At 42.6% G+C, this 121,896-nt stretch overlaps 3 protein-coding genes, 1 long non-coding RNA gene and 1 pseudogene across 7 annotated transcripts; 4 read left to right on the forward strand and 1 right to left on the reverse strand.

The window, feature by feature from the left end:
- Positions 1 to 957: 957 nt before the first annotated feature.
- Positions 958 to 2,823, forward strand: LOC127691533 (60S ribosomal protein L4-like; annotated as a pseudogene).
- A 59,034-nt stretch (positions 2,824 to 61,857) lies between these two features.
- On the reverse strand, positions 61,858 to 65,131 carry Oxsm (3-oxoacyl-ACP synthase, mitochondrial). 4 transcript variants are annotated; one of them, XM_052190365.1, is made up of 3 exons: positions 65,071 to 65,131; positions 63,553 to 64,560; positions 61,858 to 62,811 (listed from the first exon to the last, which is right to left on the reverse strand). In XM_052190365.1, the coding sequence occupies exons 2-3, from the start codon at positions 64,527 to 64,529 to the stop codon at positions 62,409 to 62,411; spliced, it is 1,380 nt and encodes a 459-aa protein (XP_052046325.1). In that variant the 5' UTR covers positions 64,530 to 64,560; positions 65,071 to 65,131; the 3' UTR covers positions 61,858 to 62,408. The 4 variants fall into 4 exon arrangements, with proteins under 4 accessions (XP_052046325.1, XP_052046326.1, XP_052046328.1 ...); XM_052190366.1 differs by having other exon boundaries at positions 65,051 to 65,109; XM_052190368.1 differs by lacking the exon at positions 65,071 to 65,131 and adding an exon at positions 64,990 to 65,011.
- Positions 65,132 to 65,178: 47 nt separating this feature from the next.
- On the forward strand, positions 65,179 to 66,748 carry LOC127690876 (uncharacterized). Its single transcript, XR_007979188.1, has 2 exons — positions 65,179 to 65,360; positions 66,185 to 66,748. It is a non-coding gene; the product is annotated as an uncharacterized LOC127690876 (long non-coding RNA).
- A 4,633-nt stretch (positions 66,749 to 71,381) lies between these two features.
- Positions 71,382 to 118,646, forward strand: Ngly1 (N-glycanase 1). Its single transcript, XM_052190371.1, has 12 exons — positions 71,382 to 71,600; positions 76,436 to 76,550; positions 81,765 to 82,001; positions 89,674 to 89,839; positions 96,083 to 96,305; positions 99,118 to 99,239; positions 100,190 to 100,335; positions 101,611 to 101,721; positions 104,113 to 104,277; positions 107,035 to 107,220; positions 117,445 to 117,622; positions 117,979 to 118,646. The coding sequence occupies exons 1-12, from the start codon at positions 71,470 to 71,472 to the stop codon at positions 118,152 to 118,154; spliced, it is 1,956 nt and encodes a 651-aa protein (XP_052046331.1). The 5' UTR covers positions 71,382 to 71,469; the 3' UTR covers positions 118,155 to 118,646.
- On the forward strand, positions 115,210 to 117,447 carry LOC127690877 (uncharacterized). The gene is made up of 3 exons (XM_052190370.1): positions 115,210 to 116,221; positions 116,294 to 116,545; positions 116,582 to 117,447. The coding sequence occupies exons 1-3, from the start codon at positions 115,899 to 115,901 to the stop codon at positions 116,910 to 116,912; spliced, it is 906 nt and encodes a 301-aa protein (XP_052046330.1). The 5' UTR covers positions 115,210 to 115,898; the 3' UTR covers positions 116,913 to 117,447.
- Positions 118,647 to 121,896: the final 3,250 nt, after the last annotated feature.

Genomic DNA, 121,896 nt, shown 5'->3' on the forward strand with positions numbered 1-121,896 from the left:
TATGGAGAACCACGTAACAGGAAGGGGGCTCACACACATAGTCAAGTAGGAGACAGAAATCAAAACATCCACAAGAGACCATTTCACATACATCAATCTGCCAGAAACTAACAAGTCAGAAAATGCAGGTATTAGAGAGCTGGAGAGAGAACTCTCAGCCTCACCTCAGGAGGAGAGCTGAGGCAGTGACTTGAAAGTAAAAGTGAAGATGCCACCTCCTTGGTCAAGCAACTCTGTATATGTGCCTTGGAGTTCTTGTACATATGAGTGTGCTAGAAGAGCTAAGTGTGGGTGGGTGGGAGGAGCCATACCATGTCAGATTCTCTCTCTCTTTCTCTCTCTCAAGTTGCATCTTTGTTTTATTGTTGTTTTTGTTGTTGTTGTTGTTGTTGTTGTTGTTTTTGAGAGAGGTTTTCAGTATGTAACACAGACTAGCTCAGGGAGGTCTGCACCTTGCAATTCTCCCAAGTTTGGAAATTATACAGGCATGCTCCAGCACTCCCAGTCTGTATAAAAGTAAGCATGGGAAATATTTATGAAATCTAATGTTTACCTGTATTTGATGGCTTATAACTCTGATCCTGGTATACAGAGGTCAAGACAGGATGTTCATATGCTCAAAGTTAGCATGGCCAGCATAGTGAAACCCCATTTCAATATTCCCTCAGTACCACAACAAAGAAAGAAAGGTATTGATGTGTTTTGGCTTTAGATAATTGTAAATATAAATGAAATATTTTCTAATCTAATAATTTTCTAATGGAGTAATTTGTCAATATCTTTATAAGGAAACTTGCAACTTTTTAAGTTAATTTGTTGGTACTAGAAACTGAGCCCAGGGTTGCATGCATACTAGACGAGCGTCCTACTCCTGAGCTACATTCTCAGCCCTAAAATGTAGTGAGAGCTTAAAAAAAAAAACTTTACCAAGATAGGAACATGGCCTTCTCTCCTGTAATGGCTTGTACCTTACCCCTATTATCAGTGTACCCTGAAAAGGGGGAGTCATCTGGCAATAACATCACTTTGCCAGCTGTGTTCAGAGCTCCCACTAGACTGGATATTGTGAACTTTGATCACACCAACTTGAGGAAAAACAACAGACAGTCCTATGCCATCAGGGAATTAGCAGGTCATCAAACCAGTGCTCAGTCTTGGGGCACTGGCAGGGCTGTGGCTCAAATTCCAATTGTTCGAAATGATGAGAGCTACCCCACTGTTCTGCCCAGGGTGCCTTTGGAAATATGTGTTGCGAGGGCTGAACATTTGCAACAACCATAACCTGGCCTCGTTGGCACAACAGAGTGAGCACAACCCCAAAGCGATATACCATCTGTTCTGCCTCAGCTGCCTCGGCCTTGCCAGCTTTGGTGATGTCTAAAGGTCTGCCAATTAAGAGAGTTTCAGAATTGCCTTTGGTTGTTGAAGATAAGGTTGAAGGTTGCAAGAATACCTTCATTGAATTGACATTCAATTCATTGAATGACATTGAAAATGTTTACATCTCTCAGAGAACGAGAGCTGGCAAGAGCAAAGTGAGAAATCCACAGCAGATCCTGATGGAAGTTAGAAACAAAACAAAGTTGAGACCTCACAGAATCCACGGCCCAGGCATAAGGCAGGCCAGGGGCAAGCCCAGACAAGCTGGGGCCTTCTCAAGGTTATTAGAATAGCAGGATGATCCACCCAAAATCGTTAAGACATTCCAGAAACTAGCCGGCCATAAAGATAAAAAAAGTAGCCTAAACAACCTCCGCTGAGGCATGGGCCCTCTGGACTCCCTCCTCCCACCCTCTCTTCTCTTGTGTAGTTTAACGTTAACCAAGCCCTCTGCTAACAAAAGATAAGCCTCCCACTCTCCTACATTGCTGATGCCCCGTCCTGTAGGTACTACCCGCTGATGTAATTGTGTGCCAATTCCTCCCCCAATGTATGAATTGACCAATCATGTAAAAGCACGTGAAACCCCCATGCCTTTTCCCACACAAACCCCTAGCTTTTGAGCTTCAGGGCGGACTCCTGTCTCTTGCATGAGACATGTGTTGGCCCGGAGCTCCGCCATTAAACTGCCTCGTGTTCTTGTATCAAGCCGGTCTCTCAAGTTTCCTTGGGTGTGCGCCGACCTGGGACTCGAGTGGGGTCTCCCCGTTCGGGGGTCCTACAATCCAGTGCCGGGGACCTTGTGTCATATACAATGAAGATAATGGTTTCATCAAGGCCTTCAGAAACATCCTTGGTATAAATCTGCTTAATGTAAGCCAGCTGAGCATTTTAAAACTTGCTCCTGGTGGCCATGTGAGATGTCTCTGCACTTGGATTCAAAGTGCTTTCCGGAAGTTAAATGAATAGTAATGGCATTTGGCATAAGACTGTTTTCCTCCAGAGTAACTATAAACTTCCCATGCACAAGATGATGAACTCAGATCTTAGCAGAATCTTGACAATTCCAGAGATCCAAAGAGCCCTCCAATCACCATGCAAGAAGATTCAGTGTAGCGTCTTGAAGAAAAATCCACTGAAGAACTTGAGGATCATGTTGAAGGTGAACCCTTACACAAAGACTATGCACAAGAATGTCATTCTTCCTGAGGTCAGAAATCACAAACTCCAGGTGAAAAACTGGAAATAACAGCCCCTGCACTGGCAGCCAACTTGAAGATTACAGCAGAGGAGACTGCAGACAAGAAGCCAGCAGCTGTAGGCAAGAAAGGAAGGAAGCATAAGGATGTTGAGGAGTTACAGAAGCCTGCAGGGGAAAGGCTGTGGTTCCCAAGAAACCAGCAGGAAAGAACTATCACAGAAGAAAAAGAGCCTGCTGCATAAACTATTAAAATTTGTTTCATTGCAGAGAGTCAATAGAGACAGCCTATTTGAATGAAAACATAACCAAGGGAGGAAAAACTATGCCCACCCTAAAACACATAAAAATAAAGCTAGCTTGCTACAATTCCATTGATTGAAAGAAAATAGAAAATTCAAGACAGCAGCAATAAAAATGTCAACTTCAGCACAATTGTCAATTATAAATGAAAGCCAATATTTTATAATAAATCAATGGATCATATTCTGTTTTTAAAAATGTGTGTGATGAATGTGAATCCAAGCATCAAATGGGTGTCTTGGGGCTCAGAACGGAAAACTGATTTCTCGGAACTCACTGAGTATATGAAGCCATCTGGAAAAAGGGACAACTGTCATTACGTAGTCTCAGGGTCTCATTTTAACCTCCATTAAAGAACCCCTCTGTGATTTCACATATGTGGCAGGGTCTGTGGGGCCACATAAGGGTCCCATATTTGAGGGTATGTCTGTCTCAACCCTAAATCTAGTATGTCCCAGCCAGGACACAGTCAGTAGCTCTTCTTCCATCTTCATAGTGTAAGAAACATTTAATATTAGGATGTCCTGACAAACACTACAAAACTTTTGTTTACAACAAGGAATTCAAATCTCTTTACCTTCCCCATCTGGTAAAACCCTTATACAAATGTTTTTATCCTTTCCAGGGTAAGCATGATTTTAAGCAAATGTCCTGTTTTGCATCACCAAATCTTAGTGGTCCACTGTCCCACTCATCTTCATTGTTTGCTCCAATTCTTTTGAAATTACCCACCCTCAGAAGATCATGAGGTCAAATCCCAGCCAATGGGGAAAAGGCCCAGTCAGTTACTAGTTAGAATACAGACCAAGTGTACTTCCTGTGATGGTGAGCTGGCTCACCCACAAGCCAAGTGCACTTTCCTGTGCAGGTGTGCTTGTCATCTACGTTTGTGAATAACACATCCTTCTGATAGGAAATAAGTGTCTCCTTGTTAAGACACTTTAACTAGATTGTGGTCTCTTGCTTTGCAACCTCAAACTTATGTCTAACAACAGCCTTCCTTGTTTCATCCTAAATCAGTCCTGACTTGCTTAGGGAAGCTCTAGCACTGTTGTGCAAGGGTTCTAAACATCACTTACTGTCTTAAGCCACTGTGATTTCCAATGTACTCAACTTGATCCCTAAAGGTCAATGTTTGGTCCAAGATCCACAGAATCATAGGCATGCAACATCACTGAGTATTTTCCACCTTGGCTTTCCCAGCCACTAAAGCTCATCTGTTTAGTCCCTTCATGATGAGTCTATTTTACCCGAGTCTTGACCCTTGGGTCAAGAGTGGAATCTTTTCCAGTACTTAAAATTCATCGCTGAATGCCAGGCCTTCCATTTTTTCCTCAGCCTAGCCTTGTTTCAGATAAAGCTCATGCTACCTCTGACATTCTGGTTGTGCCTCCTCTAGTCCTTCCCAGGCTACCACCCAGCAGCAAGCAGCAAGGGTAATTATACCACATGTGGTGCCTAATAGACCTCAACAACTTCCATACTCACAAAACCCAGGCCTGACTTGTCCAGCCTCTGCCCCATGCCCAGACCTCAACCCTAGATTCCAAATCTGATCTCTAATTTCCCCTTCTGGGGTTAAAGCCCTGCCAAGAAAAGTTAATAACAATAACTGCGACTGCTTGCTGTAGCCATAATTAAGCTGGGAAATACAGAAGTGCTCTGTATCACAGGTAGGGGTGCTTCACACGGGGATCTAGAGACCTTCACATGTAGCAGAGGAAATTTGGCTACCAGTGCTTTCACATCGAACTTGCCTCAGTCAGGATGTGGCTGATCCTCTAGGACTCTCTAAAAGAATCTTTGGAAACTCTACCTCTTTCTAACCGAGTGTTCCTCCTGGAAACTCTTTACCAGGACCAAGGCAGGGAAGGTATGCTTAAAAAGGCATTTCCCAAATTCTCCTCTGCCACAGGATCTTGAAGGAGGGAACAATGATCTGAATACAGATAGTGCTCTAGTTCAAATGGCATAAATGATTAACCAGAATTATATATGCCAACTTTGCTTCTAGTGAGGCCTCTACAAGTGGACTCTTCTAGTTGGAGCCTGGTCCTATATTCTCAGTCTCTGACTAACCAAATAAACCTTTCAGGACTAGAATGGTACCTGCCATAGGACCCAGTTTTTCTGCTTTCTGGAGTTTCTAAGAAACAAAAATTTTTCTAGGACTGAGACAGACAAATGAAGGCACCAGTGGGCTTCATTCCTGGGACTTTAGATGTTCAGATTGTAGGCTTTTCCTTAAGGTAGGCCTTTCCTCTGGCTAACTGAGGAGCTGGCACTGGTTTTTCAGATCTCAGATTCCCTTTCTCTACAAGCTCACACACATAGAAGCCTAAAGGCCAAGCCATAGATGTCCCAACACTGCAAGCTTCCCAGCTAGACAAGTTGGCCACTGTCATTTAAATGTCTCTAACCAGAAGTTCCAACATTAGGTATACTACAAAGCTTCCCAGTTCTGGGCTCCCTGCCATAGATGTATTGGGAATGCTCTTCCTAACTTGAGCTCATTAGATAATGGGATTAGCATAGCATAAAACATTACTTGTTTTTGCACAAAACCATTACATCTGCAGAATAATGGAAGTCTTCCTTAAGGCATTCAAAAGCAACCCCAAATAGTTGAAACATATCTTGCTAATCCTAAATCCCATATTCTCCCATTGTCTGTCTTGTCAGTGGTACATCTAGGCATGATGCTTCTGAAACATCATTCTATATGTATACATAGAACTATTCTTTCCACTTAGAATGTCCTGTTAAGGGTAGAAGACATAGCTCAAGGGTAAAGTGCTTGTCCAAGATGTAAAAAAAATCCTGAGTTTGACTCCCAGGACTGCAAAGAAAGAAGAGGAGATAGAAAAAAAGGAGAAGGAAAAAAAGAGGGAGTGAGAGGGAAATGGAGAGGATACCCTTAAAATTATGTCAGTTTCTTGAGACACAGTCAAACGCTAAAAAAAACGATTATAGTTCACAGTACTAACATCTTCTTGTGCTGTGTCACTGTGTGTGTGTGTGTGTGTGTGTGTGTGTGTCTGTTTGTCTGTCTGTCTGTGTGTGTGTGTGTGTGTGTGTGTGTGTGTGTGTGTGTGTACACTTATGTGTGTTCTTCTGAAAAGCACTGAGGGCAATAGTTATTCAACTTAATACTGTCCTTCACCCACAGGGTCACACACATACAGTGACCCAATGACATTAGAAATGATCAAGAGAAAACCTTCAGAATTCAGCAAATAAATTGTTAAAATGTTGTCTCATAAATTAGAATGTTTTTAGTTTTCCCCAATTGGAAATGCATACTTCATACAATACTGAGTTGTATAAAGCAGATTTTTGGATAACAACAACAACAACAAAATTTAATCAAAAGCAGGATAGAGAGACACTAGACAGAAAATTGTTGCTGAAAATAATCTAGCTCCAGTTAGAAATGTATTGTGAGCTATCACCCATCCTCAAACCCCAAGAAACCAGCACAGCAGTCTGTATTGGCCACTCACCCAGTGATGCTTGACTCAGGTCAATTTTTTAGTCCATAAAAACGTTTATTCAAAACCCTGGAATTTCCCTACCCACTTTCTTGAAGTATTTCCTTGGGCATGTTAAATGACTATCAGAAGGCTTTGATGGACCCCAGCAGATACTCTAAATGCCTGAAATTAACAAATAGACCTTCATAGTAAGTAAAGGCTTATTAAAGCTCTAGAGAGAAAATTCATGTGGAAATGTGGGAAATGTGGGGAGTGAAAGACAGGCTCTGGGAAGCCTTCCGACGCTGGTAGGAAAAGGAGAGGGAACATTGCCTTTCACTGAAGAAGGGAATTCCTATTATTTGTATAGACACTCCTTCATTTGCATATTTATTATGATTTTAAAGGTGAGATTAGAATGATGACTAAACATGCTGAAGTATCCCCTTGGTCAGTATGAAGTGGCTCTCTTCATCTCTTCTGAGAGTTTTTGTTTGAAGTCTATTGAGTCACTTGTTAGAATGATGTGACACTTGCTTGTTTTCCTATTCTTTTTTTGTGGAATGAATCCTGTTCCCAGGGTCGCATTTGTCTTTGATGGAGAAGTGAGTTTTTTTGAGTCAAGAAAAGGGATGAATTCTTGTTGTTTCTGCAATCCAGCTTACTAGTTTGTGGTTTTGATGGAGGAACTCAGCACTACTATTGAAGAGTGTGTTCACTCCCACCATTGTGTTGATTATGCTGTATTTTAAATCCTTCTTCTGCCTTTCTCTCACAGTTGCCAGTGATTGGTTTTGTTTGTTTGTTTGTCTGTTTTCCTTTTGGTTAAATTTCTTTGCATTTGATATCTAAAAACCTCTATTTTATATAATTCAACTTCCGGGGTCTGTTTCTCAGTGGGTATGCTTTGATCTTTCCTGTAGCCTCTTGGATATGTTTTCTCCTCAGACCAAAGAGTAATATCAAGTATCTTCTGTGGTTATGGAGTAGTGGTCATGGGTTCCTTCCCTTTGTTCTCTCCATGAGAATTTCTTCTTTATCCTTCAATTATGCTGGGTAGTTTTGCTGGATATTGTAATCGATGTTGGCAGTCATTATCTTTCAGTGCTTGGAAGACACTGTTCATGTCCTTTTGGATATTGGGAATTCTATTAAGGAACCAGCTGTGATTCTGATGGGTTCACCTTTACATGTGAATTGCTGCTTCTTTCTCACAACTTTTGGTAGCTTTCCTCAGCTTGCTATGCTACAATTGAAACTACAATGTGACATGGGAGATTCCCCTCTAGTCCTTTGGATGCTTTAAAAGCCTCCTGAGTGTGATGGTCATTTCTTTCTCTAACATTGGGAAATCTGCTGCTAGGCTTTTGCTGAATCATTGTTTATGTAGTAAGCCTGAAGTATTTCTCCTTCTATCCCCTTGATTCAAAACTGCTGTCTTATAATACTATCCCTTTGCACTTGCACAGGTTTCCCAGTATGTGTGAGACCAAGTATTTATAAGCACCTCTGAACTTATTGTACAAAAAGAGCCATTGTTGTGATCATAAAAAGAGAAAGAACTGTGAAAATATAGTGTGGGGGAAGGGAGTGCCTCAGCGGACCCATGCTGAGGCATCCCTTCCCCCTGAGGGACCAGACACACAATGGTATAGTATAGAGTTTATTTAGGGCATGGGGAGGGGAGTTAAGGGGGTAGTAGAGGCAGAGAGAGGGAGAGAGTAGAGAAGTAGAGGTAGGCCATGACCATGTGGAGAGAGGGGGGAGGGGAGGAGAGCCCAAAAGGGGGCAAGAGAGAAGCTGAGAGTGAGAGAATAAGAGATGTGGCCTGGTGACATGGCTCAGTGGTTAAGAGCACTGACTGCTCTTCTGAAGGTCCTGAGTTCAAAGCCCAACAACCACATGGTGGCTCACAACCATCCATAATGAGATCTGATGTCCTCTTCTGGTGTGTCTGAAGATAGCCACAGTGTACTTAGACATAATAAATAAATAAATCTTTTAAAAAAATAGAGATATAAGAGAGAGAGTCCTCCTTCCCTCAGGCTAGGATACACTGATGTGCATTTGGTGGTCCTTAAGGAAGAAACGTGCTCCACTGTTTGGAATTGAATGAATGTGTAGCTCAAGGCAGTAAGTATCCTATGCTGCTAACAGGTTGTTGGGTGCCTTGTTCAGAGTTGGAAGTGTGCATAGTATATACAGGTAAGAGTTTTAGGCTGCTGACATCATTACTAAAAAGGGGAGTGAGTATAGCCCTAGTCAAGTGGAGTCCAAGGTGGCTAAACTATTCCTTATTCTGGTCTGATTCAACATCACAGAAGAGGGTACAGTAAGAATGAGATCCAGAGACTGGGGACTGCTGTGAGACATTGTCTTCTGGACATGACAAATCCATCGCAGTGTGGGTGGGAGAGGAATTTACTAGGCACAACCCCTATCTGAAGAACTATTGTAGTCAGCAGTTGGCTGCTGGGTGAGATAGAGCCATTCTTCTTTGAAGGGCATAGGTTTCCCATGCTCCAGTTCTGAAGCACTAATGGACTTGGGTAATAAAGACAGAGAATAATGGCATAAAATGAAGGTGGGGAGGAGTGTTGGAGGAGCCTGGGAGGGACCAGGAATACACGTGATCATAGGACTATGAATACATGTATGAAATCCTGGAAGAATAAATTTTAAAAAGCATTATTTAGGAAATCTGGCAGTGGAGATGTTCCTTAGCAGTTAAGGGTAACTGATACTCTTACACAGGACTGAGGTTCAATTCTAAATACCCACACAAAGGTGCTTGTGACCCCAGCTCCAGAAAATCCAACACGCTCACCTGACCTCTGCAGACACCTGCATGCACAACTGCAAACACACAAATACAAATAAAATATTATTATTAACTTCTAATCCTCACTTATCAGTCATTTATTTATAAGACAGACACAAGGACAGAGGTGAGAAGGAAAGGTAATATAAGCAAAAACAAATCAGGTATGGCTGAAAGTGCTATAAGTCATCCACCAGGAAAAAGAAGAAATAGAGTTCGAGTTTAAGTTTGTGTCCATGACTCTTTCTTCCCACCTTTGGGGCTTGTCATGAAAGTCTTGGTAAAAACATCAGAGAGCATTGGAACAGCTTAATAGTAGCTACTAGATACTGAACATTCTGAATAGGACACCGGTGCTGAGGATGCAGCAGCCTGCTAGGAGCAAAAGGAAGGGGACCACAAGCTTATCTAGCTGCCTAGATCCACAATGCTGCTGCCTTAAGGCTTGGAGTGAACTCAGTGTTAGAGCACCTGACTAGCGTGAACAGAGTTATCTCAATTACTGTTTCTGTCCCTGTGGTGAGATACCCAGCCCAGAGGGAGGGCACTCAGTAATTCAAAGCACTGGCTGCTTTTCCACAAGACCCAGATTTAACTCCCATGACACAGATGGTGCCTAACAACCACTTGTACCTCCATTTCCAGTAGTATACAATGCCCTCTTTAGGCAGCTGTGAGCACTAGGCATGTACATAGTACAGACATACATGCAGGCAAACACTTAAACACATTTTTTAAAAAGCCTAGCAGGAGCAAGTTAAAGTTAAGAGAGTTTATTCTAGCTCAGCATTAGAGTGTTGAGTCATAGTCACTTGTCCCTGTGCACTTGAGCAGAGCAGACTGGTTGTAGAAGACCACAGAAAAAGCATCTTCTCCACTTGGTGGGCACCAACTGAAACAGCAAGGAGCGAGAACACTGAAGAATTTGTACAGCCTCTCAGCATGACTCAGCCTGTGCCTGTCTCCCCAGCAGGGACCTAGACAACCTCCCAAAATGGCTCAGTCTGTGCCTGTCTCCCCAGGAACTTCCCAGACACTCTCAGAACAGAAACACGAGCTACCAACCAAGCATATCACATGTCTAGGGTGGACAGCTTACATTCTAACCACAGCAACACCAAAATAGAAATAGTGCCCTGCAGTTGCTCAGAAAATTGCACATAGCACTACCTGAGGACCCAGCTATACCACTCCACATCCAGAAGATACTCCAACATGTAATTAGGACACATGCTCCACTATGTTCATAGCAACCTTATTTATGAAATCCAGAACCTGGAAAGAACCCAGATGTCCCTCAACAGAGGAATGGATACAGAAAATGTGGTACATTTACACAATGGAATACTACTCAGCAATTAAAAACAATGACTTCATGAAATTCTTAGACAAATGGATGGAGCTAGAAAATGTCATCCTGAGTGAGGTAACCCAATCACAAAAGAACACACATGGTATGCACACACTGATAAGTGGATATTAGCCCAAAAGCTAGGAATGCCCAAGATACAACTCACAGACCACATGAAGCTCAAGAAGAAAGAAGACCAAAGTGTGGATACTTTGATCCTTATTGGAACGTGGGTCAAAATACCCATGGATCACAGTCAACTAATAGAATGAGCACAGAGTCCCCAATGGAGGAGCTAGAGAAAGGACTCAAAGAGCTGAAGAGGTTTGCAGACCCGCAAGAGGAACAACAATATGTACCAACCAGTACCCCAGAGCTCCAAGGGACTAAACCACCAACCAAAGAGTACACATGAAGGGACCCAAGGCTCCAGCTACATATGTAGCAGAAGATGACCATTTCAGACATCAATGAGAGAGAGGCCATTGGTCTTGTAAAGGCTCAATTCCCCAGAATAGGGGAATACAAGTCAGGAAACTGGGGAGGGGAGCAGGGAGGAGGGATGGGATAGGGGGTTTTCAGAGGGGTAAGGTAGAAAGGGGATACCATTTGAAATGTAAATAAAGCAATTATCTAATTAAAAAACAAACAAAACAAATAAAAAAAAGTGCCCTGTGTCTCCTGCAAACCAACATTTCCAGGAGAGTAACTAGGCTCTGGTAAGATAAAGCACATCCTAATAAAAAAACAAAGAAGAAATAGGAAATAAAAACTGATATATCATCTTGGAGAAAAAAATTAAAATGTACTCACAGGTTAAATAATACTTTAAAAAAAAAAAAAGCTAGATTTGTGGTTGGAGAGTTGGTCAAAGATTATGAGTACTTGTTTGCTGCTATTCCAAAAGACTAAAGTTTCATTCCCCGCACCCTCATGGGTTCACAAGCATCTGGAACTCCAGTCCTCTTCTGTCCCCTGTGGTACTGCATGCATGTAGTGTACAGACATGTGTTCAAGCAAAACATCCGCACACACACACACAAAAATTATAAATAAAATCTAAAAACAGAAAACAACAACTAAGAAGAATGTTGGAACCTACTAATTAAGGAGGCAGTCTACCATTGTCCATATAGCTCTCTGAGCTCAGAGCAAAATGGGGAACTTCCCTTTACCAGCAGGATTTCTCCTTTTCTCACCTTGTCTGGGGAGCCGGAACCTCCACACTCTACCAGGAGAAAGTCATCTAGTCCTTGGAAGACCTACAAGTTCAGCTTCCTCTTTCCCTATAAGAGGCCACCCAACGAGTACATGGAATGCCTTTCCTTGTAAAGGAGGCATTTAAACTCCAGCCAATGATTTTCATTTACCCTGAAAACTCCTTCCAAGTTTCCAAAGTCGATCTGCACCTCTGATTCACCCCATAAAGTATATGCATACAAGCGCACCCGGAATAAAGGCACGTGGACAAGCGCAGATCATCTCAGAGAGCTGTTTCATTGATTGTTGGAGAAGGTCTTCCCCTAAAAAGAGCTGTAACAGTAAGATTCTCAGAAAAGGTCTTCTACTCCCCCACACCCCGCGCCTCTCACGCTGCCCCCCTCCACCCGGACCCCAGGCCCCGCTCCTGGCCCTCCCAGCCAGATCAGGAGCCTGTAGAAACCCACCCACTCCAGACTTCACTTCATCCTTCCAGCCGGCCATGCAGTGGCATCTGGACACCCTAGAGAGAAGTTGAGCAGGAGGAGCTATAGCTGGTCCTCAAAACATACCACAGCAAAAGACATGTGCTAAATAAATATATGGAAAAAATAGCCTCACGATCTGTCTGTCTAACTACAGTGTTTATTCTCTCTCCTGTCTCTCTCCTCTTTGCAGTTGTAACCAGGTTTATAGAGAGTGTTGTGGAATATGCAAGGAAGAATATTAAATGCTATGTGATTTCTTTCTCTTTTTATTTTTGTGATTCTCGAACCCAGGGCCTTGCACATGCTGAGAAAGTGTTCTACCACTGAGTTACAATCTAGTCCAGTGTTACACAATTTCTTTTACATAATTAGTTAGAAAGCATGAAAAAGTTCAAACATGTGTCTATCCTCTAACACAATATTCATACCTCTGGGCACATATTCTGAGACAAAGTTTGACGTAAGAACTATGGCTGGGCAGTGGTGGCGCACACCTTTAATCCCAGCACTTGGGAGGCAGAGGCAGGTGGATTTCTGAGTTCGAGGCCAGCCTGGTCTACAGAGTGAGTTCCAGGACAGCCAGGGCTGCACAGAGAAACCCTGTCTCAAAAAACAAAAAAACAAAACAAAACAAAAAATAAAAAAGGACTATGAAAATTAATTTTATATGCAAATACCTATAAAAACAGAATACCTAAGGAGTTATTCTTGAATAAAACAATTCTGATATTATAAAAATGTTGGCTAAAAATATTTAGAAGCTAAATAAAATGAATAACTAAGTTAGATGAGCAAATTATTTATTATATGTTGTTTGTTGTTTATTGTAAGTTGTTGTTTATTGTAAGTTGTTTATGTTTATAAGACTACATTCATAAACCACAAGTAAGCTCCCATGCGATACACGCCAGAGCAGAAGCAGTGACCTTCTTGGGCTAACAGGGTCTTTCTTTGTGCATATGAGTTGTCCTAGGCTTTTCTGTGCCTATACCTTAAATTGCTCTATTTTCGACCAACAGTTGCTTTCAAGTTAACGTGCACACATGAAGGTAAAAGACTATATCCCACCTTGTTTATGAAGTAGTTCAGTCGGACCAGGGATCATAAGAACCACAGAACAGTAAGGATGGCCAGAGGCAAACTCTGCCATCGGCACAATTTTACACAGCCATCTTAAGTACTCTTCCCTAACAAAAGACAAAATATGTTTCTAGTAAGAATAAGGAGACAGAGCATGCAGGTACAGCCAGGAGGCAGGGGTCAGGAGCAGCAGAACAGCTGGGTACAGCGGGGCTCCACCTGCACCCCGGGGCTTGGGGGGCTCCATGGTCCTCTGTGCACGGACCCTGCCAGGGGAGTACTGCTCTGCAGGGAGTGGTTTGACTCCCGGCTTTGGAGGTCAGGCTGCTGCCATCTTCTCTCAGGTGACAGAGCAGGCATCACAGCTAGAGAGAGGACCCAAGGAGCCTTGCAGCCCTGCAGGAGGAACAATAAGATGAACCACCCAGTGCCCCCAGAGCTCCTAGGGACTAAGCCACCAACCAAAGAGCACACATGGAGGGACCCATGGCTCCTACATATGTAACAGAAGATGACCATTCAGACATCCATGAGAGGAGAGGCCATTGGTCCTGTGAAGGCTCGATTCCCCAGAATAGGAGAATGCCAGTCAGGAAATTGGGGGGAGGTGGGCAGGGAGGAGCAAGGGAAGGAGGGATGGGATAGGGTGTTTTTGGTGGGGTAACGTGGAAGGGGTTAACATTTGAAATGTAAATAAATAAAGCAAATGTAAATAAATTTTTTTTAAAAAGAAGAAGGATCTTAGGATGACAAGCTGCCACAATGCAATTAAGAAGGTATTAAGGCTCTTCACAGACAGCAGCACGAACCATAGCGACAGCGTGAAACTCACAATAAAGAGATGGAATATAAGGCAAACAGAGCATCCCATTGAAAACACAGGAGTAAGGCTGGGAATGTCAGGCACTCAGCAAAGTCCTTATTTCCTCTAGTAATGATTTTAATTTAAGGATGGCAACCTTGAGGTAGCTTGCTTTTTCCTCCTTATAAAGCTGTGTTTAATTCACTTGGGCACCTCTAAGGGCTTTGATAGTTGTCTGCTATGAAGAATGTAAATGATGAGAGGAAATGCATTACGAAAATATTCAAAAGAAACAAGGCAAAGTAGATGGCATGCTTACAATTTAAATATGCATTTCCTATACCCATAGCAAAAATGGAGGCATCCTTAAGCAAAACTTGTTCCTCTCTTCTCGCTCATGTCTGAGTCCCAAGTACTTCTACCTCATGCCTAAGTAGTCAAAGAAACCTGACCACTGAGCTGTACCCTCGAAGTGCTTACGTCACCAAGAGCCATTGTGGAGAAGCAGATACTTGTAGGGTCACACTGAGCTCCATCGTGGACTGTCAGTTAGCAGTTCAGAAGTGACACAGTGGGGCAGAAACCACACCGGGGACATTTGAAGAGGGCATGCAGGAAGCAGGGCGTCACCAGAGCAGCTGCAGTTTGCCAGCTCTGAGTGTGTGCACAGACAATGAATACAGCCATCAGGTTCAAAGTAATCTATGTGCTTCAAAATTAAGGAGGCAAAGACTTCATTTTACCCTGTTCAGTTATAGTCGACGGTAGGCCACTGGTTGCCTCAGATAAGCTACTTCCTTTATTAGCCACAATACTGGGGCTTTGTCCCAGACTTGAGTCTCAGCAGTGAACAACAGCTTGTGTCAGAATCTCACGTTTATCTATCCTTTTGCTTCTAAGATCTTGGCAAAAGCGAATTGCTGTGCCACAGCAGATGCAGTGCTATGGTGTGCAGGTCAGGTCAAAAAGCCCCTAGTTGCTGTCCAGCTGCCAGTAGCTGAGTTGCACGTGTCACCAGGCTTTCCCACCGTTCCCAGACTTGTCTGCATCTGCTGGGTGGGAGGTACAGGGCAGGAGTTCAAGCCCAGAGCCAGCCAAACATGAGTGAATTCTAACTGACAGTATTTGACCTATAGGTGCTACAAAGGATTTGAGAGAACTAAGCTACAGGCCAATGTTTGAATCTGGATCCTTCCAGTAGTGGTGCTAAGGTCAGTGCTGGCTGGCATCTTCTTGGCCTCTCTCCAAAAAACTGAAAATAATAGCTCATAAATGTTTTCAAAAGTCACAAGACAACCATATTCAAAGTAAAGCAATAGTGTAGATTAGAGAGAGATATAGTGAAGACTGACAGCAAACCATACTCAAGGATCATCGACCTGTGAGTGAGATGCTCGAAGATGAGTGAGGGTGCTCAAGGGTCAAAGGCCTGTCAGTGAGTGAGGATGCTCAGGGGCCTGTCAGTGAGTGAGGATGCTCAGGGGCCTGTCAGTGAGTGAGGATGCTCAAGGGTCAAAGGCCTGTCAGTGAGTGAGGATGCTCAAGGGCCTGTCAGTGAGTGAGGATGCTCAGGGGCCTGTCAGTGAGTGAGGATGCTCAAGGACGTGTCAGTGAGTGAGGATGCTCAGGGGCCTGTCAGTGAGTGAGGATGCTCAAGGGTCAAAGGCCTGTCAGTGAGTGAGGATGCTCAGGGGCCTGTCAGTGAGTGAGGATGCTCAGGGACCTGTCAGTGAGTGAGGATGCTCAGGGACCTGTCAGTGAGTGAGGATGCTCAGGGGCCTGTCAGTGAGTGAGGATGCTCAGGGGCCTGTCAGTGAGTGAGGGTGCTCAAGGGTCAAAGGCCTGTCAGTGAGTGAGGATGCTCAAGGGCCTGTCAGTGAGTGAGGATGCTCAGGGACCTGTCAGTGAGTGAGGATGCTCAGGGGCCTGTCAGTGAGTGAGGATGCTCAGGGGCCTGTCAGTGAGTGAGGATGCTCAAGGACCTGTCAGTGAGTGAGGATGCTCAAGGGCCTGTCAGTGAGTGAGGATGCTCAGGGGCCTGTCAGTGAGTGAGGATGCTCAGGGGCCTGTCAGTGAGTGAGGATGCTCAGGGGCCTGTCAGTGAGTGAGGATGCTCAAAGGTCAAAGGCCTGTCAGTGAGTGAGGATGCTCAGGGACCTGTCAGTGAGTGAGGATGCTCAAGGACGTGTCAATGAGTGAGGATGCTCAAAGGTCAAAGGCCTGTCAGTGAGTGAGGATGCTCAGGGGCCTGTCAGTGAGTGAGGATGCTCAAGGACGTGTCAGTGAGTGAGGATGCTCAAAGGTCAAAGGACTGTCAGTGAGTGAGGATGCTCAAGGGCCTGTCAGTGAGTGAGGATGCTCAAGGGCCTGTCAGTGAGTGAGGATGCTCAGGGGCCTGTAAGTGAGTGAGGATGCTCAAGGACGTGTCAATGAGTGAGGATGCTCAAAGGTCAAAGGACTGTCAGTGAGTGAGGATGCTCAGGGACCTGTCAGTGAGTGAGGATGCTCAGGGGCCTGTCAGTGAGTGAGGATGCTCAAGGGCCTGTCAGTGAGTGAGGATGCTCAGGGGCCTGTCAGTGAGTGAGGATGCTCAAAGGTCAAAGGCCTGTCAGTGAGTGAGGATGCTCAGGGGCCTGTCAGTGAGTGAGGATGCTCAAAGGTCAAAGGCCTGTCAGTGAGTGAGGATGCTCAAGGGCCTGTCAGTGAGTGAGGATGCTCAAGGGCCTGTCAGTGAGTGAGGGTGCTCAAGGGCCTGTCAGTGAGTGAGGATGCTCAGGGGCCTGTCAGTGAGTGAGGATGCTCAAAGGTCAAGGGCCTGTCAGTGAGTGAGGATGCTCAGGGGCCTGTCAGTGAGTGAGGATGCTCAAGGACGTGTCAATGAGTGAGGATGCTCAAAGGTCAAAGGCCTGTCAGTGAGTGAGGATGCTCAAGGGCCTGTCAGTGAGTGAGGATGCTCAAAGGTCAAAGGCCTGTCAGTGAGTGAGGATGCTCAAGGGCCTGTCAGTGAGTGAGGATGCTCAAGGACGTGTCAATGAGTGAGGATGCTCAAAGGTCAAAGGCCTGTCAGTGAGTGAGGATGCTCAAGGGCCTGTCAGTGAGTGAGGATGCTCAAAGGTCAAAGGCCTGTCAGTGAGTGAGGATGCTCAAGGACGTGTCAATGAGTGAGGATGCTCAAGGGCCTGTCAGTGAGTGAGGATGCTCAAGAACGTGTCAATGAGTGAGGATGCTCAAAGGTCAAAGGCCTGTCAGTGAGTGAGGATGCTCAGGGGCCTGTCAGTGAGTGAGGATGCTCAAGGACGTGTCAATGAGTGAGGATGCTCAAAGGTCAAAGGCCTGTCAGTGAGTGAGGATGCTCAAGGACGTGTCAATGAGTGAGGATGCTCAAAGGTCAAAGGCCTGTCAGTGAGTGAGGATGCTCAGGGACCTGTCAGTGAGTGAGGATGCTCAAGGGCCTGTCAGTGAGTGAGGATGCTCAGGGGCCTGTCAGTGAGTGAGGATGCTCAAAGGTCAAGGGCCTGTCAGTGAGTGAGGATGCTCAGGGGCCTGTCAGTGAGTGAGGATGCTCAAGGACGTGTCAATGAGTGAGGATGCTCAAAGGTCAAAGGCCTGTCAGTGAGTGAGGATGCTCAAGGGCCTGTCAGTGAGTGAGGATGCTCAAAGGTCAAAGGCCTGTCAGTGAGTGAGGATGCTCAAGGGCCTGTCAGTGAGTGAGGATGCTCAAGGACGTGTCAATGAGTGAGGATGCTCAAAGGTCAAAGGCCTGTCAGTGAGTGAGGATGCTCAAGGGCCTGTCAGTGAGTGAGGATGCTCAAAGGTCAAAGGCCTGTCAGTGAGTGAGGATGCTCAAGGGCCTGTCAGTGAGTGAGGATGCTCAAGGACGTGTCAATGAGTGAGGATGCTCAAAGGTCAAAGGCCTGTCAGTGAGTGAGGATGCTCAGGGGCCTGTCAGTGAGTGAGGATGCTCAGGGACCTGTCAGTGAGTGAGGATGCTCAAGGACGTGTCAATGAGTGAGGATGCTCAAAGGTCAAAGGCCTGTCAGTGAGTGAGGATGCTCAGGGACCTGTCAGTGAGTGAGGATGCTCAAGGGCCTGTCAGTGAGTGAGGATGCTCAGGGGCCTGTCAGTGAGTGAGGATGCTCAGGGGCCTGTCAGTGAGTGAGGATGCTCAAGGACGTGTCAATGAGTGAGGATGCTCAAAGGTCAAAGGACTGTCAGTGAGTGAGGATGCTCAGGGACCTGTCAGTGAGTGAGGATGCTCAGGGGCCTGTCAGTGAGTGAGGATGCTCAAGGGCCTGTCAGTGAGTGAGGATGCTCAGGGGCCTGTCAGTGAGTGAGGATGCTCAAAGGTCAAAGGCCTGTCAGTGAGTGAGGATGCTCAGGGGCCTGTCAGTGAGTGAGGATGCTCAAAGGTCAAAGGCCTGTCAGTGAGTGAGGATGCTCAAGGGCCTGTCAGTGAGTGAGGATGCTCAAGGGCCTGTCAGTGAGTGAGGATGCTCAAGGGCCTGTCAGTGAGTGAGGATGCTCAGGGGCCTGTCAGTGAGTGAGGATGCTCAAAGGTCAAAGGCCTGTCAGTGAGTGAGGATGCTCAGGGACCTGTCAGTGAGTGAGGATGCTCAGGGGCCTGTCAGTGAGTGAGGATGCTCAAGGGCCTGTCAGTGAGTGAGGATGCTCAAGGGCCTGTCAGTGAGTGAGGATGCTCAAGGACGTGTCAGTGAGTGAGGATGCTCAAGGGCCTGTCAGTGAGTGAGGATGCTCAGGGGCCTGTCAGTGAGTGAGGATGCTCAGGGACCTGTCAGTGAGTGAGGATGCTCAGGGACCTGTCAGTGAGTGAGGATGCTCAGGGACCTGTCAGTGAGTGAGGATGCTCAGGGGCCTGTCAGTGAGTGAGGATGCTCAGGGACCTGTCAGTGAGTGAGGATGCTCAAGGGCCTGTCAGTGAGTGAGGATGCTCAAGGGCCTGTCAGTGAGTGAGGATGCTCAAGGACCTGTCAGTGAGTGAGGATGCTCAAGGGTCAAAGGCCTGTCAGTGAGTGAGGATGCTCAGGGGCCTGTCAGTGAGTGAGGATGCTCAAGGGCCTGTCAGTGAGTGAGGATGCTCAAGGGCCTGTCAGTGAGTGAGGATGCTCAGGGGCCTGTCAGTGAGTGAGGATGCTCAGGGGCCTGTCAGTGAGTGAGGATGCTCAGGGACCTGTCAGTGAGTGAGGATGCTCAAGGGCCTGTCAGTGAGTGAGAATGCTCAGGGACCTGTCAGTGAGTGAGGATGCTCAGGGACCTGTCAGTGAGTGAGGATGCTCAAGGACGTGTCAATGAGTGAGGATGCTCAAAGGTCAAAGGCCTGTCAGTGAGTGAGGATGCTCAGGGGCCTGTCAGTGAGTGAGGATGCTCAGGGACCTGTCAGTGAGTGAGGATGCTCAAGGACGTGTCAATGAGTGAGGATGCTCAAAGGTCAAAGGCCTGTCAGTGAGTGAGGATGCTCAGGGGCCTGTCAGTGAGTGAGGATGCTCAAAGGTCAAAGGCCTGTCAGTGAGTGAGGATGCTCAGGGGCCTGTCAGTGAGTGAGGATGCTCAAGGACGTGTCAGTGAGTGAGGATGCTCAAGGGCCTGTCAGTGAGTGAGGATGCTCAGGGGCCTGTCAGTGAGTGAGGATGCTCAGGGACCTGTCAGTGAGTGAGGATGCTCAGGGGCCTGTCAGTGAGTGAGGATGCTCAAGGGCCTGTCAGTGAGTGAGGATGCTCAGGGGCCTGTCAGTGAGTGAGGATGCTCAAAGGTCAAGGGCCTGTCAGTGAGTGAGGATGCTCAAGGGCCTGTCAGTGAGTGAGGATGCTCAGGGGCCTGTCAGTGAGTGAGGATGCTCAGGGGCCTGTCAGTGAGTGAGGATGCTCAGGGGCCTGTCAGTGAGTGAGGATGCTCAGGGACCTGTCAGTGAGTGAGGATGCTCAAGGACGTGTCAATGAGTGAGGATGCTCAAAGGTCAAAGGCCTGTCAGTGAGTGAGGATGCTCAGGGACCTGTCAGTGAGTGAGGATGCTCAAGGGCCTGTCAGTGAGTGAGGATGCTCAGGGGCCTGTCAGTGAGTGAGGATGCTCAGGGGCCTGTCAGTGAGTGAGGATGCTCAAGGACGTGTCAATGAGTGAGGATGCTCAAAGGTCAAAGGCCTGTCAGTGAGTGAGGATGCTCAAGGACGTGTCAATGAGTGAGGATGCTCAAAGGTCAAAGGCCTGTCAGTGAGTGAGGATGCTCAGGGACCTGTCAGTGAGTGAGGATGCTCAAGGGCCTGTCAGTGAGTGAGGATGCTCAGGGGCCTGTCAGTGAGTGAGGATGCTCAAGGGCCTGTCAGTGAGTGAGGATGCTCAGGGGCCTGTCAGTGAGTGAGGATGCTCAAGGGCCTGTCAGTGAGTGAGGATGCTCAAGGGCCTGTCAGTGAGTGAGGATGCTCAAGGACCTGTCAGTGAGTGAGGATGCTCAGGGACCTGTCAGTGAGTGAGGATGCTCAAAGGTCAAAGGCCTGTCAGTGAGTGAGGATGCTCAAGGGCCTGTCAGTGAGTGAGGATGCTCAAGGGCCTGTCAGTGAGTGAGGATGCTCAAGGACGTGTCAGTGAGTGAGGATGCTCAGGGGCCTGTCAGTGAGTGAGGATGCTCAAGGGCCTGTCAGTGAGTGAGGATGCTCAGGGGCCTGTCAGTGAGTGAGGATGCTCAAAGGTCAAGGGCCTGTCAGTGAGTGAGGATGCTCAGGGGCCTGTCAGTGAGTGAGGATGCTCAAGGACGTGTCAATGAGTGAGGATGCTCAAAGGTCAAAGGCCTGTCAGTGAGTGAGGATGCTCAAGGACGTGTCAATGAGTGAGGATGCTCAAAGGTCAAAGGCCTGTCAGTGAGTGAGGATGCTCAGGGACCTGTCAGTGAGTGAGGATGCTCAAGGGCCTGTCAGTGAGTGAGGATGCTCAGGGGCCTGTCAGTGAGTGAGGATGCTCAAGGGCCTGTCAGTGAGTGAGGATGCTCAGGGGCCTGTCAGTGAGTGAGGATGCTCAAGGGCCTGTCAGTGAGTGAGGATGCTCAGGGACCTGTCAGTGAGTGAGGATGCTCAAAGGTCAAAGGCCTGTCAGTGAGTGAGGATGCTCAAGGGCCTGTCAGTGAGTGAGGATGCTCAAGGGCCTGTCAGTGAGTGAGGATGCTCAAGGGCCTGTCAGTGAGTGAGGATGCTCAAGGACCTGTCAGTGAGTGAGGATGCTCAGGGACCTGTCAGTGAGTGAGGATGCTCAAAGGTCAAAGGCCTGTCAGTGAGTGAGGATGCTCAAGGGCCTGTCAGTGAGTGAGGATGCTCAAGGGCCTGTCAGTGAGTGAGGATGCTCAAGGACGTGTCAGTGAGTGAGGATGCTCAGGGGCCTGTCAGTGAGTGAGGATGCTCAAGGGCCTGTCAGTGAGTGAGGATGCTCAAAGGTCAAGGGCCTGTCAGTGAGTGAGGATGCTCAAGGGCCTGTCAGTGAGTGAGGATGCTCAGGGACCTGTCAGTGAGTGAGGATGCTCAAGGGCCTGTCAGTGAGTGAGGATGCTCAAAGGTCAAGGGCCTGTCAGTGAGTGAGGATGCTCAAAGGTCAAGGGCCTGTCAGTGAGTGAGGATGCTCAGGGGCCTGTCAGTGAGTGAGGATGCTCAAGGACCTGTCAGTGAGTGAGGATGCTCAGGGGCCTGTCAGTGAGTGAGGATGCTCAAAGGTCAAGGGCCTGTCAGTGAGTGAGGATGCTCAAAGGTCAAGGGCCTGTCAGTGAGTGAGGATGCTCAAGGGCCTGTCAGTGAGTGAGGATGCTCAGGGACCTGTCAGTGAGTGAGGATGCTCAAGGGCCTGTCAGTGAGTGAGGATGCTCAAAGGTCAAGGGCCTGTCAGTGAGTGAGGATGCTCAAAGGTCAAGGGCCTGTCAGTGAGTGAGGATGCTCAGGGGCCTGTCAGTGAGTGAGGATGCTCAAGGACCTGTCAGTGAGTGAGGATGCTCAGGGACCTGTCAGTGAGTGAGGATGCTCAGGGACCTGTCAGTGAGTGAGGATGCTCAGGGGCCTGTCAGTGAGTGAGGATGCTCAAAGGTCAAGGGCCTGTCAGTGAGTGAGGATGCTCAAGGGCCTGTCAGTGAGTGAGGATGCTCAAGGGCCTGTCAGTGAGTGAGGATGCTCAAGGGCCTGTCAGTGAGTGAGGGTGCTCAAAGGTCAAAGGCCTGTCAGTGAGTGAGGATGCTCAAACACCCAGTTATTGTTTGATGCTTCCTCTTAATGGTTCAAGAGAAGAAGCTTGTTGCTAAGGGGTGTAGTTAGGGAGGGTTCTCTATTTTCATTGATGGGCTAAGTCACTTGACCATTTTCCTATTGTATGTGCATGTCCTTTCTATGCATATGATTTCTAATCATCCCCATGCCCAACTACACATAGGCTTAATGTAATAAACACAAGACTTTTTCTAAAAGTTTACTTGAGTTTTTTTTTTTTAAAACCTCACTACACATGCTCCCAAAATGAGTTCTGGCTAGTTCTAGATCCTTCCAGCTTCAAACCAGGATATATTAAGAATGTGTTTGTGTGGGAACTGTCCAAGTTTGCTAACCATCAGGAGGAAGGGGAACTTATCCTGACGGAGGTATGAATGCAGCTCAATGAAGGTTGGAGTCTGAGATTTTAGGACCACTATTTGAGGAGGAATGGACGTGCATAGCACATGCAGGTAAAAGAGCTGAGCAGCCAAGAGCGTTGCTGGGAGAAGTGAGCGTGTATAAAGCTCCAGGTTACTAAACACTTGCCTGTGCTTGCCTGTCTCAGTCTCATAGATAATGATCTCCAGTAATTACCTTCTAATCCAAAGTACACCGGTGTCTACCTTCAGATAATATAACCTGCAATAAGGCAAAGTTAAATCGCTCAGACCATCTGACGCTGAGCAGCCGCTGAATAACCTAGAGCACTGAACTTCCGCCTGGAGACAACCTGGGGCTTTCTCACAGACTCGTCCTTTGCTCACATACTCATATTACTTGGATGTCTCCAACGAGGTAGGCACTGTGCTTGGCGGAGAATACCTAGAAACTTCTGGAATTCAGAGACAGAACCCGAGATGAAGCAACTGTTCTGCAGTCATGAAAATGAAAACAATGGCCTCCTGCAGACAGAGGCTTAGAGAGATTTCACAAAGCTAGAACCGCTTCTTGGTTCTAGCTAGAACCAAAGCTAGAACTGGCTGTACTTGGGTTTTCTGTCACTTACAACAGAGGTATAAATGTAGCTCATAACTTGGCACTCAGCCTTAATTGTTGATTTATTGATTGACAGTATTGATTGAGAATGCTTATCATTATCACTTTAACCCGTTTTTCTTGATCCAGTCCACAGTCATCCTAGGAAAAGGAATGAGGACGTCAGAACAGCATGGGTCTCCTGCTGCCCAGCGCCTGGCTCGCTGCTCTCAGTCACTTTCCTGTTGCCCTCATAAAGCATCTCAACGAAAAGCAGCTATAGAAGAAAAAGTTTATTTTGACTCGTGGTTTCAGGGAGGCAAGACTTTGTTAGTCTTAGGGTAGTCTCTTAGGGTAGAGACACAAAGCAGCAGTGGCAGGCATGGTGCAGGGGTGGAGAGCTGAGAGCTCACATCTTCAAACTGCAACAAGGGCTAGGCTCTACGCTCTCAAAGTCTACCCCAGTGACACACTTCCTCCAGGAAGACCATACCTGCTAAACTTCCCCAACGAGCACCACCAACTTAAGACCAGGAGTTCAAATATGTGAGCCTGTGGGGAACATCTCTTATCCAAACTGCCACAGCTCATATTCTATCCATCTCTATTTCAAAAGCATATCCATGACCTCTTGTTTCAGAGAATCATTCCATAAAAATAAAAAAAATCCAATAAAATGTTTTTGTTATATTTCATATTTAAAGAACAAAAATATCCACTGTATAGTATGTAGGGGTTGGGTAAACAAACAGTGTGTGATGTGAAAGTTTCAGTTCAGAGGAGCCAAGAGGTAAATGGCATGTCTATAATTATCCCTTCATAATCAATAAGCTTCAAATTGCTATCTGCTTTCAGAAGCACAGACATTTTTAAAGTATTTTTTCTGAAATTTTGGACATTACATATTCATTACAAATTTGCTGTGTCATAGAGTTCTAGACACAGGAGGTATTTTGGGGTAATGTTTATGTAGTCAGTCTGATTGGGATTAAAGAAGGCCAGTATAGCAGGTCAGTTCCCCTAGCACAGCCAGACTCTGAGGCTCCAGGAAGCCTTCCACAGACTGTACGTCATTGATTTAACTTAATCTCCTCATCAATACCACCTTCTTAGTTATGTTTTCCATTAACTTATTGATCTGTATTTAAACAAGCATTCATGTCATACCAGTTATGTGAAGCATATAGGCAGGCACTGGGAAAAATCAGAGATATATAGATACGCCACAAAAAATCTCAAAACAGCTAGGTAAGAGTGGTACATGCCTTTAATCCCAGCACTCAGGAGGCAGAGGCAGGTAGATCTGAGTTCAAGGCCAGCCTGATCTACAGAGTGAAATTCAGGGAAACTGGGGCTACATAGAGAAACCCTGTCTCACAAAAATAAATAAATAAATAAATAAATAAATAAATAAATAAATAAATCTCAAAGCAGCCTTCAGTAAGAAAACTCAGCTCCTGGGGCACTTGTTCCCAAGCCAGGCCACTAAGTTGGATCCCCAGGACCCACAGGGTGGAAGGAAAGAACTCCTGCAGGTTGTCCTTTGATTTCCACATGTGCATGCATTGTTGCACATGCATATATACATACAAACACAGATACACACACACACACACACACACAAGCAAACACACAGATACTCAGGCACAAATCGAAATAGATAAAATCAAAATATAAACCATTTAACAGAAATAAGCACAGGCTATCTTGGGGAATTCTAGAAGACAATGAAATCAAGCATAGAAAAGGAATCCAAGAAATGCCTCTGTGCCCATCTCTGGGCTGTCTTCAACAGTCAGCACATGTCACCTGTTCACTGTGACATGGTTCAAAGCCTGTTCCATCACCCACCTGCTAGAAATCTGCAAGAGGTTGTTAGTAGATATCCCTGCAGAGTACCTTTCCCCTGAAATAACTAGAGTTCCAGAGTAGGCTTCTGAAAGTGGCCTGACTATGTCATCCTTCCAGGGATTTAAAATAAAAGTCTTCTTCAACATAGCCATAAAACGTACATGATCAGGTAGAGTAGCTGGAGTGTAGCTCAGTAGTAAAATGCGTTCCCAACACACATTAGGTCCTGGTTTGATCCCAACACCGCACGTGCACACACACACACACACTCACACACACACACTCACACATACTTACACACACACACACACACACTCACACACATACACTCACACATACTTACACACACACACTCACACACACACTCACACACACACACACTCACACATACACACTCAAACACACACTCACACACTCACACACACACATACACTCACACACACACATACTCACACACACACACACTCAAATTATGATCTAGTAGCTGGCTACCTAATATGACTTGTTCCTACTGCCTTCCCTTCCCAAGCTTTACCCTCTCCACCCACAAAGGCCCCTTGACATCCCTCCCACACACCAAGCAACCTGCCTTTGGCCTCTGTGCTCTGCCTGCCTGGGGATATCCTAATGGCTAGCTCATTTCATTTGGCTCTCTGCCCAGGAGTCTCCTCTTCTGAGTGACAGGACCATCTAAAATCATTGTAAACTACTGCTTGGCTTCATCTCTCCTTGTATCCCTTGTCATGATCTAGCGTTGTGAGTGTGGTGTGTTATTTACCCTTCCTCTAGCTTTCCTCTTTCAAGTAAATCCCAGGAAAGCAAGGTGTTATTTACTTCACTGTTGTGCTGCAGGACCTTCGGCAATCCCCACCCTCCATGCACACTCAGGAAACAAGTAAGCAAACCCATTATATAACCCAGAAAAAAAAAAAGGAAAGAAAGAATAGTATGCAGAATGAAGTTCTTCCCTCCCATTCGAGTGAATAACCATTTCTAACTAAGGACACAGCAAAGGGAAAGATCAGCTCCAAATAAATGCAGAGATCAGGGGAATGCTTGTCTGAAAGGTTTGAAAACATTTTTGTCAAAATTGGAGCCATTATACAAAAAGGCTTTTAAATTCTGCAATATCTAAGCAAATTCATGGCCAAGGTCCATCTGAACACATACCTTCTACTCCACAGCCAACTCTAAAAATAGACTTTTCTGATCAAGAAGGTACTTTGAAACTGACAACAAGGTACTTTGGAACTGAGCTATGCACCTGCGGTAGGAAGTAATGTAAGAATTTTCCTGTAGAGAGTTAATAGGTGAGAGAGAGTGGGGGGAGGTACATGCACAGGCGTGCAAGCATGCACCCATGTGCACATGCTTTGAGGACCAAGCATGTAAAGCAAGTATTCTGTCACTGAGCAGCAGCCCAAGCTTGAGGGGAAAGTCCTTTTTATAATAGTAATTTAGTTGTTATAGCATTCTATCATTTCTCCCCTTCCCTATGCTCCCTTCAGTCCCTCCTATGTATGCCACTTTTACTTCTGCGCACCTCTACATTTTGATTAGTTGTGGTTTTCTGCAAGGGCCTCTGTCTGTTGCAAAGAGAAGTTTCCTTGATGCAGGGTGAGAACTAAACTTATCTGTGGGTATAAAGACAGATACTTAGAATGTAGTTAGGAATATGCTGGTTTGGTAAAGTGGTTGTAAATTCTCCTTCAAGATTCATGGCTTCAATAGCCCTATGCAATTGGCTAGGTTTCCATTATCAGACATGAATTCCCTCTCATTGAGATGGCTTTATGTCCAATTACAGAGCTGTTGGTTACCACCAAGGTATGAGTGCGACTACTGTATCCTTAGGGTTATTGTCATGCTGGTTGGTGTTGTGTTTCATAGGTGTCATAGCTAGATAGGATTATTGGTTTATTTTTCTCCTCTGAAATCTTGCATGGTACCTTTGGATATAATGAAATCTCTTCATAATAAAGGATAGGTAAGAGTCCTTTATAAAGCAGCAACCTACAATCCTACTCTATATTCAAGAGTTTGAGGGCATGTGGATTTACAGTTCATTTTTTAGATTTGAATTGGTTACCTGTTGGGGTGATTGTTTTGTGCAGTGTGTAAAGATTGTCTTTGTATTATTCAAGCAGAGAGTTGAGTGCACACTAGACTTTGGTAATGTTATTCATATGGCTGTATCATATCTTGTAAACCCTCCCTCCAACACCTTCTGATTGGTTTATTAAAGAGCTGAATGGCTAGTGGCTGAGACCAAAAAGAATAGGTGGGACTTCTGAGCAGAAAGATAGGAACTCCAGGACAGAGGCTTAGGTGTGGAAAGGCAGACACTGAGGAGAGAGATTCCCTTGCCAGAACTGAAGAAGAGGTAACTAAGGAGTCATGTGGAACACAGATTAATATAAATGGGTTTGTTTAAGTTATAAGATCTAGTTGGGAACAACTAAGGCCTTAAGCATTCATAATTAATTAAAAGTCTAAGCTAATTGAGAAGCTGGCAGGTTATAGCAAGTTCAACCGGTTATAATCACCTACATTTAAATGCTAAAACATTTCACAACAGAAATCATAGTTTCTCTTATTACTTGTTTATGTAAAAAGCCTAGAACCTGTGACAGTCATTTGTCTCTGGCCCTCAGCTAAGGGAGGTCCTCTCAGTGTGCCAGGGAGCTTTCCATGCCGCTTTGTTAGCTCAGATCGTGTCTTCCTTGGCTTTCTGATGCTGAAAGAAATAATAAGACTGAGATATATCTAAAGATAAAAAGATAAGAGATGCTGTGGTTTGTACCTAGGACATCCTTTAAGGACCAAATGTGAAAAGTGGTTGTCTCCATAAAACATCTGGAAAAGTAGGGGAAAATGGGATGGAGATAGGAGAACAGAAAAGCATCCCTTTGTCCTAGAAGCAGTCAAAACAAAGAAGAAAGAACTCCATTGATATTACCAGCTTCTTAAGGCCTCTCCCTCTTCCTCTATGCAAAGCTGACATTTTCCCATTAGAAACCTCATTCATAGGAAGATCCATATGACCAATCTCCTTGGACAATCCTAATGGCTTCTTGCATGACCCCTTCCAAGGCATCTCCAAAGCCAAGCTGTACTCAGTTCCTAAAACCAAGGAAGCAAATGGGCAGAGGGAGGATGGGGTACCCAGAAACCCAGTAATCACGGAAGCTTCTAAAGTCCTACATTCAGCCATCACCAGGACATGTGAGATGCCTTTCTGTCTCTGTGAAGTTTGGACTCTTCCTCTTGGCTATGTCTTGATTTCTTATGAGTGGCTGTCTTCCTCTTAATCCCCAAAGTTAAGACTATATTAAAATATCTTTAATAAAAATCTCCACACTTTCAAGTACTGGCTAGTCTTGATATTTTTTTCAGCATCAAAAACCATGAATCCCCATTTGGACTAAGTAGAAGGTCTTAAGACAGTTGAGGGGCACAGGTTGCTGAGGGTAGCAGTGTGGAGCTGTGACTCTACGCACTCACTACTGACGCTCAGCTCACAGTTGTAGAGATTAAGAGCTGGCAATAAGGTACATCATGAGCTAGGCCTCTGAGTATGGTCTAATAGTGAACGATATGACAAGCTCATTGGCTTGACATTCAGACTCCATGTGACTGAATAGGAAGCCAGAGGGAACACATTTAAATTTTACATGGCCAGAGAGGAAGCCAGGTCTTTCCATCTTAGTACAATTTACATCAGCAGGATCTAGGTAGGAAAAAGAGGTGGGATACCACTCTGTGATTTTATAACCTTCTGCAAGATTCCAACCCCTGCCACCATCACCACACTGAGCAACCCTGGGTACACAGCCCGCACCCAACCATGACATGATGTTTTGATCAGAGGTCCTGAGTCTACTTCCAGGCTACCACATGATGGATCACAACCATTTGTAATGGGCTCTGATGTCCTCTTCTGGTGTGTCTGAAGAGAGCAATAGTGTACTCACATACATAAAATAAATAAATAAACCTTAACAAAAAATGCTAGACATTTCTTCCAGAAACAGAGACATGATTAAAAACAAAAAGTGTTCTAAGTAGTTGTGAAGAACCATGGACTACTAGAATGACACACAGTATGACACAGAATGACACACAGCATTGCAGAAGTGTAGACTAGGGGCTCAGAATTTACCTAACACTTCTCAGCATTATGACTAGGGGAGGGAGGCCCAGAAGAGGCCTTGGAGCAGACCAAGGGTAAGATTTTTTGATGTCCAGTTAGGATCTTTGTCCCCATCTGAACTAACTGCTGGGACTCACAATAGATCGGTCATTATCACAGTGTGGTGCTCAATGCCAATGCTCTGGTATGTCAATGGCCCCCACCAGTAATGTTTCAAAGGGATTTTAAACCTAAATATTAACAAAAAGACCTCATTTCTAACCATTTAGGAACAAGTCAGAGAATATCTCCAGAATATATGAGGCTGGAATGTTTGTAGAATAGATATCAGCACTCAGCAAATTCTCTCCAGGGGGGACCAAGCGCTAAGTATTTCAAGCTCCAGTGGCCATGTGGTCTCTGTCAGCACCAAAGACAGCCATCAACAAATTTAAGTATATGTGTGGTGCCATGTCCTGATAAAGTTTAAGAGTTGCATAGGAATACAATTTTAGCATCATGAAATACTATTCTTTGATTTCGTTTTGTTGTTGTTGTTGTTGTTGTTGAATTACTTAAAAACAAATTTACACCAAAGACATCAGCCAAATCAGAATTTCCATTGGCATAAAGGTAAGAGTGTGAGGTACGGAGCTGCCTGGCTCCGTCACTGACACCCAAAGTTCCTCAGAGAATGTCATTTCTCCTTCAAGCTTCAGCGTCCTCATCTGTCATAAAAGGAAAGGGAGGCAGAAATTTTATGTTAAGCATAAGAGAGATGAGCTATGCCAAGCTGTTCACAAGAAATGGCTTCCAGACACTATCCATGAGGTGCAGCGGGGAGGAGGAGGAGGAGAGGAGACTCTGCTCTGTGGGAGACTCGGGTCATCCATTTAATCTTGCTGATGCCATGTGATGCCATGAATTTCTGACTCCAATGAACAATTTTTTCTATTTATCTTTAGGGGTATGCAAAGATATCTTGCGACTTTTAATATTGTAAGTATATGTTGCTTACTCTTTTTAAAATAGTTTATTATTTGGTTGGTTGATTGAGTGACTTGTGTATGTGTGTGCATATATATATGTGTGTGTGTGTGTGTGTGTGTGTGTTTGTGTGTGTGTGTGTGTGTGTGTTCACATGAGCATGTCATAGCATGTGTGTGAAGATCAGCTTCAGCTTGCAGGAGTCCGTTTTCTGTTCTTGCTATGCCTGTCTCGGGTGCCTGTCTCCAGTGAGTACCTGCATCCCCTTCACTGTTAATTATTTTGCTATTTTGTTATATTCTTATTTTGTTAATTAAGCACATCACTCATGAGCATGGCTACAGGTATAGTCTTAGGGTTTCTATCGCTGCACTGGAACACCACAACAAAAAGCCAAGTTGGGGATGAAAGGATTTATCTGCCTTACACTTTGACGTCAGTGCTCATCATTGAAGGGAGTCAGGATAGGAGCTCAAGCAAGGCAGGTCAGTGGAGGCAGGAGCTGACGGAGGCCATGAAGGGGTGCTGCTTACTGGATTGCTTCCTTTAGATAGAACACAGGACCACAGGACAGTATGGCACCACCCACAATGGGCTGGACCCACGCCCATCAATAGCTAATTCAGGTAATGCTTTATAGCTGCATCTTGTGGAAGCATTTTCTCAAAAAAAAGGTTCTCTCCTTTCAGGTAACACTAGCCTGCTTGTCAGTTGCCATAAGACCAGCCAGCTCAGATTTCCAGCTCTCACACCAGCAAACACACCAGAGCAGTGACTCCTCCTACCAGTGTCTTCCACTGTTACAGCGAGCCGGAGGAATAGTTCTGCATCTGACTTCCTACCAATGTCTTCCACTGTCACAGCGAGCCAGAGGAATGGTTCTGCATCTGACTTCCTTTCTCTACACCATCTTTTATCAGCACTCTAACACTCAAGGTTACCAAAATCAGATCTCCTAACCTAGAGGGCTAATATAAAAGAGTGGAAACATACTGCTTCCTCTTTATTTCTTCGTATAGAAAAGGATAATATTTAACGGAAGTCAGAATATTCTAGAACAAACAAGATGCTTCTTAAAACTAATGACACTCATGGTTCTCCACCTCCGTAGCACATGAGTTTTTGTGCTCTGTGCCCCTTAATCCCATGAGTGCTGGTGGCATTTGCAGTTCCAGAAGGTGGCAGTTTTTGCTATAAAATTCATTTCCCAAACCTGCAATCATAGTCCTAAGCCTAGTAAACACTGGAGAACATTTGTTGAACAAATGTCTGTACTTGAGTCTACAAGAAGTGCAAGCCATTACATCTCTAGTGCTCACTAACTTGCAATCCATGTCCTGTTTCTCTCCAGACCTCAGTTGCATTTGGAGAGTTAAATGAAAACCTTTAGCCAGTGGGTCCTTTCATTGGCTCTTTTCAGTACCCGTATCAGCAAACATTGAGGGTGTGGTTCAAGCAGGGTGCACGCAGCTCCCTCCTTGCAAATGTCTCTTACCAGAGAGACACCATAGGGAAATCTCAGCATTCTTTTTTGAGGAATAAAATTTCCACTTCTCGTGGATTCTGCTGGTCTTGTCCTTAATAAGTAAACATGATTGTGCCTTTTGCACCACGCTGAGCGTATGCTACACAGGGTTTAAAAATTACAGTTTTTTTAAGTCTGAAAGAAAAAGGACAAAGTAGGTCTACCTTGTGACTTAAAAACATTGTTAGAAACAAAGTGTTATGTTGAAAACACGACAAAGAAACATTTACTCTTAAACATTTTTTTAAAATAAACTAGTTCAGTTTAAGTGGCCATATTTCTAGGGAAGAAACTTACAATAATTGAAAGGCCTGTTAACCACCAAGGCTTTGGCTCCACCATGTGGCCATTTGGATTTATTTTACTTTATTCTTCATAAGATGTTTTGTTTTGTTTTCTTTCAGGATAGGGTTTTTCTGTGTGGTCCTGGCTGGCCTGGAACTCTCTCTTTAGATTAGGCTGGCCTCCAACTCTGAGATCCACCTGCCTCTACCTCCAAATTGCTGGGATTAAAGGCATGTGCCTCCAGTATCATTTACAAATTTAAAAGTACATGTATCTAAACTTTACAGCGTAACCGTTTTGACTTCTGTATGTATTATGAAATGATTCCTGCAATCAAGGTAATTAGCATATCCATATGCTAATATCTCTCATAGATATGAAACCTTTTTGTTTGTTTTTGTTTTTCGAGACAGGGTTTCTCTGTATAGCCCTGGCTGTCCTGGAACTCACTCTGTAGACCAGGCCTGCCTCAAACTCAGAAATCCAATGACAATAAACCTTAAAATTGAAAGTCCTGGAGCTGGAGAGACAACTCAGCAGTTAAGAAGAGCACTTGCTGCTTTTACAAAGAATTCAGGTTCAGCTTCTTTCTTTCTTTTTAATATTTATTTATTTATTTTATATATATGAGTATACGGTAGATGTCTTCAGACATACCAGAGGGCATCAGATTGTATTACACATGGTTATGAGCTACCACATTATGGTTACTGGAACTGAACTCAGAACCTCAGGAAAAGCAGTCAGTGCTCTTAACCACTGAGCTATCTCTCTAGCTCCCCAAGTTCAGTTTCTAAATCTCAAGTTGGCCATCTCACAACTGTGATCTGGAACCCACTTCTGTACTCGCACACATAAACCACACAGGAAAGCAGAAATAACAAATTATAATTTAAAAGGCTAACACTCTGAGGAACACCATGTACTGTTGTTACCTCTGTTGACTGCAGCACATCCATGTTCAGAAGCTTTGGTCCTTGATAAGATCTGTCCACTCCTCCTCCTCCTCCTCCTCCTCCTCCTCCTCCTCCTCCTCCTTCCTCCTCCTCCTCCTCCTTCTCCTCCTCCCTCCCTCCCTCTCTCTCTCTCTCTCTCTCTCTCTCTCTCTCTCTCTCTCTCTCTCTCTCTCTCTCTCTCCCTCACTCCCCTCTCTTTTTCTAGGTTCTGCAAATCTGTGTGATCAAACATTTTGTCTTTCTTTGCCTGGCTCATGTCCCTTAAGCATGAATTTAGTACAACTATTTTAAACTTATCTCCAACTAGCTTACAAATGAATGGCTATTTTATTTAACTTTGGCAATTACTAAGACCCCTAATCTACTTTTCTAACTGATGGCCCAGCTGCTTTCCCAGCCATGCACCCCAGAGACTTGCTGTTTCTCTTGGACATGATCTCATGGTCCATCTCCCCTCATGGTAGCTCCTCCTCCTCCTCCTCCTCCTCCTCCTCCTCCTCCTCCTCCTCCTCCTTCTGCTGGTGTCTCTTCTTTGTCCTCTGCCTTCTCTACCCTAACCAGACCCACCCACCTCTAATCCTCCATTACTTGGCTTTCACCAACATTATTCAACCAATAGTTTAAAATCAGAGAACAAGGTTTACACAACAAAAGTTTGTAAATATGAGAATTCACTCATAGGCCTAGACCTTTGGATACAGAAGTTTCCACTCCACCCACCCCACTAGTCCCCTTCCCAAATTCATGACTTTTGGGTTTGTTTTATAACCCTTTTAGTTTTACTAGGGCCATCTGTGTGACTGTTGGATTGGAACTCTCCGTGATGCCCAGTAGGGTCACCAGTGGGTCCACACTGAATGTAATGAGCCCCTCCTCACTGAATCTATAAACAGGAACTAGTTGTCATGATGGTTACCCCACCCCTACCCTGAGCCACTCCTCCATCCCTGTCAGACCATTAGCCAGGCCGTTCTTACGCAGATCCAGTGCAGGCGTATGCAGCTGCTGTGAATTTGACGTTGCAATGGTGGCATCTTACTCAGAAGAGGAAAGTCTGCAGCTCTTCTTCCCGTCATCTGGTTCATGCGTTAATTCTCTCTTCCCATGGTGCTCTCTGAGCTTTGGAGGGGATGATTATAAATGTCTTATTTAGGGCTAGACACTCACACATATCTCATTTTCAATACTTTGTACAACCATGATTCTCTGTACTCTGGCTAGATCTAGGAGTAACATGTCTATAAATGTAAAATTTATATATAAACAAATATTTAGAAAGCAGTTTAACTCTATGTATGTCAGCTTGGCTAAGCAATAGCAATGCATTTCCTCTAGGCCTATGACTTCCTCAGCTACATGTTTTGACTAGTACTAGACCTTTATTCCCTTGTGAAATGGGCCCCCATTCCAGCGACCAGTCAGTTATCACCACGTGCCACTATTACACAAGAAGGCAGATTTTGGACCGCTAGGTGGTCTTGTAGTTTAAAACGTTTACAGCTGGGTCAAATTATTGTTGCCTTTTCTTCTCTAGCATCTTGAATAGAACCTTCTAGAAACACTCCTCTTTCTAAGGTTCCGTAACCCTCCCAGAAAGTTCCACCAGCTAGGGACCAAGAATTTAAGTGCAGGAGCCCAAAGAGGACATTTCTCAATCAAACCTCCACAGCACGGAAATACTGTTGTCATGTTGGTAATTGTGGTCTGGATAGTTGCTTTGTTCTTGTCCCTTCTCCTCAGCTGAGACAAGGTCTTACTCTGTAAGGCAGACTGGCCTCCTACTCACTGTGTTGCCTGCCCTCTGGCCTCTAACTCCTGGTAATTTTCCTATCTCAGCTTTTCAGGTATTTCTTTACCAGTGTGAGGTACCACACCTGGATTCCTCTCTTATTGCTCCTTTATTAAGATTTGCTTTTATTGATGCTTCTTTACATTACATAGATTTTTAATTTTATAGTTATAAGGCTTACATAAAATATTTTATAGTAACAATAATCTATTTATGTCACTTACATCCAAACTTTTGTCTTTTTACTCCAAACGCCATGACTCCACAATAAGTGTACTTTTTAAAAATATATGTATCTATAAATAACTTCTTATGGTTATAATTAACCTTTTAAATGTCTTAGATATTAATGCATTTGAGTAAAATTCTTCTGATAATTTTTTCTGAAAGAGTAATGCAAGGTGTGGTGGTATATGCCTTTAATCCCAGCATTTAGGAGGCAGAGAGAGAATAGGATATCCATTGATTTGAAGCCACTCTGACCTACATAGTGAGTTCCAGGCCACCTAAGCTATAGAGAGAGACCCTGGCTCAAAATCACCAGAGAGAGAGAGAAAGAGAGAGAGAGAGAGAGAGAGAGAGAGAGAGAGAGAGAGAGAGAGAGAGAGAGAGAGAGAGAGAGAGAGAGAGTTTTCACTTACTTTTTAGTAGAAAATAAGCAACTTTTTAAAAACAGGGAATAGCAAATAACCCATGGAACTCTGTGATAATTGGATGATTTGTATCAGAAGTTCCAAAATGAAACTACTATATTTTGTTCTTTCATATCCTTCATACTAATGTGGCTGAAGCCACTTTAAGAACATACACAAGATATGTCTTCTAGGGATCTTTTAAGTGAGGAAAATTATTCCACTACAGAAGAAACAAGATTGGTTCAGGTGTATGCTGGGAATGGAACTCAGGTCCTCTGCTGAAGGGGCAGGCAGTCTTAATCACTGGGCTGTCTGTCCATCCAATCCCAGTTGAGGTTTTCAACCAGAAGTTTTTTTCTGGAGACAAAAGGGTGGGCCAGTATACTTGACCCCCACTGATTCCTCCTGACAGTTGCCTGGTAGGGTAGCTGCAGCATCTACAGTGTGGGGTTTCTTCTCAGAACTTTAGATCTCACTGGATCCTCACGGGAAGTCTAAGTCCCTACAGCCACCTGCTTTCTGTCACCAACCATCCCTGAGGACTGAGCTCAGAACTGTTTTATTTTTAGTAAATGCCCTTCTCTACAATCTGTTTCCCTCTTCTGCCATAAAAGGCTTCAGGACAGTTTGTGAACACAGATACCTGAAGGGTCTTCTTGCATCCCCATGTAATGTTCATATCCATAATCTCCTGTGGTTCAGTTTGGCTTTGTGGAATCAAAAGAGAAAATATTATGCATGACATTTCTTTGCTTAAAAAGATCTATTGAACCAGCTCTTGAGAATTCATACCTGCTGAGCTTAAAAACATAGCACAGCAAGTGATTAAAATCCTGTTGTTTCTGCTGGTCTTTTCTCTTTGTGAGAGTTATTCATCAAACAGAGAAAGGTCTTATTCTCTGTATTTACAGTGCTTGGAGAGAGTTTCTCCAAAAGTTGGGGAAAATAAAACAAAAACTGGAAAGGAAGTTTAAGAGTTGAAATAATCTAGACCCAGGATGGGCTTTATAAGAACAGGGCCTTCAAGTGAAACTGCACAGTATAAATCCTGCTTCAAGTCATTTACATAATTGGCTGACCCAGCATTTACATAATTGGCTGAACCCGGAGGTCTGCTATCTGGAAGCGGCACTTCCAGTTTTGATGGTTTCAGTCCTGTGTTAGGCAGCCATGACAGCTGGACCCTCCCTTTCCCACTCTCTCCTGGCGCACATCCAGGAGTGGTTACATAGATCCCAGCTGGGGGCCTACTGAGCAATTTTACTGGAAGACCACATGTGGCAAGCAGGTGCCAGTGGGCACCAGGCATTTTCCACGTGATGAAATCACATCCCCCAGCCTCACTTCTTGATTAACTGATGAGGCTAAACTTCATTGTTTCTGAGCAAAAGCTTTCTATTCAAACCACGTCCTATGGCAGAAGGAGCTGTCAGGCTCAGGGCAATCACGCTGACCAGAGCTTTCTTTACAGTAAACTGTGGCAGCTGCCTGGGTTCTATAGAAAGTACACTGTGACATGGGGGAATAAATGAATATCTTTGATAGCCGCACTGCCACAACTGATGTAAAAAGAATAAATACACAATTGAGAAAATTATAGGTAGTCAGACTCAATTATTTAATTAGCCTAGCCATTTTGAATGTACGAATCATTTTATACTAAGCATATCTGTTTTTATGTCTCTCTTAAATAGTTACTGTTCACCTGCTATAATGTGAATATGACTTATCCCCTCTGAACCTCATTTTGGAAAGTTACTGGGAGCATCAGGAATTGAACCCAGAACCTTGCACGTGCCAAGCATAGGTATCACTACTGAACCACATGTTCAGCCTCTCGTTGACACTTGACTGTTGGTTCAAGAGTGTTAGGAGCTGAGCCAGGAGTGGATGATGTCATCAGAGGGAGCCTTCCTGAGTGAACTCACGCCTGCTACTAGAAGGGGAAGTGCTGCTGGGTGCTGGTACCCCCTCTTCCTCTCACCCATCTCTCCAGGCACACACTCACCCTCCTGTTTTTCCATTATCAAAAAGCAGCATGTGATCCTGGCTACATGGATGTGGGGTATGGTCCATGGTTGTAGAAGACCCAACCACACCCTCCAGGGCCACACCTAAAATAAATCTATTTCTTTAAAATTATAGTCTCAGATGTTTTCTTAAAACAACATAAAATCAACTAAAGTATTTATTCTTCGACTTTGTACACATTTTCTTTCCTGTTTGCTTGCTTGTTTTCTCTTTTTTTCTCTTTCCTTTCTTCCTTCCTTCCATCCTTCCATCCTTTCCCTTTTTTTTAAAAAGAGACTGTTTCCCTATGTAACCACAGTTGGTAAGAACTTTCTGTATAGACTACTGCCTTCCTCTGCCTGCCAAATGCTAGATAAAATCATGTTCCCTGCCTGGCTCCTGGCTGTACAATAGTCTATATCTATAGACTAAGTCCTCTTGCAGCCAAACGATGTAATACATATGCACATACATATATCCACATGTGCACATACGTATATATGTGTATATGTGTGCACAAATGCATACATGCACACATATACACATACAGACATATACAGACATGTACACAGACATAGACAGTCACATATATCCATCCCGGTTCACTGGTGAGCTCTTGCTAACCACTGAAGCTTCCCAGTGAATCTGTGCAGTAAGTTTGTGCTGACTGAAGTGTTTGTTATCACCCTGGCTCCCTTGATTCTCTAAATGGCTGGGCTTATCACTGGAGGCTTTAGGATCCTGGCATTCCCTCTCACTATGGTTTCCTCTCAGTGTACTCAGTGCGCTAGCGGATTTGCACCTAGCTTCCTCCTTTCCCATCTGTACTTAAATCCCTCTAGCATTGCATGCTGCAGATTCTCCCTTCTCTGTCAGTCGCCCTTGTTCCCCAGTGTCTGGGTCCCTGTGTCACTCTCTTTAGTGACATCACCAACCAGTATGTCTTCGTTCACCTACAGCACTCCCAAAGTGCTCATCTGGCCACCGTCTGCCCTATGGCCTGACACTGGCTTCTCTCTCTCTCTCTCTCTCTCTCTCTCTCTCTCTCTCTCTCTCTCTCTCTCTCTCTTCCCTGTTCCACCAACATCAAATGCTGCTTGCACTTTAAATTTTGTACTGAGAATCCTCAAAAATAATTACACCTGCTTGCTTTTTCATAAAGTATATTTCATTGTATTTTTTTTTTATCTTTTAAGGCTTTCTGCAAGTAGAGTAGTTGGTCGATTTATGTTTTACATTTTTTTTTGTTTGCTTTTAAAACCAGGTCTGAAAAATCCAAAGGAAAATACATAAGCTAAAGTGAGCTTAGAATTCATGATTCTTCTGCCATAGCCTCTTTAGTTATAGAATTAAGGGTGTATACCACCAAGCCCAGATCATTGAATTATCAATGATGTATTAATAATGTTTATATATTATGGAAGCAGTCCTTTTGCTAACAATGGTCCAAGTTCCTTTCAACTATTTATTACTACATAAGTTCTTGATTTTTCTCTAGTCAAACACCTCTCTTTAAGGTCATGATTGTGAAAATACGCTGCTTCTGAGCTTCCTTTGTAACATACAAAGCCACCGGCATCTGCACTTTCCTGCAAGTTAAACTTTCAGGCTCAGTGTAGGAAACATGTTGATGTGTTTATAAAAAGAGAAAGATGTCTAAGATATGTTCTCTGAGGGTGTGGTGAGGTGTGGGAGAAGGGGGTGCTTCAGTGGGGGCCCATGCCAAGGCCTCCCTTCCCCCAGGAACCACCCACACGACTGTATTGTACAGCATAGAATTTATTCAGGGCATGGAGAAGGCAGTAAGAGGCAGAGAAAGGCAGAGAAAGGGAGAGTGAAGGGAGGCCAGCCATGACCACATGGAGGGTAGGGGAGGGAATGGGGAGAGAAAGGGATCAAGAGGGCGAGAGGCAAGGGAGCAAGAGGAGGGAGGAGGGGGCAAGCTGCCCCTTTTATAGTGGGCCATGCCTACCTGGCTGTTGCCAGGTAACTGTGGGGCGGAGTTTAGACAGAATCCTAACACAAGTGGAATCTGTGGAATCCAGGCTTACACATTTTCATTTGGTTTGTTTTTGTGTTTGTTTTTTGTTTTGGTTTGGTTTTTGCTATTTTGTGTTGTTGCTGCTGTTGTTCCTTGTTTGTTTCTTGTTTTGTTCTGCCTTGCTTTGCTTTTTGAGACTTAGTCTCAGTATGGCCCAGAACTTGCTATGTAAAGCACATTAGCCTCAAATCCACAGAAATCCAGTGTTCTGGCTCTTGAATACTGAAATCAAAGCTGAGCACCACCACATCCAGCAACTTCTATTTCTACTTTTCTAACATCATATAGCATCCAACTTATATTACACATAATGACACTTCAAAACGTGTGACTGTTTTAGGAAGTCTGTTCCTAGAATTAACAGGCTAAGAAAATGAACACCTCTGGGTAGCGGCTCATGCACCTGGCATCAGTCACAAGGGAGGCTGAAGGAGGACGTTCTCAAGTGCAGCTCTTCCCAGGCTACAGAGTGACTGTGCACCACAGAAAACAGCAGAGCAAGCAAGCAGTGACTGGATAACCAACCGCAGGAGCATCCATTGTAGAGTCACAGGGAAGAGTGAGAGAGAGATGCAGGTAGGACCTAGGTGAGCCTTGAAAACAGGAACTTAACTAACACATTTCCTCAGTGCCATTTTCCCTGTAAACAGCAGGTAAAACAACAAAAGCAAAACAGACAAGCAAACAGAAAACCCTAGAGAAACACAAACAAGTGTTTTCCAGAGACTTTAGAGGACTGTAATAGACAGTTTCACGGTTTCATGAGTATGAGATTTCTCTTTGGGGTGATTTTAAAAATCTTAAGGAATTTTGAATGGACTAAATGCTACTAACTCCCATGCTTTCATCCATTAATTAGATTGATTTCCTATGAATTTTACATGAGCCTGTGTGTGTGTGTGTGTGTGTGTGTGTGTGTGTATGTGTATGTAAGGTGGACATGCCTTAGAGGGTGCCCAGCAAGTTATAACACCATAGTAATAATATAAAGTATCAGCCATGATTCCTGACTTTCCTTGCATGGAAAGCCCCTTCTGCCTTCTTCTCAGGGACTCCTCACTGCCACTCTTGGGTTACCACTGTTCTTCCTTGACTCTCAATAAGAAGAGTAACACTTACCATGTTTGTCCCTCTCTGACCTGACTCCAGCTAGAAGCAGGCAGCTGCTGTCCTGCTGGCTGGGCGACCTAGGACATCTTCCCTTCGCCAGAGCTCATTTGGAGTTTCCACCACTCGGTGTCGCTGCTTACCTCTCATACTCACAAATTCTGCATTTTTGAGCACCTACTATGTTCCTGTTGCTATTACTAATGCAGACATTTAGGATTCTTTCCAAAACGAAGTTGATCAAGAATGCCAACGCTTGTGGAGCTAGACTCTGCAGAGGGTAAAAAATAAATACAGAGCAAACATCAGAAAGCGAACCTTAGATTCTGTTACAGGATCAAGTGTGCTATGGAAAAAAAGGAAAGGAAAGAAGCCTTAAGAAGTGTATCAGGGTGCGGTCTTTAACACATGATCAGGGTTGCCTCAATGAGAGGACTGTGAATGGTAGCGTGACGGAAGTAGGGTTAGACCTGCCCAGATCCCCGTCAGCTGGCAGCAAGCAGAGACTGTGACCTGACCTACACCAAGAGAGAACAGAAGCAGCAGCTCAGAAAACAGCTCAAACTGCACTCTAATTCCCGGGGTCCTGGGGAAGCTGAGATGCTGTCTTCAAATACTTAGAATCTGTTCTTTGAATCTCTTTTGTTCTCTGAAGGGGAGATATGATAGAAAACACTAGTGTCAATCTCTCAACAAGGTTGGGGAATAGTTGTAAATTTAAAGAAAAACTGTGTCGAATATGGCATGAAATGCAGTCATGTTTAATGACCTTAAAGTCTAAATCGAACCAAACTTCTACTGTTCTTATGTAAGTGTGAATATAGATCCATGGCTGTCGGGCCAGAGTAATGAAGTCAGAGACTACAGAAAAACGAGGAACTCGTAAGGAAGAGTTTTAGTCGATACTGAAAACAAGACTCAGCCCTTATGACCCTAAACTCAGGGAGAATAGTCTTATCAAAGTCAGGAACTCATGCACACAGTGTTCGGAAGGGCTGAAGGGTCTGCTGTGAATACAGGGAGACTACCAATCATCCCAGCTGCCTTGTAAGTATATTCACAACCCTCACACCTCAAAAAAAAAAAAAAATTGTTAGTTTCCTCTGTTCTCAGTAACTTAACATTTTTATTTGATGCCTGTAAAGTGAAAAACTAATTGCTCATCTTGTTTTTCAATACAAATGCAGCTTTCAGACATAAAATCAAAGTGAAGATAAATGCAAAAGACCAAGTCGGGGGCCAGGTGCAGAAACTATCTGGTAAATGTCGCTTATCTTATCCTCTGACTCTGCCTGATTATGACGCATGCTGTCACCTCTCCCATCTCCGTGCATTCTCTTGGGACTACCCAAGAGAACTTAGACCCTAGAAATGATAGATCAGAGCTAGAGATACAGCTCAGTTGATAGAGTACTTGCCTACGTGAAGCCCGCAGTTCAGTCCACAGCACTGCGTAAATGGGGCACATGCTTACAATGCCAGCACCTGGGGGGTGGAGACAGGAGGCTCAGCACTCCGGCTGTTCCCCGTTACTAGCAGCTAGTGACTTCAAGACCAGCCTGAACTATGGCACCCTGTCCAAAACTGTAGGGAAGAAATCCAGCGGTGATGGTGCACACCTTTAATCCCAGCATTCCAGAGATTATAGGCAGATCTCTGAGTTCAAGGCCAGCCTGATCTAAAGGGCAAGTTACAGGAGAGCTAAAGCTATGCAAAAAAAAAAAAAAAAAAAAAAAAAAAAAAAAAAAAAAAGAAAGAAAAAAAAAGAACAAAAAACCAAAAACAAACAAAAAAACAGAAACTTAAGCTTTACTCCACTGTACCCGTCCGTCCTCGAGACTTTTGAAGACCATGAATCCTGAGAGTCGACTGAAAGTGACAACGGTCAGTCAGCTCAGCTGCGACTGCCCTGTTCCTGATCCTTGGTGGTGCTGTCCTTCTTACAGCACCAGCAGCTTCCCAAGGAAAGTCACTCCTCAGAACTCAGCTTGCCTTGCATTCCTGACAGCCCATTGATCCAAGCAGGCTACGTGAGACCAACGCAGACACACACGACAACCAGTCCACAGTGGAGACTGTTCCCACAGCCTCACTGCAAGCCATTATACCCACTTTGGAGAACTTACTCAAAGAAATATTTCAACAAGATAAATATATATGTCAATCACATATACCAAATGGAAAAATTAGAATGTATGGATTCATAAATGAATTATGACATGAGAAAACAAAAGTTGTGTAGATATTAAACATGGACTCCTTTTTGTTTGCTTGTTTGACTTTGGAGACAAAGTGTCATGTATCCAAGGCTTGCCTCAAGTTTGCTGTGTAGCTGAAGGGAACCTTGCCTCCATGTCTCAAAGGCTAGGATTACAAGCACTTATTGGCATGCCTGGTTTACGCTGTGCTGTGAATTAAACCCCAGGCCTACCAAGCAAGTATACCTCCAGAACTACATACACCTCCAATATCTCCAGGATATCTTTGTTTTGCCTTTGACTTCCCACAGAGTCCTATTGTGTAGTTCAGGCCAAGATACAGCTCACTGCATATTTTTGAATTTCAGGTATTTGTTCCTTTTTGTTATCTAATTTTTTAAATGTAGTCATATTATTACTGAAAACATAACTGAATATTCAAAATTCAGTGACCAGAAAATGTCTTTTCTCTCCTGATTCATTGTCAAGATCTGAGGCTCAATAAAGTTATCTAATACAACAAAAAACAAAATATTGTATTTTGAATGAAGGTGGCACACAAAGGTCCACAAGCTTCAATGTGTGGTCCCCAATTTGCGGAAATGTTTGAGGTTTAGGAGGTGTGGCCTTGTTGGAGGAAATGTGTCACTGGGGACGGGCATTATCATTTCAAAGCTTATACCAAGCTCAAGCTCAGGCCCTCTCTCCCTCTCCCTCCCCCTCCCTTCCCCTCCCCCTGCCCTCCCCTCCCCCTCCCCTTCCCCATCTCTGTCCCCCCCTCCCCCTCCCCCTCTCGTTGCTGCCACCCCTGTAGATGGGGACATAAAGCTCTAGGTACTGTTCTAGCCCCATGCCAGTCTGCTTCCCATCATGATGTTCATAGACTAACCATCTAAAAATATTTTCTAAAAAAAACAACTTTAAAAGAAAAAAAAAGGCCCATTGCCCTTCAGGTCTGCACTTCCACCTGTACCTGTGGTAGATCAGGGCGCCTGCTGCACAAACTCCACAATTGCCTGTCTCCCGGGAGGTCTACCCTAACCAGGGACACAAGTGAGCCACCCACCCCAGCTGGGACCCCCACAGAGCCCGGCAGACATAGGATCTATCCATGCTGGTAGTCTGCAGCTCCACCTAGACCCATGGCAGATCAGCAAGCTGGCCATAACCTACCCCAACTCCCGCCCCACAGCCTGCCTGTTCCCAGGAGGTCTGCCCTCACCAGGGACACAGGAGGCCTGCTCTAACTAGAGACAGCACTGCCTGCTTCCCAGGGGACATGTTCTAACCCAGCTCACAAAGTTCTACTTACCTCCAAGGAACCCTGCTCCAATCAAGGACATCCAGACCACTTAACACCAGAGATAACCAGATGGCAAAGGCAAGGGCAAGAACATAAGCAACAGAAGCCAATGTAATTTGTCACCATCAGAACCCAGTTCTCCTACTGCAGCAAGCTCTAGATACCCTAACACACCCGAAGAGCGAAATTCTGACCTAAAATCCTATTTAATGAAGAAGATAGAAGCCTTTAAAAAGGATAAAAATAATTCCCTTAAAAAAATACAGAAAAAAACACAGACAAACAGGTAGAAGGCCTTAAAGAGGGAACAAATAAATCCCTAAAAGAAATACAGGAAAATACTATCAAACAGGTGAAGGAATTGAACAAAATGGTCCAAGACCTAAAAATGGAAACAGAAACAATAAAGAAATCACAAATGGAGGCAACTCTGGAGACAGAATGCCTGGGAAAGAGATGATGCAAGCATCATCAACAGAATACAAGAGAGAGAAGAGAGAGCCACAAGTATAGAAGCCGCCATAGAAGATATTGACACATCAGTCAAAGAAAATACAAAGTGTACAAAGTTCCTAACCCAAAACAAGCAGGAAATTTGGGACTCAATGAAAAGACCAAACCTACGAATAATAGGAATGGAAGACAGTAAAAATTCCCAGTTCAAAAGGCCAGGAGACATCTTCAACAAAATCATAAAAGAAAATTTTTCTAACCTAAAGAAATAGATGCCCATTAATGTACAAGAAGCCTACAGAATGTCAAAAATATTGGGCCAGAAAAGAAATTCCTCCCATCACATAATAAGCAAAACACCACATACACAGAACAAAGAAAGAATATTAAAAGCAGTAAGGGGAAAAGATCAAGTAATATATAAAGGCAGCCGTATCAGAATTACCCCAGACTCCTCAACAAGAGACTCTAAATGCCAGAAAACCCTGGACAGATGTCACACAGACTATAAGAAACTACAGATGCCAGCCTAGGCTACTATGCCAACAAAATTTTCAATCACCATTGATGGGGAAAACAAGATATTCCATGACAAGGTCTAATTTAAACAATAATTTCTACTAATCCAGCCCTACTGAGGCTATTAGAAGTAAAACTCCAACCCAAGAAAACACAAGAAATTAATCATCTCACACAAACCCAAAAAGAGGAGAATCACACATACATAATACTACCTCCAAAGACAAAATATAAAGAACTAACAAATTATTCATTTTTAGTATCTTTCAACATCAATTGGGACTCAGTTCCCCAATAATAAGACACAGGCTAACAGATAGGATACATAAACAGGATCCATCATTTTGCTACATACAAAAAAACCACACCTCAGAAACAAAGAGATGCTATAACAGGGTAAAGGACTAGAAAAAAAAAATTCCAAGCAAACATTCCCAAGAAACAATCTGGAGTGGCCATTCTAATATCCAATAAAGTAGACTGTCAACCACAATTAATTAGGAGACAGGGAAGGACACTTTATATTCATCAAAGGAAAAATCTACCAAGATGATGAACTCTCATTCCTGAACATCTATGCCCCAAACACAAGGGCACCCACATTCGTAAAAGAAAAGTTCCTCAAGCTCAAAACACAAACCTAACCTTATACAATAATACTGAGAAACTTCAACACCCCACTCTCACCAATGGATAGGTCATTGAAACAGAAACTAAACAGAGACAAAATGAAACAAAAGTTATGAAATGAATGAATTTAATAGATATCTTCAGAACACCCCAAAACAAAAGAATATACCTTCTTCCCAGTACTACATGAAACCTTTAAAATTAACCATATAATCAGACACAAAACAAGTCTCAACAGATACAAGAAGATAAAATAATCCCATGCATTCTATCAGATACACAAACAGGACTAAGGCTGGACTTCAGTAGCAACAAAAGCAACAGAAAGCCCACATCACAAACTCATGGAAACAGAGCAACTCTCTAGCCAATGATAACCTGGTCATGGAAGAAATAAAGAAATTAAAGACTTTCTATAATTTAATGAAAATGAAGGTACAGCATATCCAAACTTATAGGATACAATGAAAGCAGTGCTAACAGGAAAATTCATAGTACTAAGTGCCTTCATAAAGAAATTGGAGAGAACCTATACTAGCAACTTAACAGCACACCTGGGAACTCTACAACAAAAGAAGCAAACACACCCAAGAGAAGTAGGTAGCAGGAAATAGTCAAATTCAGGGCTGAAATCAACCAACTATAAACAAAGAGAACAATTCAAAGAATCAACAAAACCAAGGGCTGGTTCCTTAAGAAAATCTACAGGACAGATAAACCCTTAGCCAAACTAACTAAAAGGCAGAGAGAGTATATCCAAATTAACAAAATTAGAAATGAAAAATGAGACATAGCAACAAAAATTGAGGAAACTCAAAATCATCAGATCTTATTACAAAAGTCTATACTCAACAAAACTGGAAAATCAACAGGCAGTGGTGATACACGCCTTTAATCCCAGCACTTGGGAGGCAGAGGCAGGTGGATTTCTGAGTTCAAGGCCAGCCTGATCTACAGTGAGTTCCAGGACAGTCAGGGCTACACAGAGAAATCTGTCTTGAAAAAAAAAACAAAAACAAAAACAAAACAAAAAACCCTGGAAAATCTAGATGAAATGGATGATTTTCAAGACAGATACCACTTACCAAAGTTAAATCAAGATCAGATAAATGATCTAAAGAGCCCCATTATCCCTAAGAAAATAGCAATCAATAAAAAGACCTCCAAATCGCTCCCCCCAAAAAAGAAAGAAACCTAAGGACAGGTGATTTTAGTGCAGAATTCTTTGAGAACTTTGTCTTTTTATTGGATATTTTCTTTATTTAAATTTCAAATGTTATCTCCTTTCCTGGTTTCTCCCTCTCCTGGAAACCCCCTATCCCATCCTCCCTCCCCCTGCTTCTATGAGGGTGTTCCTCCCCCCACCCCACTTCTACCTTCCTGCCCACAATTCCCCTACTCTGGAGCATCTATCAAGCCTTCATAGGACCAAGGACTTCTCCTCCCATTGATGCCCATGTGTACTCCTCAGTTGATGGCTTAGTCCCTATGAGCTCTGGGGGGTCTGGATGATTTATATTGTTGTTCTTCCTATGAGGTTGCAAACCACTTCAGTTCCTTCAGTCCTTTCTCTAACTCCTCCATTGGGTCCAATGGTTAGCTGTGAGAATCCACCTCTGTATTTTTAAGGCTCTGGCAGGGCCTCTCGGGAGACTGCCATATCAGGCTCCTTTCAGCAAGCATTTCTTGGCATCCACAATAGTACTGGGGTTTGGTGACTGTATATGAGATGAACACCCAGGTGGGGCAGTCTCTGGATGATATTTCCTTCAGTCTCTGCTTTACACTGTATCTCTATATTTACTCCTGTGAATATTTTGTTCCCTTTCTCAGAAGAACTGAAGCACCCACACTATGGACTTCCTTCTTCTTGAGCTTCCTGTGGTCTGTGAATTGTATCTTGGGTATTCTGAGCTTTTGGGCTAATATCCACTTAGCAGTGAGTGCATACCATGTGTGTTCTTTTGTGATTGGGTTACCTCACTCAGGATGATATTTTCACCTATCTAGCCATATTTTGCATGCTGCTACAATCTATTTTTTTGCCAGTCAGAAAGTTATATTTTATTATGTTTCTTCCTAGAAAACTTACAATGTGGAAACAATGTTAAAGACTGCAGTTGCATATTTCCCCAAAGCTAGGAGTGCTTTCATCATGCAGAAATGTACTGTTCATGTCCAATTTTCAAATTTTAATTAAAGGTTTTAAATAAAAATAATTTTTACTTTTATTAACAAGATATTCCATGACAAAACCAAATTTACACAATATCTTTCCACAAACCCAGTCCTACAAAGGATAATAAGGAGAAAACTCCAATACAAGGAGGGAAACTACACCCTGGAAAAAACAAGATAGTAACCTTCTTTTATCAAACCCAAAAGAAGATAACCACTCAAATATAAAAATAACATCAAAAATGACAGGAACTAATAATCACTATTTCTTAATATCTCTTAACATCAATGGACTCAATCCCCCAATAAAAAGACATAGACTAACAGACTGGATACATAAACAGGACCCTACATTTTGCTGCATACAGGAAACACACCTCAGTGTCAAAGACAGACACTACCTTAGAGTAAAAGGCTGGAAGACAATTTTACAAGCAAATGGTCTCAGGAAACGAGCTGGAGTAGCCATTCTAATATCAGATAAAATTGACTTTCAACCTAAAGTCATCAAAAGAGACACGGAAGGACACTTCTTGCTGGTCAAAGGAAAAATCCACCAAGAAGAACTCTCAATTCTGAACATCTATGCTCCAAATGCAAGGGCACCCTCATTCATAAAAGAAACTTTACTAAACCTGCTACATTCTTAATGGCAAATGATGTAAAGGTCAGGCCAAAAGAATATAAGGAAGATGCTATCTATGACTGCAGGACTTCATTGTTTTCTAGTCTACAGCCATCACATATCCAAAAGACCCTTGGGATAGTCTCCTAGGTAGGCAAGCTTCCCTGACTCTTGACTCTCAAAGTACCTTGCTCTGGTCACAGAAAACACACCAGGAAAGGACTACATGTCTATGTTGAGTCTATTTTTGCACTGAAGTCACTGAGAAAACAGACCTCTAAGAAATGGGTCAACATCATGTCCTCAGGTTGAGTCAGAGTAGCTGGATGGTGGGTCTGAGTATAAAACCATGTCTGACTGGCCTGTGACTTAGAAACAAATGTCTCTGGTATGTAGCTCCAGTTAGATGTTCACTACACAGAAAAGTCGATGTGTGTTAAAGTAGAGGATGATGGGAAGTGAGGGAGCAGACATCAGCAGTCAGGGATGCTCATTGCTTCTACTGGAACTCACTCTACACAGGAACTGCCTGCAAGGAAGGTTCTTCTCCCCTCTAAGCATTACAACCTTCTGTCCCGGAATATCTTTAATCTTTTATTTATTTTTATTTTATTAGTATTGGGGTTTTGACTACATGTGTGTCTGTGTGAGGGTGATAGGTCCTCTGGAACAGGAGTTACAGACAGTCGTGAGCTACCATGTGGGTGCTGGAATCGAATCCAGATGAGCAGCCAGTGCTCTTAACCACTAAGCCATGTCTCCAGCCCGCAGAACTTCTTTCCTACCAGTTACATTCTGATTGCGGATGCTGCTTGTTTGGTTGTGGCTGTCGCTGCAGCCGCTCAGTAGGACAGGGCTTTGCATGAACTTGTGTTAGTGTAGCAGGATAAATTAGTGTTTGTTCTGTGAAAGTTTCATTTCTCCCATTTCTAAACTGGAAATTAATATGCAAGAAAGAAATCAAAGTGTTTTTGTTCGTAGTTTGGTGTACTTTTCTCCTCTCCAAAGGGTAATGAGAAAAATAATTTAAGAAATATAAAGCAATATCCAAGCACTAAAGAATTACTTGTGAGCACTGGGACAAGAACGGCCTTGCATTTACAGCTTTCTTCGTCTGTGAGCAACAACTGATAATAACCCTCATTAAACATTCTAATTATCTACTGACGGGCTCCTTCCCAGATTCACATTATAGCAAGTCTGGGCTGACTGAATGAAATGCAATCAGTCCGGTTTACTGCTGGGATATGATTGACCAGGATCCTCCGTCACATAACCACTTCAGAAGGATGAGGAGCTTCCAGTTAGAGAAGAAAGCAGATGACTTTCTCTTGGTCAGACAGGCAGAATAATCTTTAGTCAAGACTGGAAACTTGATTTAACTGATGTTTTATCTGTACAACTATCACCCCAAAGACATCAATTGTGAGCTGACTTACACATTGGAATTAATAACAATATTTGCTACACCTAGAAAAATTGCTATGCCAATTTTTTTGCTATGTCTGTGTGTAAGTATATAAATATATATGTATATGTGTGTGTACATGTATATATATTTTATGTGTGTATGTTTGTATGTATGTATATGTGTGTTTAATTCCCAATAAAATATAATAAATAGATAAAAGGAGTTAAATTTTGCATAATAAACTACAGACCAGAAATTAATTTTTAAGCTCTCTCTGAGCCAGGGTCTCATCACGTACCCCAGCTGACCGGGACCTTCAGATGCTCCTACCTCAGCTCCCGAGTGCTGGAATTTCTAACACGGGCCTCCACTTCACGCCTAGCTCAGCTCCCGAGTACTGGAATTTCTAACACGGGCCTCCACTTCACACCTAGCTCTTTTTTGATGTTCCTGTAGTGTTGTGAGCACAAAGTTAAAAGAACAAAAATAACATTTCTGCAAGTGATGACTGATGATGTCTCAAAATGATTCTGATCCTTGTTTTCTTTTTCAACTACAAAGTAAAGATGATTCTAAACAGAAAAACGTGGAAGAAAAGAATCAGAGGGGATCATTCATCCAGGTAAATCAGAGAGATAATCTTGACAATTTGGGCAAAAAAGACTGATTCCATATGAATACATTTTTTCAATACCCTCAAATGGTTTTCTGCTGCCTAAAATAAATACCTACTAGTTCCCTGCTGCATTTTCCTTAGAGGTGGCAGAGCACCCTCCTTCATTAGGCCTGAACCCTCTGTGGCATTGGGCAAAAAGACACCTTGTTGGTGTTCTTATATTAGTCAGGGGCAGGACAGATGGAAGTCCTTTGTTTGTACCAGCTTGATGCCTGGCTTGGTGGCCAATGTAGTGTTATGCCTAGGACTCATAAAAAACAAATAAATCAAATCCAATCCAATCCTGGTAGTACAGCACAGGAGGAGGAAGACAGACAGACACTTGTGCACTTTCATGCCACCCACAGACTTGACCTCCAGTATGGCACAGGTGGGCCTCCATAGATACCCACTTGCTGCCTTGATGGCCCCCAGCCACGTGACCAGCCTGCAGTGGAATCACCACAGTGTGAAAGCATGTGATGGTCAGATGACAGAGAAAGCATGGAGCAGCTTGAGCATTGGGAAGAGATGGAACTGGAGACTCGGTGTGGAGAGGACCAGCCTGTTATGAGCCCTGCCAACTGAAGCTTTGCTGATGTTCCAGCCCAAGCTGCCACTGAGGGCTCTTTCTGAATTTGTGGCTATTCAGCAACAAGGGTCAGTATTGATGTCCATGGTTCATATTACCACTAGAGAACATGGGGATGTCCCTGGTCAAGGCACCCGCATTCATCTAGGATCTATATATAACTGGTCCCGCCCTGCCCTGGATGTGGTAATCAGGAGAGCATCTCTCACTGGCAGCAACACTCAGAAGAACAGGCCCTGCACCTCACCAAGGCAGCACGGTGGAGCTGGTACTAGCAGCGGGGGTACAGGTGTGCCAGCCCCGATAGCATGAGTGTGGGAGAACTGACCCTTCCCCTTATCTGCCATGGGGTGGAGCGGATGCCTCCCCTGCCCCTTGACATCTCTGGCAGTCAGGAAAGCTGCCCACAGGGTCATGAGCCTTGGAGAGACAGACCTTAACCTGGTGGTGCTGATACGGGAGAGCCAAGGTCCAGACGGCTCAGCTACCACCCAGGCCCGGATCTAGGGCTCTGAATTGGCCGGCCCCCAAATCAAACACAAACGTTTGTGTTGTGTGAAAGGGTCAGTCCTGTTGTTCAAAAACTGCAGGATCTCCAGGACACAGTGCACTAACAGAATAACCAGGAGGAGCTCCAGTGAGGATCCAGTGTTGATAGTGTCACAGAAGCCAGAGAGCTTCCACCAGACCAGTGACTCATTGCAATGAGTATTCCCAGGCGAAGATGTGTGGACAGAGGAATATGCAGTAGGGTACACTGTGACATACTACATACAGCTTCCACGGTGAGATGTTTTCTGTGCTTTGGTTTGTTGTTGTTGTTGTTGTTGGTGGTGGTGGTGGTGGTGGTGGTGGTGTGTGTGTGTGCATTTTATTTTCTAGAGGTGGTTGCAAGAGCAAAGGATGAACACTAGGGGACAGGGAGATGAGTGGGACTGGACTGCATGATCTGAATCTTACAAAGAATCAATGAAGTTCACAAAAAAACATTCTATCTATAGATCAGAGAAATGATTCTGACAAGCAAAGCTGTGACAGAGGTGTGTGCTGTTAAGCAGCTCTGGTCCAGGTGTGGACATTGTCTCAGCTCCTGTTCTGCAAGGTGTTCTGTAGAAGTCCTTAGAGGGTCACTCACTCAGGATGCTGCTTCTGCTCCAGGGCGCAGCCTCACCGTCCCATGTCACTGCCCTCAACTGGTAATCTTGCTATGAGTTCTGGACCTCTTGGAGTTCAAGGTTCAGGACCATGGCTGACCTCTGCACCTCCTGACTTGAAGCAGGATGAGATAGGTAAGGCAGACAATTTTTGAGTGACTAACATGTCTGACAGAGGCTGTCAGACTTCCTGCCTTTAGTAACTTGATGAGTCCAGGTGAAACAGTGATTTATAGCAAAACAGGTTTTGTGTGCTGTTAGATATTGTGTAAAAATTGAGCTTATCTCCTTAAATGAGTCTGCTTGTCATTCCAAGTGAGAATTGGCAACATTTTCTACAAAAGGCAGACAGTAGGCAGGAGAAAAGGCTCAGCAGTGAAAAGAGCTTGCATCTCTTACAAATGAGCAGAGTTCTGCTCTCAGCACCCATGGAAGGAGTTCCCAAACCCCTCTAACTCCAACTCTAGCGATCTGATGCTCTCTATTGGCCGCCTGATCACCAACAAGCACATGCATATGTACATGCATACAGAGAGACATACACACACACACACACACACACACACACACGTATACACACAAAAACTATTTTTAAAAGCAAGTTATAGAAAATGTTGGACTTGGTAACCAAGCTTCTGTGACAAACGCCCTGTCTCAAGAGAGACATTCAATACATAAATGGATGGTGCTGCTCTTGTCATCAATAAATAGCTTCTCTGCTGCTTCCTGTACCTGTTTCATAAAGGAATGCAAATCAAACTGATATAAGGCAAATTGACAAGGTAAATGACACATTTTTACCATCTATGTTTAGAGGAGTTACAGAAACGTGACTGGAGGTGCTCTTCAGAATCTCCCACTGAAACGTCATCTCAAGTGGGGAAGACAGTAGGGGATTTATGGGAGAAGAATCCCGAGGAGGAGGAGGAGGAGGAGGAGGAGGAGGAGGAGGAGGAGGAGGAGAGAGAAAGGAAGGAAGAAGGAAGGAAGGAAGAGAGAAAGAGAGGGGGTAGGGAGGGAGAGGGGGAAAAAGAAAGAAAGAAAGAAAGAAAGAAAGAAAGAAAGAAAGAAAGAAAGAAAGAAAGAAAGAAAGAAAGAAAGAAAGAAAGAAAGAAAGAAAGAAAGAAAGAAAGAAAGAAAGAAAGGAAGGAAGGAAGGAAGGAAGGAAGGAAGGAAGGAAGGAAGGAAGGAAGGAAGGAAGGAAGGACGAAAGCTGGAGAGAGAGAGACAGAATAGAACTTTGTGGTACTATTTCTTTTTATGTAGTGTCTCAACCTATCTTCCAGGAATCTGTCCTTAATAATTACAAGAATTCAAGGGAAGATTTATACAAAATGAGCTCTTCCAAGAGACTCAGTGTTATGGTTTAAAAGTGAGAGAATTCAGAAATGATGTGATGTTCAGACTGGAAAAGAATTTATTACGGGGGCATTCTTGTATAAATTGCTTTTGCCTTTTCTGTGATAGAGTTACTCCATCACGGCAGAGGGGGAACGGTGGTGCGCATAGCCACTGACTGTGGGGCTACTTCTCACTCACAGCTGAGTAGATCAGAAAGCAGGAAGATTAGATCCGGAAGTGAGCCTGGGCTGTAACCCTCAAGGCTTCCTGCCCTCTTAATCAACCACTTCCTCTAGCTAGGTTCTGCCTCTCAAGGTTCACAGAGCCCCAAACTTCTCCAGAGCCCGTTCTCATGATTGTGTGAGGAAGGCAGGATGTGATGTTTGAAGGATTCTCTCCGCGCTCTCCCAGCACTGTTCTGCTTACTATGCACCCCCAGCACTGGCTTGTCTGGGGGTTCCTTCCAGGATCTCCGCATTATCTTTGTTATACATGTATCTCTCTGAATGACAATGTAAGAACAGCACTTAGTTATTAAAATATTCTAATTGCTTCTCTGAATGCATTTTCAATACCTCTCTCTTGCTTTAGACCAAAAGATGATTTCTAAAATAATTTTTGTAAGGAAAAAAGGAGATGCAGGACAAAGGACTGTGCAAACCATGAATATGCAAACCCTGCTCATCTCATGTGTGCATAAAAACCAGGCCTGTGTGCAAAGGGTCCCATACAGGTGGCCTTAGCACAATCTGTGAATAGACACACAAACAAAATATCAGGTAGAAAGAATCACTCACAACCCTGCTAGAAAGGGAGCTTCCCACCTTTCATCTCTTCAGGAAAATTCTCCGAGTTGCTTTGTTACTGTTTCAATGCTTCCTGCTGATTATTTCAGGACAATTTTCTTGAAGACTAGATAAGGCATTTTATAATGTAGCAAAACATTCTCCTGTACAAAGCCCCAAGGAATCCCAAAGACAACAGAATAACAATGATTGATGATAATGATGAAGACGATAATTGATACAGATTTATAATAATATAAAAACATTCTGTGAGCCTAATAACCAATTTCCCAAATACGGAAATATCCCTGAGAAGAACTACCTATGCTCCATTAACCAGCTGTACTAGAGCCTAGAGATTACTGTTAGATAAATACATTGTCATTTTGCTATTATTTTATTATAACTGTTTTGGGAGGGTTTCACCCTGTAGCCCAAAATGGCCTGGAACAGTCTAGTAACTCTTGATATTTCAGATTCACAACATTCTCCCTTCTTCAGCCTCTCCAGTGCTGAAATTACAGGCAGGTACAACTGAGCCTAGCTTGTTGGACAGGTGCTATTAAACTCACTTTAGGGTTCAGACTAGGAACTTAGATCCAGATCTACGGAATCTTCCTCTCATCTCAGGATGCCACTTTGAACAGCCAGCAGCCTTTGTGGTCAGCCACTCCCCACAAGTTTACCCTTAACAGGCGATGGCCCTCATTGGCCATTTATCCAATGCAAATCCAACACAATGGTTTCAGCAATATGTTAGCTTAGATCAGTAATTAGAAATTTCCAATTCTTTCTCTATCTGAATATGTTTCTAGCCAAACTTTCCTCTCTTGCTTTCAACCAACAGACATTTAAAATATATTGAGAGGAAAAATAGAATGAGCATGAACATTTCAGTCCCACCTGTGATCCCCATTTGGTTGTGCTTCGTAAGGAGGGCTGGGACGCAGAGGTGACACAGATTCCATACTGTGCTAACTTCCTTTTGAGGTTTATTTTTATTTGTATGCAAGTAAACATAAATGAATGTACAAAAACCTATATTTTATCTGTAAATAATGGGTCTTTCAAGGTTTTATGGTAGTTTTTGAAATTATAAATAAAAACATATATTATTAAATCCAGAGACTATAAAATACTTTAATGTGAGGGCTGGGATTTGGCTAGTAACACGGTTTACAAATTCTAATATAACCATCAATATCTGCAAAAACAAAATAGCAGTAGTTTGCATTTTACTAAGTGAATACGTGTGATACACAACGGATTTCTTCAGTTATTTCATTCAACTCAGAACAGAGTCCAGGAAAGTTCGGCTCCTCCCTGTAAGTGTAAATCCACTCCTGGTGCGGAGACTCAAGCTAGCTCTTCAAGAGGGTCTTATGTTTCTGATGTCAAGAGTTTGCTCCTTGACATCCATAAGGTTCCTTTGCGCTCCTGTACTGTTACCAGTTCATTGCACTTTCAGATTCTTTAACAGATCTCTAAAGTGCATGTCTGTAAGCCTGGGACTTGGAAATTAAGACCAGCCTAGGCCACATGGCATGGACCCTGTCTCAACATACTAAAATGTAAAGGACCTTTGGATGCTTTATCTATAAAATGAAGACAGTAATGTCACACGAAGCATGTAATGACTATGTGTTCTTGATCAGACCGTCAGCATTTGGGGAGCAGGCATTAGAGGTACAGTTCCCCACTGTCACCCTCAGCAGTAAGCAGATCTTCCCACCTCAGTTAAGATAATCAAGATAATCCCCAAAACCATCTTCACATTTGACCTAACCCAAATATCCCTTCACTGAGCTTCCGGTCCCAGGTGATTCTAAAGCACACAGCTGATAACTCCAACCACCACAAACTCCACGCCAGATCCTGCTCTACACCCGAGGAGTGACTTCAGGCATGCTGGTTAGCTTTGTCACCTTGACACAAGGCGGGCTTTCTGGGAAAATGGAAAAAGAATTGAGAAAATGCCACCATGAGATTAGCCAACAGTCAAGTCTGGGGAGGCCTTTTTTTGTTTTTGTTTTTTGTTTTTTGTTTTTGTTTTTGAGTAACGATTAATGTGGAAGGGAGGAGTCAGCCCACTGTGGGTAGTGCCACTCCTGGATGGGTGAGGCCTGTATGGTATAAAAAAGCAATCTAAACAAGCCCTGGGGAACTGTTACTTCTTCATTGCCTCTGCTTCAGTTCCTGCCTTGAGTTCCTACCTTGACTTCTCGATGGACTGTAAGATGTAAACTAAAGTAAATCCTTTCCTCCAAAAGTTGTGTTTAACAAAGCAACAGAAAACAAACTAAAAAAGCAGGGATGGGAACAGAGAAGGAAAAAAACAAAATAAAACAAAACACAAAACAGGGAATTGGGATCAGAAGCAAAGTGAAAGCAGTCAATTGTTGAATCCTGACTCTACTTCCTAAATAGTTCTTACTGGAAGTCATGGTGAAAGGAATGGCAGTTGCACTGCAGCGATGCTGAGAATGGACTGGGGGTGAGGGGGGGAGGGCCGGAGGGGAAGATATCCCAAGCAGGCAAGGCTGCACTGCTGTCACTCTGTGTATTCGTTCTTTTTGTTGTTCTGATAGTAACACCATGACCAGAAGCAACTCAAAGAAAGAAGAGTTTGTTTTGGCTTATGCTTCCAAAGAGGGAGACTGTATTGACAAGGAAATGTGGCACCAGGTGGATGTATGAGGACTTAACATGAATAGGCAGTCAGGGAAGAGGTCATAGGGAAAGAGATACAATTCCCACATAAGCAGCTGAACAATCAAGAGAGGTAACATCCGGACTCTGCAGCTGGGACGTTTCCTCCCAGGGCTTTATCTCCCTGGACCAAGGGCCATGTAGGTTGAAGAGAGGTAATGAGAGAGGAGGAAGAAGTTAAGAAAAGGTGGGGATAAAAAAAAAAATAGGAGAACCAGGGTCCTGTAAAAGACCAGCCCGGAGTCCACTTGATGGCCCTCTGGCTCTGAGACACTACCTTTCCTAATGGTACTTTCTGCCTGTTTTCATCTCCTCTGTGTCTTTACTTACTTCATTCCTGGGCATTTGGTTCTTTACTGAACTCTGAGAAGAACAGGGACTCCTGGCAACTAACCCATGACTTACTCCTGTGCTTCCTTCCTCTTCCCTCAAAACAGCTGGTGCAGAAAGTTAGATTCAATCTCTCGTAGAAAACAGAGTGAAGTGGAAATGGGGCAAGCTATAAACTGTCAAAGGTCACTCCCAGTGACATGCTTCCTCCTAAAGATTTCATAGCTCAAACAGCACCACCAGTTAGAGACCAGGTGTTTGAATACATGCCAGGCCTATGAGGTACATTCCTCATTTAACCACCACCCTTTGGTAGCAGTAGACCCAAACTGAAAATATATATAAAGAAGGCCTAGCTTTTGGTTAGTAGTCTAGGAAGCATGGACTGGAACAAAAGAAGGATTTTTCAGTTAGAGGCACATGAGTAAACATGTAGGAACTATATTAAGAGTGCAGCCTTCTGGGTCACATGTACACTCACTCCCCAGAAGCACATACACAGCACAGATGCAAACGACTGCCAAGTCACATTAACAGGTCTTAGTCACTAGATATTCCAAAGCACACACAAGATGCATCTGGCTAACAAAAGTGGCAGAAATGGACCTTACAATATGCGAGGGGCCTACTTGCAAAGCTTGTGGAATTCCCTCAAGTCTGAACTCTAGTGGCTTTTTGGCACACACACACAAGGCAGAGCCTCAGAATTGCCACACAGGTTGAGTATCTGTGACCAACAGACACGTAGAAAGACCTGACTAGGCAGGGCCTCAAACTGAAGTCTTTGTAACCACATGTTCAAATTCCAGGCAGGCAACAGCTGCCTGGCATTTACAAGGATACTGGGAATCTTAAACTCTGGCCCTCACATCACAAACACCAATGGCTCACATGCTTAGGAGTGAAATCCCAGGATTCGCCACCTGGGAGACCACCAAGGCCACCAAGACTATGGCTGAGGGTGACTGACATCATCAAGGGGTTTTAATTGGTTTCATTTTCGCTGCCAGTTAAAGAATTAAAAGGAAAACTTTTGTGCGTGGTGTATAGCAGAAGGGAGAATCTCAAACAGAGCTGACAGAATCAGCTGATAAAGGCTTTTATTAGGGGTAGAGAAATTTAGTGTGGGTCAGTTTTGAACAAAGACAAAAGGCTTTTCTGTTCTTGTAGTGTAGGCATGGCATAAAAGAACTCTGGGATGCCCTCTTGTAACGTCACAAAGCAATTTTAGATGTGACAAAATGCTCATTTTAACGGAAGCAGTATTACAAATATGCATGCATGCTTATCAGCACTCACTGAACTGTGCTAAAATGGAATGTACAGCGATGTCTTAGCGTCGGTTTAAACAGCATAGCTGATTTTATACTTGGAAGACAAATGAGTCAACCTATCTGTTGAGAAGCTGGTTCTAAAGCTTTGAATTAATCCCACCCCCAAATCAGAGAGGAAGAAGGCAGAGACAGCCATGGCAGGGAAGGAGAAAGACAAGGCCGAAAGGCTGGCTGATGTGAGAATCAGGGAAAATGGCCACTTGGGCCACTTCCCCAATTGTATTTGGGGTAGCAGAAATGAAATATAGATTTTAAAAGATGTTAACTCAGAAGTACAGGAAGGGAGTGTTTGCTAGCAGCGGGAAGGATTAAAACTACCCAGCTTTTGAGCTAGTCAAGACATATTAAAATTAACAGGTGTGTGTGTGTGTGTGTGTATCTTTCATTCTCAAATCCAGAGGGCTCGGCAGGTGGCTAGGAGCACAACGTGGTTTAACTACCACTACACACATCTGTATCGCTCCAACGCCCTCCTGATTCTAATCCCTTAAGGGACTCAAGCTTTCCTGAGGTCTGTTCCCTATCCCTACTGCCAGTAAGATTTTTAAAATAAACTGGCAATGGCACTCCTGTAACATCCCTTCCCTTCCGTGCAGTCATCAAGGCTCAGCTGGAGACGCAAAGCCAGCAGCACAGAGGTGAGGTTTGTCATGTGGATCAGGTGTTAGACAAGGATGAGGAGGAGTATCTTCTGAGTGCAGTTGTGACTTCTGGTGCTGGGGTTTGAAACACAAAGCAGGTGCAGGGAACAAGTTCCGATAGCCGACCAGAACCCACAAAAAAAAGGAACTGAAAATTTGACAAGTTCCTGTTTTTTATTTTGATGGCATGGGCAAGAGCTAGGGTCATTCAGTGACATGGAGCCAAAGGCATAGCTTTGCAAGATTCAGAACTCAAAAAAAAAAAAGAAGAAGAAGAAGAAGAAGAAGAAGAAGAAGAAGAAGAAGAAGAAGAAGAAGCAGTAGTACAGGCTCACCTACTGACTCACATTAAGATTCAGTAACACCTTTTATATCACTCATCAGAAATCTCTTAAGACCAAGCTTAAGCAAAAAGGAAAGTAACTAACTACTGGGAAACAGTTCAGCACCCCACCCCACCCCACCCCTGACAAATGGACACATTACAAAGCCATCTTATCTAAAATCTTAGTTTATTGCCCTCCCTGAAAACTTGTAGGTTTTTTATGATCCAACACCTAGTAGATCTTCCAACTTTCTCTCTCAAACCCCCACCTCAGAGTCCATTAGATTTGTTTCGTGCACGTGTTCTAACTTCTAGAACCTTCTACATTGAATCCACTCAGACTGGAACACCCTTTCTTCTCACCTTTCTTTTGATTTGCATTTTTGACACATGTATTCAACTTCCTTTGACCCTTGTTAAATGAATACTTTTTTATTGGTGACAACCCGGCAAGTTCCCAGCTGAGCACTATATGTTAATGGAAATTGATACCAGTTTATAATGTTTGAGCCTTAGAGGAGGAAGAAGCACAGTCAGAGTCAACATAGACAACAGGCTTAGTGCCAGGCATAGTGCCAGAAACTTCACAGGCTGTTTGCTCTTTATGACAGGTTTAGGGCTGGTCAGAGCTACACAGAAAATCTGGGGCCAGATTGTGATACAAAGTGAGATACCCTCCCCCGCCCTTTATTTTTAATTGAAAAGTGGTCACCAAAATGACTCAGCAGGTAAAGTGCTTGCAATGTAATCCTAAAGATCTGAGTTTGATTCCTAGGGCTCATGGAAAAGTGGGGGGGAGAAAAAAATCAACTCCACAAAGTTGTTCTCTGACCACCACTACAGCACCTGCACCCACAGACGTGCCCTACTCCAACACACACAGATTCTAAAATACAAGGGTTGGAAAGATGAGTCCGCAGGTTCAAAACTTGTTGCTTTGGCAGAGACTTGGGTTTGGTTCTAAGCACTGACAGGGTAGTTCATAACCATCCATGGCTCCAGTTCTAGGGGATCCAATGCCCTGTTCTGACCTCAGAGAAAGCATTCATACACATTATTTTTAAAACTCAAAAATAAAAATTAAAACCAGAACAAAAAGTTTTAAGTAAAATGTGGGAAAGGCACATAGGCATATAGCCATTTATTTTTTCTCTGTCTCTGTCTCTGTCTCTCTCCCCCTCCCTTCCCCTCCCCCTTCTCCTTCCTCTCCCCTTTCTCCCCCCTCCCTCTCACTGTGTGAAGCACTAAGAAAACAGAGGCCAAAAGGCAGTTGGTCTGGGAGATGACTCATAGAATTGGAATAGAGATCATGAAACAGCACAGGGCTGGTCATGGTGGTGCACGCCTGTAGGCCCAGCACTTGGGAGGCAGAGGCAGGCGGATTTCTGAGTTCGAGGCCAGCCTGGTCTACAGAGTAAGTTCCAGGACAGCCAGGGCTATACAGAGAAATCCTGTCTCGAAAAACAAAAACAAAAAAACAAAACAAAAGTGAAAGAACACAGGACAGAAGCCATTGAGCCTGGGAATACGAGCCCCTGACTGAAGGCCCATGTCACTGAGGACTTGCCTGGAAATAAAAGCCCTGCCTACCAAATGCTTTCCTGGCTGGCTGTCACCTCTGAAGAGCTTGCTACCCTGGTAGTAAGAAGCTTGGAGAACACTGTCACAGTCACAAAATTAGAAGTGGCCTGAGAGGAGGTGGCCTAATTTAACAAGAGTTTTTCAAAAGATCTTTGCCCATTCACCACAGCACAGATATATCCAGAATAAGAAATGCCAGCCAGCCAGGTTGTGGTGGTGTACACCTTTAATTGCAGCACTCTGGAGGCAGAGGCAGGCAGGGCACTGTTGAGGTCAAAGTCAGCCAGGGTCTATAGTGTGAGTTCCAAGACAGCCAGGGCTATTTGAGTAACCCTATCTCAAAGAAGGAAAAAAAGATGAAGGAAGGAAGGAAGGAAGGAGGGAAGGAAGGAAGGAAGGAAGGAAGGAAGGAAGGAAGGAAGGAAGGGAGGGAGGGAGGAAGGGAGGAAGGAAGGAAGAACAAAAAAAGACAAGAAAAAGGCAACCCAGTTTTATTTCCTCCTTCAGAGAAATGAAAGCTTGGGAGCTTGGGGAAATTCCACACAGGACACTGTACACAGCAGGGGTGAACAGGTCATCCATCACTGGCTGACAGCAGCCCTCAAAGGATGCTGACTGATTATGCACACTCCTACTCGAACTGTATTCTGTCTCTATCTATGCTGGGCGACAGTGGTGCCCCTGGAGCTACACCAGCAGCAGCACAGCCTTGCTCAGAGGAGCTAGTCTCTAAGTAAATACCTGAAAAGGACCATGATGGATGAAATAGTGCATTAGAAAAACATAAATCAATAGTTTTGTGTGCAGGTTATTCTGTCCTCCAGAGACATTTCTGGTTGTCACTAGTTGCCACTGAAATCTCACAGGAGACATCAAGATGCTGTAAAATATCCACAAGTACTGGGCAGCCTGTTCCCTAGCAGAGAAATACACAAATACCAATTGTGCTGAAGTCATCTAGGTATTGATATAAGACATATCTACATACACACTATTTATACATTTATGACCATTAAAAGCCAATGTTTACACACCAGCAATACAAAGAGTTGCGTTAGTGCCACCAAACCCAAAGGAATTGGTGAGTCCAATACATCGACCCGCAGTTTTCCATTCCTGTGCCTCCAGCGGAACATAATTTAGATCAAATTCTGGCTCTGTACGATCCAGGTTTAAAGTTGGTGGTAGTTTCTGATGGTAACAAGCCAGAGCAGTAAAAGCTGCCTCAACTGCCCCTGCAGCCCCCAGAAGATGCCCAGTGGCTCCCTTTGTGGAGGAGATGGCAAGGGCACAGGCGTGGTCCCTAAAGAGCCTCTTGATGGCTCTGTTCTCAGCGGCATCACCCAGTGGTGTGGAGGTGGCATGTGCGTTGACATAGGATATCTGCTCAGGTGACACGCCTGCATCCTTTACAGCAGCAGCCATGCATCTGGGAAGAGAAGAAAATATCATAACAGGAGATTGTCCATCTGAGTAGCTTGTGTTCTCTCCAGGTTTCCAGGAACACTGGGCTAGTCCCACCCTAAGTGTCATAGCAGAGACCCTATGATCCACAAAGCAAAAAGTAGCTAGTTTTTGTCCCTTTGTAGGAAAGCTTGCTAAACTTTTGGCTGATTTAATTGGATAAAACATAATACATTTTAAGCTTAGATGGTAACATATAATCAAGGACTTTTTTTTCAAAGTGTGGTCTTGAGATTGGAGCTAGTTAGAAATGTAGGGTCTTAAACATCAACCGAGACCCACAGCCAGAGCTGGCATGTTAGCAAGACCCCTGGGTGATTTGGGGCTAAGAAATGCTGCTTTGAAAAGAACAGAATCCACCTAGACACATCTTGCAGGTCTGCCTCTATTCTCCAGGTCTGATAAGTGTTCAGAGGGAGGCCGGGGAAGGGAGCACACTCATGATTTCCAAACAGAAGAAATAAGAGGCTAGCAAAGACACAACTCTACTGGCTTTAACTAAAGTCCATTCAATTTTTAAAGATTTTCAAATGTTTTCAATCATTTTAAGCAAAGAATAATTTTTACAAAAGACCCCTTGGTCTAAGATAGAAAAATCCATAGTATACACCAGGTAATTTTTTTTTCTTAATTTGAAGTTCCAATCATGTCTTAATACAGTATCTTAAGAGGAAAATATATTTTGAACAGAACAACCATTCTTTACCTTAAAGCACCTTCTCCTTCAGGGTCGGGGGCAGTTATGTGGCCAGCATCACCTGAGAGTCCATAACCCAGAACTTCGGCGTAGATCCGGGCTCCTCTCTGAACAGCGTGCGCATGCTCTTCCAGCACCAGCACGGCGGCTCCCTCTCCCATGACAAAACCATCTCTCTCTGGATGAAATGGTCGGCAGGCCAGCTTAGGAAGTGGGTTTGTGCTCAGAGCCCGGGCTCTGGCAAACCCAGCGAGAGACAACGGACTAATGCATGAGTCTGTGCCCCCAGCCACCATCACATCTGCGTCACCATGGGCTATAAATCTAAAGGAGTCTCCCACAGCGTGTGCACCTGTGGTGCAGGCTGTGGACACTGAGTGATTGGGGCCCTTGAGTTTGTAGCGAATGCTAACCTGGCCTGCAGCCATATTGATCAGAATCTTTGGGACAAAGAATGGGCTGACTTTATTGTAACCTTTGGTCTGAAACATCAAAGCAGTTTCAGAAACAACTTCAAGAGGAACCATGCCCATGCCAATGGCCACGCCAGTAGCCACCTGATCTGCTTCTAGTTTCGGATGCCAGCCGGAGTCTTTGAGGGCCAGTTCTGCTGCCCCGATGGCCATGATGGTGGGGGAGGACATGGACTTGGCATCTGATTTGGACACAAAGTTTTCTTCCTTAAACTGACCTTCATCTGAACCTCTCGGTACATAAGCAGCTACACTGCAAGGAATATTCCTGTACTCATCACCAACTACAGAAACAATTCCACTTTCTCCTCGGAGAAGCCGATCCCAAACTAGTTGAGTCCCAACGCCAAGTGGTGTCACGAGTCCAATGCCTGTGATGACAACTCGCCTGCGCAACCTGGCTGTTGGCACAGTTCCATAAAACCTGTGTTTGCTTATTAACCCACAATATGACGCTGGATACGGATGGGAGCTTGTGGCTTTTAGAAACTGTTGCAAGCACTTTGACAACATGGTTGAAATTCAGAAGATCAGAAACACATTCCTGGAACAGACCACAAGAGACAACAAATGTCGTTTAAACAACGGAAGGATCTTACACACACCCTGGGTATGGTTGTGGTCATGTGTTAAAAGACACTGAGAAATGCAATCCTCGCTTGGACTTAGGTTTTATTTGTAATCTATGAGGCCCCTCAGACTTGCAACTGACAAAACTTTCAGACTTTCACTGGGTTCACAACGCCACCCCACCCTGAAGGGGGCATCCTTCTCCAGGCTCACCGAAGATTACTGTACAGTGTGGACTGAGCCCTTGGGGCATTTCTAAGATCAATACAACAGGAGGCCGCCCATTTTGTTGTGTGCACTTCATCTACTTCCGTGTAGGGCAGCTAGCCTTTCCCGCAGTCCCGCAACAGCCCAGCCCCGCGGTGGCTGGAAGGCCGGGTGCTGCTTCCTGAGATCAACCTACCGAGCTCTCAGAGCTCCACAGCCACGTCACGCCCTCCACCCCTACCCGGAAACACCCCTACCCTGGGTACGCAGCAGCTGCCTGAAACAAGCCTTTGCGGGCGCCCACCGAGTGCGCATGCGCACTCTTCCGCAGCGCAGCGTTTCCGCCCGGAGGCGGGCGCCCGGTGTCAGAGGTCAGACGCTCCGGGCAGGACTTCCGCCGTGTTCCGGAGTTGTGAGTCCGCCTCTCTAGCTCCAGATCTTGTTTTGATTGCTTTGGAAACCTCACCTTAGCAAACAGCGATAATGCCTAGAAATTCCGGCGTTGCCAGAGAAGGGCGGCTGTCATTCCCCCAGGACACTTCGGGGACCTATAGCTGAAGCCTCGAGGTCAGGTCTCCCTGGTATCTCTGTAGAAAATATTCTACAGAGAACTCTTCAGAATGTCACTCACCAAGAAGCCGAGGTTGTTTGGGAAACATCTAAATGCCACGCAGACAATGAAAACAATACCACGGCTGAATGTTTTGAAATGTGCAAAGATGTTTGTCTTTAAAACAAAACAAAACCTAAAGTCTGTAGTGATCTGTAGTGGTTATGGTGTCCCCTCCACCTCCGTTTTTCCTTACCCTTAGTTACCATAGCAAATGATGTGAACTTCTGTAAAAATAAAACTTTAAATGGCTGACTGATGGCAGGAAGGGAACAGAATATGCCCAATATCTGAAGTGGAAATGTCTGAGCTTATGAAAAGTTTAACTTACTTGCTCAGAGATAAATCTGTAATGGGGAAGCAGGATAAAGAGCAACACAGGCAGGGGGTGTTTATTAACTGTTCAAGTCTGTCCCACCTGTGAGCTTTGTTTTTTCTTCAGATAAAGGATTGACTATGCTATCTCTAAATATAAATATAAATATACCTAAATCTTGTCATGCTTATATGTTTTCTTGTGTGTAATGCCTTTTGAGGCCATTGTTGCTGCGTATGCTAGCTTTCCAACTGTAGAAAAGAATCTGAGGTAAGTTTAGCTATTTCCTCATTAGCCCTGGATATGATTTATTTGGAAGCCTATTCTGTCTGAAATGTTTAGGCAAACCCAACTTGTTCTTGATCCAGCAGCTTAGCACTTGCTTAGAATGATTTCCCTGCAGTGGAAAGTGTTACTTCCTCCTGTACCTTTTGCAATTTGTATGTTATACTGCTTCAATTGCAGGCAGTCTCCGGCCTCAGTAGACGGAGGAAGGCTAGGTGAAAGGGGAACATGGAGAAGTCATGACATCATCCATGCTGCAGTGAAACATTCTGGTGGTGCAGAGGCTTTGGAGTATCCCACACTTCTACAAGCAACCCTTCACCTGTGTTTTGAAGACAAGCTGAATAAACTTAGAGGTACCCTAAGTCATATTTGGGGAATTCTGCTTTGATTTACTGTTGATGCTTTATAAAGAGGCTGGGTGTTTGTTTATATCTTCCCAGGGAAAGAATTCTAGAAACAATAAACACACATAAAAATGTGATATAACAAGACTGTAATTTGTATTTCTGTTTCTTTCTGTGATCATTTTTACTACCATCTGGAAAGGGGTAAGAAGTTTTTAAAATCGTAATAACAGCTAATAATGTGAATTAGTACCATACTGTTTGCTAAAATGGTGTATTCATGAACACAAATCTTTAACTTGGTTCTGTTTATCATAGCTTCCTCTTAGAATTTCTCTGGTTCAAAGATTTATTTCTAAATACAGTTCTCAATTAAATAAACTTTTTATCAAACAAATTGAACTTCTGTTTGTAATATTATTGTAACACAAAGGAGACTGACGTCAGTCAGTGCTTTAAGTCACCAAAATGCTTCAAAGAAGTAGACCTAGACTTCAGTCTGTGAACTGAGCGGACACATGTGTAGTAACTAGGTGGAGGCAGGCACTTCAACAGGCAGTACAATACAGACAGAACACCAGGCCCATGTAGCCAGTGCCAGATTTGAGAGCTGGACTTAGTAGATAAAGGTACCTGCCACTTTATAGTTTGATAACCTGAATTCCATTTCTCCCACTCCCTCTCTCCCTCCCCCACTCTCTGTGGTGGGGTAGGGGTTGGGGGTTGATTGTTTTCTTGTTTCTGTTTGGCTGGGTTTAGGTTTGTTTTTGGGTTTTTTGTTATTGTTGTTACTTGTTTTTTTTCAAGACAGGGTTTTATTGTGTAGCCCTGACTGTCCTGGAACTCACTCTGTAGGCCAGGCTGGCCTCAGTCTCACATCTGCCCCTGCCTCCCAAGGGCTGAGATTAAAGGTGTGCATCATCAGCCATGGCAAGGGCATGTGTATACACATGCTGCACACAGACACACACACACACACACACACTTAAAAACAAAAATGGGGTGTGGGAGAAATGTATTTCCAGAGGGTGGTGGGGACAGCATGGCATCAGACAGCAAGCGTGGTGGCTAGAGGAAGAAAGAGAAAGCTCACAACTGTCACCACAAGCCTGAAGCCAAGAGAGCAGACAAAGTTGTTTTCTCTACGATTTCAGTGACGTACTTCTTCCGGCAAGGCTGGTCCACCTAACTGTCCCCAGACTGGACCACTGACTGGAAGCCATGAGTTCAAATACTAGATAGAGCCCATGGGGAACACTTCTCATTCAAACCACCACACTCGGCTCCCTGGTCTTCATAGACTCCTGATCATATAATGCAAAATTCATTTAGTGAAACTTCAAAAGTCCCTGTAGCCTTTCACAGTTTTAACACTGTTTAAAAGCCCATGGTCTCTTCTAAGATGCAAAGCATCTCAGAATTCAACTTTCTGTAAAATTAAAAGGCAAATCACATATTTCCAATATATGACACAGATTACTATCCCAAAAGGTCCAAGTGGGGCATAAGAACACACTGGACCAAACCATGACTAGAACCCAGCAGGACAAAACACCAACTCCTGTAGCCCATGTCTCCTGTGAAGGGGCTCCGCCCTCCAGCTTTCCAGTCAGGAGCCTGCATAACTCTCTCTCTCTCTCTCTCTCTCTCTCTCTCTCTCTCTCTCTCTCCCCCCTCCGTCCCTCCCTCCCTCCCTCCCCTTCCCTCTCTCCCCCCCCTCTCCCTCTCCCCCCCTCTCCCTCCCTCTCCCTCCCCTTCCCCCTTTCTCTACCACCTCCCTCCCCCTCTCCTTCGCTCTCTCCCTCTCCCTCCTCCTCTCCCTTTCCCTCTCCTTCCCCCTCTCCCTCCTCCTCTCCCTTTCCCTCTCTTACCCCCTCTCCCTCTTTTTCCTCTCCCTCTCCCTCTTCTTCTCCCTCTCCCTCCTCTCCCCCTCCCTCCCCCTCTCCTTCTCCCTCTCCCTCCTCCTCTCCTTTTCCCTCTCCTTCCCCCTCTCCCTCTCCTTTCTCCTCTCCCTCTCCCTCTTCTTCTCCCTCTCCCTCTTCTTCTCCCTCCCTCTTCCTCTCCCTCCTCTCCCTCTCCCTCCCCCTCCCCTCCCTATCTCACTCCCCCTCCCCCTGCCTTCCCTCTCCCCCCTCCCTCTCCCTCTCCCCCTCTCCTTCTCTCCCCACCTCTCTCGGGTTGGTCCTCCTCTCTCTATCCAATCCTCCTTGGCAGATCTCTCATAGTGTCGATATCTTCAACATCTTGTGGTCTCGACTGGAACCCAAACTTCCCTTTCCCAGCTCCACACAATGGTCTGTCAGGACTCTTAACTCTCTTGGTGTCTTTATGCAGAGAATTCCCTACCACATGTTGCCTGGCCTCAGAGGTGCTCAGAAGCCACAGAGGTAGGATCTGTGACCCCTCATTCTTGTATCCTTCAAATCTAAAGCTGGCACTGTGGGAACGACCCAGCAAAGTGTGGCTGCCAGCCAGGATGGGGTCACTTGAATCACATTAGCAGCAATAAATTTTTATTCAGTTACTTTCTGGGATCAGAAAGTGCTTTAGGCTATTGTACAAGCTGGAAGATTTGCTGGGTGAGGTCTCAACTGTGTGAAACTTCCTCTCTCCAGCACATGCCTTGGCTCCTTTTCTCTGCAAACAGTACAATTTATCTTGTTTTCTAGCCCAAGTCTTCCAAAATCCTCCCATAATATCCCCCTCCCAAAACCACATGGTCAAGTTCATCACAGCAATATCCCACTCTTAGTTCTAGTTTCTGTTGGTCAGGAGTTTGCACATTGGTACTTCTTTTCCCTGAACTAGGAGTAACAGGGAAAAGAGCTCCTACCAATCCAGTTGTAGATATGATAGCTCCCCAACATGAGAAGGCAGGGCAGTTCAGGTCTACCCCTCTTGGTCACTGTGGGAATAGAAGCGGGTACTGGAACTGAAGGAAGAATGACTTCCATAACCCAATATGACAAACCCAGGCTTAGCCCCAGGTTCAAAGAAATGTCTGAAGCCATGCCTACCCTAGTTTTCCATTGCTGTGATAAAACACCACCACCAAGGCAACTTATAAACCATTTACTTTGGCTTCTGGTTCCCAAGGTTAGAGTCATGATGGCAGAACCGCAGCAGGCACGGCAGCCAGAGCAGGAAACTGAACACTCACGTCCTTTACCTCAAGCACAGCAGAGGGAGGGACCTGGAGGCAGGGCAGGAGCATATCCTCTCAAACCTGCCTCCAGCGACACCCGCTTCCGACAAGGCTGCGCCACCTGGCCTGCCTGTACAGTTTACACGCTGGGATTACCAGGATCAGCAAGTACTCACTGCAAATAGCCGGGAACATAGCACTTGCAGCTGGGCCACAAACCTAATTATTACTTTGTTATGAGCCAGAATAAAAAATTTTAGTACTTAGACACTGAAAAATTTAAACAACTAATAGCATATTCTTTGTTGCACATAATTCTCTTTTTAAGAATTATTCTTTCAGTCTCATAGATACACAATGTTCTTTCGCCACAGTCCATCCATCGTCTCTCCTCCCTCACCATTGCCCTCCCCTTTAGCCCCCTTTCCTCATCTACCTCCTGCCTTCATGTCTTTGGTGGTGGTGGTAGAATTGTGTGTATATTGTGTGTGTATATTAAGTATGTTGACAGAGTCTGGTGTAGACCAGCCTGGCCTCAACCTCACTACAAGGTTCAGATTAACCTTGAGTTCAAGATTGACCTTGAACTTTTGATTCTCCTGCCTCTACCTTCCAAAGTTTTGAGATTTGCCAACATGCCTAGCTGAAAACAATACTCTTGAAGTTGGTCTACAAACCTAAATGCTAAAAATTTAGGTATATTTGACAGATGAATATTCAGAAGTTCTAGAAAATTCTCAGAGGAAATTGCCCAGAAACATGAAAAAGCAACAGATAATAAAGTGTCACATAAGTAAATATCTTTAAAATGCAAGACCAATAAATACCTGCTACATGCTAATGTAGTGGTTCATACATGTGATTCCAGCTATTCAAGGAGAGAGGTGTATGGAAAACTCCCTGCCCTAATCAGGGATCAAGTGCACCTTAGCGGCATTTCAACATTAAAAACTAATAATAAAGCCAGGTACTGGTGGACAAGCCTTTAGCCCCAGTACTCAGGAAGCAGAGGTCAGGCAGATCTGAGTTTAAAGCCAGCCTGATCTACAGCTTGAGTTCCAGTTTAACCAGAGATATGCAGAGAAACCCTGTCTTGAAGAAGAAAAAGAAGTAATGAGTCAGGCTGAGTATGTAGCTCAGTGCTGGAGCCAATTCCCAGTGTTGATGCCAGCTACAGGGTGTGACGGTGAGGCATCAGCAGGACCACGATCACTTTCTAAGGTAAATTAAGGATACTGGTAAGCGATATGCGGGTATGAGTCGAAAGATACAATGTGTATATAAACTTAACTCTCTTGTTTATTCCTCATTTTATTCTATTATTGTATATAGGTTTTATGTAGGTGTCCACAGGATAAACAGAGTCCCCAACCCATTAACAAGGTACAATATGCTGCTTAAAAATGCTCCTTACAGCAGAATCATACCTTGTGAGCAATGACTGAGGTGATGTTCATCAATAGAATTCGGAAAAAATACGAATCAGAAACCCAGCAGAGTTCTGAGCTCTGCTTTTGTTTTTGAATCCAGACACCAGTAATCAAAGGGCAGAAAGGGACTGTAGCAAATTCGAGTGTGAGCCCAGCCTAGGCCACAGACCATGATGGCAACCCCCTTCCTTTTAACCCCTTCCCCCAAAAAAGACAGAACAAAAACTTGCTCTTTCTTCTGGAGTCTTTTCTTCCACAAAATACATTTATCTACCCTAAAAGACGGCCGTACAATCGTCTATGGCCCCTACCCGACAGCAGCAGCCAGCACAACCGTCGCCTACCCAGGCTGGCCCCCGCGCTCCAACGTTGACAACCCGCCTCTCCGGGGCTCGCCCCGCCCCTAGCCCCGCCCGGAACGCCCCGCCCCTCGGCGCCTCGCCCCGCCCTCTGGCCTCAGGCCTCTGCGGCGGCCAAGGCGCTCCTCGGCGCCTGCTCAGTGCGGGCCGCGGTGCGCGAGGTGGCGAAGGCCGCGGCGCAGCCATGGCGTCGGCCACACTGGGCAGCTCGTCGAGCTCTGCGTCCCCGGCCGTGGCCGAGCTATGCCAGAACACCCCGGAGACCTTTCTGGAGGCCTCCAAGCTGCTGCTCACCTACGCCGACAACATCCTGAGGTGCAGCCGGGGCCCTCGAGCCGGAGGGCCGCAGGCGGGCGGGGCCGCCGACACTCGGGCCTGAGGCGGGGCGGGCTGGGCGACGAGGGCTCGCCGGGGCTGTCACCGCGTCTGACAGCTGCGGCGTCCCGTCTCGCTGCAGGATCCCGGCGCTGTGACTCAGCCCGAGTGCCGGTTAAATGTTCACGCCGATGAGTTCGGTGGTTGACACATTTGTAGTTTAAGTCAGGAACTTTGTGTTCGTCACCTTGGTTCAGAGAGCAGCGCTGTCCTCCTCGGCGCCTCCCACAGCCTTCAGGTCACCGGAGTTAGAGTGGGAAGGTGTGGGGTGGAGGTTCCTTCAGTTAAGCCCCCGGCGCTGCTCCTACACACACGTACACTGACCCGAAGTCACAGGCATTCTTAGCTCAAGGCTGTAGCTTTCATGTGGTCCAGCGTTAGAGAATGAGTTTATCCTGAGCGATATGTTTGAGACATTGAGGTGTCTGTTTGAGGTGTTGTCCTGTATGCCAGACTGGCATGGAACTTGATCTGTACCCCAGGACTCATGCCAGTCTCTCGTCTGGACCTACCCAAAGCAGAGATGACAGGTGTGTGCCACCACAACCGTTTAATTGTTCATGTAGGTAACATTAGTGATACTTAAAACAGATTGAAGAGAGAACGGAATGTGATTCCATGGCAGATGTTAAGCAGCCTTTGAGCCTGCTCACAGCTATATAATTGTGACCTGTGTGAAGATCACCTTCCTCCTTTATGACACCTCAGCTTAACCCAGAGATCTCACAGCACCTCCGAATACGAGGTGTCTGCAAGAACTCAGAAGCTTGATTCTCCAGAGACCACAGCTGACGTTTCATGCGGAATTCTTTAAGTCCTCCACCTCACATGCCCTGCACCTCACATGCCCCTGAGGGATGGATTTGTAGAGACATTTGGATTCCTTCAGTTCACTGAAACCAAAGATGCTGAGATCAGAGAACTTTGAAGGACAGCTCTGCATGTGGTTATTTGGGATCATAACCCTCATTATGAATGTTTACTAAACTCTAAAAGAAACTGTTTTTTACAGCCTTTACTGTGGCTTGCATTTCTTGAGTTCTTGTCTTCTAAAGGAAATGAGAGGAGTTTATAAGTGAAAGATTCAGGTTGATTTGAAACATTGCTCTTTTAGTTTGTTTTCAACAACAATGTCCTTGTGTTCTTAGAATTCAGTGCCTGGCTTGGTTGGGAGATGATATCCTGTTTCTTCATGTCCAAATCCAGTAACTTATTTACTCTTAAGGAAAAGCTCCATATGTCTTCCTGGTCTCTGGCCACACATTATAATTCGACTTCTGTAATTTGAGTAGATAAAATCAGGTTTCTATTTGCATCGCTATGTAGCAGAGTGGAGGCAGTTTTGAAGGCATAATGTCTCACTATCTCGTCTGCCTCTGCCTCAGAACAGTTTATAGAATGGTGCAATTAAAACTTAGCTTGTTTTTAAGCCAATAGTTGTTACTGTAATCTACAGTGAAATAATACTCTTAAATTTCTACTTGAATGATGTTTATCATATCCCCAACAGTAATAAATCTAAATAAGCTACAGAAAGAAATGTGTGCCAATTTGTATGCAAAAGCAGCCACCCATTTTAGGTCAGATGAGCATATTATCGACTTTATCAAGAGGAAAACAAAACAACTCTATATTAGTTTTCCTGACTTCACAGGTGAGCTGTTTAGCAAATTTGGCTCATGTACCAAAGTTTGGCCTAGAACTTGTCATGTACCTAAGAATAATGTTGAACTTCCTACCTACACTTGCAGATTACAGGTGCTGGCTAGCACACGTGCTGCTCTGAGCTGCTATCCTCCTACCTACACCTGCAGATTACAGGTGCGGGCTAGCACATGTGCTGCTCTGAGCTGCTGTACACGGAGCCAGGGCCCCACGGATGGGAAGCAAGCATTCAGCTGTCTGAATGGATCTCCTGTCCCTGATTGGTTCATTCTCTGATGTACATATCTGATATTCTACTGTTTTGTTTACAAAGCACACACAGTTGTTGACTATTAACTGTACTGAGTGAAGAACCAAGAATCAAACATAGTTTCTTTGTTCAAATAATATAAATATATTTGGGAGAAGAAAGGTGTGAAAAAAAGCTATCATGTAACATCAAAGAACAATTCCAAGATAGTGTTTATGTTTCTGTACTTATATTCTTATGTTAGGAGATAGTGGCGAGACCCACATTTATGTGAAGGGACAGGCAAAGGGAACTCTCAGTTTCTGTAGTGGAGTTTGCTGAGGAATAGCATTAGAAGAAACAGGCATTGATTGTGAAGCCATTGCATAATCATAACCATAAATCTAATGGAATGGAGAAAGATAATTCTCCATGGCAATGCAAGAAGTAATAGAAGACAAAAACAATAGATCTGACTTGTAATTTTTAATGTAGGTTGCCACTGACATGTAGAGAAATTGAGTGTAATTGAAGGTTGGTGAGTCTGCTGGCAGCTTGTGTGGTGGAATATGTATAAACATTCTAACCAGAGCAGTATGTTTCAATTTTAGTCAACTATTTTAAGTGTGATCATAGGCAATATATATATATATAATTTCCATGTTTGAGTTTCCTTACTTATAAAAGGAAGAAAAATATTCTATTCTAGGATTACCACAACATAAATGAAGGACCTGGCACATATATATCTACTACTGAGGTTGTTGTTGTTGTTGTTATTATTATTTCTGTTACATTAGGTGAAAAGTTTGGTGGAGTGTTTGACAAAGTTTGTTCTTTGAGATTTCATGTGTCTGTAGCCAATTGCTTACCCCTCCTCTCCTGTCCTGTCACCATCCCTTCCCACATTCAAGTATTTTTGTTTGGTTTGGTCTTGTGTCCTACAGAGGCGTCTTTATTGGATGTTTTGATGTTGGAGAATTGTTTTCTGTTATTTAAACAGTTCCATCGTTTGGCATGTTGGTATTATAGGCATACACTACTATACCTTCATAAGTATTAACTGTTTGCTCGCAAGAAAAGTAGATGCTACAGGAGGGGCCAGTGATAGTTCCTGTACCCTTCCTAAGGCAGAGACCCTGCTTCAGAAAAAGTGGGGGGCAGGGGGAATGTGACTTTCCTTACCTGATTCAAATACAAAAGCAAATATTATTTTCTGAAAATTAAATAATTTGATAGAAACCATGAGAATAAAACAACTAGAAAGACAAAAATATTTTCAAAGTTACAGTTGAGCACAGTACAAGAAATTCTGCTGTCTTCTCAAGATTCTATCCTTTTAAATCATGAAAAACTACACATTCAGAAAAATGTCCCAAGAAAATATAAAAGATAACTGCTAATAAATGAAGTGAATATTACAACTTACAAGAATATTTAATAGATACCAGAAATGGGTGGCGGAAGCATCAAAGCATGACAACAAAACCAAAAAACTATGGAGAAAATTAGGAATCAAGGAAAAAAATTAGGTCAGTACCCAGGATATTATAGACAGGCAGGGGTGACTTTTGGCTTAGTCTGTGTTTGAACTCAAAGCAAGTCTGCTTAGCAGTTCTAATTTAAAAATGGGTTGAGCTAGTCCTAGCTTGTTCAAGCAGCTAAGAGCTGAAACAAGGGGAGTTGTGTGTGTGAGGTGAAACAAGCCAAAGGAAATGAAGAGAAGGATCTGGGGCCTGGGTGTGCCTGTCCTTGCTGGGCTCTGTTGTGCATGGTAAACCCAGTAAGGAGTATGCAGCAGGCATGGAGATCTCTGGAAGTCGTGAGGGCGGGGTGGAGCAGCCTCTGCTTAACTCAGTGTGTGACAGTGGGAGCTGAGGTGCGTCATGAAAAGTCATCTGGGCTCAGCACTGACCCATGTGAGGCTGCTTTTGTAGGCTCAGCACTAACACATGCGAGGCTGCTTTTGTAGTTTAGATTTGTTTGTTCAACTGGTGTGCTAGGAAAAACAGGGATGTTGAGAATTCTGTGGTGCATCAGGAGGCTGCCTTCAGCTGTGGTCTGAATCCCATAGGGGTCAGGACTGAGAGACCCTGCCCCAATACATAGCAAATGTAGAGAGGGCAAACCCTCCCAAGCTCCTAGCAGTCAGTGCTTGCTTCTGAAATCATTTGTGAAGAGAATTTTTCTTTAAATTTCCACTCCTTTGTGGACCTACACATTTTATAGAACACAATGAAAAATCTCATAGTACTATCAAATTATTATAAAAGTTATTGAACACACGGTCTTGCAATAGTTTTGGGAGTTTGTAGACCAGCACTAATGTATGCCAGTTAAGCAGTAATATCTAGAGCTTTGACCTTGAATATTTGTGGTTTTGTTTTATTTTATAATACCTTATTTCCTATGCTAAAAACATATTTTAAAACAAGGTAGAACTTATAGTGAAAGCAGTCCTTGGTACAGGGAGGAAAGTGCACTCTGAGCATTCAGGCCCATCCTGCTGGCAACTTCTGAGCCCCATCTCTGCAGCATGAGTGCCACTGTAGATGGCAGGGTCCCTCAGAACAAGGACACAACAAAAGTTCCCTGCTCTCTGTCTGGGAACTTTTAGAAACTTTAAATACTAAAAAAGTACAATTTCCTATAGCAATATTGATACTGTCATCCTTGAAGTTGGACAGTACAGGTACTCAGTGGTACTGAAGTACGACTCATGGCATGTAAATGCTTGTCTGGACTGCTCATTCTTTATAGTTGGAATCTATCCTACCATGTGTAGGAGTACAGCTGGCAGAAAATGTGAAAGAAACATACATAAACCCGTAAACAGATGAGTGGTAGTATATTACCCATTATGTTTTGTTTTTTTAATCAGAAACCCCAGTGATGAAAAGTACAGATCCATCCGTATTGGGAACACAGCCTTTTCTACCAGACTCCTGCCTGTCAGAGGAGCTGTTGAGTGTTTATTTGAAATGGGCTTTGAGGAGGTAAGTATGTGAAAGGATTTCCTCCCCATTCTTTATGTGCAGAGCAAACAGTAGTGACAGTGAACAGTTGTTTGAATGACATTTTTTAAGTATATATTTTTAAGATTTATTTATTTAGTACACAGTAGCTGTCTTCAGACACACCAGAAGAGGGCATTGGATTTCATTACAGATGATTGTGGGCCAACATGTAGTTGCTGGGAATTGGGGATCTCTGGGAGAGCAGCCAGTGCTCTTATACTGTGAGCCATCTCCCTAGCCCTTCTGGAAGGACATTTTTTAAATTAATTTGTCATTTTGGAAATGTGTAGAACTCTGGTTTTTTTTAACCTGTTAGATATTTTTAAAGTATAATGAAGTCAGAATAAAATGTAACAAGTCTCTATAGATAGGAATTCTTAAAAGTCTCAATGTTTAGAATAAAGAGCATGAAATACAACCCAAGGATCAACTGTGGCTCCTTCAGTCTTTCAGCAGCATACTGATTGATCTGAGTGTACAGTGCAGATACTACGGTATCACCACTGTCTCCAGTAAGAAGTAGAGAAAGTAAAATACAGAAAAGTCACTTGCTCCACAGAATGCTTTTCTTCTGCGACAGTAATCTCAAGGTGTTTTACCATTTTTTGTTTGTTTTTTGTTTGTTTTTTTTCAAGAAGAGTTTGGTGTTTCCATCCTCTCAAACCTTGTGGCAGAGTTTATTATAATACAGTAAATGTAATTACCAAAATTGTGAACTTTAGCCAGGCATGCTGACACATCCTGTAGTCTTGTCTTCTTGGGGAGCTGAGGCTAGAGAACATGAGTTCAGGGCAGCCTATTACATGCTAAGACTGTCTCTAAGACAGACTGAGGATTCTGAATCTTATGTATACCCCTATTTCTGGCGTATAGGATATTAAAAAAAGTTGAGCAGGCATACTGGTGCCATTTGTTGATGTTGTTAAAGAAAAAGGATATTAGGTTCTTTTCCCGTCTATCTTTCCTAACCACATTCTGATGCACACCATGAGGATGTACAGTGAAGTAAGTTAATATAATCCCGTCTCATCCACAGTTTATGTTCTAATATGTTAGAAATCAGCAAAGTGGCAACAAGGGAAAGAAGACAAGACATGATGCTGCACTCACAGCATCTAGAGTTGCAGCCACTGTGACCACAGAAGGCCTCTGAGGTGGTAAAGGGTAGGACCTGGGTGTCAAGAAACCACTCAGGTACCTGAAACTCAATTCATTCAAGGGATTGGCTTGGGCAAAGGACTTCTAGCTGCAGAGTTCTGACACGGGAAATAGCTTTAGGCATAGACAGAGACCAGGCCATATCAGGTAACGACTAGACTTAGACTGTGATAGTTAACCTTGATTATAGGTTTGATTAGATTGATTAACACCTGGGAGATTGGTAAAACATACTTATCTCCGAGATTACAGAGCAGGAAGTCCATGACTAAATGAATGGTTTAATCCCTTGAGGGATTCACACTTTGACTTGATTAATTAGTAAAACTATGGATATGTGTGGAGGAAGTAACTCTCTAGGGACATGTCTTTGGATACTATTTCTTACCCTGACCACATCCTGACTTCCTAGAGAGTGTGCCTCTTCCACATGGTCCCCACCATGATATTCTGCCTGGCTGTGGGCTCAGAAACATGTTGCCAAGTGGCTAGGGACTTAGCTTTCTGAACCTGAGCCAAAATTAATGCTTCATCTTTTAAATAGTTTATGTCAGATAGTTTGTCAGAGAGACAAGAAAATTCTGGAACTAGTATTGATACCACTGGAAAGTTTAAAGCAGGAAAGACACTTTTCAAATATTATTTCAGTTATTATAAAGAGAATATTCTGGATAATCTCGAGTGTAGACAAGGGATAATACAGGGAAACCATTTTGGCTTCTTACACTGTTCTTCTAAGATGGCATGGCAGTGGTTATATATATATTTTTGGAGAGCCTTTGTTTGTTTTCTCCAATGTTCCTAGCTCCTAGAGTATTGCCATTACAGCACAGATAGTAGACTGTAAGCAGTTGCTGAACTAAGCACCGATGACACCGAGACAAGATCTAAATGGACTCAGTACTTGTGTGTACATGGGCATGTGTGTACTTGTCTGTACATGAATGAATCAGTCCTATTGAAATTTAACATCTGCACAAGGGGAAAGGGAGAAATTGGGGGCAGCTAGGTTTAGGTTTCAGACACTAAGTAGATAAGAGTACCACTAGTTGAAATGAAAAAATCTTGGAAAGTGGCAGTTTTTATGGGAGAAAGCACTGCCTGGCTTTTTGGCGGTTTGGGCTCCTTTACTACTAAATACTGTTAAAGTATTCCTCAGTAGAATAAGATGGGCCTAAGTTGGCTCAGAATAATTAAGTTGTGTGATGGAGTGATAGGGCTGAAAATGTATTAGGAGTTTGGGTAGGCTTTTAAGTTGAAAGATATATCTAATATTTACCCTGAAATTTACTAGTATATTTTAAAATCCTGAAAATTGTAAGTGAGGTTGAGGAAGGATGGGATCCAAATGATTTTATGACCCTGAAGTTTAGTGTAGCAGGGCAGGTCTCAGCTGGGAGCCACACGCGGCAGGCATCCCACTGCCATCCCTCCCTCACCCAGGCTTCAATAAGGATGAGGCAGGGGAGGTTTTCAGAACAATTTGGGTTGTTTAGTTTTCTGAAACACATTACTGGCATTTAGTTGTCATGGGACAGATTTGCTAAACATTCTGCAGTGAGAATTGCCATGGAAAAAATGTTTTGATAAGCAGGTTTGTTGAATCTTAGAATCCCTTAATTTCTTAAAACATTCTTGGATCTATTTTATTTATCCTGTAATTTTGACCTTAATGTTATGCTCGGATCTTTAACATGAGCATGTTGTTCCATAGGTAACCATTTTTAGGATTGATTAGAGGGGGCGGCAAGGTAAGAGCCATATATCTGTCCTCTTGGGCGTAAGAGGTGTGGTACCAGCCTTTAGTCACATTACACTTTGTACAATTACTGTTTGCCACGGTAGCTTCTCCACTCCTTGAAACTTGATTGGGTATATTTTCATATCACCTGTTTTCTGGTTTATAATTTACTACTTTAAGAGTTTTGTGTTTATATTAAAGCTGTCTGTGCTGTTGATAAGCACTTAACTAATATCAACAAATATTGTGTATTTTGTTGTTTTGCTTGAAGCCTTATCTTTCTTATTAATACTGTATATATGTGTTCGTGCGTGCGTGCACGCTGTGTGTGTGTGTGTGTGTGTGTGTGAGTGTGTGTGTGTGTATGCGCGTGCGCATGCATGTGAGCAACGAATTGAGGCAGGGGCACGTGCTAGAAAGCTAGCCCAGCTGTTAAGGGAAGTTGCTGCTTATGCAGAGGGCCTGATTTTGGTTCTCATTACCCACATCAGTAGCTTACAAAGGCTCCAGGTCCAGGTCCAGGAGATCCAATGCCTTCTAAGAATCTTTGTCAGAATCCATACTCACATTCATACACACAGATGCATAAATAAAATTATTTTTAAAAATGCATCTTTAAGAAAATAAATATAGTGCCAGGCATTTTAGTATATTCTTTCAACCAGGAGGCGGAAGCAGGAAGATCTCTGTGACCTACCCAATCTATATAGTGAGTTGCTGACCAACCAAAGCTGCACAGTGAGACCCTAAATTTAAAAAGGAAAGAAATCAGTCTATAGTTTGGGACTAAAGTTGCCACTTGAGGGTAGAGGATCTGCCGTCGTTGATGTTGGGATTCTGCTGCCCGGCATCCTGAGTAGCTGGACTATAGCCTCAGCCTCTTGGCTCAGCCTTTTGTGTGGAAGCATTTCTACATCATGACTGCATGGAATTAACAGAAAATAATAGTACTTTATTTTATTGCAGAGAATATACAAATATGTACTTTTCCACTCTTAACATTTAGTCTATCCTAGTGTGTGCAAGACTCTTAGCACCACAAAAAATTTAACTACCAGTGTAGAGTTTTAGCTGTTTTGGGGAAATGGTGACCCCAGAGAACACACTTCTGATCATGTAACTGTTTTCGAAACACTTGGGGTAGACGTTGTTTTATAACTTTTATAAAAAAAGAATGTTTTAGTTAAAATTGTATACATCTAATTATTATTGTATACAATTTTTTTTAAACAAGGTCAAGGTAACTGACATTCATAGCATCTCAGACATACATAGGTTTTTTTGGGAACATTGAAAATACTATTGAGTATTTTGAGATAGTCAATTGTAAACCATATTTATCTTACTTTACATTAACTTCTTACTGGTTTTATTAAGAGTCTCTTTTTGTTGTGCTTTTGTTTTTAAACTGTGTTGTGAGACCATCTCACTAACTTGCCTAGGCTTTTATGAGTCTTGGGATTCTGCTGCCCAGCACTCTGAGTAGCTGGATTACAGGCCTCAGCCTCTTGGCTCAAGCCTTTTTGCATGGCGGTATTTCTACCATCATTACTTTGCATGGAATTAATAGAAAATAATAATATTTTTTGCAGAGAATATAGGAATATATATTTTGCTACTCTTATACTATATTGTAAAATGTTATAATTTCTTAAAACTCTCCTAAGTCTAGGGATGTAGGTCAGTTGGCAGAGAACTGCTTACCAAGCATGCATGAAGCCATAGGTTCAAGCCCAGCACTACAGAGACCAGACTTTGTGGCACAGGCCTGTAATTCCAGCACTTAGGAAATGGAAGGAGGAAAGATCAGGAAGTTCAAGGTCATCCTCTGCTACAGAACAGATTGGTGACTGGGCTGGGATACAGGACATCTGTCTCAAAAAACAAAAGTCCCTGGATGACATTAACTATGCAAGCTTTATGTACTAATAAGGAAATACATTTTCTATTAGTATATTTGTTGATACATGATATATTCAGGGCTGGAGAGATGGTGCCATGGTTAAGGATGTTATCTGCTCTTCAAAATAACTAGAGTTTGACTCCCAGCACCCAAACAGCAGCTCAAAAACATGTGTTATGCCAATTCCAGTAGAGGAGACACACTCCTCTGGCTTCCCTGACACAAGACACACAGTACACAGGACACACACACATGTATATATAGGCAAAATACCTATACATAAAAGATATTTTTTAAAAAAGATATGATACACTCACAGAATGTGAGTGTATGAGAATGACTGTCGCTTTAAAGCAGAAATTAAAATTTTTCTCAATTTTGTAAATTCCAGGGAGAAACACATCTTATCTTTCCTAAAAAAGCTTCAGTGGAACAGTTACAGAAAATCCGTGACCTGATTGCCATAGAGAGAAGCAGCAGATTGGATGGATCAAGTAAGAAGGTGGAATTCTCTCAGCACCCTGCTGCTGTCAAGCTTCCTCTGGAGCAGCCTGAAGATCCTGCTGGCTTAATGCAGCCCTCAGGAAACCAAACAGGGCAGCAGCCAAGCCTACCCTCGGCTCCAATGGTAGTGTGAAAACAACATTCCTTACTTTTGCCAGTGTTGAAACAGCAAGAGAGAAGCATTCCTAAGTCATGTCTCAAATGTTCTTGGGTTTAGAACTCTAAAACTGTTAAATTTGCTAAGAATTCTGAAAATTGTCAGAGTTGTAGCAAATGAGAGGGAAATGGCTACCCTTTATTCCTTCCTTCAGTGTCTTCCAGACAGTTTCTTGCTAGGTAGCCTGGGCTGACCTTCAAGCCATGATCCTCACACTTCAGCCTCTTGAGTGATGGGATCATAGTTGTGTGTAAACATGCCTAGCTGTGGTACTTATATATGGTGTATATTTTAAAATATAACTTATGACATATTTCTTCTGAAACAATTAAGTTTTATTTATTGTCTATAATCTACTCGTCTTCTCAGTATTTAAATCAGTTACACAAATGAGTATGTCTTTAACCTCAAACTAATGAGATTACTGACCCTGTGTGTATTATGGTAATTAGATGAATTGATTGCCTCCATTGTGTTTACACTTGCAATCCAAATTTTACCTGCTACCATTTTTGATGGGAATTTAATTCTCTTGGTCCAACTATTATCTGTATCTTAAATTAAAAAAAAAAAACCTGGGTTATTTAGGTTTTAGGTAAATGATAATCTATTAATAAGCTAACAATAAATACTTAAAGTCAGTGAATTTTAGTTATTAACTTGAAGAACTGAAGTCAAGGTTTTTGATGCCTTAGCAGGCACTATTAGTAAATTTACACAATCCCATTTGGGGTGTTGTTAAGAGTGACCTTGATTTTCCTATCCTCCTGTTCCTACATCCCAAGTGCTGAGATCGCAGACAGGCATCTGGAATACATTTTACAGAGTAAGTCTTATCTTTGTGTTTGTGAGCCTGCATGAGTTTAAGCCAAAGGAGGACGCTGGACCCCTGACACTGAGTCACGGTGACTGTGAGTTGCCGTGCAGGCACTGGGAGCTGAGCTGTGTAGGAGCAGTAAGCCTCTTTACCACTAAGCTGTCTCTCTGGCTCTAAATATCATTTTATTTAAACTTTTAATCATCAGTTTCTGTTCTGTAGGAGAACTTAGCAATTGCTTTACCATCACCATGTTGAATGCTAATACCAATTGAGATTTATAATGAACTAATATCAAACTGAAAAAACTTAACTTCCATTGAAACTAAATAAATTCTAGTGAACTTTATAACTGTTTCTGTAGCTATATCAAGTTTTTAAAGTTTAAGTCATGATGCATATAAAATTGTTAAGAATTTTTCATAAAAATTCTTTACCACTAGAACTTACTACCTGTTTTATATAAGGATATATTTTTAAATAATTGTCATATTTTATTATTCCATTGAAATTATTAAATAATATAATAATGGGAAAATAAAGTCACCCACTTATTTGTTCTTATTATAGTATTGGGGTTGACAGCTAAGGCATCTCAAGTGATAGAAAGATGCTATACTACTGAGCTATGGACTCTGAGCTCATTAATTTTTAAATTTATTGTCTGATAAACCAATAATAAGGCAACTTCTTAGTCTGAATCTATTTAATAAGAGAATATATTTGAGTATAAGAATTTTAATGTTTGGGGCTAGAGAGATGGCTCAGCAGTTAAGAGCACTGACTGCTCTTTCAGAGGCCCTGAGTTCAAATCCCAGCAACCACATGGTGGCTCATAACCATCTGTAATGGGATCTGACCCCTTCTGCTGGGTGTCTGAAGACAGCTACAGTGTACTAGTATACATTAAATAAATAAATAAAGCTTTTAAAAAAAGAATTTTAATGTTCAGTAATTTGCTAATCTGCCACTCTTAAATGTTGGACATACCTTTACATCCTTACGTAGGGGATTGCTTCAATTACAATATATCCTAATGTTTGCACATTTAGTCTCTGTTAAAAATGATGAAGCTAGGACTGGAAATACTGCTTAATAATTAAGAGCATGTATTATTCCTACAGAGGTTCCCACCACCCATAATCACGTGGCCTACAGCCATCAGTTACTACCACTCAGGGATCCAGTAACCTCTTGTGACTCCACAGGCACCTCTCCTCATGTATATACCCCTGCATTCACACCCACACACAAGTTAAAAATAGATGATGATGAATGTGATGGGCGGGACATTAATTCTAGCATTCAAAGGGATCATGAGTTCCAAGATAACCTGGACTACATAGAGAGACCCTGCCAAAACAAATAAGTTGTAGTCTGTTTGCGGTCAAGAGCAGCTAGAGAAGATAGGTAATCTGAGACTGGTAAAACTAAACACTGTAAATTAAATGTATGTAACATTTCAATTTTTCTTTTTTTGTTGTTTTTTGTTTGTTGTTTATTTGTTTTTCGAGACAGGGTTTCTCAATGTAGCCCTGGCTGTCCTGAAACTCACTCTGTAGTCCAGGCTGGCCTCAAACTCAGAAATCTGCCTGCCTCTGCCTCCCAAGTACTAGGATTAAAGGCGTGAGCCACCACTGCCCGGCTCATTTCAATTTTTCCTATCGAAACACACATGTATGAAATTTAAGGTCTGGAAAAGCACATACACAAAACTTAACCATAATCTTCTGAAAAGTGGTAAAATTGTGGGTGATATTTATACCTCTTAGTAGTTCATAGGGTTTCTTTTTGCAACAATATATAGTTTACACACAGAAACATTTATTTTTGTAAGAAATGTTCATTAAATTCCAAAAGGAATTAAAACTGTCACTTTAAGTATTCTGTATTATTAACAGAATTTTCATGCTTAAAAATAGGTTCCCATCGAGAAGTCACAAATATAAAGGATAGTGTGAAAGGCGGAAAGAGCTGGTGGGCTTGGAGATGGTTGATTCTTTTCGAGGAACGTGCGGGTGTTCATCCAACATCACTGACTTGACAGAATCCTGAGTGTTGTACTTTCTTATAGAGTCTTAAATAGCTCACATCAGAACCAAAATAACTGGAAGTATGAATAGTGAAGAAAAAGCCTTTTTGGTCCCAAACAGATTTCACATTTTAAGCTTCCACTTATACTCCAAATAAGTTTCACTCTGTCAGGCAATTAACTGCTGCCTTATGTAGCCTTGGTACATGGTTCCCAGCTGCTGTAATCACCCTGCAGTCAGCAGCCTTCTATTTCTATGGCTTAAGCCCCCTTTGTGGGCCAGTGAGCATGCCGTGAGCTAAAGCAAGAAGATAAAGTTTATTGTTGATCATTTGAGTGCCATTAAAACTACAATGCATGAGGTAATTTCCAGATAGAGAGGAATTGAAAATAAAAATACTCTGAGTTTTTACCCTCTTAGTAAATGAAAATCTGCATTTAAGAAAAAGATACCACCTTAAATGTATCATTTTGATAAGAATTTTTTCAAATAAAATGGAGACTTTTAAATAAATTTTGCTTTATAATAATTTTTGTGTGTGAGTCAGCATGTTCTCTCTGTTGACTTTTCTACTGCTTCAGTTCTTCCAACTAAACCTGTGTTTGCTTTCTACTCAACTGTGGAATACTGCTGTTAGCCAGGATCCCATCCTCGCACTCTGGTCTTCTCAGGAAGGCTTCTTGTGGCATTTGTACCTTTCCCTAGGCCTGGTCTCTCCCAGGACTCACTGGCCTCACCTGTGTTCAAACTCGTGTTTTTAACAGACCATTGTTTGAAAACCTGAAAAACTGATTTAAAACTGGTCAGTACGCAGCTTCCTCTTGGGTGCGCGTGGCCAAGCTGCTGCTCTCCCATCCTGTCTCCATTTCGCAAACACTTGTCTGACATGTCTCCATCCTTTCATTATGTTCCACCAGTAAGATATTGTGAACATGTATTCATGAATACTGTGTATATGATACTTCAATACAACGAAAACTCATTTAATTCTAAAAATTGGAAATACCTTGCTTACTTTCTAACTATGCACATAAATTTTACATAATTTTGGATTTGGGAGTATAACTTTGTTAAGTCTCATGACTTTTGTTGTTGTTGCTACACTATGATGCAGCGTTTGCTGGTGAATATGTGAAGACGGGAAGGAATCCATGCTAGAATAGAATACCCTCTCATTTTTGCCTGTCTGCTTGTATTAGCATTAATACCCATAGTTATTTGTAATATTTTAAAGCTAGGCATGCTGTTTAGTTAAACCAGTACTCAGGAGCCAGAAGGAGGGAGACCTCTGAGTTTGGGACAAACCTGGTCTACAGAGCAAGTTCTAGTACAGCCAGGGCTATAAATAGAAACCCTGTCTTGAAAAGGAAACCAAAGCCTTCACTCCTATAAATGCTTAGCCAGGAGCACTTGAAACTGCAGCCCCGCCACACAAAGAAATAGGTGGAGCAGGCCGCTCTTCTACTGCCTGCCATTCTTTTTCTCCACTGAGTACTCCTGCGGCTCCTGGGGGAGCCACTTTCCATTTAACTATTAACCAGCATTATAAGTTCATTGCTTTAAATTTTTGACTAAAATTAATGATAGTTCTAGCCTCATCTTCCCGTTGAACCATTCAGTACAATTCATCAGTGCCTGCAGTTAGCCCACATTAGGCACCTCTTGGACAGGTTGGTCCCTGTAACTTATTTTCCCTATTTATAGCATTACAAACTGTTCTAAGACCTAGAGTCTTTGTTCTGCTACATTTCTTCAATTGATTTTGTTTGTTTTAGTTGCACTTTTGTATACCCCAGGCTGGCTTTAGAATTAACTGTGTAACCAAGAGTAATCAACTGAGCTGCCGACCTCTGCCTTCCAAGTGTAGTATTGTGGGTCTGTAGCAGCACAGCTGGGCTGGAAGGGCATAGCTCAGCCTGTTTTCACTTGATCACTCACTGTCGAGTGCAGCTCTCATTTCTTCCTGTAAGTGGTTAACTGCTGTTCTAGCTTCTCATGGGGAAAATCTACCCATCATTCCTATTTTTCTCCTGCTTGTGTTTCCCACAGTGGGCTGAATCTTCTAATCCAAATTTATTTATCAAGACAGTCTCCCACAGACATGCCACAGACCACCTACCCCAGAGTATGGTCCCGCACTGATACTCTTCCAAAGTGATTCTAGGTTATGCCCAGTGATACATGCTAGATAAGCACTGTACCAACTGAGCTCCATCCCTAGCCTTCCTTGGTACTTAAGAATGAATTGTTTAACGTACTATTTATTCCCAGTATCTTAGTAAATAGGGGATCAGTAAGCGTGGAAGTGTCATTGGATTCCTGTGTACCATAGGCTACGTGATCTTTGAGGGCAGTGGCCTTGTTTGTTTCAGTCTTACTTTTCCAGTGTCTGATTCATTCACAGATATTTATTAACTCACTGTGATGGATCTATGAATATATGACTCATTCTTTTGCTTTGTTTTGTTCCTTAATTTTTCTTTCTTTGTTTAATCTTCCTCTTCTTTCTCATCATCCTTGTGTGTATGAGTGCATGTGTGCTTCTGTGTGTGTGTGTGTGTGTGTGTGTGTGTATCTGAGATACTGAGGACTATATCTGAGGACTATATCATACATGCTAGGCAGGTACTGTACCACTGAACCCTATGTTCTCAACTCTTTTTACCTTACACCTGCTGAGACAAAGTGTCACCTAGTTATCCACCCCGACCTTGAACCTAACAATTCTCTGATCTGAACCTCTGCTGTAGCTTGGATGCAAGCCTGTGCCATTCAGCTTAGCTCCTGCTTCTTTCTTGTACACACAGCCCAGTGCTTGACACAATGCCTGGCATACTACATTGGGTAACTGTGCTAATCCAGTCATGTTTACTCTGATTGCTCTTATTAAGTGGCACCTGCCCCCTGATTAATGATTACTATGTTGTGATAATTTATAATGTATATTAATTTTACCCTTCTACATATATTAGCTAGGTTGTGTATAAGTTCTATGTTCCTAGTCATTTTTCATCATAATTTCAAACCATGTGCTTCATATGTTTTCAATAAGATATTTGATACTAGACTCTCTACCCTCTTCCCCATACACATTTAATTTTTCTTACTGCTTAAAGGCTTTTAAGATTTTATTTTTTACCTACTACTATTCACTGTTGTAGTCTAATTAGTTTTCTGTTCATCCTAGCTCTTCAGCTATGTGAGATTTGCTTCTGTTATTTCTTTAAGATGTTTCTGTTCCCCAAGATTTATTTATTTTTATGTATATGACTACTGTATCTGCATGTACACTGCTTGCCAGAAGAAGGCATCAGATCTCAGTATAGATAGTTATGAGCTACCATGTGGTTGCTGGGCATTGAACTAAGGACCTCTGGAAGAGTGGTCAAGGCTCTTAACTGCTAAGCCATCTCTCCAGCCCCAGCCTCCTTTGAAATGTTTCTTTTTTCCATTGTTTGTCATTTTTTTCTAGAATTCCTCCTATATTTGGAAACTCTGATTTATCTTGAGTGCCTGTTCTTTTTATGCATTACTCTTAGAAAATGTCTTAGACTTCTGATTGATCTTTCTTTGATACATTTATTCTGCTGTTTGATCATACCAGTGACTTCTTTATTTTACTGTTTAAAATTTTATTCCTAAGATCTGTACTAGAGATCTTGAATACTGATGGTTCCCACTTTGCAGTGTTTAACTTACAGGTTTGGTTTGAGTTTTCTACTTTACAGTAGTATGAACAAAAGGCAGTACACATCCAGGAGAAACCATCCATAGAAACTAAGTGTTCAGTGTCTCCCTGGGCTGGAGAAATAGGGCAGGTGTTCTCTAGCAATGATGAACAGGGGCAGGGAGCTGCAGCTCCACCAGCCTCAGCATCCTGAGGGCCAGTGTGCCGTGTCACCAACGGAACAGGGAGATGAAATGCTTTTTCACTCAAGATATTGTCAACTTGTGACACAGTTCCAGGATGCAACCCCATTGGAGGAATGTCTTTGTGATATGTGCTCTAGTCTAGGAAACATACTTCTTTCAATCTCAGTGGTGTTTCCATTGTTTCCATAGGGTTTGCTTTTCTGATACTAATTCTGTCACATTTTTCATTTCTCGTGGCTCATGCTAGTTCTGTAGACTCCTCCATACCTGGCAGAGCCTAGGAGCCTGCCAGCTGCCTTTGCTTCCATCATCTGCACAGAAGCACCTGGTATGGACTTGATGACTAACCTTTCTTTGGGACTCTTAAGCATGCGGTATCAAGAGGCAGACTTCTTCTGTGATGAGATGACTAAAAAGAAACACTGTTGCTCCTGCAGACCCTGCCCGGCCAGTTCTTGTTCTATGGTTCAGTCTTTAGCTTCGCACACCTTACAGTTATTTTGGCAACTTTTTTACTTTCTGTCAACACTTGGGCAGGTAGGCGTACTGCCTTGCTTGCCCCTCTAGTCCATGCATACACCTTTCCTCTTTGAGGTATGTACTGACATTCTCTGTCTGATAAAACCATGCCTCTTCTGGGATGCCCGATGTTACAAGGGTTTAGAGATGCACTGCTCAAGAGAACTGTCTTGCTCAGAGCATGTGATTAGTAATTCAACAGCAAATGTATGTCTTCGGTAGAATATACACAGTGGAAAACAGACAGGCCCAGATCTTAGTATTGTAAAGGAAGGTATCCAAATAATTGTTTTTGGTGAATTCACATCGTCTTTATGAAATCTGAGAACCACAGCATTATTATTAGATTATTTCCATAGTATTGTAAAAAGCTAACTTTAGTTTCTTTTCTTCTTAGGTTGTTGGTGATTCAACCATCTTAAAAGTTCTTCAGTCCAACATTCAGCATGTGCAGCTCTATGAAAATCCTGTCCTCCAGGAGAAAGCATTGACTTGTATTCCAGTCAATGAACTAAAAAGAAAATCTCAAGAAAAGTTACTCAGAGCTAGAAAGTTAGATAAAGGTAGTGGCTTCCATAATCAATTTTTGCTAATTATGCATCATTGCTAGATAGTAGTGCCTTTAGCTATGTGTACACACTATAAATAAGTAACTTAGACAATTATGGAGTTTTAAGTATAACAATAATGGATATATTTCCTTCTTTAAAAAAGTATTTTATGGTAACAGTAATGTAAAAATCTTCCTACCCTAGCCTTTTAAGCATACAGTTCATTGCTGTTGAGGACTTTGCTGCTGCATGAGCCTTATCACCATCCTTCCTTTTGTCATATAAAATGGAAAATCTACCTATTAAATAGTTACACCCTGCCCTTCCCTAACTCCAGCTACAGCAATCACTGTTCTAGCCTCTGTCTCTGATTTTGGCAGCTCTATTGCATGGAAGTGCTTTCTGGTTGCCTTATTTGATTTAGTGTAATGCTTTCAAGACTTACTCATGTTTCAGCATACTGTAGCGGTGTCTTCTGTTGTGAGATAGATGATGATCCATTATGTGTACGTCCATGTCTTGCCTGTCCAGTCATCTGTTGGTGGGTACTTGTGTTGCTTTCATGTTTAGCTCTTAGTGCTGCTGTAAAAGTGGATAAACAGATATCATGTTGAGACCTAGGTATAATTATTTGATATTTAAACTTAAAAGGGCTAGTATGCTAATTTATTTTTTTGGAGGAATTACCAAATTTTTCCACAGTGGCTGTACCTTTTTTTTTTTTTGCCTTCTCATCAGTGGTACATAGGGTTTCAGTTCTTTCTCTGTCAGCAGCTATTATATATACATATATATATAATATTTTACATATTTATACCTATAAAATCATATATTTATAATAATATATAATAATACAATTATATACAAACAAATGTTTTATCATATGTTATTATATATATATATATATATATATATATATATATATATATATATAATAACTATGTTAATAGAACTGAGGTAGCATCTCAGTTTTGATTTACCTTTCCAATAATGTTGAACATCTTTTAATGGGCATTTATATATTATCCTTGAAAAATATCTATTTAACATTTCTCTTAAAAGTATTTTTAACCTGGATATGCATTTTTATTATAATATTGGTATATGCATGTATGTATGTGGGGAAGGTAGAAGTTTATGGAATATACAGCAAGTATTTGTATGTGCTGTCTTTTTTTTAACGTGCTACAGATTGAACCTAGTGGTATTGCATCTGTTGGACAAGTGGTCCTCCATGGAACTCCACCCACACTCTTTAGTTTTTAAAATGGAGTCTCAGTTTAGCTTGGGGCTGGCCCTGCCTTCATGATCTTACTGCATCTGCATCTCAAGTGCTGAGATTACAGGCATGCTCTACTATATCTAGCTGTAGTGTAACAGAATTCATCCCTAAAGGTAGATACAGGTTTACTTTTATTATTAGATATGATTTATTGCTGCAGAATTCACAACATCTGCCTTTGTATAAGCTTAGGGTTGCTACTTACACTGAGCAACCCCTCTGCCTTTGCCTCTCCATTTGGAAATAAGAATAATTAAAAGGATAAATGAGTTAGTACATTTAAACAGACCAGAAAAATAGTTTTGACTGTTATAATTATTTGTTAACATTAATAGTCTCAGGATTTTAGTTGTTAATATTTTATGGCCATAGGGTTTTTGCTTTTTATATAGTTGGTTTTTATTCACTTATCTTACTGTTCAGTACTGTTTTTAGGGCAGTGTATATTTGGGGGAAGTGGTTGCTGTGCTTTGTAATAAGCATGCTTTAATAATGTATCTTCAGAGTCCTAGTCACTTACGTGCACTGCAGGCACCTCGTGAAAGGCTTCCTTTCTTCTCCCTACAGTGGTGGTGCTGACATTCATTCCACTGTCCTACACTGTGATTACTCAGGCAATACTATTATGTTTTAGATCAAGATTAGGAAAAGGAATGTTCTTTTGTCACCCTAATCTGTTATTTCCCTGTGTTCCTCATTTCTTGATATAAAATTAAGTTTCTAACATGTATCATGTTTTTTTCCTCTTCTGAGATGAGAAATATATTGAAGTGTTTTGACTAACATCCTATTTTTCAGTAACTACACTTCCATCTCCATAGTACCCCAGGCCGGGGATAGAACCCAGGGCCTTCAGCAAGCTAGACAAATTGACTACATCATATCTCAGCCCTGACTTTCCTAGTGAGAATATTGCTACCTGCAGGGACAAGGTTGAGGAAGATGCCAGCAAGTCTTAGTTTATTTTGAATATGACTATGTCATGATTGTTCATTAACATTATTGAAGAAACTTAAGATTCCTCCCAGTCAACCAATCCTTGGTCCTCCCATATGGTGCTATTCTTCAAAATATGTTTTTCCAAGTAATTCTTTGGAGAAAAGAGTTTACTTTGTGTGGTATTTATATAAAAATTATCATCTCACATACATTTAGTTCCTTCATATTTTTCATTTTCATATCAGGAACATCTTGTTAGATCTCTGTAAACTCCTGTAGTACAGATGTACTTAAACACTGTACTGCATGTGTATGTAACTCCACGGTTCCCAGGGATGGCACTGAGATTCTTATTTGTGCTGAACGCCGTCACTGAAGTGCTCATGAAACTTGTTCCTGTTCCGTGGACAAATTCCCTCTTGCCGATGGCATGTGGCATTGTTTCAAAGAAAGAATATTTGTCCTTCTGATTCTGATGTTATTTTAAGAGGATGATTAGTTTTTTAAGAGAATGATTTGTAGGACAGTTTTATGTGTTCTAGATTGATACTTTCCTTTACTAGACACATTAGAATTTTACTACTCTCTACCTTAATATTATTTGTTAATTTATTAGGTATCTTCTGAAATACAGAGGTTTTTAAATAACATAGTTTTCCATTTCTGGATTTATATTATTGGTTGAATCTTGCTTTTAAGAAAACCTTCCCAGGCTGGGGAAATGGCCAGAACTAAAGTAAGCGCTTGCCATACAAGAATGAATTCCTGAGTTTGAGTACCCAGAATTCACAAAAGACTGATATAGTAGCATATATCTGTAATCTGCACTCCTACAGGAAGATGGGGGATGGAGACAGTGGACTCCCAGAAGCTCAGTTATTCGGACCATACAAGTGACAAAAAGAGATGCTGACTCAAACAGGCAAGGATCAACACCTGAGCTTGTCTTCTGTGTACTGTGGCACATCCATCCACATGTACATTGCACGCACACTTACACACACTATCGAGGCCTTCTGAGGTCCAGTTATAAACATACTATCTTGTAACTCTTAACTATTGTAGAACTGTAAAGAAAGACAGACTTCTTAAATACATATATTGACAGTAGAAAATATCTAGGTAACTACTTGTCTCAACTTACTGGGTAATCCTTTCTCTTAAAATTGCTTTGGCATGACAATTTTGTCTTGGTGGGGGTTTGTTTTTTGTTTTTTTTATTTAATGTGTTTGGTTTTGGTTTTGAGCTACTGTTTTCCTGTATATCTAGGCTAGCCTGGACTGCTTCTTACCTCAGTCTCCTGAGTGCTTGAGATTACAGGCCTGCACCATCGCATGCAGTGCCAACTTTATTAATGCCATTTATTCACTTTTAAACTATCTTTTCATTGATACAGAAGACCTGTCTCAAAAAGAATAAAGAGGTTTGTCTTTCAGTATTCTTTCCTGATTCATTGATTTTTAATAGTAATTTGATATTTGACTATTAAAAATTGGTAAGTTCATTTACCTTAAAAACACTTTATACATGCACTATTATCACAAAGCATTAGTCTTTGAGTAAAATGACAGATAAACCTGTGCTGTGTAGATAATATATACAGCTGATTATCTCGTCAACAGTGGGCAAGAACTGACTGTCATGTGAGTGTTAAGGAGCCCTGTTCCAGCTGTTTTGTGTTTGCTTACTGTACTGGGATGGAGCCTAGTGCCTTGCATACCTCAGACAATAGTTCCATGTCTGAGCTGAGGTGCCAGACTGTTGCCTATTAGGTGCATCTGCTTTTCATGTAAATTCTGTAGTAAATACATTTTTGAGAAAAAAATTTTTATAATTTTAATTGAGATTATATTTAATTACAAAATAATTTGGGAAGAATTAACAAATGTAAAAGCAGCAAGTTTTCCTGGAGTGCTATGTATTGCTGAACTGTAGGAGCCTCCCTTATGCTTTTACATTTGTCCAGTTGAACTTTGAGCAACGTGGTTTGAACTATACCAGTCCACCTATAAATGGGAATATAAATTAAAGTGTTTCATATGTCCCATGCATGTGCATGTATATGATAATTCATTTCACCATTGGTTCTGTTTTGCTGTTCACACGCATATATTTTTTAATAAAGTTAAAGTTTGTTTGGGTTGTGGTTTATCCTTAGAACTGAAATTTAAAAGTATAGTTTATCAAAAGTTAACTCACACAATCTAGACTTCAGTGATGCCAGTCATACTTAAGAAATTGAAGCAAATATACAGATGCAATATTCTGCTCCAACTAAAGCTAGCCGTAGTACTGGTGTCAGTGGCCCAGATCTTCTTCATAAGGAAAGCGGTGGGGGTGGGATGGCATTATAGCCATAGTCAAGTGTGTCTCCGTAAGGACCTCTTTCAGCATGTTTTGTTTTGTTTTTCGTTTTATTTTTAATGGCTTGGATTTTAATACACTTTTGAAGATTTTTAAATTCATATCTAGACAAGCTGAGATTTTTAACAACTTAATGTAAATTTACTACTTGATTTTAAAAGAGTAAGTGCATTGTAAATACCTGTTACTCAAGGGCTTAAATGACTTTTAAAAAACAATCTTGCAGATATCCCATTAGACTGTCATTCCTTGTATTATTAAAGAATACTAATTCGGACACCTGTGATGAACATCAGATATATTATATCTTGGCATTATACTATGTATTTCCTTCATAGATATTTTTATTTCTTTTAATAACAAAACATGAAATGTAGAGATGAGGGCTATCAAGATAGCCCAGTGGGTCACCACAGGAGCGGGTGACAGCTGACACAAAAACTCAGCAAGTTGAGCTACTGCCAGCATCCTACCAAGCTGAGTGTGTTCTCTGAGGACCCACATAGTAGGAGAAGCAATTTTCACAAGTTGTCCTCTGATTTCACCCAAGTATACTATGGCACACATGAGCATACACACTCATACACACACACACATCTACACACACATATGTACACACACACATACATCCACGGGTAAATGTAATTTTTAAAATAGATAGGAGATGATGAATTGGGCAAAATGATAAATTGGGCAAAATATTTTGTGTCATGCTTACTTGCTGGGGCTGTTTTGTACACTCTATATATACTTGTGTGTTTGTCTCTTGGTATACATATCCATGAATGAACTCTATTACACTATTGAAGCACTGATTTAAAAAAAAAAAAAAACAAAAACAAAACAGTAGATACTGGAGAACATTGTCTGCTCTTACAGAGGAGTATCCAGATAGAAGTTCACAATCTTCTGTAAGTTTAGTTTCATAAAATATGATCCCATTTCTGCCCTCAAAGGGCACTGGGCATATAGGCAAGAGACTCATACACATAAAATAAATTTCTTTTAAAAGCTAACAGAATGATATTTACCATATCTGGTATTCAGACATCCAACTATGATTTTCTTAACATAGCAAATTTAATATGGCCAAAATTAATGCTTGTTGATGGTGCTGGTGGCAAAACCCTGGGCCTTGCACATCAAGCACATGTGCTACCACTTAAGCTGTGTTTCTGAAAATCATATTTGTCAATCTCCCTTGGTTTTCTATAGATCGATTCCATGATGAGGACTTCCTTCTACTGGAGCTCCTACACTGGTTTAAAGAGGAGTTTTTTCGCTGGGTGAATAACATTGTGTGCAGCAAATGTGGAGAGACTAGATCTAGAGATGAGGCATTGTTGCCCAATGATGACAAGCTGAAGTGGGGTGCAAAGAATGTGGAGGATCATTCCACCCCCCCCATTCCTTGAGGCAGTGTCACGCTCTGCTCATTTGTATAGCTGAGGCTGCAGTGGTTCCTTCTGCTGTAACTCCAGTCACATAGCTTACTATGTGTGTGTTAGCCCTGTTCACAGCATCTGATATTCCTTGCATATTCTTTGTGAAAGCTTTTATCATTTTAATCATTTCATATATTTTTGCTCCCAATCTGAACATAAAATATATAGGAAGCTTTGGATTTTGTGGACTTTAAAACTTAACTGATTCTCTTCTAACTTCCAAGGTACTAATGTAAGTGATGAGGACTTCCTTCTACTGGAGCTCCTACACTGGTTTAAAGAGGAGTTTTTTCGCTGGGTGAATAACATTGTGTGCAGCAAATGTGGTGGAGAGACTAGATCTAGAGATGAGGCATTGCTGCCCAATGATGACGAGCTGAAGTGGGGTGCAAAGAATGTGGAGGATCATTACTGTGATGCCTGCCAGTTGAGCAACCGCTTCCCAAGGTGGGTACCTGCAACATGAGGGGGCTCGGTGGGGTGGTTAACAGCAGTTTGTTATCACACTAGCTTTGCAATCTCCATCTTAACTGGACTTGATATTTCTTTAGGACAGAAGTCTACATACTAGACTGGCAGACTAGATACAGCCATATCCACATTCTCTGGTTTTGTTAGGACACAACCCTCTGAATTATGAGTCCTGTGACAGTTTTCAGGCTGCAAGAGTTGCTGAATACTGATGAATATAAGAGTAAAGACCAAAATATTTACTATCTCGTTTTCTCTGTCTTTTCTGTCTCTCCATTATGTGTGTATATCTGTGCCTTGTGTAGCCCAGGCTGTCCTGGAACTTGTGATTTTTCTGCCTCTTTTTGTTAAGTGCTAAGATTTTAGGCATGTATCACAATGTATCCAGTGCTGGGAACTAAACCTCTATCTTTGTGCATGTTAGGCAGGCAGTTTACCGACTGAGCTAATCTCCAGTCCTTACAGTCTCCTTTTATGCAGTTTGTTGACTCCTATTGTAGGGCACACATTTTTACATATATTCATGCATTTTAAAGTATGAAAGTGATGTGGTATACAGTGACAATATTAGTGATGGTGATGCTGTTATGATAGTAAATACAATGCTGTCTTTAATTAATCATCATACAGGGGTAAAAGTAATGGCAGAAATCATTTTAATTAGGACTTCCTCTGTCTCAGCCTTTCATATCTATGTCAATCTCTGCATTTTTCTTGTTTGATTAATTGGTTTTGCTTGAGACTGAGTCCTGCTGTTCAGTTATTCTCATACATACCAAATTTCACATATGCACCACTAAACCTGAATAATCATATCCATTTTAAACTTGAGAAATTAAATTTTTCAATTTACTTTTTCAACATGTAGCTTATAAGCTTCTTGTTAGATTTTCGTAATAGACAATAGTGACAAAATTTAGTTCTTGCCCAACAAGAAAAGATGCCACATGTTTGAAAAGTCTGTTCAAACTGTTGGAGTTTAGCACTCAGTCCTGTCTTAATTTGGAGCCAGCCCTCTGTTATACATGAAAGACTATTCTAATAGCCAAGGCTTATAGAAACAAGCTTCGTGTTGTTGTTCTCCAGCTCATGCTTACACCTCCCTTTACAGTGCCAAACCTAGGTAAATCCCTCTTATGAGGCTGTTTGTTTTTCCTAGGCAACAGAATTAAACTAATAATATAGTATGGAGTAGTGAAATTTATGGTATTTATTCTAGTGTATCTATGAAAAACCTATCTTCTGATCATTTGCCTGCTTTACTTTTAATAGTTGTTTATACAAAGTTGGAGAATAAACACATTTTGGGGGGTGTTTTGTTATGTTTTTCTAGTACCAGAGCTAGCCCTAGGGGCCTAGGTGCTGCTGGTGCAATGCTTCACCACTGAGGAATCACTCTTGCTCTACTCTGTTTGACTTGACTCATGACCCGAACGCTCCAGTTCATTGTTCTGCCTTCCAGTAGCCTTGCATCCCTCGTCAGTTCAAGTGCTGAATTCACTTAGCTTAGACAAAGCAGCTGCTTAGAGTCTTTTCCTTGCAGAGCCAGCTCATCATGACACTACCTTTTCCTTCCAGGTCTGGGGCTAGCCTTTCTGCTTAGCTAGAGCACAAGACATACACCAGCCTTTCTCAGTGCAGACTGAAAATCTCAGTGCTCTCTAGTCTTGTGATACATTGTAATTGAAATAACTTTTGGGAGAATGCTGCATACATCTTGCTTGTAAATTAGCAAGCATTTTTAAGTGTATCCAGAAAATTAATCAAAAACCATTATCAAAAAGAAAACTGGAACTTACACTAATTTAAAATATCTGCATGAGTAAGGGATCCAGCTGTATTTGCATACAGGAAGAATGAAGTCTTGTCAACCATTCTCTACCTTATGCCCTGGAGACAGTTGTCTGCCAAGCCTCAGGAACCCTGCCTCCATAACCCACAGCACCAAGCCTACAAGTGTGCATGGTCACCCTCAGCTCTTTACATGAGTACTGGATCCAATGTCAGGTCTTCATGTTTCCACAGCAAGTGTTCTAAGCACTGAGCCACCTCTCCAGCCCTAATCCCCACAGCCCTAGTTTTGGTTTTCATGTTTGGAGGTGTCTCATGTAGCACAGGCTGTCCTAGAATGACGTTGAATCCCTAGTCTCCTCCTCCCTTCCGAACCCCGGGATTATACTTATATAATACCATGTCATCTCTTTTGGTGATGGGAATTGAACTGATGGTTCATGTATAATAGGCGAGTACCCTACCAACTGGGCTAAATCCCCTGCCCCACCCCTGCCCCTGCCCCAAGCTAAAATTCATTGAGTAATTTTTAAAGGTAATTACATAGCAAGCTTATTTACTTGCAAGAGTACCATTGAATATCTTAATCACATATTTTAGAAAATAGTTTTAGAAAGCAGTCAAGATGAAAATTGCCCTGTGCAGCCATTCTCCTACATCTGAGCTGTTACATGGCTGTAATACTGAGTCTCGTGGGATGGGATGGATAGGCTAATCAGTGCACTTACCTTCTTGGAAGTGATAGCACCCATTTTTAATTAAGACTAAAACTGACTGCATATAGTGAACTAGACTGATTGAAGACAGTTCTACCTTTTAAGCATGGTTCACAAAGACTAGCATAGTACCTTATATAGGGTATGTGCTTTAATCAGTATTTTACAGTAAGAAACTAAAAGTCATGATTGGTGTTTTAGCATACAAGTGATTTAAATTCTTTAAACATTTGATTTTAATCATAAATCACAACGCTTGTCTTTGTTGTTTTTTAAACTAGATACAACAACCCAGAAAAACTTTTGGAAACAAGATGTGGACGCTGTGGTGAATGGGCCAATTGTTTTACCCTGTGCTGCCGTGCATTAGGGTTTGAAGCTCGATATGTGTGGGATTACACAGGTACAGCGTGAGTAGGAGAGACAAGAGACAGAGAAGAAAGGGGCTTTGTAAACTTGAAGTTGAGGTTTGAAGCCTGAGCCCCTCATTTTGTCATTCCTATCACCTGAGTTTTCTGTTAATCTTCTGTAAGGCAACAGCAGTACCAGCCTCACAGACTATCTTCAGGCTCTGTAACAGTCGTACCATAGCTGCCCCGTTGTCAGTACCTGGACTCTATCCTATCAGTGACATTCACAGTAACCCTGTGCTGTGTGGAAGGGAATGTGTGCAGTAACCTGCTACAGAGATCACATGTAAAGGATTGCTGTGGTTGACGTAGTTAGCCTATACTGCATTCTACAGACGCTGAGGGAAACCTTGGTGTTGGACGTGCTCTTCATTTAGAAAAAACTCATGTCAGGTCCATGTTGAAAGTCACTTCCCCTGTTCCAAGGTTTTCCTTGTTTTCACTGTGGTGTTCGAATTAGATGAAACCTTCAGCTGATAGCTTCTCTCAGAACCAAATATAGAGCCTCAAGCGCTCAGAGGGGTTTAAGGCAGGAGGATTGAAACCAGCCTGGGTATCCATTTACCTACTAATGAGACTATTTCAAAACTAAATATAGACCATGAATAACCAGGTACTCTGTCAGGCCTCCTCCTGGGTCCGGAGAGGTTGTTGTTTCAGAAGTCACAGCCATTCCTTCACAGCCTGGTAGTTTGGATGCTCTTCTGAAAGCTTTGTCTGCCTTAGAGTCACAGCACACGTCATCTTTAGTTAACACTTAAACTGACTACATTTTAAATACAAATACTGCACAAAATGTTCTTGCAAATTAACTCGGTGTTAAATATTATAAATTATCCTATTATACGATTCTTAGAGGATTACTTACAGTTATTGGAGGTCATTCTTGTTTTATAAACTTAATTTCTATTTCCCTTTTCTTTCTCTTCTCCCACATGAGTAGACCATGTTTGGACAGAAGTCTATTCTCCATCTCAGCAGCGGTGGCTGCACTGTGATGCATGTGAGGATGTCTGCGACAAACCCCTCCTTTATGAAATAGGGTGGGGCAAGAAGCTTTCCTATATAATAGCATTCTCTAAAGATGAGGTAGGACATCAGAGACAATGCACACCTTCCAAGTGTACCTGACATACAGGTCATGTACATACCTTTGTAGAGTGCTGCTTCCTCTGTCATCCGAAAGCACCCTAGTCACTGGAATCAGTGCTTCCCCTGTGGGTGTGTGTATCCATTCACCTGTAGATGGGTGTTGGGTGGGTTTAGTTTGTAATCTTAAATTAAGCTGCTGCAAACATTCAGGTCTCTACACGCTTTCCTCACTGCCTAGGAGTGGAATGGCCGGGTCGTTGTCAGATTATTTTGCAAAGCAGTAGTGCCATTTTATTTTCTTACCAGCAGTACATGAGACTTGCTAGTTTCTCCACATCCTTGCCAAAGTTTAGTGTGGCTTTGCTTTTTTCGATTCAGCCCTGCCAAGGAGAACAGAGTTGTGCTGTCCCAGTGCTTCCCTCACGACAGTGTCCTGAGCATGTGCTAGGATGCATTTTCTAAGCCCGTGCCCCCTTTCTTCCGAGTTTTGAGGTTTCTTTTTTTAAAAGGCATTAAGTAAGTTGTTTCTAGAATTGTGTGTTGTTAATATTTGTCTCGTGTGTTCTAAATGGTAAAAGAGAAGAAATCAGCAGTCAAATTTAAAATGTTTTCTTAAAGATTTTGCTTTTCATGTTGTATCAAAGAGAGTTTTGCTGCTCCATGGCAAAGATTTTCTCTTGTTTTCTTCTCAGAGCTTTTTACATTTTAGTTAATTGAGACTCATTTTGAGCATCTACATTAATGAACTGTCCTGCCAAAGATGGCTGAGGAGACTGGATTTTTTACCCTTTACTTGTCCTCTCTGTCAGAAATCAGTTCTGTAATAGCAGAGCAATGAGAGTAAAGTTTTGTTTGTTTAATTCTGCAGTGGCAGCAGCTTTAAAGTATGAAAATCTAACATTCTGAAAACTATTTATTTATCACTATTTTATTGAAAAAAATTAAAGTATATTCTTTTCAGTGTCTTTCACTTTCATTTTGTTTTGCTGTGACTGCTGAGGTTGCCCTTGAATGCCCACACCAGCCTCAGCGTCAGTACTGCCAGGCGATGGTAGTGATCGGTCATGCTCAGCTCTTCTTCCTTCCTTCCTTTCTTTCTTCCTTTCTTTTTTTTTTCTTTAATTGAACAATACCCTCAAATCTGGTTATTAAATTCTAACACAGGATAATTTTCTTAGTTACGTGTAAGAGTTTTTTGCATTGTAGCTATCTATAAAAATTAAAAGAGCACTGTGATTTTGTTAAATAGTTGTATTCTGTCACTGATTCCAGGTAGTGGATGTCACCTGGCGATACTCTTGTAAACATGATGAGGTGATGTCCAGGAGGACCAAGGTTAAAGAAGAGTTACTTCGAGAAACTATCAATGGGCTTAATAAGCAGGTCTGTGGTGGCTATCATTTTAAAGAGGGCATTTGAAATTTTACATAGCAGGAATAGCCAGCTTGAACTCTTTATTTACTTAGTGAGAAAGAGCTCATGCATTTTTGGCCTCAAGTGCTAGGATAATATGTGCAATAGCATGCCTAGTTTTTTAAAAATATTACCTTTATTCTTTGAGAATTTCCTACAGTACATTTTGATATTTACCAGTCCACATCTATCCCTAGATTCACCTCCCCCCTCATCCCCACCCACCCACCCACCTAGTTCATATCATCCTTTTTTTTTTTTTTTTGTCTTAATGTGTGCTGCCCAAATACTCTTGGTGTGAAGCCTGGCCTGGAGCTTGACCTACACCAGGAATCACACCCTTCAGAAAAAATAACTCTCTTCATCTCAGCAATTATTAATTGCCAATAGCTCCCTAGCTAATGGTGAGACTTCATTCCCACCTCCCTGCCTCTGTGCTAGGCCTTTGTCTGGCTTGAGTGTATGCACAGGTATTGTGCATGCTATCGGAACTACTGTGAATTTTACAGTTTCCCTGCTGTGTCTGGAAAGCATATTGATTATAGTCAGTCAGCCACAAGTGGCTCTTACAAACTTTCTTCCCCCTCTTCCTCAATGACCCCCAAGCCTTGAGGGGAGGAGTGTGATACAGGTGTCACCGAGTGCTGAGAGCTCTGTAGTCTCTTATTCTCTTTGAATTAACTAGCTGCCACACCCAGGCTTATGTAGTGCAGTGGATGGAACCCAGGGCCTTAGGGATCCTAGGCAAACAGCTTACCAGTTGAGCTTTATACTTAGCTACCATTGAAATTCCCAAAGTAGTAGCATCTTTCTACCAAGACTGTTTTAATAAGCCAGTGTCTTTTTATTCATGAAAACTTTTGCATAGTTCATTTAATAAGTAGTATAGGGTGTTTTATGTTAAATGTCACATTTCTTCTCAAAATGAATAAAACAGCCTTTCAGTATTTGTAGTATTTGCATAAGGTGTATATGTTGTGGGCTTGGGAAATAATTCAGTAGATAAAGTGCTTGCTGCATAATTGTGAGGATCCCCAGAATCCGTGTAAACTATACATGTGGCAGCTTGCACCTGTAACCCCAGTTACACAGATAGATCCTAGGAGCTTTCCAGATGCTGGTCTAGGTAAGAAGGAGAAATGCGAGTTAATTAGAACTCCTCTCTCAAAAGTAACATGGAGAAAGATAGAGGAAGATACCTGATGTTAACCTCTAACTTCCACTCTGGAACATATGATAAGCACATGTGCACACACACCACACACACACACACACTCACACACACACACACACACACACACACACACACACACACACTATGTCATTGCTGGTCATGTTGGTGAATGTTTGTAATCCTAGCAGTCTTAGCTGTTGAGGCTGTTGGGAGGCTGAAGTAGGAGGATAGTGAATTTCAGACTAACCTGAACTACATAGTATCCTGTTTAGTTTTGAAACTGTACCTTGAGTATGATGATGTACTTGTGTACATATGTGTATATAAATGTATCCACATGTTCATGTATGAAATTTTCTAAAATAAGGCATGGAATGGTTATACTGATTACTGAGGAAAAAAGAAGGGGTATGAGATGGAAGAGTCTTTTTAACCCTTTGGTTGTATTTGTGCATATATACAGTTTTGCAGTACTTTTAAAAAAAACTCTTCTTCTGCCTGACGGCAAAAATGGAGCCACGTACCTAAGCCTGCATCTAGATTGGCATGTATGGTTATATCGCAGTCTAGTTTGAGTCACCTTTCAGTCTCATGGTGGGGACTGGATAGAGACCCTAGCCTGGAACGAGAGCCTGGCCGGAGCGTTTTCTGTTTGATTTCATTTGCCTGCCTTCCACTCTCTTAGGCATTGTGTTGCTCTCAGAGCTTTGGCCCACAGTTTGTTCCTGGTCTCTCAGCCTCTTCTCAAACAGCTTAGTAACTGTCAAGTCCCTGGGAGGGAAAGGGGTACAGTGTGCTCCTTCACATTAGTTTATTGCCCCTGGAATCCTCTCGCATCCTGGATCCTTGGCAGCTTCCTAGTGTATGCACGCAGTCAGTCTCCCCGTCCCTCTTCGTATGTATGTTTGTGCACATGTCGCGTAGATTGTTCTTAGCTAGGCCATTGGTATAACACAAGCTAGTCTGTCAGAAGCAGAGCAGAAGGCGCTGCCTCCTGTTCTAAAGCTGCAGTAATCCAGGTCGTGAGAGTTTAAAATAGATGCTAAGTGATTTATTAAAATAAAATATATAAAATTAAGTTTTCCATAGTTTTAAATTTTCTAAGTTCAAGAACTCTTCAGTTTTTATTTTGCTTAGAGGTAGACTTCTGTATTCTCATAGATTCTGATTTTAAACATTAATTGCAGAGACAGCTATCATTATCAGAAAGCAGAAGAAAAGAACTTCTCCAGAGGATAATTGTGGAGCTTGTTGAATTTATATCTCCCAAAACCCCCCGACCAGGAGAACTTGGTGGAAGGGTATCTGGGTCACTGGCCTGGAGAGTGGCCCGAGGTGAGACGGGCCTAGAGGTATGTGTTCCAGCCAAGCAGGCTGACTTAGACTCTGTGCGGACCGAAAGCAGCCTAGGTAATGAAAGCTTTCTTCCGGGAGGTTCTATGAGTAGGATATAGGGATAGATTTACAATATGCAGCACAATTTAAATTTCATTTTTCTCTTCCATCTAATAAAACTATCCACATTTCTAACAGTCAGTTGCTTGTGATTAAGGCTGTCAAAATCTTTATTTAGTCTAAGAATTATGATGTAGCTGTTTCCCTTGACACCCATCTGTGTCACTAGATGTTAGGGAGGATGAAGCAGGAAAATTGCAAGTTCACTGTGGCCATTAGTGAAACTTTTATCAAAGGGAAAAGAGAAAAGTGTGAGAGGGAAGCTGATCAGGGAAGCACTTGCCGGGCATGTGTGCGGTCCTGTGTTCCAGCCTCGGTGCTGAGGGAAGGGCTGCTCTCACACATTTCATTTATAGAAATGGAAGGGCTAACACTGGACCTGATGTGCATGGGGGAAGTCCATGTGCAGGGAAGCATAGGGCACTAGGGTGCCTCTTACCTAGGGAGCTTCAAGAAGCATCGCTGCATTATTCAGCAGACATAGAGCCTAGCAAGCCACATAATGAAAGTACCTGAAAGGAAAGCGACCCGTCACATATTGTTACCAGACAGCTCAACAACTCTGAACAAATTAAACTTGTTTGTCACCTTTATCTAAGCATGCCACTGTTGTTCGTTTTTCGTGTCCCAGTCCCAGTAAATTCGTGTTTGCTTTTTAGTTCATCCCATCATCTGTGTCAGACTGTTAGTAATGTCGCTTTAGCTGTAGACTTATAACAGCCAAGTTCAACAAATAGTTCCAATCCCTGCTGACACAGTGCAAGTCGGGAGTCTGAATCTAGATTTAGCCATTAAAGAGAGCTCATTGAACTCCCAGCTGTGTGCAGCTGAAGACACGGCCACGAGTTAGGTCTTCAGTTCCTTTCCTTTGGAGGGAGTGCTTCCTCTCACATGGGTGTACACTGACTAAACTTTAAAAACACAAACTGGGTCATAGAGTGAGCTTATTTTCCCCTTTTGAAAACTGAGAATTTCTCAGTTTCTGAGACCATCTTAGTGTCATGAATTTAAAAGGAAACCACTGACTCCCGCTTTACCAATGGATGTTCTAAACGTGAGCATAAAGGGATGCTAACCCTAAAACATAGTTGCATCTTAATCTCACAGTCATTTGGAGCAAGAAGACAATATTGCTGATATTGTGTCCAGAAAGTAAAGTTTTATCTTAACTTCATTTTATGAAGAATAAGAGGGATGGCACATGCCAGTAGCCCAGCCCTAGGCAAACTGAGACGAGAGGCTCTCGTGACACCAGCATGGGCCAGATCTGTTGTTTTTAATGAAAGATTAATCTTGATATGTGTTGCTTTGCTTCTTTCCATACATGCTACATTCAGTAATGTGCTTTTTTAAAGTTTTGACAACTAATTATCCTTTGTAAGAGAATAGGTTATCATTCCAAACACCTCTCTGTGGTTTGTATTAGCATTCTCAAATATCTTTGATAAAACAGAGAAGATGATGTTGGGTTGTAGAAGTGCATATTCTCAAGGCTCTGGATCCTCAGTGCCACAGAAGGAAAATAGGAAGGCCGGAGAAAGGAAGAAGCTAGCAGAGAATTGAGAATGCTAAAACAGAACTTGCTAAAGTCAAATCCTAAAAATAATAACTTGCTTAGATTTACCTTTGACAGCAAATAGACAGGTTCTGTAAAGAAATATATTCTCTTTCATATGTGGACTGATAAGTGATTTTGATTTTTTTTTTTAAAGATAAGGTCTTGCAGTGTAGTTCAGGTTGGTGTCAAACTTGCTACCTTCCCAGTACTGACTGCAATTATGTTTACTCCACCATACTCATTAAATGATAATATTTTAAAACACTACACACTGGCATGCACACATGCATACACTTTTGTAGTGTGCCCCACTGTTGTGATGGAGTAATAACTTATATCAAGTTGAGAGTACAAAGCTTGCTGATTCTCCATAGTGGATAATTTTGCCTTCTGCTGGGCCTTGGCAGGATCTGGGGATAATTCAATTATCTACCTTTTACCTTGAGATCACTGTCATCTGTGTGGAGCACAGACAGAGAAGTTGAGAATGCAGAGCTGGTAGTGACCTTTAGTGTCAGAGTCACAGATGGAGGCAGAAAAGTAGAAATGAGGGGAAATGAATGAGGCTATGTAGGTAAATGCATCTTCTATTGCTGAGACAATGCAGCATGACCAAGGTAACTTACAGAAGACAGGGTTTATTTGGACTTTCAGTTCCAGAAGGAAAGGAGTTCACCACCCCCAGGGATGGGGAACATGCCAGCAGGCAGGTAGACTTGGCACTGAAACTGCTGCTGAGATTCTGAAACAGGAAGAGAGCTCTCTGATGACCTAAGGGGACTTTTGAAGACTCAAACCCTTTTCCCATGGCATACGTCCTCTACCAAGGGTGATACTTCCCAAATAGTTTCAGGAAACAAGACCAAGTATTCAAACAGCTGAGTCTATGGAAGCCATTCTTACTAAGATCATCAGGATAGATAATGAAAATTAATCCTTATATTACACTTCCTTTCCGGTAGTGCCTTCTGTTATATCAGTATTTGATTTGTTGTGTGCAATGTGAGTTTATATAGTTTTTATACTTTACTGCAAATATTATCTGTTTTTATGTCTCTGCAACATTGAATATTGAATTTCTGCCTTTTTTTTTAAGAGAAAGGAGATTTTGTTCATCCCTTCTGAAAACGAAAAAATTTCTAAGCAGTTTCACCTCCGTTATGATATTGTGAGAGACCGTTATATTCGCGTCTCAGACAACAACACAAATATTTCTGGATGGGAGAATGGTGTATGGAAAATGGAATCCATATTCAGAAAAGTCGAGAAAGACTGGAACATGGTAATTTAATGCATGAAACTGTTTAAAATTTGTCTCGTTGTTTAAGCAGATATAGATTGCCTTCATTTTCCAATTATATATAACATGAAATTGATGTAATTGTTTTGGGTAATTCTTTAAGTGGGAAAAGAAAGTCATATTCCCAGTATTTAATCAAAAATGCATTATAGATTCTTGTACCTATATCATGGAAATATCTATTTTATAGTGTTAAAATGTAATACTTTTACATTTTTATTAGGTTTCTCATTTTATTTTATGTTTGTATTCTGCTTGCATATATGTATGTGCACCATGTGCCTGCTTCATAGCCATGGAGGCCAGAAGAGGCACCAGGGCACCTGGAACTAGAGTTACAGATGGTTGTGGGCCACCATGTGGTGTTGGAAAGTGAACCTGCTGCTCTGCAAAGCAATAACAGTTCTTAACACTGCCTGAATTCTATTTTAGGAAAAAAATTAATCAAGTGACCAATAACTCTCATGACTGCCATATAACTATGTAAGAGTGCTACCATTTAATTCCTTCACAACCATATATTACCAGCCTGCTAAATACTAGGTTCTAGGGAGTTATGATAGATTTAGCCCAATGTCCAGAATGCTAACTGTCTCACCAGTGACATTAGGATGTGAGTAGTTGAGCTCAAGTACAGGCTGTACCCATCTGTGCCCTAAAACCTTAAAGACCTGAAGGCTACACTCCAGTCCCGTTCACTCCTACATCCTAGGCTGTTCATTGTTGTCATTACCCAAAAGGAATGAGAGCTTTGCTTTAAAGCATCCCTGTTCCTTGGAAACACCATAAATAGTCTGTTACCCACATGACAATAGATAATACTGTATTTTTTATTAGTAATTGTAAGCAGAGAGTGGACACACATGCCATGGGCCATGTCAGTGGGTTACTGATGAAGTTGATCCTCTCCTCTCACCTTTATGTGGCTTCCAGATATGGAATACGTGTCAGCAGACTTGCTCAGCAATGCCTTGGCCACAGAGCCATCTGTCTTATACCTCAAACATACTGATAGCTGTCCCCCACTCCTGCCAAGACATTAACTAATTCATAGGGAATTTTAAAATCAGCATACAAAAATATTAAAATATGCAGTATTGTTCACTTGTAAGATATTGGGTAGATCAAAAAATAAGTCATAGAATGAAGTTGTCATGTTCATGCACATCTACCATACAGTACAAAGAAAGTCTGCTCTCTGTCTCAAAATCAGTTAAGAGCTTTTGTTACTAAACTTACCTATGGCTGTACTATTACAAAGTTGAGTTAAATCATATCTAATCAGGGCTGGAGAGGTGGCTGAGAAGTTAAGAGCACCTGGTATCCAATCATAAACTCAGCCACACATGAACCAAGCTGGGCATCCGACACGTATCTGTAACCCCAGCTCTGAGCTGGGCAGAAGCTGGGCATCTGACACATATCTATAGCCCCAGCTCTGAGTTGGGCAGAAGCTGGAGTACATTGCTGGGGCCTTCTGATGTTCAGCTTAACTGAGAAATAATGAACCCATGTTCCGTAAGAGACCTTGCTTCAAAAGAAACAGACAAAGCATGAAGGAAAAGGCTAGACACACCCACTCATAGGCGTAGACACCTACACGCATACTCACACAGATACATACACACATACACCTTCTGTAAAAATAAACAAATGATTGCATCTAACAATAAAGTGGGGATTCCCCTAGGTTATAGGATTATTAATCTCGCAATTTTGCAAATATTTTCACTTAGCCAAAGAAATGCATAAAAACCAAACAATAAAACTTAGAATTTCTCCAGGTGGTGGTACCCATCTTTAATCCCAGTACTCAGGAAGCCAAGGCAAGTGGATGTCTGTGCATTCGAGGCCAGCCTGGTCTACAGAGTGAGTTCCAGGACAGCCATGGCTACACAGAGAAACCCTGTCTCGGCAAAAGCAAAAACAAAACAACAAAAAAAGAACTTAGAATTTCAGTGTCTATGATTCTGTAGTTGGTAGAAGTCTGGCCTTAGCCTAAATTTCCAAGCAGAAAGCACAGTGGAATAGAAGTTTTGCTTCCGCAGAAGCTAGTCTGTGCTTGCTAAACTGAAGGAAGCGCATGCTTCTCCCTAGCCAGCAGTGTTGCTAGGGAAAACAACAGAGAGAATGATGGTGTGTGGCAGGAGGTGCAGTGTTGGAGAAGCAGGGCAGCTCTGGCATGCTGCTCCTTTGTCTTCCACAGTCCTGTGTTCATCTGCAGACATTTGCTGAGTGCCTCTTATGTACACCAGGCCTCTCGTCAGCTAAATAAGTGAATATGAGTCCCTTTTCCTTACCGTCTAACAGGGAAAACACAAACAGCCATCTTAACTACCATGCAGAGTGCTATAATAAGGATAGCAGTGCATTGCTATGGAAACACTGAGGGAATTAGCTCTGACTGGGGGAGTTGAGCAGATCTCCTCAAAATAGGCAGTATTTGAGCTGGACACTGAAAGATGAGTAGGTGTTCAAAACAGGGATACGTACTCTGTTTTGATACATGAACCAAAATAGAACACTAGTTAGCAGGTACATTGTAGGAAGAGTTCAGTGGCATGATGAATTACAAAGGCCAGTAAACAGAAAGAAGATATGCCTATTCAAGACCTGGTTTGATTTAGTGTAGAGTATGGTACAATACTTCACTGAGTGAATCTGTTTCTCACTATAGAACTTAGTGTTAAATCAATAAAAATACTAGAATCCTGGGGAGAGGAAGGGAGGGAATGAAGAGAAGGAAGGGGGGAGAGAGAGAGAGAGAGAGAGAGAGAGAGAGAGAGAGAGAGAGAGAGAGAGAGAGAGAGAGAGAGAGAAAAGAGGAGAGGAGAGGAAGAAGAAGAAAAAGAAGAAAAAGAAGAAGAAGAAGAAGAAGAAGAAGAAGAAGAAGAAGAAGAAGAAGAAGAAGAAGAAGAAGAAGAAGAAGAAGAAGAAGAAGAAGAAGGAGGAGGAGGAGGAAGAGGAGGAAGAGGGAGGGAGAAGAGAGGAGAGGATAGGAGAGAAGTGAGGAGAGGAGGGAAAGAGAGGAAGAGATGAAAGAAAATCAGTAGCAGTTGTCACTAAACCTTGTCTTTCCCTTTAGAGGTATCAGCCATCTTTGGTTGTTTGCCAGCTCTGTTGAATAGTAGGCCAGTTCCCAGTACTCCTCCCCTCAGTGACATCCCACACAGTGGATAACAAGCAACCTCTCTCTTCTCACAGTACTAAAGACTCTTACCTCCCAAGGCCACAGAGACTTACTACATATTCTAGTTTCAAATACATTGCTCAGTAATAGCTGAATTAAAAAGAACATGAAAATCAAATCAAGACTGGTGCAACATTGGAAGGCAAGTGATAGCACCTCACCTTTAAAAGCAAGGTGAACAATCACCTAACTCATCTCCCCAGCTGCGTGGTGCCTGCATGTGCTCTATTCTGTCTTGGAGAAGTGCTTTCCGAATTTCAGTTGCTCCTGAATTTACTGCTCTTCCAGAAGTCACCCTAGCTGTTTGTCCATCCTCATCTTGCTCTGTGCTGTGCTTTGCAACTATCTGTCCGTCTCAAAACCTCCTTTAGTTTCCTATTTGGTTGATTTCTTGTCATTAGAGCTTGGCTTAATATCCATTCCCAGCCAACTGAATGTTCCATGTCACCTTTTTTGATTCTTTTCACTCTGTACCTTGCACCTTTAATAAGCAGCTGTGTGTAAGAGCAGACTAGTCTGTTAGAGCCCCCACTGTCATTTCCCACATCCTGCCTTGGTCATATATCTGATGCCTAATGCCTAGTCAGTGTGTAGTGGAGACTATAGAAGGTGAGAAAACACGATTGGATATGTGCAGTGAGTCTGCACCCTGATGCACTGTTGTATCTTGTTTTCTCCCTGCTGTACTGCTCAGAGCCTTGCACATGCTCCCATGCATCTTCCTGCCACTTTATATCCCAAGCTCAAGACTTTTGAACAGTTTTTCTTTTGTCACTATACTCTTTTGTGTCAAAAACTTTTCATTTAGTCACTCAACAAACATGGAGATTGACAAACGTGCTTGGCATTCAAGACAGAATGAAAGAAGTAGTAGGCTTCAAGGGGCCTGTGACTGTGCTGACTAGTTTCATGTCTACTTGACACAAGCTAAAGTCATCTGAGAAGAGTGAACCTAAGTTAAGAAATGCTCCATCAGATCAGGCTGTATATAAGCCATAGGGCATTTTCTAAATGGATCTTGAAGACACAGCCCATTGTGGTTGGGGCCATGCCTGGGCCGGTGGTTCCAGGTTCTATAAGAAAGCATGCAGAGCAAGCCATATGGAGCAAGCCAGTAAATAGCACCCCTCCGTGGCTCCTGCATCAGCTACTTGAGTTCATCAGGACTAAGCTCGTCCTCTCCCACTGAGGCCAGACAAGGCAACTCAACTAGGGGAAACATGTCCAAAGGCAGGTAAGAGAGTCTGAGTTGGAGAAAGACACAGTCCTGCTCCAGTTGTTGGGGAACCCACATGAAGACCAAGTTTCACATCTGCTACTCTGTGTAGGAGCCCACGTCCGTTCCATGCATGCTCTTTGATTGGTGGCTCAGTCTCTATGAGCCCCATGGGCCCAGCCTCGTTGGCTCTGTAAGTCTGTGTATGATGCCCTGACCTCTCTGGCTCCCTCAGTCTCTCCCCTGACTCTTCCACAAAACTCCCTGAGCTCTGCCTGATGTTTGGCTGTAGGTCTCTGCATCTGTTTCCATCAGCTGATAGGTGAAGTCTGTCAGCTCGACTCCTGTCTACAAATATAGCAGAGTTAATAGTGTTAGGGATTGATTTTCTCCCATGTGATGGGTCTGAAGTTGGGCCTGTCATTGGTTGGCCATTCCCTCAGTCTCTGATCCATCTTTATCCCTGTACATTTTGTAGGTACGGCAAATTTCGGGTTGAAGGTTTTGTGCATGGGTGTCCCTTTCTCTCCACTAGAAATCCTGCCTAGCTACAGGAAATGGCAATGTCAGGCTCCATATCTCTTGCTGTGAGGAGTCTCAGGGTCACCCCCATATCTTTCCAGGAGCCTTTCCTATCCCAGGTCTCTATCTTGTTCTAGAGATGACCCGGCTGATTTCCCTTCTCTCAGCCCTGTCACCCTCAACCCCCACTCTGCCCATACCTGATCCTCACCTCTGTTGTTGCCCTCCCTACTCCCTCTCCCACCCACTCTCTCCATCCACTTCTGACATCTATTTCATTTACCCTTCTGAGTGAGATTCAAGCATCCTCCCTTGGGCTCTGCTAGTTACTTAGCTTTTTGGGATCTGTGGGTTGTAGCCTAGTTATCCTGCACTTTATGGCTAATACCACTTCTAAGTGAGTAAATACATGTGTGTTTTTCTGGATCTGGGCTCAGGATATTTTCCAGTTCATCCATTCGCCTGAAATTTCATGATGTCCTTGTTTTTAATAGCTAAGTAGTATCCCATTGTATAAATATACCACATTTTCTTTACCAATTCTTCAGTGGACATCTGGGATGTTCACAGTTTCTGGCTATTACAAATAAAACTGCTATGATCATATGACCAGGAGTGGTCATATAGCTGGGTCTTGAGATACAACTATTTCCAATGTTCTGAAAAAATGCTAAAGTGATTTCCAAAGTGGTTGTACAAGCTTATACTCCTACCAGCAATGAAGGAGTGCTCCACATCCTCACCAACATGTGCTGTCCCTTGATATTTTGATCTTAGCCATTCTGATGAGTATAAGAAGGAATCTCAGGGTTATTTTGATTTGCATTTTCCTGATGACTAAGGATGTTGAACCTTAAGTCTTTCTCGCCATTTGAAATTCCTCTGTTGAGAATTCTTGGTTTAGATATCCACCCCATTTTTTAAATTAGGTTATTTGGTTTGTTGGTGTCTAACTTCTACTTCTTTATGTATTTTGGATAATAGCCCTCTGTGGGATATAGGGTTAGTGAAGATCTTTTCCCATTCTATAGGCTGCAGTTTTGTCCTAATCATAGTGTCCTTTGCCTTACAGGAGCTTTTCAGTTTCAAGAGGTCTCACTTATTAATTGGCAATCTTAGACCCTGAGCTGTTGGTGTTCTCTTCGGGAATTTGTCTCCTGTGCCATGAGTTCAAACTATTCCCCACTTTCTCTTCTCTTAGATTTAGTATGTTCAGTTTTATTTGATGTCTTTGATCCACTTGAACTTGAGTTTTGTTCATGGTGATAAGTATGGATCTGTTTGCATTCTCCTACATGTAGACATCCAGTTAGACCAGCACCATTTGTTGAAGATGCTTTCTTTTTTCCATTGTATGGTTTTGGCTTCTTTGTCAAAAACAAGTGCCCAAATACTATAGTAAATTTTGAACACCAGATGATGTTGTAGTGAGAGTGTCCTGGCCTTAAGTGGAACACTTGATAGCTTCATAATCTGACCCTAATAACAGAAGGCGATAGTTGACTATACATATATCTGAGCGTGTGCAAAGCATTTCTGAGCAGGGTCTTACTGCCTAGCTATGGCTGGCCTGAACCTTGATGTGGAAATTAGAATGGCCTTAAATGTAGACATCTGCCTGCCTCTGCCTCCTCCTGGTCTTTTTTTTTTTTTTTTTTAGGATTTATGTTTTTCCAAGTTTTTTTTTTAAGATTTATTTATTTTATGTATATGAGTACACTGTTGACGTCTTCAGACACACCAGAAGAGGAAATTGGATCCCATTACAGACAGTTGTGAGCCACCATGTGGTTGCTGAGAATGGAACTCAGGGCTTCTGGAAGAGCAGTCAGTGCTTTTAACCACTGAGCCACCTCTCCAGCCCCTATATTTATTTTTTAAATTATGTATATGTGTCTAGGTAGGTACCTGTGGCGGTGAGGGCAGAAGAGGGAGTCAGATCTCCTGCAGGTAGAAAAGCAGGAAGTTGTGAGCCACTCCATGTCCGTGCTAGGAATGGAACCCAGGTCCTCCGAAAGAGCAAGACATTCTCTAACAGCTGAGCCAGAGCCATCTCTCCAGCCCCCAAGACCATCTTTTTAGAGCAAGATTGTTCAAATTTAATCATTCTGATAACATTTCAAATTAACAAGTATTGTCCTTGGTAGACATTTTATTGCTGTGGTAAAACAGTGCCTGCCAAAAGCAGCTTGGGGAAGAAAGGGTATTTCATCTTACCACTTTGTAGTCCATCTGATGTAAGTCAGGAATTCCAGCAGAGGCATGGAGGGCTGCTGCTTACTAGCTTGTCCTCAGGGCTAGTTCAGTTTGCTTTCTTATACAACAAAGCACAGCATGCCCGACATGGGCCCTACTACCTCATAATCATGCAATACTAAGACTTACCTTCATGCTTATATATGCAACCAGTTCATTTTGTGGACTTAGCTAAAAAGTGCCCCCCTTTTTTTAACAAATGAATTTCTGTAGCATTCACATTTTTTCATACAATGAACTTAAATTGCTTTTTTAAAAAAGTGAACTGCTTCTTGTTTTTCTGCTTTTCAGGTTAGATATGTTTAAGGGCAGAGATCTTGCTTAACACTTGATTTTTGTAGTGTTTTTTTTTTTTAACTGACAGGTGTTATATTTATATATGCTGGATTCAGTTCTTCCATATGTCTAACCATTGGTAGCGTGGAGTATCTGGTACTAAAGACTGATTCTATGACTGAGTTCTGTATTCAGCGCAGCCCCATCATTCCTCATCTGTAATGTGCCCCAAATGCAGCTTCCTCTTCCAGATACTTCCTTCCTGAGTAAAAGTGTCATCATTAGCTACAGCTTCTGTCATATGTTGTCAGTTTAGTGTCCTTGAATTTTTTTGTATAAACATAACATAGTATTTAGTAACACTATCTCATCTTCTACTTGGCAATATTACCTATTGGTAAGTTATTATTTTCATCCACTTGCATATTAATATAAACCTAAATTATATTGTTGAATATGAACTAGGAGCTATAGAATCACATGTTTTTCTTTATATTCTACTTTCTTCTGTCATTTGGAGTTTTCTGGAAGGGTAATTTTCTCAATTAAGATTCCCTCTACCTAAATATATCTAGGTTTGAGTCAAGTTGACAAAAAAGTCCACACATGCATATTTAACCAGGAAGAAAGATAGAGCAAGTAAATGCTAGTCATTCTTTTTACATGATGATAGAAAGTAGAGGACAAAGTAGCCCATACAGGAAGATATTTCCATAAGTGGTCCTTCAGTTGCTCTATAGCATCTAAAGAGTATCAGTTGTATTTCTAAATGAACCAGTCTAATTTGAATATCTGTCCATTTGTATATATTATATAAATTACAAACATTTAATGCCTAATAAGTACTTTGTGTTTATTAGAAACTCCCCTCCCCCATGAATCCACAGTTTATACCCACAGAGTCCTTTTGATGTGGTTCCATTAGACAAAACACAAATATTTACAATGAAGTAAGGAAGGTTGGGCATGTCCAGGCATGATGAAGTGTTGAAGGACCTTGGACACTGACAGACTTAAGGCAAGAGCCCACAATCTGAGGTTCATAGACTAGGTGGAGGCCATGGAGAACATGGGACCTAAAACCCAAACCTGAGAGTGGTGTTGGGTAGTGAGAGCAGATGTTATCATTCATGGGTGGTGTAGCGTAGTAAGGAGGGGCCTCTTTTAGAGCGTCTCTTTTTATTCAGACACAGAGGTACTATGAGAGCACAGACAAGAGTAGAGAGCAGAGTGAGGTCAGGCCTGAGTGAGGAGCTGGGCTATAGGGTGAGGTCAGGCCTGAGTGAGGAGCTGGGCTATAGGATGAGGTCAGGCCTGAGTGAGGAGCTGGGCTACAGGGTGAGGTCAGGCCTGAGTGAGGAGCTGGGCTATAGAGTGAGGTCAGGCCTGAGTGAGGAGCTGGGCTACAGGGTGAGGTCAGGCCTGAGTGAGGAGCTGGGCTATAGGGTGAGGTCAGGCCTGAGTGAGGAGGTGGGCTATAGGGTGAGGTCAGGCCTGAGTGAGGAGCTGGGCTATAGGGTGAGGTCAGGCCTGAGTGAGGAGCTGGGCTATAGGATGAGGTCAGGCCTGAGTTAGGAGCTGGGCTACAGGGTGAGGTCAGGCCTGAGTGAGGAGCTGGGCTATAGAGTGAGGTCAGGCCTGAGTGAGGAGGTGGGCTATAGGGTGAGGTCAGGCCTGAGTGAGGAACTGGGCTATAGGGTGAGGTCAGGCCTGAGTGAGGAGGTGGGCTATAGGGTGAGGTCAGGCCTGAGTGAGGAACTGGGCTATAGGGTGAGGTCAGGCCTGAGTGAGGAGGTGGGCTATAGGGTGAGGTCAGGCCTGAGTGAGGAGGTGGGCTATAGGGTGAGGTCAACCCTGAGTGAGGAGGTGGGCTATAGAGTGAGGTCAGGCCTGAGTGAGGAGGTGGGCTATAGGGTGAGGTCAACCCTGAGTGAGGAGGTGGGCTATAGGGTGAGGTCAGGCCTGAGTGAGGAGGTGGGCTATAGGGTGAGGTCAGGCCTGAGTGAGGAGCTGGGCTATAGGGTGAGGTCAGGCCTGAGTGAGGAGCTGGGCTATAGGGTGAGGTCAGGCCTGAGTGAGGAGCTGGGCTATAGGGTGAGGTCAACCCTGAGTGAGGAGCTGGGCTATAGGGTGAGGTCAGGCCTGAGTGAGGAGCTGGGCTATAGGGTGAGGTCAGGCCTGAGTGAGGAGCTGGGCTACAGAGGACCCAGGTAGACATGTAAGTTTCATGACACACATGGAAGGGTGGCTTTGACAGGGATATACTGGAAACAGCCTGTAGACCTGAGCACCCTAAGCTATGACTGCTTAAAGTAAGAAGGGGGAGTGCACTGGAAAGGCAGCCTGTATGTCACTTCCACAGCCCTTGGTGGTGGCTGAGCTGTGTCATGTCCTTTGAGAAGCTGTGGCCTCACTGTCATTGGGAATTGTGTTTTAAAATCCTGACTTGAAATGAGTCAAGGGGCAGTTATTCGGAAGGATAGTCAGTTCCTCTTAGTGCTTGCTTTAAGTGGTAAACTTCTAAACAGATTATACTTTAGGCACATATGTACTTTTATATACACAAAAAGATGTCACAGGAAATATTGCTAATGACAAGAAAAATGATAGAATTAAGAACCTTTTCAGCAGAAAAAATTTCATTTTTAGTCAGCCTTTGTTCAAAGTATTCTGCAATGATAAGATTCTCATTTTCTATTATTTGATTTCTTCTGAAAATTCCTCCCACTTGCCCCAAAATTTCTAGGTTTATTTGGCCCGAAAAGAAGGATCATCTTTTGCTTATATTTCCTGGAAGTTCGAGTGTGGGTCAGCTGGTCTAAAAGTAGATAATGTTTCCATCCGAACAAGTAGCCAAAGTTTTGAAAGTGGATCAGTGAGGTGGAAACTGCGATCTGAGAAGGCTCAAGTCACCCTCCTGGGAGGTAGGTCCAGCTGGTGTTCACGGGTGGGGCTGCCTGACACACTAGGCTGCTTGTACTTCACTGAGATATGCCAAAGAGCTACGCTATACATAACTGTATTAAAACTCATTTCATCTCATTTTGTATGAGACAGGCTGGTGTGTGTGTGTGTGTGTGTGTGTGTGTGTGTGTGTGTTGAAAAATGCTGGAAGAAAAATAATCTCTTTGTTACAAGGGATATATTTCTTCTATAAAGAAAAATACCTGTTTTTAAGGAGTGATTTTAAACTGTATCTGTCCTATAAGAGGTGCATTTGAAACTTCTTGCTTTTCAAACTACTAAAACTCAAGTGTAAATTCTTTTTTCCCTCCAACAGATAAAAATCTACGTTCCTATAATGATTTTTCTGGTGCCACAGAAGTTACATTAGAAGCAGAGTTAAGCAGAGGAGATGGAGAAGTTGCTTGGCAACATACCCAGCTGTTTAGACAAAGCTTAAATGACAGTGGAGAAAATGGCTTGGAGATAATTATAACATTCAATGACCTCTGAAAGCCTGAACTTCAGGGAAATGCTGGCTACAATCACGGACCTGCCATGGCCTCCAGTAGTGTATTAGCTCAGTGTGTATCTAGTTGGCAGTTCACCACTCTGTCCAACAGGTTTCTTTTGCTGGCTGTACATCATGTAATCCTCATTAAAATATATCTTCATAGTGTGGACCATAGGAAATCTTCAATTAAATACTCACTTCTGCCTGCGACTAGAATTTGGCATAAGATCTTTGACATAAAGTAACCATATGAAATTCTAATCTGAACACTGTTACAAAAGTTGTAAATGAAAATGATGGTATTCATGATTAAATGCTATTCAAGACTATGATATGATCTGGGGCTACCATTTTCTGAGTGGATTTTCATAACATTCTTAATTTTGAATAACTGTCAAAGTCTTATCTCTTATGTTATATGATGCAGGAAGATTTTTATCATTGTAAATATATGGACAGTTAAAAAAAATAAAGTGGATTATTTTCCTTTATACCTTTCCAGTGCTTACCTTGCCTAAAAACAGGCTTTCCTGAATATGATGACATTGAAAATTGCTTCAGTATACACTGGTTATGCAAACATTTATTACTAACAGCTTATTTAAAGATACATTGCAAGTTCCATAATGCATGGGAACTTGGATATTCTTTACCTTTGAACTATAAGCTACCTCAGTGAATAAAATATTCTTGACTTTGAAACTGTTTTGCATGAAAAAATTAAGTGATGTGAGTGAGGGCTGAAACAATTAAGCTTCAGAAGGCAGATACTATTTGAGACATGCCTTGATACTATAGAGTAGGCCACCATAGTGTAAGGTGCGTGAAATCTGGTTCTAGCTGTAGGATTTAATACCAATCAATAAAAAATACTAGTATCATATAGAGGGAAAGAGTAGCAATTGTCTCTAAACCTCATCTCTCCCATTTAAATCACCATCCTTAGGTGTTTACCAGTAAATAGTAGGCCAACTTTTGAGAAGTACTCCCTTGCTAAGAAGTTATATTTCACTTTAGAATAGATAAACTGAATAAAGGAGGATCAACAAAGAATACAAAGCAATGCTTGGCTACATGAGACCCTGTCTCAAAAGAAAATCTGCCTTGTTCTTTTAAGTAACTTATGTAGCTGAACTTGTTATGTCTTGAATATCAATGTTCAGGAACTCTCAGACTTCAAATAATTCTCGGATTTTACTTCTGTAGATCTGTGCCACAACTGCCAGCTTCATAGTTTTCCCAGCTTTCTTCCTCTTTCCTAGCATTGTGTACAATTCACAGTGGTGGCTTGTCTCCAGTCTTTTTCAACTGAAGCTTTTAAATGAAGATATTTAACATAACATCTGGGCTTTGGGTGCATATTGAAAGGTGATATGTGGTGGCTGCTGTCGTAGATACTCTATCTGTGTATACCCACGCCCCCATACAGGAGCAGCTGGCAAAGCTTCCATCTGTACAGACCTACAACCCCATATAGGAACAGCTGGCAAAGCCTTCTCTAGGACAAGACCCGTCCAGACCCCAATCCTACCACCGTAACCCCCAGCTCTTCAGTGAAATCTCCTGCCAGTCACTCCTTACTAACATCTTTGCACCCATGTTCTTAAATATTCTAATTCCATGTAGATCAAATGTAAAAATCAAAGCCAAACCAATGCATTCCATGTTTTATCTGATCATGGTTTTCTGTGCATAGTCCCATATAAAGGTTACTTGCCTAGGAGTGTTCTGCCCTACAAGAATCTTCACTTTATAGCAATATGTTTATATTTTAGCCATTTAATATAGTTTTTTTAAAACACAAGTTGTTTAAGGGAAGACAGACAGCTGAGGAGTCCGTGAGGAGGCGGCTGTCCTAAACACTGCCTGAGCTCGGCATCCATGAAGAGCTTACCGAAGCCTCCTGTCAGTGCCAAAGGAGACCGTTAGTTCCCACCTCCACAACACACCTTTCCTCAGTTTCTTTTAATTGCCTGTGAAACAAATGTACTCGGTTATTGTTGCTGTCTTTAAATTCAAACTGTGAGTTGCTCACGGTGTTTTGGAAAGTGTGTTCTCTTGCACTTTTGGGAACCATCTCCTCAGAGCTGGCCAGCCCTCGAGAGCACTCTCAGGTTAAAGAAAAGTAAACCATCACTAGGCAGTGGCCATGGTGGCATGGTTGTAATTCCAGTGCTCACCAGACTGAAGCAGGACTGAGTGTTCCAGACCAGTCTCGCTATATAGACACACCCTATCTTAAAAGGGGACGGTGGGTGTCGTGTGCCTATGAGAGGGGGACACCAGGTAAGGGGATAACACTTGAAATGTAAATAAAATTTTAAAAAAATAACCCAGAACAGGATGTCCTGTGTAACTCAGGTGAGCTTACTGTTTGGGAATGATCTAGGCTTCATGCAAGTAGATGTGTGAAAACAAAGGCATATTCTGCATGCTGAATTCCTGGGTGGGGAGACACTTGTCTGAAATGGTATGATAGCCCTTGCAGAGGTAAAGGACTTAAGCAAAGAGCGCCTTTGATCTCCTCTTAATAAACATAGCCATCAAGGATCTCTCACTTCTTGTAAACTCTAATTTGAAACAGATTAAATGCTGAAGGGGAATGGTGATGGCGAGCTTAGTAGCCTAAGTCCTGAGGTAGTGAGTTCCAGAACTCACTGAGGAAATGAAGCTGCACTTTTGCTGGGATTCAAGCATCTCATGGCACTGACTGTGGAGTGCCCGCCCTCTGCTGCTGGGGGAAGGAAGGCCCAGCATTCCCTTAATAGTATGTTTTCTGAAAATAGCAAGAAGCAGAGGAGCTGCCGAAAGACCCGGTGAGAACCTGACATGCCCTCCTTTGGGGCATGGAGTCTGTATGTAGCCTTGTCTGCCCTGGCACAACTCTCCTGCTGCAGCCTCACCCTTGGAATTACAGATATGTGGCAGCATGCCCTACTCCAAACACCAGACTTCTGCTGTCCAGGTAGGTGGGCACGAGGACCACAGCCCCTGGTTACTCAGCACCATCTTACCTGCTCCCCCTCCCTGTTCCACAGACCCTGTGGTGCCAGTGTTCACAGGTTCCGACAAAGGAATGGTTCTTGCAACTAAAACCATCTGACATCTGGTTTCTCAAATGCTTCATGTGATAAACCATGAGATTTTTTTAAAAGTTTATTTATGGAAACCTCCTTTTTTCTTTGTGAATGTGAGTTAATTGTTTTCCTCGGATTGAACGCAGAGCTGTATTTAAGCCTTGTTTCCTGATAAAAATGCAATTTTTAGTTCTCTCATCACAGAATGAATTACATACCAAGTAAATTATGCTTCTATTTATGAAATAATTCCTTCTGTGAACTGTTGGTGGATATTTTACAATGAGAATGCATAAATAGAACCAGGAAGGAAAGAAAATGTATATTAGCTATTTCTGCTCCTTCCCACCACCCCCCCCCCATGCTGGTGCCTTGGGCCTGGAATCGTTAGACATGTCAGATCATAGGATGAGGATTGCATCCCATCATAGAAGGAGGACTGCTGCTCACCAGGAGGAGGAGGCATTGGAGAGATAGCCCTCTGGGCTACACTGGTGATTTTGTGTCAAAATTCTTAGACTGGGGCTAGTGAGTTTATTAAGAAGTCCCTGTCTAGAGTGTCTGTGTTTGCGCATGTGTGAGCCCACATCTAGCCCATGGAGACCAAGAACAAGCTCGGTTGCTGGTCCTTGCCTTCTACCTGTCTTGAGTTTGGATCTCTCTC

The sequence above is a fragment of the Apodemus sylvaticus genome, chromosome 8 (genome assembly GCF_947179515.1).
Source record: "Apodemus sylvaticus chromosome 8, mApoSyl1.1, whole genome shotgun sequence".
Taxonomy (NCBI): Eukaryota; Metazoa; Chordata; class Mammalia; order Rodentia; family Muridae; genus Apodemus; species Apodemus sylvaticus.

Bases quoted from the DNA above. Each gene is read 5' to 3' on its own strand.
- Oxsm (XM_052190365.1), bottom strand. From the start codon at position 64,529: ATGTTGTCAAAGTGCTTGCAACAGTTTCTAAAAGCCACAAGCTCCCAT. The intron at 62,812-63,552 runs GTAAAGAATGGT...TTCTCTTCCCAG, and splicing joins GAAGGAGAAGGTGCTTTAAG to ATGCATGGCTGCTGCTGTAA.
- Ngly1 (XM_052190371.1), top strand. From the start codon at position 71,470: ATGGCGTCGGCCACACTGGGCAGCTCGTCGAGCTCTGCGTCCCCGGCC. The intron at 99,240-100,189 runs GTACAGCGTGAG...CCACATGAGTAG, and splicing joins ATATGTGTGGGATTACACAG to ACCATGTTTGGACAGAAGTC. The intron at 117,623-117,978 runs GTAGGTCCAGCT...TCCCTCCAACAG, and splicing joins TCAAGTCACCCTCCTGGGAG to ATAAAAATCTACGTTCCTAT.
- LOC127690877 (XM_052190370.1), top strand. From the start codon at position 115,899: ATGAGAGCACAGACAAGAGTAGAGAGCAGAGTGAGGTCAGGCCTGAGT. The intron at 116,222-116,293 runs GTCAGGCCTGAG...CTACAGGGTGAG, and splicing joins GAGCTGGGCTATAGGGTGAG to GTCAGGCCTGAGTGAGGAGC. The intron at 116,546-116,581 runs GTCAACCCTGAG...CTATAGAGTGAG, and splicing joins GAGGTGGGCTATAGGGTGAG to GTCAGGCCTGAGTGAGGAGG.